General features: G+C 36.8%; 33 protein-coding genes across 33 annotated transcripts; 17 read left to right on the top strand and 16 right to left on the bottom strand.

The window, feature by feature from the left end:
• Window positions 1-3,560: 3,560 nt before the first annotated feature.
• Window positions 3,561-4,089, top strand: GCK72_020645 (uncharacterized protein; the record flags this gene model as incomplete). The annotated part of the gene is made up of 3 exons (XM_053733709.1): window positions 3,561-3,626; window positions 3,670-3,836; window positions 3,885-4,089. The coding sequence occupies 3 exons, from the start codon at window positions 3,561-3,563 to the stop codon at window positions 4,087-4,089; spliced, it is 438 nt and encodes a 145-aa protein (XP_053582622.1).
• A 5,596-nt stretch (window positions 4,090-9,685) lies between these two features.
• Window positions 9,686-11,815, top strand: GCK72_020644 (uncharacterized protein; the record flags this gene model as incomplete). The annotated part of the gene is made up of 4 exons (XM_053733708.1): window positions 9,686-10,152; window positions 10,446-10,757; window positions 10,803-10,903; window positions 11,613-11,815. 4 exons carry the CDS (start codon window positions 9,686-9,688, stop codon window positions 11,813-11,815), a joined length of 1,083 nt encoding a protein of 360 aa, XP_053582621.1.
• On the bottom strand, window positions 11,088-11,853 carry GCK72_020643 (uncharacterized protein; the record flags this gene model as incomplete). The annotated part of the gene is made up of 5 exons (XM_053733707.1): window positions 11,088-11,139; window positions 11,182-11,294; window positions 11,341-11,431; window positions 11,475-11,547; window positions 11,607-11,853. 5 exons carry the CDS (start codon window positions 11,851-11,853, stop codon window positions 11,088-11,090), a joined length of 576 nt encoding a protein of 191 aa, XP_053582620.1.
• A 941-nt stretch (window positions 11,854-12,794) lies between these two features.
• On the top strand, window positions 12,795-13,839 carry GCK72_020642 (uncharacterized protein; the record flags this gene model as incomplete). Its single annotated transcript, XM_053733706.1, has 3 exons — window positions 12,795-13,321; window positions 13,461-13,655; window positions 13,707-13,839. The coding sequence occupies 3 exons, from the start codon at window positions 12,795-12,797 to the stop codon at window positions 13,837-13,839; spliced, it is 855 nt and encodes a 284-aa protein (XP_053582619.1).
• A 4,268-nt stretch (window positions 13,840-18,107) lies between these two features.
• GCK72_020641 (uncharacterized protein) lies at window positions 18,108-20,026 on the top strand (the record flags this gene model as incomplete). Its single annotated transcript, XM_053733705.1, has 5 exons — window positions 18,108-18,229; window positions 18,275-18,553; window positions 19,559-19,693; window positions 19,741-19,897; window positions 19,943-20,026. The coding sequence occupies 5 exons, from the start codon at window positions 18,108-18,110 to the stop codon at window positions 20,024-20,026; spliced, it is 777 nt and encodes a 258-aa protein (XP_053582618.1).
• A 6,201-nt stretch (window positions 20,027-26,227) lies between these two features.
• On the top strand, window positions 26,228-29,241 carry GCK72_020640 (uncharacterized protein; the record flags this gene model as incomplete). The annotated part of the gene is made up of 7 exons (XM_053733704.1): window positions 26,228-26,883; window positions 26,929-27,090; window positions 28,126-28,210; window positions 28,253-28,419; window positions 28,643-28,787; window positions 28,936-29,080; window positions 29,126-29,241. 7 exons carry the CDS (start codon window positions 26,228-26,230, stop codon window positions 29,239-29,241), a joined length of 1,476 nt encoding a protein of 491 aa, XP_053582617.1.
• An 848-nt stretch (window positions 29,242-30,089) lies between these two features.
• On the top strand, window positions 30,090-32,527 carry GCK72_020639 (uncharacterized protein; the record flags this gene model as incomplete). The annotated part of the gene is made up of 4 exons (XM_053733703.1): window positions 30,090-30,217; window positions 30,266-30,466; window positions 32,240-32,393; window positions 32,447-32,527. 4 exons carry the CDS (start codon window positions 30,090-30,092, stop codon window positions 32,525-32,527), a joined length of 564 nt encoding a protein of 187 aa, XP_053582616.1.
• A 2,038-nt stretch (window positions 32,528-34,565) lies between these two features.
• GCK72_020638 (uncharacterized protein) lies at window positions 34,566-34,912 on the bottom strand (the record flags this gene model as incomplete). Its single annotated transcript, XM_053733702.1, has 3 exons — window positions 34,566-34,619; window positions 34,670-34,811; window positions 34,869-34,912. 3 exons carry the CDS (start codon window positions 34,910-34,912, stop codon window positions 34,566-34,568), a joined length of 240 nt encoding a protein of 79 aa, XP_053582615.1.
• A 4,962-nt stretch (window positions 34,913-39,874) lies between these two features.
• GCK72_020637 (uncharacterized protein) lies at window positions 39,875-40,270 on the bottom strand (the record flags this gene model as incomplete). The annotated part of the gene is made up of 3 exons (XM_053733701.1): window positions 39,875-39,914; window positions 39,963-40,038; window positions 40,087-40,270. The coding sequence occupies 3 exons, from the start codon at window positions 40,268-40,270 to the stop codon at window positions 39,875-39,877; spliced, it is 300 nt and encodes a 99-aa protein (XP_053582614.1).
• A 1,506-nt stretch (window positions 40,271-41,776) lies between these two features.
• On the bottom strand, window positions 41,777-42,899 carry GCK72_020636 (uncharacterized protein; the record flags this gene model as incomplete). The annotated part of the gene is made up of 5 exons (XM_053733700.1): window positions 41,777-41,883; window positions 41,929-42,365; window positions 42,487-42,621; window positions 42,670-42,836; window positions 42,879-42,899. 5 exons carry the CDS (start codon window positions 42,897-42,899, stop codon window positions 41,777-41,779), a joined length of 867 nt encoding a protein of 288 aa, XP_053582613.1.
• A 2,718-nt stretch (window positions 42,900-45,617) lies between these two features.
• GCK72_020635 (uncharacterized protein) lies at window positions 45,618-48,581 on the top strand (the record flags this gene model as incomplete). The annotated part of the gene is made up of 7 exons (XM_053733699.1): window positions 45,618-46,264; window positions 46,310-46,471; window positions 46,518-46,646; window positions 46,699-46,840; window positions 47,594-47,760; window positions 47,984-48,420; window positions 48,466-48,581. The coding sequence occupies 7 exons, from the start codon at window positions 45,618-45,620 to the stop codon at window positions 48,579-48,581; spliced, it is 1,800 nt and encodes a 599-aa protein (XP_053582612.1).
• A 473-nt stretch (window positions 48,582-49,054) lies between these two features.
• Window positions 49,055-50,777, bottom strand: GCK72_020634 (uncharacterized protein; the record flags this gene model as incomplete). Its single annotated transcript, XM_053733698.1, has 7 exons — window positions 49,055-49,222; window positions 49,267-49,334; window positions 49,389-49,761; window positions 49,889-50,076; window positions 50,122-50,322; window positions 50,368-50,619; window positions 50,675-50,777. The coding sequence occupies 7 exons, from the start codon at window positions 50,775-50,777 to the stop codon at window positions 49,055-49,057; spliced, it is 1,353 nt and encodes a 450-aa protein (XP_053582611.1).
• A 7,378-nt stretch (window positions 50,778-58,155) lies between these two features.
• GCK72_020633 (uncharacterized protein) lies at window positions 58,156-61,543 on the top strand (the record flags this gene model as incomplete). Its single annotated transcript, XM_053733697.1, has 7 exons — window positions 58,156-58,245; window positions 58,294-58,512; window positions 59,875-60,356; window positions 60,650-60,844; window positions 60,891-61,007; window positions 61,053-61,153; window positions 61,446-61,543. The coding sequence occupies 7 exons, from the start codon at window positions 58,156-58,158 to the stop codon at window positions 61,541-61,543; spliced, it is 1,302 nt and encodes a 433-aa protein (XP_053582610.1).
• Window positions 61,333-62,089, bottom strand: GCK72_020632 (uncharacterized protein; the record flags this gene model as incomplete). The annotated part of the gene is made up of 5 exons (XM_053733696.1): window positions 61,333-61,384; window positions 61,427-61,539; window positions 61,586-61,676; window positions 61,720-61,792; window positions 61,852-62,089. The coding sequence occupies 5 exons, from the start codon at window positions 62,087-62,089 to the stop codon at window positions 61,333-61,335; spliced, it is 567 nt and encodes a 188-aa protein (XP_053582609.1).
• A 953-nt stretch (window positions 62,090-63,042) lies between these two features.
• On the top strand, window positions 63,043-64,075 carry GCK72_020631 (uncharacterized protein; the record flags this gene model as incomplete). The annotated part of the gene is made up of 3 exons (XM_053733695.1): window positions 63,043-63,662; window positions 63,709-63,903; window positions 63,955-64,075. 3 exons carry the CDS (start codon window positions 63,043-63,045, stop codon window positions 64,073-64,075), a joined length of 936 nt encoding a protein of 311 aa, XP_053582608.1.
• A 4,805-nt stretch (window positions 64,076-68,880) lies between these two features.
• On the top strand, window positions 68,881-70,816 carry GCK72_020630 (uncharacterized protein; the record flags this gene model as incomplete). Its single annotated transcript, XM_053733694.1, has 5 exons — window positions 68,881-69,002; window positions 69,048-69,326; window positions 70,349-70,483; window positions 70,531-70,687; window positions 70,733-70,816. 5 exons carry the CDS (start codon window positions 68,881-68,883, stop codon window positions 70,814-70,816), a joined length of 777 nt encoding a protein of 258 aa, XP_053582607.1.
• A 5,822-nt stretch (window positions 70,817-76,638) lies between these two features.
• Window positions 76,639-77,850, bottom strand: GCK72_020629 (uncharacterized protein; the record flags this gene model as incomplete). The annotated part of the gene is made up of 5 exons (XM_053733693.1): window positions 76,639-76,707; window positions 76,751-76,898; window positions 76,949-77,059; window positions 77,114-77,599; window positions 77,750-77,850. The coding sequence occupies 5 exons, from the start codon at window positions 77,848-77,850 to the stop codon at window positions 76,639-76,641; spliced, it is 915 nt and encodes a 304-aa protein (XP_053582606.1).
• A 7,638-nt stretch (window positions 77,851-85,488) lies between these two features.
• GCK72_020628 (uncharacterized protein) lies at window positions 85,489-86,729 on the top strand (the record flags this gene model as incomplete). The annotated part of the gene is made up of 4 exons (XM_053733692.1): window positions 85,489-85,559; window positions 86,315-86,425; window positions 86,476-86,617; window positions 86,661-86,729. 4 exons carry the CDS (start codon window positions 85,489-85,491, stop codon window positions 86,727-86,729), a joined length of 393 nt encoding a protein of 130 aa, XP_053582605.1.
• Window positions 86,730-87,603: 874 nt separating this feature from the next.
• GCK72_020627 (uncharacterized protein) lies at window positions 87,604-88,996 on the top strand (the record flags this gene model as incomplete). Its single annotated transcript, XM_053733691.1, has 4 exons — window positions 87,604-87,774; window positions 87,821-87,958; window positions 88,006-88,217; window positions 88,897-88,996. The coding sequence occupies 4 exons, from the start codon at window positions 87,604-87,606 to the stop codon at window positions 88,994-88,996; spliced, it is 621 nt and encodes a 206-aa protein (XP_053582604.1).
• Window positions 88,997-90,745: 1,749 nt separating this feature from the next.
• GCK72_020626 (uncharacterized protein) lies at window positions 90,746-91,242 on the bottom strand (the record flags this gene model as incomplete). Its single annotated transcript, XM_053733690.1, has 2 exons — window positions 90,746-90,922; window positions 90,985-91,242. The coding sequence occupies 2 exons, from the start codon at window positions 91,240-91,242 to the stop codon at window positions 90,746-90,748; spliced, it is 435 nt and encodes a 144-aa protein (XP_053582603.1).
• A 962-nt stretch (window positions 91,243-92,204) lies between these two features.
• On the top strand, window positions 92,205-92,737 carry GCK72_020625 (uncharacterized protein; the record flags this gene model as incomplete). Its single annotated transcript, XM_053733689.1, has 2 exons — window positions 92,205-92,498; window positions 92,561-92,737. The coding sequence occupies 2 exons, from the start codon at window positions 92,205-92,207 to the stop codon at window positions 92,735-92,737; spliced, it is 471 nt and encodes a 156-aa protein (XP_053582602.1).
• Window positions 92,738-93,955: 1,218 nt separating this feature from the next.
• Window positions 93,956-97,155, top strand: GCK72_020624 (uncharacterized protein; the record flags this gene model as incomplete). Its single annotated transcript, XM_053733688.1, has 9 exons — window positions 93,956-94,052; window positions 94,096-94,347; window positions 94,400-94,600; window positions 94,651-95,292; window positions 95,346-95,576; window positions 96,348-96,559; window positions 96,607-96,744; window positions 96,792-97,009; window positions 97,056-97,155. The coding sequence occupies 9 exons, from the start codon at window positions 93,956-93,958 to the stop codon at window positions 97,153-97,155; spliced, it is 2,091 nt and encodes a 696-aa protein (XP_053582601.1).
• Window positions 97,156-97,336: 181 nt separating this feature from the next.
• GCK72_020623 (uncharacterized protein) lies at window positions 97,337-97,644 on the bottom strand (the record flags this gene model as incomplete). Its single annotated transcript, XM_053733687.1, has 2 exons — window positions 97,337-97,503; window positions 97,560-97,644. The coding sequence occupies 2 exons, from the start codon at window positions 97,642-97,644 to the stop codon at window positions 97,337-97,339; spliced, it is 252 nt and encodes an 83-aa protein (XP_053582600.1).
• Window positions 97,645-98,152: 508 nt separating this feature from the next.
• Window positions 98,153-98,921, bottom strand: GCK72_020622 (uncharacterized protein; the record flags this gene model as incomplete). The annotated part of the gene is made up of 4 exons (XM_003093129.2): window positions 98,153-98,252; window positions 98,298-98,515; window positions 98,563-98,700; window positions 98,748-98,921. 4 exons carry the CDS (start codon window positions 98,919-98,921, stop codon window positions 98,153-98,155), a joined length of 630 nt encoding a protein of 209 aa, XP_003093177.2.
• A 396-nt stretch (window positions 98,922-99,317) lies between these two features.
• On the top strand, window positions 99,318-100,086 carry GCK72_020621 (uncharacterized protein; the record flags this gene model as incomplete). The annotated part of the gene is made up of 4 exons (XM_003093113.2): window positions 99,318-99,491; window positions 99,539-99,676; window positions 99,724-99,941; window positions 99,987-100,086. 4 exons carry the CDS (start codon window positions 99,318-99,320, stop codon window positions 100,084-100,086), a joined length of 630 nt encoding a protein of 209 aa, XP_003093161.2.
• Window positions 100,087-100,633: 547 nt separating this feature from the next.
• On the bottom strand, window positions 100,634-101,361 carry GCK72_020620 (uncharacterized protein; the record flags this gene model as incomplete). The annotated part of the gene is made up of 2 exons (XM_003093121.2): window positions 100,634-100,903; window positions 101,296-101,361. 2 exons carry the CDS (start codon window positions 101,359-101,361, stop codon window positions 100,634-100,636), a joined length of 336 nt encoding a protein of 111 aa, XP_003093169.2.
• A 230-nt stretch (window positions 101,362-101,591) lies between these two features.
• Window positions 101,592-102,287, top strand: GCK72_020619 (uncharacterized protein; the record flags this gene model as incomplete). The annotated part of the gene is made up of 3 exons (XM_003093138.2): window positions 101,592-101,687; window positions 101,739-102,010; window positions 102,059-102,287. 3 exons carry the CDS (start codon window positions 101,592-101,594, stop codon window positions 102,285-102,287), a joined length of 597 nt encoding a protein of 198 aa, XP_003093186.2.
• An 85-nt stretch (window positions 102,288-102,372) lies between these two features.
• GCK72_020618 (uncharacterized protein) lies at window positions 102,373-104,882 on the bottom strand (the record flags this gene model as incomplete). Its single annotated transcript, XM_003093111.2, has 6 exons — window positions 102,373-102,553; window positions 102,614-102,848; window positions 103,602-103,715; window positions 103,866-103,975; window positions 104,501-104,601; window positions 104,805-104,882. 6 exons carry the CDS (start codon window positions 104,880-104,882, stop codon window positions 102,373-102,375), a joined length of 819 nt encoding a protein of 272 aa, XP_003093159.2.
• A 6,441-nt stretch (window positions 104,883-111,323) lies between these two features.
• On the bottom strand, window positions 111,324-111,580 carry GCK72_020617 (uncharacterized protein; the record flags this gene model as incomplete). The annotated part of the gene is made up of 2 exons (XM_053733686.1): window positions 111,324-111,335; window positions 111,380-111,580. The coding sequence occupies 2 exons, from the start codon at window positions 111,578-111,580 to the stop codon at window positions 111,324-111,326; spliced, it is 213 nt and encodes a 70-aa protein (XP_053582599.1).
• Window positions 111,581-120,888: 9,308 nt separating this feature from the next.
• Window positions 120,889-124,256, bottom strand: GCK72_020616 (uncharacterized protein; the record flags this gene model as incomplete). The annotated part of the gene is made up of 5 exons (XM_003093116.2): window positions 120,889-121,142; window positions 121,199-121,577; window positions 121,630-121,934; window positions 123,970-124,069; window positions 124,134-124,256. 5 exons carry the CDS (start codon window positions 124,254-124,256, stop codon window positions 120,889-120,891), a joined length of 1,161 nt encoding a protein of 386 aa, XP_003093164.2.
• Window positions 124,257-126,532: 2,276 nt separating this feature from the next.
• Window positions 126,533-129,516, bottom strand: GCK72_020615 (uncharacterized protein; the record flags this gene model as incomplete). The annotated part of the gene is made up of 6 exons (XM_003093110.2): window positions 126,533-126,780; window positions 126,932-127,056; window positions 127,106-127,233; window positions 127,676-128,046; window positions 128,136-128,247; window positions 129,367-129,516. The coding sequence occupies 6 exons, from the start codon at window positions 129,514-129,516 to the stop codon at window positions 126,533-126,535; spliced, it is 1,134 nt and encodes a 377-aa protein (XP_003093158.2).
• Window positions 129,517-135,171: 5,655 nt separating this feature from the next.
• On the top strand, window positions 135,172-137,560 carry GCK72_020614 (uncharacterized protein; the record flags this gene model as incomplete). Its single annotated transcript, XM_053733685.1, has 7 exons — window positions 135,172-135,197; window positions 135,342-135,543; window positions 135,612-135,746; window positions 136,392-136,486; window positions 136,971-137,086; window positions 137,152-137,303; window positions 137,462-137,560. 7 exons carry the CDS (start codon window positions 135,172-135,174, stop codon window positions 137,558-137,560), a joined length of 825 nt encoding a protein of 274 aa, XP_053582598.1.
• A 1,398-nt stretch (window positions 137,561-138,958) lies between these two features.
• Window positions 138,959-140,126, bottom strand: GCK72_020613 (uncharacterized protein; the record flags this gene model as incomplete). The annotated part of the gene is made up of 4 exons (XM_053733684.1): window positions 138,959-139,167; window positions 139,213-139,291; window positions 139,563-139,902; window positions 139,954-140,126. The coding sequence occupies 4 exons, from the start codon at window positions 140,124-140,126 to the stop codon at window positions 138,959-138,961; spliced, it is 801 nt and encodes a 266-aa protein (XP_053582597.1).
• Window positions 140,127-140,386: the final 260 nt, after the last annotated feature.

Genomic DNA, 140,386 nt, shown 5'->3' with positions numbered 1-140,386 from the left:
TCAAACGGGTAACGATTCAACATACGAAGAATATTACACGTGTTGAACTTTCGGACCGTCTCAGCTATTTTCTCGGTCTAAACAAGGAAAACACACAATTTCCGGCAAAAGGGCAATATACCATGTTTTCGGGTGCAGATCTTATGTACATCTACTCTGAAGGCTTGGTAGAACCCCAGACGGTTAGTCATATTCAAACACCTCTTTTGAAGGTTATCAGCATAAGTACGGGAAATGAGGGAAATGTTGAACAAACATTCTCAAACCCTCTATATGTACCACTGAGAGTGAAGGAAGTCTCTCGGATTGGCATTCAAATTAAGAACGATAGAGATCATTTCATTCCATTCAACTCTGGAAAGATTGTCATCGTACTTCATTTCCGTCCGATCAAATATCCATTTGATGGTTGATTACGTATTCAACTACTCAAGAAATCCGCGTCTCACACTATGCATATTTACTTTGATCCTGATGCTTCTATTGATTGGGTCCATTTTTTCGAAAATGACCCAAGTCAGACCGGTTCTGGTGGATTTCGTGCCGGAAGTCTCTATCAACGGGGAAACGGCCCTTTCTCGCAATTACTCGGAAAACTCTTCATTTCCGCTGTCCCCTTGCTAAAACGCATGGGTGTTTCAGTTGGTCGTGAAGTCATGGATTCGTCACTTCGTATTGCAAACGACGTAGCGGCTGGTGATTCTTTTAAGCAGTCCTTGTCAAAAAACGCTACCAATTCTTATAATTTTCTCATCAATCGTGCTGTCAGCAAACTCGATCAGTCTGGTGGAAGAAGAAAGAGGAGGAAAACGGTTCGTCCAAAGCGGAAACCTGTCAGAAAAACAAGAAAGCTGAGAAAGGTTCCATCTAAAAAGCGGAAGACGTCCAAGAAGAAAAGGTCTTTGCCGAAATCAACATCCCAGAAACGCGACATCTTTGGAAAATGGCAAAGCTAATCGAATCAAAAAGTGCTCCAAGCGCCCCATCCAATATTTGTCTTTTTGACACTCCACCAAGCCAAGTTGCATTTACAAAAGGAACATGGATGACTTATACCACAACAAACGCTATAAATTCAAAAGGACCGTATGTTTTCAATGTTTATGATAGTGCACACTTCTTTCAACTCAACAAAACTTATATAAGTTTTAAACTGAAACTCAAAAATGCTGAAGAAGGAGCTGACGTTCCCCCTATTCAATATACAAACTTTATTGGTGCCACCTTCTTTGACCAAGTTAAAGTAACCTTTAACAATGTTCCGGTCTATGACTCGGACTATTATGCATACAAAAGCTATATTCAAACTCTACTTGGCGAAAATACTGAAACCAAAAAAGGATTTCTTTCTACTGCGGGATGGCGGGACCCGGATAGTAAAGACTCACGTGTCTTGACTACAAAATCAGAATTGGATCTGTATGCTCCACTACTTTTGGAATGTTTCCAAACGGATAGACTTTTGATCCCACATGTTGATATTCAACTTACACTCTACCGAAATAGTGACGCTTTCTGTCTGCAAAGTTCTAAAGACACAAAGGCTGAATTGGAAATTTCCGATTTGAAACTACATATGAGGGCGATTGATGTTGTACCATCAGCTACTTTAGCTTTGGAAAATCGATTGCGAACTGCACCAGCTCAATATCCATTCACTCTTTCGAAAGTAAAAATTATTGGAGTCCCTGAAGGACGCTTTGAACTACCGTTCAGCACTATATATCATGACATTGTCCCAAGGCGTATAATTGTTGGACTTCTCAATCCCAATACTGATGTCACCAAAGATTCTCTCGAGTTTCCACATTTTGACGTTTCCACCACCTTCTTTCCCAATGGGTAGTAGGTATGGCGGGGGGAAAAAAAGTGGGCGGGGCTTAAAAATGTGTCGAAAAAAGTTTTTTTGCTTTGCCTCGTGCAACTTTGTTCAAACTTTATATTTTTTAATAATTTTTTAATAGCTTTTTAGCTAATAACTTTTTCTTGCTTTTTCCCAAATTCCATATTTCTGGAGTAAAAAAGAGCAGAGTTATGCTCAAAATTCGGCGAAAAAAACGAAAAAAAATGTCTCAATTTTGTCCCCTCTTTTGAAGCATTCATAACTTTTCCGATTCTCGATGAAAATTTGATTTTATTTTTTTAATCGATAGGGAATTTTAGGCCAATTTTTTTATTAAGAACCCCCTTTTTGAGATTCCATACTTCTAAACGAGTTATAATCGATTGAATGAAGGCTACTTTTTATTTTGAGAAAATTTTCTGTTTTTTCATTTTTCGGTTTTTTTGCTTCACCTCGATTATCTCGAGTTCTACCCGATAGTTTTTGATATAACTTGGTAACTAGACGTAAAATTAGACGAGAAATCACTTTTTTACGTCAAATTTTTAATTTGAAGCACCCCCCGTCCGGTACGGCCGGTGGACTGCAGAAAAACAGAAAAAAACGCCTTGCTGTTGTCGGCCTCCACCGGACTATTTTTGCTGTCCTGAAAAATTTTTGTACTAAAGTTGTTCTGATTTTTTGATATGTTGGTCAAATCGGAATTATCTAATGGAATATCAAGTTTCAGCCAAAACGGTCCAGTGGGAACTGAGCTGTGGAGAAAACGGGTTTTTCGCTTATATCGCTTAGCTCTGGAGTGTCATCTGTCCAGCTAATATGGATTTTTGATATGTGTTAGCCAAGAAAATTATCTAGGGGGAGAAAAAAACAGATTTAAAAAATATTGATTTTGACTCGAGTTATAGGGTCTCAAACGTTCGAGAACATTTCTGAAAGGAGACGACTGGTCGAGTCGATGCAAGCGTGCGTCTTCCCACCACTTAAACGCCATCTGGGTGGCTACACACCAGCGAGTGTGTGGCTCAGTGGCAGTGGTGTGGTGCGGCGATGGGGAGGTTTTTGGTTCGAGTTTCTGGCTGGTCTAATTTTTTGTTTTTTTTTCTAACTCGGCTCAAAATTGTCGTAGAACCTTCATCTTACTACCATTCGAAAGGTAATGAAATTCTGCTTGCCTGGGTCATATAAAATAGAAAAATGCTCATAACTTGCTTCAAAATGGTCGTAGCGATCTGATTCAAAGCTTGCTGAGCACTGCGCAAGGGGCGAAGCCCCTTCTAGCGGAGCCCGCCGGGAGGCGGGGGACGCTAGTCCGAAATTCAACTAAACGCTGGAGGAACCGCGTACCCACCACAGCCAATTCAATGTGACTTTGAGAATAAGAGTTATGCTCAAGCACTCGCTCGACTATATGATGAACTCGGATGTGTATCGAACAAGACGTGTCCCTGTATTACATACAAAATGTTCCGAAGTGGGCACACTTTCTTTGTTTTCAACATAGCCCCCATTGATACTTCAAATTCATGGGAATTGGTACAAGCCGGGTGCACTCAGCTTTTATTGCGATTTAAGAAGAAAGTCCCCGCTGGAGGGCTGAATGTTTTGGTTTTGTCACAATACGATGCAATGTATGAGGTCGATCGCTACCGCAATGTCACAATAAACGCGAAACCTTAATTCATTTTGTACTTTTTCCGTCGTACAAGTCGGTCGTATGATGTTGCCGGGAACCACGCGCCCTATTGTTCCTCCGGATTTTGCCAATCCTCTTCCAGCCGGAGTAAGTGTTTTATAATTATTTTTTTCTTATTTTTCTTTTTCAGTGTATGGATATTAGTTTATCATCGTACTTCCTCATGGTCAACAAAATTGAAAATCTTTCCATTCACCACATTCGAGATATGAATCGTCACTTGAAGACATCTAACGTTCTCTTTTTCTGGAATTCCTGTAATGGGATGGAGGTTTCCCAAGAAGCTGAGTTTAGCCTGTGAGTTTGAATTTTAACTAAAACCTTCATTTTCAATGATTTTTTCAGTGACGCAAAACCACGGAATCATTTCTTCCCAAGCCGTTTGGTACCTCGAATTCCAGGAAAGAAACACCGGCTCATCTCGGTCCAGAAATATTTCGAAACTAAATATAATATTGCACTCTCTTACCCTCATTCCCCACTATTCCGCGAGCCATCTGGCAGTCTTTATCCTATTGAGTGTGTTTATGTTCGTATTCGCTTGTTTTAATAAATTATGTCCTTATCAACTATACAATTGGAGAAATTTCTAAGTTCATGTCATATAACCAGAAAATGTTTTCGGGGAGTATTTCCTAGTGATCATGAACCAATAATCACCAGAAGGCCATGCTCATTTATTTGGAATACAGCTCCAAGTACCGAAGGTGGAGAACATTGGGTGGCGCTTTGGGTAGATGACCGAAATTATGGATATTTTATGGATAGTAGCGGTTGTGAGCCCCAAACCGAGTTTTTGGACTTTTTTACAAGAAATTGCGTCAAATGGAAGAAAGTATTTCAAAAGCCAATACAAGGCCTTTTGTCTGATGTTTGCGGGTATTATTGTATTTACTTTTTGCTTCGAAAAGCTATGAAACACTCAAATAAACGCATAAGACACCCCTTCTCAACCAATCTGCCTAAAAACGATGATTTTGTGGTGAAATGGGTCAAGAATCACTTGAAGACCTGTGAGAGTCAAGTATATAAGCCTCTGAAGTACGAAAAGCTTTCATTCATTCATAATGTCTGACCAAGAAGCTGTGTCTCTCCCATCCTCTCCGATTCCAAGAGATGGAGTCACTCAACCATCGTATCCTCAAACCTTCCCGGAACCCCAAAAGACAACACCTCAGATGCTTCCACTTTTCGTAGAATCGTTCAAGAACTTTACTCTTGTGGGAACAATTAAAATTTATAAAGATGAATTCGGCAATCTACACATGACGTCAGCATGAGTCATCGGTCATACATGCTCATCAAATCAAAACATTTTTCAATTAGCGTCGTAATTGAAACATCAAAATCAATTAAGAGCCCGACGATCCAGCATTCCATAACCCGCACAATTTTCCACAATCATACTTTGTCACTATACCGACTACTATACAGATTCGCAAGAATGGAGGCCCCCAAAAAGCTGCTTACTGAGGTAAATTTTAAATTCTAAATTTGATACTGGGAGTTTATTTAGGAGGAGATTAAGAAGGAACCCGTCTGGGACATTGATGAATCCACTCAGTGGCCACCAATGAAGGGAGACTACGTTAAAGGATCCCGGTACAACCCCAAGGTAAGAATAACTTTTCTTTTTTCGCATATAAGACATTATTTATATACTTTTAGGAGAATGTCCAGCCCCTTCACGTCGACTTCTCCCATATGAAAATTTAAATTCTTGTTATATATATATTTTTTTGAAATTTGTGATTATTTATTTATTAATAAAAAATTATTTGATGGACCAAATTGCTTTTCTGAACACGATCCAATCCCTCAGAGTGAACTCCGGCTTCACCATCTTTCACTTTCTCCGGTTTCTCTGGCAATTCTACACGTCCATCAAAAAAAAACTGAAAAAGAAAACATTTTCCTAGTTCAAAAATAATGAAACGTACTTAATGGTCCACTTCTTTGTTGATGATGGATGAGAGGGGAATTATTTGTTAAAAAACTGAAAAATAAATTATATTCCTAGTTAAAAATTGATTAAACATACCTAATTCAATAAAAATCAAATATGTACAGGGACTGTCATTCAGTAGACAGTCGAATAATTAAAAAGAAATACTAGAATTTAATAAAAATCAAATATATTCAATATTTTACGTTGTCCATTCCGTTAGGAAATGACGAAAAAGTCAAGTAAGGTCTTTTAGTAGAGGGAGTGCGAGACACAGAATTTTCCATTAGTCATTTCTCAGTAAACACAGGGACATGTCTGTGAAATTTTAGAAATAAGAAGAAATTTTGAAAAAGGGCATAAGTTAAAAAAAAAAGATAGAACCGTTGGAAAAAAGAAAGTATCAATTACGCGGACGCCGCGCGCGACGCATTTTTTCAGAGATAACGTATTCTCTGAAATTTGGGTCTCGAAACGATTTGTCAGGTATAGTGTAGTTTCGAAAATATTTTTTTTTCAAAAAGCATAAGTAATTAACGAAACAAGTAATTAACGAAAAAAGTAATTAAATAATTTCAGAGAAATCATTGCTCAGTCTTAAATTCATCCTCCCCCTTCCTTTTTCCCTACACACAATCTGCCGTGTTGGGTCTCTCTCCCTCCCGGTTCCCCTCTCGCGCCCGAGACCCCTCACTATGTCTACCACATCTACCCCTCCGGTTTAGTTTACACACTTAGCACAGGGGTTGTGCTCTGAGTCAACACACACCGGGTCGGGGGTTCGGGGGCACATGGAAAACACAGGTGAACCGCTGGGGAACACATATGGAACCGCGCGGTGGCGTATGTGCGGCTAAAAAGAATGAGGGTTGGACCCTATATGTGTCTACGTGGATCACCGCGCGGTCGGCCGAAAACGTGGGGAGCATATGGAACGCATATGGATAGCATAATCAGCATTAATTCTACCAATCACATTTGGTTGATTATTCTGTATGAAACACTAGAAAGGCCTAATTCATTGTTGTGATTGTTATATAATGCTATCATGTTGTTTCACTTTTCTTTTTTCCAACTTGTTCACTTCCCATTTCTCGGACTTGGATATTTTTTCCATTTTTCTCTAAGTTCTTTCCTTTTTTAAACAGATAATGGCAATACTTTAAAAAAATTGAAAATCACACACGATTTCCTATAAAAATCATATGTTAGCTTGGTGATTATAACACAATCATTGATTCTCAAGCTTTTCTTTGAACTCTGAAAGAAAATGATACCCGTCGAAGAAATTCGAAGTCCGGCATTTTGACTTTACTTCGGTATGACAAATACTTACCTTCTTACCTTTAAATCCATCTGAAAAAATATAATTTCTTATCATACCGAAGTGAAGCGGAACATCAGACCCGAACTTCTCAACAAAAACTTAAAATTCTAGTTTCTTGAGAAAATAACAATTTTTGTATTGAAAAAATAAGTTTCCGCAAGTTTGAATAGATTTCTTTTTATTTTTGAAGTTTGCCATTATCTGTTTTGTGCAAAAAGAATGAAGAAAATAGGTGAAAAACTTCGAGAAACGGAGAAAATGGGCCCGGACTTATAGAAAAAAATGTCACGTCGATTTACGGTAAACAACACGCCCACGTGTAATTCCGGAGTGTCGTTGCGGCGGCCGGCCGCCACCCTCAAATATGGACCATACATGGAACGTATATGGGAGCTACATGGGTGCACGCGCTGCCAGTACACAGAAAAGACGACCGCACATATGCGGCACACGCGCGATCCACTTTTCATTTATGGACACACATAGGGCGCTATTCTGGCACCTTCACATATAGGATTCCCAGCGGTTCACCTGTGAAATCAAAAAATTCAATTAAGCCCCGAGGAGACAGTACCGATGAGTCATCCTTACGAGGGAGCCATGGAGCTTGAGAGGGAGCCATGCGAGAGAGTATGGAAGAGGAGGAGACGCAGACAAACGAGAGAGAGAGAGCGCGCAGAGAAACCGTCTCACACGACGAGAGAGTGAGAGAGCGCAGCATGCGAAATTAAAATGGTCCCAAATACCCCCCCCCCACACTTCTCTTTGCTGGCTGGTAGAGCTCTCGCAAACAGTGAAGAAGGTCCTCGTAGACAGTCGAACGCAGTGAGTGTAGAATTGTTGAAGAGGCTTATAAGGTTGGTGAGCCCAAACCTACTCAAAAAATGTTGTTGAGGGTCATTCTATTCATTTCTCATACCGAATATTCTGAATCTGCTTTGAGACTTCTGGTTCTGGAGTTATGACACAAGAGTACGAATTCATAAGTTTTTACTTCCGCAATTATCAGAAATAGCTTTTTTAATGATATTGCACCTGTCTTTGTCTCACAACGTACTAAATTTCGAGCTATGATTATCAGCCGCCCAGTCACTTCTACTCCCCAACATGCAATATAACATAGACTTTTCCGAACCTTATTGGATTGTTTCATGTTATCATGTTACTGGAATCATCTCAATTTTTCTGAACTCACTTGGCATTTACTTGCTTATTTTTCAATGTGAGAAACTGGGAACCTTTCGATTTTATTTGCTGCTGTATCTGAGTATGTGTTTTCTAACAGACATTGAATTCACATTTCTAATGCAATGTGTTCCACTATTCCCATTTTTAGCAGGATACGTTGTTGGTATCCTACCTGAGTGGTTTGGGGTCCCATTACACTATAATGTAGTAAGTTTCCGTCGAACTGATATAATTCCATTTATTTCTGATTTACAGATAATCCTAGACAGCATGATGGCACTACAGTTCGAACTCTTGATTATGAGCTTCATTCAAAAACATCAAACCATTGCAAACATATTAAAAACAAATACTCTACCAAGTTTTCTGTTTCCCTTATATTATCTTTGTTTTCTGTTTACTCCTTTACTCGTTATTTGTTGTTTCAATGCTTTTCACGTACAGAAAGATCCCTGACGTTGAGCTTTATTCAGAAACATCAAGCCATTGCTATCATATTAAAAATACATATTGTACCAAAATTTCTGTTATTTTATTTTTACTTTTGTTGTTTGATTACTCCTTTACTCGTTACTATCTGTGTCAATGTTGTTTACGAGCAGAAAGAAGAACAGTTAAAATATATTGCGGAGGTTTGATAAGTTATAGAAGATTGATTACCTATAAGTTTTCAGTTCTACCCTGAATATCTGCCCAATTTTCAACAGTTACCACATTTTGATTTATATATTAAAAACACTACATACTTTGTTATTGTAGCAATTGTTATTACGTTTTTATCTCTTGTTTGCTCCTTGCTAGCTCTCATTATTATGGACCTTTTTCGTCTAATGCGTGCACTGAAACGTCTAATGCGTGCACTGCATATCTCTCCTGGAACAGTCAAAAAGCACCAAGATGCGATAAGAAGTTTACTTGTACAAGCCACAACTACTGTTCTTTGCGTATCTCCAGTGTCTCTAGTCGTGGCATTTATCGTTTTGGAATTTCGATATGCGCAATTTGTTGGTTCGATTTGTGTAGTACTGTTTACTGCTCATTCATCAATCAATATTATCTCACTCTTTATATTTTTTCCTCCATTCAGAGAGTATGCTTCAAAAAAGATGGCATTGTGAGTGAAAACCGTACAATTGAACTAATTTTTTTATTGTAAATTTTTCAGTTTGCGAAAGCGAAGAATAACTACTGATGTGAGAGTTTCACCAGCTATTTCCTGAAAGTATGCACTGATTGAATAACGAGACAGTTTGGTCAAGGAACTTGGCACGTTCAGAATAGTTATCGTATTACAGTGGAAAGCCATTTCTTGCAGTCCCATCTTATTCATTTCTATGAAGATTATAGTGAATCTGCTGTGAGACTGGTGGTTCTAGAGTTATGACTCAAGTTGCGAGTTAATATCAATTCGTAACTCAATGCATTGAAAGAGAAGTGAATATTAAAAGAATATTAAAAATGACCAAAAATCATGAAAAAAGTGAAAGCAGGCAAGTAAGTGTCATTCAGAATAATCTTTGATGCTGCTTTGAAAAGACTAAAAATTTTCTATTTAGATAAACATCATGTTAATTGTACCTTACTCCTTTTTAAAATCTACAATTATTGTAAAACTTGTGATAACTTTTTTTAGTTTTTTGATCAGTTTTCTATTTCATTCACTCTCAGCTCCCGTTTTTCGCCATAATGTTGAAACTAGGACGTAAAAAGCTTCCGAATCCAATTGACTACCCCGACCCAAATACCAAAAAGCCTAGAACTACTACTCCCCCAATGCCCCAAGACTATTATATTTATCAAGATCATTATGAGTCTGGAAGCGTGGAGACCACAACTGAACCATTCTGGAAAGACTATTATTTCTACCCGGGTTACGATTATATTACTGATGAGTTTCAAAAAGACAACACAGTTTTCGATGGATATGTTGAGACCATCAAATTTATCTATGACATTTCATCTTTTATTGCTGTTTTCGTTAATATCTTTCATTTGATAGTTCTGACTCGCAAGGAACTAAGGACCCAATTAGTTTACATCATTATGATTGGAATTAGTCTATGTGATATATTTCAATCATTAGGAAATGTTACTCAAGTTGTAATGATGTGGAATATAATCTATAAAATAGAAGGATGCTGGGGTGGTGTGATGTATTCGCATCTTATTATCAACTTGTTATCCAAATCCATACAAATAATGAGCCGAAGATGCTCTGCGTTTTTTGCATTATTTATAGCAGTAATTAGAGCGATTTCCGTTTTGTTTCCATTGAATAATTTGATTGCAAAGATGTTAAAACCAAAATTTGGGACAATGGTTATGCTGCTAATAAGTGTTTGTTGTGCTACCTGGAGCTCTTACTACTTTTATAATAAAAAATTTGAGAAAGTAAAATAGTAGGTTTCATACAGCAAAATGTTCAATATTCGATAAGATATTCCAGTTGCGAGTATGGTTCTAAGACACCTCCTTACGTTCCATATCGGATGGTTGCAGTGGAAAAATGGGAGAGGAAATATCTAGCAATTGATGGCTTTATGGCAATGTTTATCAGCTGTACCTATTTTTTCATGGCTATTATATTATTGGGAGCAGTTAGTAAAGCAAAGGAAAGGAGGAAGAAGTTGAGAAGTGATGCGTCATCTAACACATTCTGGCTGGTTTTGGTAATGACTATCAGTGTGTTCCTCTCGGAAATCACTTACGGAATTTATTATGTTACTGACTATTTATATGTTCAATATTATGAAGAACAGTGAGCTGCAGTAATCTATAAAACTTAGAACACTCTTTTTTCCAGAGAAGTTTATCAAGAATTCGATGCATTCTCGTACACCCTTCTCATTGCCAATTCGGTTACCCATTGCTTAATATGTTTCCTCATGTCATCACAATATAGAGGTGTGGCAAAACGCCTGGTGCGGAGAAAAAGAAAACGAATAAATGAAGGCCTGGTTTTTGTTGTGAGGTCGACTATACATTGAATTTAGTATCATTGATAACTTTTGTGTTGGTAAATGTTTAATAATGTGTTTATTGAATTCAGGTCATATAAACTCTATCTTGAATAAAGTATTGACTATTTTTAAGGTTGCACACATCCCTGGAATGTACAGACAATTTTTGAAATCATCGTTCTGAAAACTACACAGATTTCTGAAACCTTGTGATCGACTTACACATCTCCATCTCTTGCAGACCAGGAACCATCTGCTTCACAGGTCAATGTCGATGACACTGAGTTCAATGTGACCCCCGTGGCTATTCCTCTGTTTCCTGTGGGATTGGTTCCCTGGAATTCCATATTTTAAATTAATCTTCTGACAGGTATCTCTCACAAAAATATTAATATTTTCACAAATCATCGTATCTGATCTCATGCAATGTACTTGGAAAACCATTTGACATCCCGTCGCTGGTTTGTCGACACTGGAGAAAAAAATAACTTTGCAAACAAAAAATTGAGACCCACTCAAATGTAAAGTAAGTGTTTACAGGATCCTCCAAGTCCGGTGCGATTTTGTTGACGTCGCATTTGTCGCATACTGTAATTCAATTTTGAGACTAATCGTCTGCTTGCAACTGATACAACAAATTAAGTAACCTTCAGCTGATGTGGTAGTCATCATTGTTGTAGCCGGAGTGGTAACAGAAGCTGCAGTGGAAGGCGTTGCAGTTGTCGGGGTGACTGAGTTTCCGGCAGATGGTATTGAAGTGGTTGCAATTCCAGGTGCTTGTCCAGGGGAGGAAAATTTTGTTGAAGTGGTTGTTGGAGTGGAAGTGGTTATTGGAGTAGAAACAGGTAGTATATGAGCGGTGGTACTGATATAAACATCTTCCGGGGGAATCATACGTATGCAGGTGTTGACTGAACTGATAAATAAAAATGGATAAAGAAATAGCGAACAAGATATCATGCTGGGTATACTAAATCTGCTGATCTCATTTCCAAAAAGATAAGTGTTCTTATCATTTATAGAGTTATCATTCTGTCGAGGTCACCGCTATCATACCTACTTTCCCTTCTTTTTCGATCGCTGTGCCGAATTCGAACTGGTTTGAAATACCAAGAGTAGAAAACAATTCGTTGACTGAGAACATATTTTATGCTGTTTGAATAGCAAGAACTGAAAATAAAAGAACATTCACTCTTTCGGAATGCCTCGATTGAGAACTTTCTCGAAGAGATCTTGGTTTAACTATCTGTGTTTTAGATTTTTTCGTATCTACAAATTTGAACGAAATTAATCATTAATCAACACAATACAGCAATGTCAGAGAGGGCAGATCTGCTTTTCGCAATTGTATTTTTGGGTGATGTTTACTAAAAACTCACGCGTTCAATTTGCAGAATTCTGATTTCACACCTCCTCTCGTTTCCCATTCCGAAGAGAGAGATGAAAAAACTTTATGCTCTTGTTTTAACTACACATACGTTGAATAAAAAAAAAACAATTTTGGTCTCAACATTTAATTTTCAAATAAAATTTGAATGATTTTCTGGGATCGGTCTATTTAATTAATCATGGAACTACAGTCATGTCAAAAGGGGGTGATGCCTGATTTTTTCGTAATATTTGAAAGTTTAAGCATTCAGTTCGCAGAGTTCTGATATCACGCTCCAGTCTTTTGATTCTAATAACTCGAACCCTGTTATTTGAAATAATTGTTCTTGTTGATATCTAACACCCACTTGATTATATGTCTACATATCAAAGACAAAGTATCAAATACCAAATTTCTCGTCGTCTTCTACTCAGTCTTCATATTTTTCAATAACTTTACCTACAATATGAAAACTAAAAAACCGAAAACTACAACAGTCGACCCATTCTACTATGATGAGACTTCATTTTTCACGTTCGATGAGAGTGGTATGTATGACTTGGATTTTGCCACTGATGATTTCTTCGAAAACATGCTATTCTACCAGAAAGTACTTCATACTATTCACGTAACTTATGACATTGTTTCATGCATCAGTTTCTTCATCAATCTATTCCATCTGTTCGTATTGACTCGCAAGGAGCTGAGATCCAACTTGGTATACATGGTAATGATCGGAGTTTGTTTGTGTGACCTCGTACAATCCCTTGGTACTATCGTCTTGTGCGCCATGACATGGGGTATAGTATACAGTATTGAGCCGTGCTACGATGGAACCAAATACTATCATGCGGTTGTTGATGTTTTAGCCAAAACTAGTCAGATTTTTGGTCGCCGATGCTCGAGCTTCCTCGCATTGTATATTGCTGCAATTCGGGCACTATCTGTCATGTTCCCTATGAGCAATACGATTGCAGGGCTGATGACCCCGAAGTATGGATTTTTAATTCAGACTATACTAGGTATTGCGTGTGCTGGGTGGAGTTCAGTCTTCTTTTTCAAAACTAAAATTGAAAAAATTATTTAGTAAGTTTTAATTTTAAGAACGATCTCTTACAAACTAAAGGTTTAGCTGCGACGTATTACAAAAAACGCCGAGCTACGTTCCATACCATTATATATCCGGCGAAAAATGGGAAATGGAATATATTATGTTCGATGGGTACTTGGCGATTTCAGTTAGCGTTTTGTATATCTTGGTGGCCGGTGCTCTAGTTGGAGCGATTTTGAAAGCGGAGAGAATACGGAGAAATGTCAGCGGGGATAAGTAAGAAATTGCATAAGTGAAATGCAATTTAAACTCTATTTGTGTTTTCAGATCTACGAACACTTACAAGCTGGTAATTGTTATGGCCATCTCAGTTTTTATCTCTGAAGCCACTTATGGGGATTGTATTACTTCAATTATCACATTTTCCAAGGATACGACGAGCAGTAAGGGTTCCTTGTAATTAAAGTATTATAGTTTATTGTTACATTTATAGAGAATATTTCAAAAACTTGGACGCAATTGTGTTGATATTCCTTTGTATCAACTCTGCGACACATTGCCTCATGTGTTTTTGTATGTCCGCCCAGTATAGAAGCGTTGTTAAACGATTGATTTGGAAGGAGAAGAAGGATAAAGATATCGTTTCGATTGTGAGGTCGAGTGTTCAGGATAATACCTCAAAAACCTCGAATTAAAAAAACTACTTACTGATCTATTGTGTACATTCTAATGTGATAACGTAACTACCGTATCCCTATTCTTTAAAACTCAAAGTCATATGAGTGTGAGCAATAATTATGGACAAGCGTTGATATACCTAACTTCAAAAATATTTTTCCCGATATTGTCAATCTTTATCCTTTAAAAAATGCAATATTTCTTGAATAACATTTTCGCAGCTATCATCTTCATTTGCTCAGTTCTTTGCTCGTATCTATCGCAGCATACTCGTGAAGTAGTCTCATTTCCTACCAGGAGGAAAGACAAAATGTGTCTCAATCTGAATGTTAGTGCGGTGTAGGTTGAAGTTCGAACTTTATTGAACTCTAAACAACCGTATTAGAGAATCTCCTTCCGTTGAGAAGGTTTATACGATTTTCGGAATATTCCTCGACTTTATGATTTCGGCTTGTTCCTTGTCCTCCAATTTTTCAGGTCACACTTCCAGCAGCAGATGATGTAGGCAGAATCACAAAACTCGTATTATTCAAAAGCCAGAATAGTATTTTCACCTGTTTTTTGTTTAATCAATTTTTTCTCGTCACTTTTTCTTTAGAATTAAATTCTTATTTACACAAAAGCGACACAATGCCAATCATAGACTTTACTGAACCAACATGGCTACTAAACTGTTATCATGTGATAGGATCTATCTCTATTTTTTTAAACTCGTTTGGCATTTATCTATTATTGTTTCAATGCAAAAAATTGGAGTCTTTTCGATACTATCTTTTGATATATCAGATCGCTTGTTTTGTGACAGATGTTCATTCAACACTTTTGATGCAGATAGTTGCATTTTTTCCATTGTTTGCGGGATATTCATACGGAATTTTGTGGAATTGGCTTGGTATTTCCACTCATTTCTCGGTGGTGAGCTAAAAATGCATAAATCTGAAATTTTCATTCGATTCAAGCAAGCATACTATTGTTTCGTGTCGTTTCAATTTGAAATGCTGACAGTGTGTTTTGTGAAAAAACATCAAGCAATGTCTATGATTGTGAAAACTCATGTGTTCCCTAATTATGTTGGATATCTCGCTTGGGTCTTCTGTATCCTGAAATTTCCGATTCCTGGTATACTGTTGGAAACTATTCATTTTTCGAAAGAAGAACAGTTTAAGTTTATAGAAAAAGTAAGTTAAGCAAACGGAATACTGAAACATGACGTTTCTCAGATTGTCAGAAAAAAACATTTGGAAATGCATTATTTCAGAATTTTCCTCAGTATTTAGCCAATTTCCAATCATTGTCAAATTTTGAAATTTATGCAAAAGAAGGAAATATGTATTTAATAGCGTTGTTGCTTTGTATAACTGCGCTGTCTATTAACATAACCTTTCTGAATTTTATAATATTTGATATTTTTCAAATCATGCAAAACCTGAAATTGAAAATATCTGCTCAACACTACCAACGACATAAAGAAGCGTTTAGAAATCTAATGATACAAAACGCAACATCTGCACTTTGTTTTCTTCCAGTTATTCTGAATATCATTGGATTTGCGTTAGATTTTGAATATGTACAACTCTTAACTAACGTGTGTCTTGTATGGTTTGCGAGTCATTCATCACTCAATATGGTTTCTTTGATAATCTTTTTCGCACCTTTCCGAGAATACGTCACGAGGCATTTACCGGAGTGAGTAACTAACAGTTCCTTTTTTTTTTTTTAAGAAATCGGTGTAATTTCTAATTTTGCTATTGTAATTTCTTAAATACATTTCAGAACACGCCAGCAACGTAGTGTCTTGGGACCGAGATCAACTTCTAATTTCCTAGTAAACATTGATTGATATATTTATTGAAATCTTAGTGGGAGACTGACTTCTGTAATTGGAAGCCAGTATTTACGCTTCTTTTATTTAATCACATCGAAACTCTGTTGAGTTTCTGTGAATAAACATGTTTTAAAACGGAAATTTCTGGAAAAAAAAACATTCGAAAACCTGTTTTAGAAGTACTTTCGGAAAAATTTTGAACGCTTCTACAAAATTATCCGAATTTCTCCAATTCTCCGAATAACAAACTCATGCGGAACATGTTTAAATCCTGGTTGGAGGCTGGGGTCTGTGATAGCATAAGATGTTTTTAATTGAAGAAAGTCGTCGAGTTGCAACCAAGTTGCAAGAACAAGAATGATATTCTTCAGGTGCTTGGTCCCATGAGCCATCTCTGTTCTTGATTGTTACGAATTTAATTAACTAAAAGTGACAAGAAAAACACTTTCAAATTTTGTAAGCATCATTTTATAGAATGATAAATAACAGTGCTAACATCAGAGAGTTTTTTTTTCCAATGTTTAAAAAAATTTATTTTCGAAATTTCTCACATCATCGTTTAGATATGTTCCTCTTGAATTGGAAGAGATTGGAATGCCATCTTGTTTATTCTTATTGAGCTTTTTTGAAAATCTCCGTTAATCCGCGTTAATGAGCCATCCGAAAATCTCATTTCTGATCGACTACAATGTAGTTTTAATTGCCGTTTTTATTAGTAATTATCTCATCAAAAAGACAAAGAACATCATCAAAATAGAAGAAAGACGATGTGACCCACAAGGGCGTTAGATTTTACTCCTATACGTTTTTTTGCTCCATTAGCATGTCCTAGATTTTTCCCCATTTTTTGTCTGAACTCCTTTTCTCTCAGTAAATGGGTCGCTGAAATCTTTCGTCTTTGCAGCGCTTATTCGAGTATTCTGCGGAATCGGGAAACCTGGGGGCATACAGGAGGACTTCCTGGGTTCTGACTTTGTCCTGGTCATCGACTAAGTCCTTAGGATATTGTCAACATATAGAGCCACTGACAAAAAATTAGAAAAGCGGGAAAATCACAAGCTAAAAACATCAAATTCGGAATCTGTGTCTAAAATTGAGCTGGTTAGAGATATTTCTCCAACATTTTCAGTTCTAAAATTTTGTGAAACATGAGAATTTTTGGAAATTTTCAAACTTCCCCGTTTTCCGTTTTTCCTAAAATAGACAGAAATATTTAAAAATGGAGCAGGCGCGATCTACTTGTGTAATACTGGTTTGGAAATTTTGCGAAACATGTGAACGAACAGTTAACATCAACCCTGTGAGCAATTTGCGAACATTCAGTCCGTCTTCCAACATCTCTCAAATGGAATTCATCCAAGAATGCAATATCATAAAGTGACATATGAAATTGCAGTATCTGTAATCAATACATATTTTTTTCAAATAAACCGGCATCTGTTTTGTTACGAAAATTTAATTGCCAGATTCTGCCTTCAGAATGAACTTTCTCTACGCGAAGTCAATATTCAACAATTAAATTTCCATAAACTAACCACCCAATATTCAAATTGAGCAAATCAAGAATGTTTTCTATTAAATTAATGTGCGAATCTGTCAGCTTTCAACACAAAATTGCTCATAGACTTTTCGTAATCCTTCTTTCCGTAAGTACATTGAAACGAAAATGAATTGGAACCGTCCATGTGTCAACTTTTTCATTTCTCATCAACAACTCGAGATACATTAAAAAATAACATTTTATTTTTGTAATTTCTGAAATACTTGTCATGGCCCAACCCCACCACAAAAACCCAAAACCCCGAGTTGAGAATTTCCCAAAAAAACATTTTGACAGCTATCATTTCATTTGTCTGATTTCATCTATATCAATACAGATCAGTGCCTGCTTAAGATAACGGGGCACATTTGAAAATCCGAAACAGTCAAAAATAAAACGCATGAGCTTTGGTCTCTAGTATAATTAATTGTAACAACGTGACACATTCTTCCCACTTTTTCTAATCAAATTTTGCACCTGTTCTCCCCATAACACACACACATGCGAACATGCCACACCACTTCATTTGTGAGATTTTATGGATGACTATGACTATTCTGCTCTCGATTACGAGTTCACTGTTCCAGAACAAATATTGAACTTCCTCATTGCTCATCGACATATTTTTGCGTTTTTCAGTTTGCTAGTTAACTTGTTTCATTTGATTATACTAACCAGAAAACCAATGCGTTCAAGTTCTATAAATATTTTGATGATTGGAATAGCGGCGTGTGACGTTTCTGGTATGCATGATATTATCTGGATGAAAGTGACAACGTGGATTCCTGAAGCCGATAATCCTAAGTGGTAAGTTTTGAAGCCTCACAGTTCTTATTTGCGGTCTATTTTTAGCAGAATTCCGGATAGCTACTTGTTTCAGCTGTGCAGTATTCTGTTCAACTGTACAAGAAATTTTGTACGGCCATTATCCGTTTGGATAGCTGCTGCAATGGCTTTATTTCGATTTCTTATTGTTAAAAACGCAATGAACTCCAAATTTGACTTCTTATCGGCTCCTCATGGTGCTCTCGTAACTTTAGCAATCCTTTTCATCCCTAACTTCCTCATCGAGTTTATTTATTGGATCCGATTCAGTTTGGAAGTTACAGAAGTGATTGTTTTTCCTAAGAAGTGAGTACGGGCGCACAGGTCATGTTACCAACCGGCCAGACTGATCCAATTCGTTTGCTCTTTTACATGATGAATACCACGGGGAGACTGAGTAAAAAATAGTGTCTGAAAATAGGCTCCACCCCTTTTGATATTGAGTTTTCGAGTCAGTCTCAAACTTTGCTCAAAAATCGAAGTTATTCACCGCGAGCCAGCCAAGGCACATGTTATTTTAAAAAGCCAGTGTATCAAGAATGTTTATTTTGCTATTATCTCGTCACCCCGCTGTACTCCGACATCCTCAAAAATTGGAGAAACCAAGGAAAATCGGTATTTTTTTAACAAAAAAGTAGTTTTTCACTATGGTGCATAGGAGCTACAAATTTGAGGTCACCTACAAATATGCTTCAAAACCCTTAAAAACTTATTTCTAAAGAAAAATAGCATTATCTCAAAAACTAAAGAAATTTAAAAAAAAATTTAATCGATAATTTTAGTAGATGAAAAGAGGCGGAGCCTATTTCCAGATACTATACACTGTGTGAAATAGCAAACGGATTGAATCAGTTTGGCCGATGTGTAACATGGTCTTCTTGCCCTTGTCTCTTGAATGCTACTTTACTATTGTTGAAGATGTGGATACCCATCGAACTTCAGTGTACCTAGTTATCAGTTATCTCTCAGCGATGATAATAAGAATCCTGAAACTCCTGCTTTTATTTATAACGTTGCTGGAGCACTAACTCAATTATTACCAGCAATATTACTTCCTATTCTCACGTTTTTATTGGTTATAGAAATCAGAAATGCTCAAAAATCTAGAAAAAGGCTAATGAGTAATGGAAGGCAAAAGGAAAAGTAAGTTTAATTTTCAAAACATATTGAGGGTGCGCTTCTATCAGAAAGTGTGCCACTATAATTCAAACCGCTTCTCAGTGTGCGCCTCTATGTATTAGAAGGGCACCTCTAATAAAGGAACGTTTCTATTACAGGTGTTACGGTAATCTGTGTAGTTTTCTTTTTCAGTGCCAAATCAGACAACACCACTACTGTTATCATGTTAATGACAGTGTCATCCATGTTATCTGAAGGGTCCTATGGAATTTTGAACTTTGTTTCGTTTTGCTTCATGCAAAATTATGATGAATATGCAGAAATATTGTTTGTTCTATATTTCACAACGAAAACTCTATTTTCAACATTTTCAGATCTTTTTTTTACTTTCTCCAAGGACTCCTGGATATATTTGTAACACTGAACACCGTGAGCCATTGCTTCATCAGTCTGGCCGTATCAACTCAATATCAAAATGCCGTGACTTCGACGTTTCCCTTTTTGAGCAACTCAAAGAAGCACACCAATACAGTAAGTTGATCTAAAATAGATTACAACAATAAGTTTTTGTTTTAGATCCGAGTGACAGCAAGTGGTTCGACTCAACCAAGTAATAGCAGAGTTACTCAGAGAACACAAGTTTCAGTTGCACCTGCGTAATAGCTAATCAAATTTTCTTCTGATGTCTGGACTGGTGATTTTTATTATTTTTTGTAAATATTTTTTAGATAAATGTTCTTGATTTTTGATGGAGAGTTGAGGTTCAAACAGTTTTGGCTAGACAAAATCCAGCAGTAGTTAGCCCTTCAGAGAGGGAAAAATTCAGGAATATTTGTTTGTATAACTGCGTTGTCGATTAACATATCTTTTTTAAATTTCATAATATTTGATATTTTCCAAATCATGCAAAACCTGAAATTGAAAATATCTGCTCAACACTACCAACGACATAAAGAAGCACTCAGAAATCTAATGATACAAAACGCAACATCTGCACTTTGTTTTCTTCCAGGTATTCTGAATATCATTGGATTTGCGTTAGATTTTGAATATATACAACTCTCACCTCACGTGTGTCTTGTATGGTTTTCAAGTCATTCATCACTTAATATTGTTTCTTTGATGATCTTTTTCGCACCTTTCCGAGAATACATCACGAAGTATTTACCGGAGTAAGTAATTAACAGTGTCTCTTATTTTTGAATGAATCAGGGCATTAATTTTTGTAATGTAATAAAAAAAATACTTCAGAACACGTCAACAACATAGTGTCTTGGGACCGAGATCAACTTCCAATTTTCTAGTAAACATTGATTGATATATTTTTTGAAATCTTACGGGGAAATTTATTTCTGTAATTCAAAGCCAGTATTTACGTTTCTTTTATATAATCACATAACTGCTTTGCTGAGTATTTGATGTCTAGATTTTCATAAGGAAATGAACGAGTTCATTGCGATAAATTATATAAATTATGTGTTTTTTCTCATTTTGCCAGGCGTTGTCATTGCTGTTTGTAGATTTCTTAAACCATTCTATAATATAGAAAATTTTGATTCGCCGTGTAATTATATCACAAAATTACTTCAGAATATATGAAATGGTTCATTTCATTTAATTCAATAAGAACTATTTTTTCAAAATTTGATTCCTATCCCAATAATGATCTTGGAATTTCAATAATACATTTCAAAAACAATTTTATTGCATTAAAAAAACAGATACCAATTAAATACGTGTGTTTTCATAAAGCTCAATTGGTTGGATTGTGTTGTTTGTTGAGCAGAGAGAAAACAATTTCCCTATTATATAGTTCACGTTGATATATGACAAAACAACTTTTACATTCCGTTTATTGCAAAAAATATAAGTTGTTTGAATGATGACAGGCGTTGTGAGAAATGTGAAAAAGTTGATCCAAATAAAGAACTGAATAGAAACGTTGGGTGTGGAAAAGTTATAAACAATGCCTACAATGTCTGCTTTTAAATCGGAGAAATAACTTAAAACAAAACTTGTCCAGTTGTAACAAAATAACGCCAGAAGCCAGGTGATATGGAATGAAAAAGTATGAAAGGATTTCTCAATGAAATTATGAACATGCTTATTTCTATTCACAATTACCTTAGTTTACACAACTTAATAAAAAAACTTACCAATTTGATAGTTGAAATGAAGACTGCTTGATATGAGATGTATTTTTCTGGCTGAGATTGGATTATAGAAGGAAGATGAGCCAGATTTCGAATACTTCTATACATTGGAAAATACAAAAATACTGATAAACCTGCTAGAACATCCAGAGTGAAATTCAAGTACATTAGTGTGTTATCAAGAGTATTTGAAATTGATAAATCGGGAAAGTATGTATCATTTGTAGTATTCTTCGCTTGTAACAGGTTTTCAGGATTCAAAGTAAACTCAAGCGAATAAATAATAATAATTTTAGGCAATCGATTAACCCAATTCGCAGTGACTAGGAAAAAATAAACAAAGGCAAACAGTATAGTCCAACGTTTCGAACCAAGTTTCAAATATCTCTCCGAGTCATCCACAAAATAAAGGAGAAATCTTTGAACTGCTAATAAAATCAACAGAAAATTGAATATGGGCGATGCGAAAGTCGTTGTCAAGTAACCGATTATACAAACCTGCCTTCCTATGAATGAAGAAACCTCGTAGTCTCTGAAAATTTTGCTGAGATATTCACATGAACAAAAATTGTCTAGCGAACAAACATTCATATTATTTTACGAGTACGATACGTATGTTTACTAATCATATACAGACTAAGCTCCCAAACAACTAAACCTACATTTGTATAAAAACAGCAAGCCAACAAAGAATCATAATAATTAAACTGTAACAAGAAAGAAAAAAAAAACTGGCGAATAATTGGGTAGAACGGGAGCTGAAAACAATTTTAATGTCGTGTCCCCCAGCTAGCTCCAGACATATAAGACGCTTGATATTTCAAAAGTTTCGATTTTACTACTTGAAAGTGTGAAATTAAGAAATATCTGTTTTTTTAAGCAGTGATACTTTTAAATTTTCAAAATTGGTTTAAATTATGGTTCTGGAATTGAAAAATTCAGAAAATCTACTTGATTCGTAAAAAATCATTAATTACTGCTGCAATTTCCAAATTAGAGCAGATTTATGCCAACCTTTTAAGAATCATGATAATAAATGTTGTCAGACTGAAAAAAGATGGGGCAGATTTATTGAAATATAAAAAATGGACAGAAAACATAAATATGGACGGGGCAGATTTTCCAAGTTACAAATTCTGGACCAACATTGAGGGGCAGATTTTCCAAGTTTAAAATTCTGGACCAATATTGAAAATCTGAAAAAAAAAGAAAAATTTTCACGTGAAGTTTATTTTGGAGCAGATTTTTCAATTTGAAAAATCTGGACAGAAAAAATAAATTTTGTTATTTTTGCCGTGAGTTCCAACTCATCCGTTGTTCGTGGTTTTAGGGCAGAAATTGAAAAGTGAAAATTCTGGATCGGGCGGTATATTAAGAAGGTGAAAAAATAAGAATTCTGAAATTTGAAATATCTCATTCAACACCGAGTTGCAAATATTATTAAATTTTCGATAAAGGAGGAAAAATAAAATTCTGAATACGCTGAAACCAACCTAAACACTACCAACAAAATTTTCCGAAAAATACCAATTAGAGCGCTTCAATTTCTAATTTCGAACTTGTATAGCCGGTGCAAAGTGAGCAAATTCTGGTTGTTTTAATGTTCAATTAAAAAAAATCTACGTCGACAATCAAAAGTTCGCGTGTCAAAAACAACATTTTCGCACACGTGGAACTTCGAAATTTCGTTAGTTTTTCTTTTTGGTTCCAAATTTGCTCACTAACAAAAGTAGAAAATTTCTGTTATATTTATTCGGTTTCAATTGTTTAGGTTGGTTTTAGCGTATTCAGAATTTTATTTTTCCTCCTTTATCGGAAAATTAATAATATTTGCAACTCGGTGTTGAATGAGATATTTCAAATTTCAGAATTCTTATTTTTTCACCTTCTTAATATACCGCCCGATCCAGAATTTTCACTTTTCAATTTCTGCCCTAAAACCACGAACAACGGATGAGTTGGAACTCACGGCAAAAATAACAAAATTTATTTTTTTCTGTCCAGATTTGTCAAATTGAAAAATCTGCTCCAAAATAAACTTCACGTGAAAATTTTTCTTTTTTTTTCAGATTTTCAATATTGGTCCAGAATTTTAAACTTGGAAAATCTGCCCCTCAATGTTGGTCCAGAATTTGTAACTTGGAAAATCTGCCCCGTCCATATTTATGTTTTCTGTCCATTTTTTATATTTCAATAAATCTGCCCCATCTTTTTCACTTAAATATGTGGTTTGTTGAGATAAAAAGGAAGTTGTTGGATTTTGAATAAATCTGTTTTATATTCTGTTTTCTAGCGGCATAAACACGGGAAAGAAAAGAAAACAGTATTAATGGAGTGGTCCAAAAATGCTTGAATTTTTGAAATTTTTCTTCAATTATCTGAACTTTTGAAATTTCAACCGTCTTATATGTTCAAGTGCAACAAGCACGTTTCCAGCGATGGCAAACATTCCTAGACGTTCGAGTTTTCTATTGAAAACGCAAAAACACAGATACAGGTCAAAAAAGTTTTTGAAAACAAAAGATTCTTTTACGATAATCATTTCTTTTAAAACTTCTACTATCAGTTTAAACTTCCCATTAGTTTTAGTTCCCGTGTTTATATTATTCTTTTTTTATAGACTAAAAAAACATTAATTTTGCATCGTTTGAAAAGAAAGGAGTCATTGACCCTCTATCCTATCCCGATCATATCATTTTTTGACCTTACGAAGAGAAAGAGAACACATTAAAAAACTGATTCCCTCCGTTTTGTCTGATTGGAAAGATCAGGCTACATACAGATAAACCCGCCGCAAATTGTAGTTGATTTATCGCTTGTCACGCCGCTTCACTGCGGGAGACAGACATGGTTCGAATTAAGAGGAAAGGATTGAATTGTATTCATAAGTTGACACTGATTTTTTCAAACCAATAGTTGAAAATTGCGTGTTCTCTGATGTTTGAACCGGCTCAAACCTCACATTGAGTCTCAAATAATAGCGATTTGGGTCGAATTTTGTTTAAAATTCTTTTTTTTTCAAGTAAATACGGTATTCTAACAGTTTGTAATACATATCGTATAAAGATAAAACCAACTCTTTTTTCCCAAGTTTTCTAAATTTCCAGTGAGATCAACATTCTTCGATTGTAGTGGGATCCTATGTAGTGTGATTCTAATTTCACTTTCTTTTAATGATCCCGTATAACGAAATGGTTTTTTAACCTTCTGCGCAGAAAGATATCATTTCGGGATGTTCAAGAAGACTTTTCGGTCTGAATATGGGAGAAGCTATTTATATGTAGCTTGAACTTATGAACTTAAAAATGAAAAAAACTGTTTTAGAATACTTTAAAATGTCGTCTCGAGCTGGAAAGGGAAATATGACAGTGAAGTTGTGTAAGATATCAAAGGAATATGATTTAAGGAAATGATTCCTACAGAAACATTATAACTTCTTGGTTTATCGTATGAAATAAATTATATGGAAAAGATGAAGTCACAACGAGCTCTTGTTCTGATTACAGAATAACCAAAAAATTGAATTTCAGATAGCATTATATCTTGGTGTCGAATCTTTTGGAAACAATTGCTTTTTTATTTTAATAAAGTATATGTAACAAACCAATATATATGAATGTTTATTATTTAATTAACTAATTAAATAATTAGCTAATAAGAAAACAGCTCCATAATAGAATATCGTTTCGCCTCACTATCAGATCAATCATTCTAACGGTGCCATTTCATTCCTTTCCCATACTGTCACTCATTTTCCGAGTTCATTTCTCTAATTAAAAAATTAATTTGGTCTCGATTGTTCGACAAACCTCAACGCAGTACATTATGTTTTTATCTTGATCGTTCTCTTTCGTTCACTTTATGATCTCCGCCCTCTTCTAATTTAGTATAAAAGAATGAGTCCAAAAAACTTAATGTTATACTTAAAACGGCATGATTTGTCTGAATTTGTTTCTATCTTCCCTGATAATTTTTTACTGTCTGACTATTGTTAATCCATGCTTGAGAACTGAATCTGTAACCATGCCCATAGTCACAGAAGAATCCGAACTTCGTGAGTTTTGAAAGTATTAAAGCAAAATTTTTATTTTTCTACAGGAAATTGTTCACAAACTGATATAGCTCTTGGAAACCCAAACGCTGCACAAGAGATTAATGTTATTTATGACATGTGAGGAAAGAAAATATAGTTTTAAATGTACCAATTGGTCTACAGGTATAACATCACACAAATCCCTGGAACCCTGGATACGATCGCTACAATGAATCTCCAATGCACGGCTGATGAGGGCAACTTTGCCAGTATGACTTTTAACACAGCCGGTGAACCTGTGGAAAATAGTCCTCCCAATCAAACAGTAACTATAATGGTGCAATGCAGCAGTGTAGACATGATGTGGAAGTACTCTGCGACGTCAATGGGTGTTACGTGTACAACAACTATTACGAGCGCTTTCTGTCAGCAAGCTTAGCTTCTTTAAATATCTTGGTTAATTAATAATACTTTTTTCTTGTTTTTAATTTGTTCCATAATAAAAACATTTTCATGTAGTACATATGTAGTCATGAAACACCATTCCCAATTTTTATCCCTTTCACAATGAGTCATGTGTTTTCTCTCGACTCAACCACCTATCATTACTCGACATTACATATATTGCCATTCTGTAAACAAATCGCCCACTTTCATTTCGAATTCTCCAGTCTGATGCGAAAAATTCACGAGAAAAACCCGACGACTACACCACGTCCTCTAAGGACCACCACCGAATACGAATACGAGCCACTTGTATTCTATCCATGGACTGGAGGTGACTGTACTAATTGCATCGAAACAGATAGCATTTTTACGTTTGATGTGGAAATTGAGGTGGGATTTTTAAAATATTCAAAACTATTGAATGAAGTTGCCACCTATCTTGGATTATTTTTAAATTTGCTGCATTTGTTTGTTCTAACAAGAAAGGAGCTCAGGAACAACGCGGTGTTTTTCATCATGATTGGAATTTGTGTCTCTGATATTCTGGTTTTTGCATCGAGTATTTCTGAAGCATTTGTGTATGACTATGCGTATATCGCAGAACAAATCGGTACCTGCGCTAGTTTCAAGCAATGGCTTTATATGGGAGTTGAATGGTATTCTGGAGGAGTTCAAAAATTTGGGAGAATGTGTTCCATAGTACTTGCCTTGTCGATGACTTTTATCCGCACTGTCTCTGTTATGTTCTCTATGAGCGCGGTGGCAAATCGATTGACGAAACTTTCCACAGCAATTTTTGTAGTGTTTATTTTTAATCTTATTTTGGGAATTTGGTACGCAGAGTTTTATCTTCGGGCAAAACCCCATAAAGATGTTGTGTCATTGTGAGTTTCACTCCGGCCCACCAAAGCAAAATATTTGATTTTCAGTTGCTATTTTATTGGACTCGAAGATGAAAAAGTGGCACAACACGAACTCACAGAAGGTTTCAGTATATTAGTGCTCACCGTTATCTACACTTTTCTTACTGTAATTCTTCTGGTAGCGCTCAAGATTGCAAAGAAACGGTGGAAGAGATTGGGATCTGAAAAGTAATCAATCAGTTTTATTTTTATTTTCTTGTTTTAAGAAAAATATTAGACAAGAAAACACTTCAAATTTGATAATCGGAATGACTGTCTCCTTTTTGATAGCTACGCTTGGATACAGTATACTTTTCATTTTTAGCAAATGGCCCTATCCAAACGACAACATTCCATTTTTTCGAGTGTAAGAGTCAATGTACTTTTATCAACATATCAAATTCCACTCAAACTTTCAGACAACTAACTATGATGCTGGCGCATATCCCCAAAACATTGCTAACCTTGAATTCAGTGACTCACTGTTTTGTCTGTTTGTTTATGTCTTCACATTATCGGGAAGTTGCTATGAAATTTTTCTGGAGAAGGGCTAAGACGAAGGTAAGAATTAAGACGACAGCAGTAGAATGACACGGATTTCAGGTCAACGAGCCTACAAGGACCGAGTCAATAGTTGTGGCAACTTGAAATACATCAAAGAATTCGACGAAAAGTTATTGAGAAATGTTTTTCTTTTTTTGTTTAAATTTATCAAGAGTGTTTGAGGTTTTATTGAGAAAATATCCAAATGGTTTTTCTCGTCTTCGAAAAATAGAAGTTCACCTTTTAATAAAGTACGCCTGTATCTCCGAATGTGTTGGAAAAATAGAAGTCCATGTAGTTCTATTACAGGTTTTACGGTAATTATCTTAATACGGGTTCACACAACGTTTTTTCATTAAAAGCATTCTGATAACAATGTTATACAATCTAATTTCCTATCATAAAGACGTAGTCAATAAGATCTAATCAAAAACAGTCTGAAAACAATAGTCTGTAATACAATTTCCTGTCTGCTATACATTGTAAAAAACCAAAACATTTATACCAGCTTCTAGTTAAACAAGAGAACGATATCATCATACGGATAATGTCTGGCGTTTTTGAATCGAAATCCTTCACGATCTACGTGAAAATTGCCCAGCTTATTGCTCAGTTCGGGTTCATCTCTACCACTTTTTTCTGCTACATTTTAATATTTCTCACTGTTTTTGGAATATCCAGAAGTTTTGGAAGTTATAAATATCTACTAATTCTTTTCCCAACAGTTGGTATATTCTTTGCAACGATAGAGCTGATTCTTTATCCGGTAATCGTGAAATAGGAAACATTACAATTGTTCAAATTTTAGAATGTGTATTCTCACAATGCTGGTTATGTCTTCTACAGTACCAGTCGCCCATTTGGTATGAGTCAAGACGCTGTAACTTTCTGTTTGTGCTTTTACACTGGAGTCTACGCATCCACCATCTCCATGCTATCGGTTCAATTTTTATATCGATACTGGGCGATTTTTGAGTAAGTTCTCTCGGAAATGAATCGTGATTAACTTTAGGTCTTCAGTGAAACAAAACTCCGCTTTTTCAAAGGATGGAAGTTTATGATCTCTGTCGTCTATTCGGTGTTCTTCGGAGTTTCTTGGGCTATGGGGATTTTGTATTTTGATAAAATAGACGAATACTCAAAAGGATACTTGAAGCAAGTCGAGTGTAATGAAATTACTTTCAGCTTATTACTTCAGCTCTCATATGCTTCAAAAATTCAATCTCGACATTTCTGAGGTTTCGGGTGTAGCCGTTGTTGCCTACGACGCTACCGGTTCTATCCGATGGTTTAATATCTCGTCGACAACTAACATGACATGTATCATGGCTATCCAGTATACTGTAATCATCTATTGTGCTATTTTTATGTATATCGGAATGGAGGAAAAGCTTCAAATGCTCTCAATTTCATTGAGAAACCTTTACAAGCAGTTTTTCAAGACTCTCATTCTCCAGATTGTGACCCCCACTATAACTCTGTTTTCTCCAGTTTTTTTTTACAATTTACCTTCCACTTCTGGATATAGAGTGTGATCTACGAACTGGAATTACGCTCTGCGCCGTCGCACTGTATCCAGCTATGGATGCTATCATTGTTATGTATATCGTCTCAGACTATAAAAAAGCTGCAAAAAGTAAATTGGCTTATGAATATCGTATGCTCAACGTACATCTTTCAGAACTCACCATTCAGTTTTTGGATAAATGTCAAAAGTTATTGGGTATGCTGAAAACAGAACCAAGTACAAATCAGAGAGCATCGACGAATTTGAATTACCCAAATATTGTGAACTAAGCGGTTTTGTAAGTGACTTAGTAGTGTTCTTAAACTTTAGAACAATTCTTTCTCAACGTAAGCACGGAAGGCAACATTTGCTGGTGCTCTCGTGGAGTCTTCAACTTACGCAATTACACGTAAGACGCTGGGCTGTTCAATGAAAACATTTTAATGTTTATATTCATTTTCGACTGTCATGTAAACAAAATCTTCTTGAAGTATCAAACTTTTGATGTTTCAAAACCAAAGATTTCTAACATGGAATTAACTTCCCACATCATATGAATTTCTATTCCTCTCTCTCCTCGAGAATAATATATAAAGCTTGATCAAGCTCGTTTCCGAACAACAGACTAAAAATGAAGACGAAAAAACCGCGTCTCCCCACTACGACTGAATATTCATGGATAAACGATCACAGTTTTGCTGGTTACGATGACTACTACCTATCCGTAGACCCCAAATCAAGAAAATATTTCTTCTCTAATTTCCACGACTTCGTTCCTATATTATTAGAGATCAGTATCAAAGTTGAGCTAATCTATCACATTGTGACTATCATTGGATTCTTTCTAAATTTGATTCATTTATTGATTTTGACTCGGAAAGAACTTAGATACAATCTCGTTTATATTGTGATGATTGGAGTTTGTATTTCTGATATGTTGCAATGTCTGGGAACAGTTCCCGAAATGACTCAAATCTGGGAAAATACAAACATCTGGAATAGTTGTGCAGGCTCATTTCCATACTTTCGAGTCGTGATTATGATACTCAGTAAAACAATAAAAATAATGGGTCGAAGATGTTCGAGCCTTCTTTCACTGTACATTGCAGCTGTACGGGCATTCTCGGTCATTTTTCCGATGAGTGCATTGGTGAGCAAACTGACAAAACCTGGAGTGGAAATTATTGTTATGGTAATCATAGCTCTTATTAGCACATCGTGGAGTTTGATATACTTTTTCAAAACTAAAATTGTGGAAGACAAACAGTGAGTTTTCGGAACAAAAGGGTTTCACAAAACTGATTGAGTTTTCAGATGTTTTCCTGTGTTTGTTGAGCCAAAACCTCCTGAATACATTTCCTATCAAACCGTGAAAAGTCAAAGTTGGGAGCTGAAATTTTTCTCAATCGATGGGTACATCGCAATAGCCATCAGTGTCTTATATACAATTCTAGTCGCTGCACTAGTTTTTGGGGGGAGAACCCAGCAACGAAGGAAGAATTTGAAAAATGATAAGTGAGTTTTTCTTAAAGAGTTTCTTTGAAATATTTATGTACTTAGACCAAATAACACGTCATCATTGGTCATTGCAATGGCGGTGTCCACTTTCGTAACCGAATTGTTGTATGGTATGAAACATATGATAAATCTTTACTAATAATATTCAACAGATCCGTGTGTCTGTTTATTTGTTGCATGTCATAACTCCCTCCGTAGTGGACCGATTTTTATGAAACCTACATAGATAGATTGGAAATTTCCCTTAGATGATGCCCGAACTTTTCTTTTTTCAAAAATATCAAATTTGACGTCTTCTGGAGACGATGTCGATTTCAACAGTAGAAAGCGTTCAGAAAAGGTGTGTCCCGACAGGGTGGTTGAAAGCTCAAAACTACTGACTCGGTTGTTTCTTGACTGCATTCTCGAGAGCGCCGCGGCCGCGCGTATTTGGTGTACCGGTCTACGCAGATGACTCTCACCCATGGGGTAGTGAGTTCGTTCCCGCCAGGTCCGAAAAGTTTTTTGGTTTTTTTGTTTTGATAAGAGCATAGACAGTCAGTACATGAAAGTTGTAATTATGGTCGAGATTTTAGAACAAAAAAGAGGAGTAGCTATCTTTCTGTTGACTCTGTACACACCGCTACAATTCTGTCAGAAGGGATGATTGAGGTCCAACTTTGACGGTGTTTCAAAATTCACAATCCTACAAACACCGAGTCAGAAACTGATAGTAGTTAACAATAAACATTTCGTCCGAATTTTCATGGGGAAGTCATGCGGCATTGTCGCCGATCGTTTAAAAACTCAAAAGTTTTGTTTTTTTAGTTAGTTAGTTTTTGTTCGAGATGATGGACCAAAAGCCACAAACGCAATCACAATAGAGAAAATAAAAGAAAACGACCAGGAACTTAGTAGGTAGACATGTTAAGAGTGAGATATTTAGGGGAATCAAGAGTTTTGTTTTCTTTAAGAACTTTGATAGTTTTTGTGAAGCACTCAGGTACGAATGAAAAGGATTGAAATCAAAATAGACTGAATAAGGAGCTTCTTTAACTTTTGAACTTAGAAATATGTGAAATAGTTTTAGTTTCGAATATTCTTTGGGGGAGGGAGGCGGCATCGCCGCTGATAAGTCAAAATCTTCAAAAGAATGCTTTAAACGCATCTTTTGAAGATGAGAAAAGGAAATTTTCTTTTGGTAAAAGGTTTCTCAGTCAGGCAAAGAACACATTCCCTGTATTTAGTACAGTTAATTCTGAGACCCGTGATTTCTGAATGAGGAACTTTGTCGTATCTCGGCCTTCAAAAAAGAAGCAAATTCTAGAATAAGAATTTGTTTAAATATGGCCTCAGTTTGCCATATTTGCCATATCCAGAGGAGGGTGCCGCCGATCAATCAAAAGTTGAAACTTTATATTTAGAGGATCGCCTGCCTATTGATGAGAGGGAAAATAGAGTTACCAAGTTCCTGTTCTTCTGAAGTAATTTGTCGAAATCTTATCAGAGTAGGAGTGTTTAAATTGTTCTCTCTGGAACGGGTTGCTCAGCTGATAAAAACTACCAACAATCGACGAAAAGTTATAAGACCAGAGAAAAAGAGAATTCTGATAATCCGATTGTTTGAACCATGTGAGAAGCGGCACTGTAACACCTAGAAGGGTGGTGTTGAGAAGGAGGTTCAGTCGCCGTTAGGCGACGTGAACCGACTGGTGTATTCCTATTTGATGGATGTGAAGAGCGGTGAGCGTTGAACTCCTCTGTATCTTTCATACTGTCAGAGATTTTCAGATTATACTTCAATGACTTGGACAATTTGGTGCTAGCTTTCATCATAGCCAGTTCTGCTCTCCACTTGTTCATTTGTATCATAATGTCTTCTCAGTATCGGGATACAGCAAAACGATTATTTTGGAGAGAGAAAAAGAAAGAGGAAAATGTGAAGGTAATTTAGTTAAAAATAGTTTAAAACTTTTAAGAGATATTTTTAATGTGCAGGCCATTTTGGTGGAGTCATCTGTTCATCCGACAACTATTGGAACTAACAAATCATCGGGAACTTCAAACAAAACATATTGATAATTTGAGAGCATTTTCTTGTAAATATAATGTTTTTCATTCTATGTACAATTATCTCAACGAAAGTCAATAAAGCGAATGTTTTTTTAAAGGCCGAGAATAAAACGTAGCCCCAGTGCTTGTCGAGATAAGAGAATCACGTATTTCCCATCACCGAAAAACGTAAACACCTCGAAAGTTATGAGAGATCAAAACGTAACTGTTGATTGATTCAAAGTGACACCTTATTGATAAGGGTTTGACCAGAAATAACAAGAAAAACTAGTGAACTGACGACAATGCCATTATCGGCAGCAACATCAGAACCGTTAACATCTGGACAGGGGAATGTAAAGCGGTGAGTTAATATTGATTATATTTGGATAATTTTTTGTAATTTTCCAGTATTAAACCACGAAACAGAAATTCAACCTCACGAACAAAACATTTATTGAAAAAGTTAAAATATGGCGTTCTAATTTTCCTGTTTTGCGGGTTGATTGCCCATCTGCTTACCACAATTGTTATGCCTCTTATTGAAGATTATTTTTTCAAAGCTGGTATGCCTTTTTTTGTTTGAAAATTCTTGCCTCACGTTCTAAAGTTACAGAAACATTCAAAAATTCTACAGCAGTTTCTTTGTTCAAATCTTGTACCACTCGAATTGTTGGTTTCTATGATGGATCCGGAGACCGGCATATCTCTGAAAGCCAATTACAAAAGTTGACTCATGTCGTTTTTGGCTACCTTCAATTGACCTCAACAGGAAATCTCTTTTTCACCTCAAATGGAGCAATGAAAAAGTTTGTGGAGCTTGTAAAGAAGGCAAGACAATTAAATCCCGAATTGAAAGTCATGTTCTCAATTGGTGGATACATTGACTACGTGAACTTCCCATCTGTCTCTGCAAGCCCTGAGTATAGGAAGTGAGTTTTGTTCACGCTCACGTGTGCAATTCTCAAATATCATTTCAGAAATCTAGCAAAATCAATCAAGGTATTCATTCAACATCATATGGTTGATGGCGTGGATCTTTGTTGGAAATGGCCCACGAAATGGGAGAATCGGGACGCTTATGTTTTGATGCTATGGGAGATTCGAGCCTCGCTGGAAAGTATTAGAAAACCTCTTCTGTTGACAATTGTCTCACCTAGCTATGATTGGCCTTGGTATAGAGACACATTCGATTTGCATGGAGTATTAAAAATTGTTGATTTTGTTCATGTGAGCTCTGTAAGATATTACGGATACTTTGAAGAAGGGAAGGGGAGCCCTCTTACCGGTCCTTCCTCTCCGTTGTACTCTGGAATTGGCACAAAGGAAAATGCGAATGTCGACTGGTCAATGAAACATTACACATGCTTAACAAAACAACCCAGAAGAGTCAATATGGGTGTCCCATTTTTTGGAGCATATTGGAAAAATGTGGAGGGACCGATTGATGCTAAAGGAGAGATGTGGTTCACCGCTAAACCAAAAACTAAGGGATCTGATCAGTACGAAGGTGGGTATATCCCATGGAGAAATATGAAGTCAGAGGAATGGAATGTATCTTCTGCTACGTGGCATCAAGATTCAAGGACACCATTTATTTGGCTACCCGAAAAACAAAAATTCTTAGGATTCGAGAATGCTAAGAGTTTGAGAGAAAAAGTTGAATATACAAAAGCCCATAGTTTGGGAGGGATAACGATCTGGTCGATTGAGATGGACGATGATAATGATAGTCTGTTGAATTCGGTCTATTCTGCTGATTTGTGTTATAGTAACAGAAATGATACGCTTAATTATAATTGTGACTAAATAAGAATTACTGAATTTAAAATAAAAAATTGAGTCTTCTCTGTGATGACCAATTTTCAATTGTTTCTGAATTAAAAAAAAACTTTGTTGCAATAATTGTAGAACACTACGGAAAAAAACAAATATGTTTTTATATGATTCATTTGAAACAGGTTTCATGAAAAACAGTGCTATTATTTTGTTAATACAAAAGTATACTGATAAACTAGTTGCTCAGAATTAGTGTTCGATTTTCCGAGAGATTGCAAGCTGCATTTCACACATTGTTCGCTGTCAATTGCATTTGAGTCACCTTCTCTTCTCTCTTTTCCTACAAATTTAAACAAAAAGATTTGGTAATCGTAGTTAATAATTACTTACAATAACTGGATAGCCACATCTGATGATTGCCAAAGCATTATCCCGATATTGAGCTGACATAAAAACACAAACAATCATATGAAAGGCAGTCGTACCAGAGAGAACATATGTGAACAAATTCTCGATACCTTCCAATAAAAAGCTGAATAATGATGATATTTGTGACTGATAAAGACATAAAAATGCTATGAACACTAACCCGAATCCGAACTGGAGTTGAAAAAAGTCAATTGGAGATATCATAAAAACTATTCCAAGGGGAAGTTCGGCTATAAAAAATGGCACTGTTAAAAACAGTACTAATCTCGATGTGTTCTTAGAATTTGCTGCAGCGGAAGAAGATCCCAATTTCTGTTGGCGTTCTCCTGTTTTCCTAATTTCTCGAATCAAGACAAATGTAATGATTGGGAAAAGTATGCATGGAGCTATCTAAAATTGGAGAAATGACGACGCCAGAAGAAAAACACGTAAATGAAACGTTTTGGAGTTTTGAGTCAGGAAAAAACTCACTTGAAACGATTGCGTCAAGAGTCTTATGAATTCGCAAAGCTATTCTCTCTTCGGTTTGGAAAAAACTAGAAAGTTTGGTAGTATAAAACTAGACACGGTATGGTGGATATTGTTCGCACTTATAGTTATCATTGAATAAAATAATTTGATATTTATAAATATCAAAGATATTGATAGGCGCAGAGAACAACAAGATTCCAAAAATCACAAAGTATGCAGACTTTTGTTTTGAGAGAACATCAATTCTTGGATTCAATGGATATTTGATAACGAGGGTTCTTATAAGAGCGATGCTGAAAATGAGCCATGTGGAACAATTTCTACAATAAAATCGAATTGATTCCATTGCATTTTTGATAAACAATATTTTGTAATCTGTTTCTTTGGAGTAGCACACATTAATAACTATGTATAAATAAAATATTTCAGTACGAACATCATATGATAGAGAGATTATATCCATTACTGCAAGTGCCAGTAGAATTACAAAAACGGGGGAGGTTCTCAATGGCTTTCTGGATAGAACAATGATATCGACGTATAGAAATATGATTGAAGTTTACTGTGAAAACGCAGAAGAATTGACGAATCAAATTGTTCTCGACTTCGAACCAATTTTCTTCGAAGCAGCGTGTAGAATTGGTAAAATGGTATTCAGAAATGTTCACTTGTCTTATATTTTCAAGTGACATAGTACTTGTGTAACCTGAAAAGAAAATATTTTGGGACAACACAAATGGAAATTCATGACGAAGCGCGTAGCGATTTGTTGTTTTCCTGAATTGTTGGTGTGACGCTCCTCCCTCATATAGTGTATGTAGTCCAGTCTGATCTCATGATCAACTACATCTACTCTGTAGTGTTTATTACTCTCACTCAGTGTGCTGCCCGAGACTGAAACAGGACATTTCCAACCGGATATTTCGCAACTGAGCATTTCGAAATCGAATAGCACATTTAGTGTTTCGATGTATCGGTTTCAAAATATTCGATTTCATAACCACCGGTTGCAAACCGTCTGATTTCAAAATGTTCGGTTTCGGAACGTCTGGTTACGAAATGGCAGGTTTTGGAGATCGGGATTCTATCACTAACCAGAATCAGGCAGTTTTTCTTGACAAATATCACTACATCCAATTTTTGTTTTCTCAAAATGTTTTTCTTTTCAAGTAACACATGCATCATGTCACTTGTCATTTTTCAAAGTTTTCTCAGATTACAAAAAGAGACCAATGCACATTATTCTAAATATGAAACCAAACCGTTGATATCACTTTAATGATAGCTTTCGAAGTTTTTCGACATTTGCTTTTAAAAATTCATAAAAATTTGTCATTTTTCTGCGTGATCACCGGTGCTCAATATAAGAGATCACCTGAAGTTCCAGAAGCCCAAAAGCTGAACTTTTTCAGAATTCATGTCTCGATTCAACACGAAAACCAGTACCACCACTACCACCACAGAAGCATACAAAGTTTATGAGCCCGAATTCTTCGAAATTGAACCTTACATTGCGGAGTATAATGTGAGGGTAGCGACTCTTGGAGATATGGTATTCTCGATTTTCGGTATCTTTCTGAATCTATTTCATTTCACGATTCTTACCCGAAAGCCATTAAGAACTCAGTTTGTGTTTCAAATTCTTATTATCATTTGTCTCTCTGACATTATTTTTTTTTCTGGTAGCATTCTTTGGGGTTTTTTAGACGATCTTCTTGGAAATACGTGCCATAGTTCTCGCCCAAACTCACATAACATCTGGAGACCCATCATCATGTCATTGCAACACACAGTTAAAAGTTTATCTTCTCTTTTGGTTTTACTGTTATCGGCGCTTGAAATTGTTTCACTATCCTTGAAGTTTCCAATCAAATGTTTCCTTATTTTTGGATTCGCAGGACTGTGCACTGCTTGGCAAGTTTGGTATCAAACTCGTTTTTTCGATTGTCGACTGGATGTCGACTATGATTTATTTTATTCTCAAAAATTTATAAATGACTGCATGAAGTGCCTGTGTGTTTCTATTTACATCATCTCAATTGTCATTCAATTCGTGAAACTCCAAAAAGTAATTAGGAAGAAGAGTTGGAAAGATGAGTGAGTATATCTTGTCTTTGTTTCTGTTTTTACAAATGTTTCAGTCAAATAATTCTTGTACTCATAATCACTTTGAGTTTCTTCATATCAGAATCTATTGACGCTTGTGTTTTATTTTTCGATCGTGTTTACCTCAAGCCTTATGAGTTGATACAGTGAGTCATAAATGTCAATGTATAACCTATTGTTTTTTTACACAGAATTTACTTTGTCAACTTCCGAACCAATGCTAAAACACTAATCACTATGAATTGTGTAACACACTGTTTTATTTGTATGCTAATTTCATCAGATTATATGGATACAGTAAGAAAATGCTTGCGGAGAAAAAAAAAGAGAAGGGAAGCAAAGAGGCAGGGCGAATTTTTAAGATGTGTTTTCAGAAATCAGTCACAATTAGCTCAATTGGCGGGGGAGTTACTGCTTAACATGGCTGGAGAAAATTTATACGTTTTGATTTTATCTCTCCTGCGTTACCTGTAATTCTTGAATTTCATAATAAATTCAGTTTTTCTTTTTTATTACCACATTGTAAAATAAACCGCATTTTAAGATGCAAGTTTTTGAAACAAGAAATCTAAAATCTGATTTTAGGCTCCAGAATTCCAATTTTCGGATGTTGAAGATAGAAAAGAGATGTGTCGTCTGCTACGTGGCATCAGAATTCAAAGACACCATTTATTTGGCTCCCCGAGAAACAATAATTTTTAGGATTTGAAAATGCGATAAGTTTGAGAGAAAAAGTTGAATATAAGAAATCCCATAGTTTGGAATAGATAACAATCTGGTCAGTTGAGATGGACGATGAAAAAGATACTTTGCTAATCTGTGTTATAGTAACAAAAATGATACGCTTAATTATAACTGCTAAACGTCATTATAGCGAAATGATTTTTAGAAAAACCTTTTCATATAAACACCTCAAACTACAATTATAGGGTATACGAGCTCTCTTGTTGTCCGAATTCACCAAAGTTTTAATCTCATTTCTCCCCAATTTTCTTATTCTCAAGCCATGAAAACCAATAAACTTTCCCGTACTTCTACTATGGACCCCTATGATTATTTTACCGATGACTTTATCTATAGTGATCCGTTTGGCAGAGGATACATCAATAACAATGACTATCTTACTGAAAATTTTCAACAAATGGCAGGATATTACGCCAGCATTTTAGGAGTGCTCCATCAGATTTATGACATCGCGGTGATCGTCAACTTTATAGTGAACATTCCTCACTTATTTATTTTATGCCAAAAAGAATTGAGGTCCAACTTGGTTTACATCATCATGATTGGAATTTGTCTCTGTGATTTCATACATTCCATTGGTAAAATGGCGAAAATTTTCATGACATGGCATATAATATACCAGATAGAAAAGTGTCCTGGTGTCTACCCGTATTATCATATTTTTATCGATGTCTTCTCAAATTCCACTCAAATTATGAGTCGACGATGCTCAGCGTTTCTCGCGTTGTTCATCGCTGCGTTCCGCTCATTTTCAGTCATTTTCCCGATGAGTTCCGCTGTCAATTTTCTGATGAAAGCTAGATCTGGATGGCTCATTGTGCTGATGGTCGGCCTGATTTGTGGTGGATGGAGTGCAGTTTACTCTCAATGCACAACGATTGAAAAACTTTTGATGTGAGTTGACGTGGTCTTTTTTCCAGAACCTCCTATTCTTTAGGTGTCCTGGTGGCTACACACCTAGCTACGTAATGTATATACATGTGACCACTGGAAAAGCTGAAAACTTATTTCATTTGATTGATGGGTGTATTGTTATCACTGTAAGCTTACTGTATATCCTGATGGCTGTAGCCTTAATGATTGCTCTAGTTGCGGCAAAGAAACGGAGGAAAAATTTGAAGAGTGATAAGTGAGTCTGTCCCCCCGGTTCGTTATAATAAGAGTTTATAAATATTGATTGTGTTTTTGATCTACCAACACATCGGCACTGGTTGGGACGATGGCTGCGACTGTGTTCATTTCGGAATTTGCCTACGGAGCGTTATTTATTTTCAGCTATATTTATGTCCAAGATTTTAAAGAACAGTAGGTGCAAGGCATTTTTCAAAAAAATAAATAAATTTCAGAGCATTTTTCGGGGAGCTAGAAGTTGTTGCTCTCACATTCTCCATCGGAAGTTCTATTGCCCATTGTTTCATTTGTTTCTGTATGTCTTCTCAGTATAGGGATGTTGTAAAGAGATTTTTGTGGAAGGAGAAGAAAGAAGTCAAAGTTGCCGCTCCGGAATCTTCTATACATCCAACAACTGTAGATACTACGAAAACTTCAAACTCTTCTAAAAGAACAACTTAATTTTTTTAAATGAAATCATTTTTTGGAAATTTATTTAGCTTAAATTTTTATGAAAATGTCAAAAACCAATAAAACATTCCGTTAAAAACAGCATCAAAATCATAAAAAATCTGCATCCTTCCACCGAATATGAATCCAAAACAACTGGAGCCCCACAATCCCCTCCGGTATAATTCAGACTTCTTCGATACATAATCATTTCATTTACTATCACTCCAAAAAGGTTGCAAGTTCCATTTGTATAATTAAATATGTTCGGGTGGTTGTCCTGAATTATTGCAACACGATTATAGAAGCTTCTGGTGAATATGTTCTGAAATTTTGGTTAGAACTGAAAATCTGTATTATACAAAAATGTTACATTACCCTGACACTGGAGCCGATTTTCGGATTCGTTAAGTTTTTATTGGATAGAATTTGAACAACCGGCAGCGTATCTGAAATTTGAAATCTCAGTTATTTTTAGTCATATAACGCTAACAAACCATTCAAAGAAATAATGAGAGTCAGTTTGGGCAGAAAACTGAAATCCACCAGTTGAGTATTCCTAATGATCAAAGTACCAAATAGAGTGTACACTCTGATCAGCTTGTTAATATGCTCCTCATCGCCAGACTCAATCACCAGGTTACCAATTATAGTGAGACAGTTGTTTGGCAATTTGTCCATAGATTCAAAATAACATAGGCCTTGTTCATCAAACTCGCAAGCTTTGGCATGAAGGTTAATGAAATGAAAGCTGTCAAAAAAGTTAAACTCATTCTCAGTTAGACAGAAGTCGGGGTGCAAGTTTTCAATATTGCCGGCTTGAAAGGGATATGTTTCATAGTTAAAATTTTCGAATTCTTCTAATGCTGAAAGCCCAAGCCTTGTCATCTCCGGATTGTCTTTCAAATTGAAAATGATTTCCGACTCTGCATACACTTTGAAATACTTCAGATTTGTCAAAAATGACAAATTTTGAATATTGGAGTTTCGAATTTCTAACTTTCCCAATACGGTTTGCACATTCGATAGAGGTGATAAATCGGTGGTTTTCGTGATATTATGTAAGACTAATCCGTTGTAAAACCGTGTGCAGCTTTGGTAATTAGATAGAGAAGAGGCATTTATTTGGTCTCCTTGGCACCCTGAAATAATTTTGGATCTGGTGGATATTGTTATTCAGAGATCTACCACAATTCTTCAAGTTCCCTTCTGTTGTTAAGTTAACCAAATCTATCAGTTGGTAGCTCCAGCATAAACTCTCGAGGTCCAACTTTGGATTGTTAACTATTCGAAACTTGCACATATTCAAGCTCTCGAACATCAAAGGCCTCATATTTTGGAGACCTCCTATATCGGAGAGTTGAGAGTTGTTCTCAATGATGAACCCATCTGTTTCAAAAAATTTATTTCAAAAATTAAAAAAAAACTCACTCGGCTGACACCCAAGTCTAAACTCATTATTTTTGTCAGGTGTTAAAAACGAGAGACTCGACAAATTGGAGTTTTCCATTCGTAAACCGCCGACCAGAGTTGACATATTTTGGAAAGCTTTTTTCAACTGATTCACTGATAAATCTGTCTTTGAGTTTATCACAATATGAGCATACACCGTACTGCATTTGGGAAATTTTTTAATAGTTTTTGAAGTAATTTCGGTTTGATTGAAAATGCATTTTGTGTCTGAACATTTGGAATAAACGGAATTTATGAATTTCTTTTTTCAGATACCTGGTAGAGAAGAATCAGATGAAAAGCTTGGAACAAAGAAAGTAGAAAAAATAAAAAAGAATAAGGAGAGCATTATGAATGATTAAATGAAAAAAGTTTCTTAACATTTGAGATTGAAAAATATGAAAGGTGGCAATTACATGTGTTTATTAGTTTCGTATGACAATTGTTCTGTTGAGGTCTAGAGTGAAAATTTCAAAGCACAAAACTCAATACAATGGGGGAAACTGGAAAAAAACAACTTTGGTAAATAAGAGAATGATTTTTTTAAAGTTCGGGGGAAAACAAATAATTGTTTAAAAAAGGTTAAAATGGTTTGAATGGACATAGAAACATTTTCTTTTTGTTTTTTTGTTTTTATTTTCCAGCAATTGTTGCCCTCCGTGCTTACGTTGAGAAAATGTTGTCCTAAAGTTGAAGTTGAAATTCACTACCAAGTCACTGACAAAACCACTTACATTAGTTCATAACATTTGGAAGATTCACATTATTAAGTCTGGTACTTGGCTCTGTTTCCACGGTACCCAACAACTTTCTACATTTATCCAAAAACTGAATAGTGAGTTCTGGAAAGTGAACACTGGGCATACGATATTCATACACCAACTCACTTTTTGCAGCCTTTTTATAGGCTGAGACGATGCACAAAACAATGATAGCATCCATAGCTGGGTACAGTGTAATGGCGCAGAGCAAAATACCAGTTGGTAGATCACACTCAATATCTAGTAGTGAAAGGTACAATATAAATGTCACTGGAGAAAACAGAGTTATAGTGGGGGTTACAATCTGGAGAATGAGTGTCTTGAAAAATTGCTTGTGAAGGTTTCTCATGGATAGTGAGAGTATTTGAAGCTTTTCCTCCATACCAATATACATAAAAACAGCACAATAGATGATTACAGTATACTGGATAGCCATGATACATGTCATGTTAAGTGTCGACGAGATGTTGAACCATCGAATAGAACCGGTAGCGTCATAGGCAACAACGGCTACACCCGAAACCTCAGAAATGTCGAGATTGAATTTTTGAAGCATATCAGAGCTGAAGTAAGAAGATTTTTACAGACCTGAGGTTACTGGGTCCTTAAGTGGTCTTTTATCTTTTAATTGACGTGGTAGTAATGCAATCTGTACATCAGTCAGTTTCATTTCACTAGACTTACTTAAAATATCCTTTTGAGTAATTGTCAATTTCATCAAAATACAATGTCCCCAGAGCCCAAACAACGCCGAAGAACGCCGAATAGACAACAGAGATCATAAACTTCCATCCTTTGAAAAAGCGGAGTTTTGTTTCACTGAAGACCAAAACTTCATGACAATTCATTTTCCCCCAGAGAACTTACTCAAAAATCGCCCAGTATCGATATAAAAACTGGACCGATAGCATGGAGATGGTGGATGCGTAGACTCCAGTGTGAAAGCACAAACAGAAGGTTACAGTGTCTTGACTCATTCCAAATGGGCGACTGGTACTATAGAAGACATAACCAGCATTGTGAGAATACACATTCTAAAATTAGAACAAATGTAATGTTTCCTATTACACGATTACCGGATAAAGAAGTAGCTCCATCGTTGCAAAAAGGATACCAACTGTTGGAAAGAAAATCAGTAGATATTTATAACTTCCGAATTTTCTGTTTATTCCAAAAACAGTAAGAAATATCAAAATGTAACAAAAGAAAGTGGTAGTAAAAAAGCCCAACTGAGCAACAAACTGGGCGATTTTCACGTAGATCGTGAAGGATTTTGAATCAAACGGACCAGCCATTATCCGTATGATGATAATGTTATGTTGGCTAACAAGACGGTGGTATGAATGTTTTCGATGAAAATATAAAGCAGACAGAAATCGTATTATACACTAATGTTTTCAGACTGTTTTTAATTGGACCTTGTGGATTACGTCTGTATGTAGTGAAGCTACTTCTTGTAATTCATAACAACCTCAGCCTCACGAGGGAATGGCCCTGAGTGATACTCGAAATTCTCAATAATGTTTTTCTCGTAAGATGGGACTTACCGAGACTAGAACAGTATATGTTCAAGTGCAACAAGCACGTTTCCAGCGATGGCAAACATTCCTAGACGTTCAAGTTTTCTATTGAAAACGCAAAAACACAGATCATGGATGAATATTATTAAAGCATGCCAAAACAAAGTTCTTGAAAACAAAATATTTTTTACGATAATCATTTATTTTGAAAATTTCTACTATCAGTTTTAACTTCTCATCAGTTTTAGTTCCCTTGTTTAAATTATTCTTTTTTTATAGATTAAAAAAACATTAATTTTGCATCGTTTGAAAAGAAAGGAGTCATTGACCCTCTATCCTATCCCGATCATATCATTTTTTGACCTTACGAAGAGAAAGAGAACACATTAAAAAACTGATTCCCTCCGTTTTGTCTGATTAGAAAGATCAGGCTACATACAGATAAACCCGCCGCGAATTGTAGTTGATTTATCGCTTGTCACGCCGCATCACTGCGGGAGACAGACATGGTTCGAATTAAGAGGAAAGGATTGAATTGTATTCATAAGTTGACACTGACTTTTTCAAACCATTAGTTAAAAATTGCGTGTTCTCTGATGTTTGAACCGGCTCAAACCTCACATTGAGTCTCAAATAATAGCGATTTGGGTCGAATTTTGTTAAAAACTCTTTTTTTCAAGTAATAACATTTTTTCTAACAGTTTGTAATAATATGGCATACCGTATAAAGATAAATCCAACTCTTTTTTCCCAAGTTTTCTAAATTTCCAGTGAGATCAACATTCTTCGATTGCAGTGTGATCCTATGTAGTGTGATCCTAATTTCACTTTCTTTTTATGATCCCGTATAATGAAATGGTTTTTTAACCTCCTGCGCGGAAAGATATCATTTCGGGATGTTCAAGAAGACTTTTCGGTCGGAATATGGGAGAAGCTATTCATATGTAGCTTGAACTTATGAACATAAAAATGAAGAATTGTTTTAGAATACTGTAAAATGCCGTCTCGAGCTGGTGAAGGAAATATGACAGTGAAGTTGTCTCAGACATCAAAAAATATGATTTCAAAAGTCACAGTGAGCTCTTGTTCTGATTAAGAGACTTACAGAAAAATTAAACTTTAGATATCATTATAACTTATATCGAATCTCTTAGCAACAACTTCTTACTTAAAAAAAAGTTTGATTACCCAAAATATATGTTTTCAATTGTTAAAAATTAATTAACCAATTAAATAATTAGCTGATGAGAGCACATCTCCCTAATAGAATATCGTTCCGCCTCACTATCAGATCAGTCATTTTAACGATGCCATTTCTTCCTTTCCCATACTGTCACTCATTTTCCGAGTTCATTTCTCTAATTAGAAAATTAATTTGGTCTCGATTGATCGACAAACCTCAACGCCAGTACATTATGTTTTTATCTTGAACGTTCTCTTCCGTTCACCTTATGATCTCCGCCCTTTTCTAATTTAGTATAAAAGAATGAGTCCAAAGAACTTAATGTTATACTTAAAACGGCATGTTTTGTCTGAATTTTTTTCTATCTTCCCTGGTCATTTTTTACTGTCTGACTATTGTAAATCCATGCTTGAGAACTGAATCTGTAACCATGCCCATAGTCACAGAAGAACCCGAACTTCGTGAGTTTTGAACGTATTAAAGCAAAATTTTTATTTTTCTACAGGAAATTGTTCACAAACTGATATAGCTCTTGGAAACCCAAACGCTGCACAAGAGATCGATGTTGTTTATGACATGTGAGGATTGAAAATATAATTACAAATCTATAAGTGTGTCTACAGGTATAACACCACACAAATCCCTGGAACCCTGGATACGATCGCTACAATGAATCTCCAATGCACGGCTGATGAGGGCAACTTTGCCAGTATGACTTTTAACACAGCTGGTGAACCTGTGGAAAATAGTCCTCCCAATCAAACAGTAACTATAATGGTACAATGCAGCAGTGTAGACATGATGTGGAAGTACTCTGCGACGTCTATGGGTGTTACGTGTACAACAACTATTACGAGCGTTTTCTGCCAGCAAGCTTAGCTTCTGGAAACATTTTGGTTCAATAATAATAATTTTTTCTTGTTTCTAAGTTGTTCCAGAATAATAATAATAACTTTTTTCATGTAGTTTTGATAAAACATTTTTAAACATTTATCCCTCTCACAATGAGTCATGTGTTTTCTCTCGACTCAACCACCTATTATAACTCGAGATTACATATATTGCCATTCTGAAAACAAATCGCCTACTTTCATTTCGAATTCTCCAATCTAATGCGAAAAATTCACGAGAAAAACCCGACAACTACACTATGTCCTCCATCGACCACCACCGAATACGAGCCGCTTGTATTCTATCCATGGACTGGTGACTGTACTGATTGCATCGACAAAGATAGCATATTCACGTTTGATGTGGAAATCGAGGTGAGATTTTTAAAATATTCCAAACTATTGAATGAAGTTGCCACCTATATTGGATTATTTTTAAATTTGCTGCATTTTTTTGTTCTAACAAAAAAAGAGCTCAGGAACAACGCTGTGTTTTTCATCATGATTGGAATTTGTGTCTCTGATATTCTGGTTTTTGCATCGAGTATTTCTGAAGCATTTGTGTATGACTATGCGTATATAGCAGAAAAAATCGGTACCTGTGCTAGTTTCAAACAATGGCTTTATATGGGAATTGAATGGTATTCTGGAGGAGTTCAAAAATTTGGGAGAATGAGTTCCATAGTACTTGCCTTGTCGATGACTTTCATCCGCACTGTCTCTGTTATGTTCTCTATGAGCGCGGTGGCAAATCGATTGACGAAACTTTCCACAGCAATTTTCATAGTGTTCATTTTTTATCTTATTTTGGGAATTTGGTACGCAGAGTTTTATCTTCGGGCGAAACCCCATAAAGATGTTTTGTCATTGTGAGTTTCACTCCGACCCACCAAAGCAAGATATTTGATTTTCAGTTGCTATTTTAATGGACTCGAAGATGAAAAAGTGGCACAACACGAACTCACAGAAGGTTTCAGTATATTAGTGCTCACCGTGATCTACACTTTTCTTACTGTAATTCTTCTGGTAGCGCTCAAGATTGCGAAGAAACGACGGAAGAGATTGGGAACTGAAAAGTAATCAATCGGTTTATTAATTTTCTTGTTTTATGACAAATTTTAGACAAGAAAACACTTCAAATTTGATAATTGGAATGACAGTTTCCTTCTTGATAGCTACGCTTGGATACAGTATTCTTTTTATTTTTAGCAAATGGCCTTATCCAAACGACAACATTCCATTTTTTCGAGTGTAAGAGTCAATGTACTTTTATCAACATATCAAATTCCACTCTAACTTTCAGACAACTAACTATGATGCTGACGCATGTGCCCAAAACATTGCTCACCTTGAATTCAGTGACTCACTGTTTTGTCTGTTTGTTTATGTCTTCACATTATCGGGAAGTTGCTCTGAAACATTTCTGGAGAAGGGCTAAGACGAAAGTAAGAATTAAAATGACGACAGCAGTAGAATGACACGGATTTCAGGTCAACGAGCCTACAAGGACCGAGACAATAGTTGTGGCAACTGGAAATATATCAAAGGATTCGACGAAAAGTTATTGAGAATTGTTTTTCTTTTTTTGTTTAAATTTATCAAGAGTGTTTAAGGTTTCATTGAGAAAATATCCGAATGGTTCTTCTCATCTTTAAAAAATAGAAGTTCACATTTTAATAAAGTACGCCTGAATGTGTTGGAAAAATAGAAGTCCATGTAGTTCTATTACAGGTTTTACGGTAATTATCTTAATACGGGTACACACAACGTTTTTACATTAAAAGCATTCTGATAACAATATTATACGATTCAATTTCCTGTCATACAGACGTAGTCTATAAGATCTGATCAAAAACAGTCTGAAAACAATAGTCTGTAATACAATTTCCTGTCTGCCATATATCTTTATTCAAAAACATTAATACCAGCGTATAGTTAGCCAACAGAACGTTATCATCATTCTGAAAATGCCCGACGCTTCTGAATCGAAATCCTTCACTATCTATGTGAAAATCGCCCAGCTTATTGCTCAGTTTGGGTTTATCTCTACCACTTTTTTCTGCTACATTTTGATATTTCTTACAGTTTTTTTTTTTTTGATTTTCTTTCCAACAGTTGGTATCCTTTTTGCAACGATGGAGCTACTTCTTTATCCGGTAATCGTGTAATAGGAAACATTACATTTGTTCTAATTTTAGAATGTGTATTCTCACAATGCTGGCTATGTCTTCTATAGTACCAGTCGCCCATTTGGAATGAGTCAAGACGTTGTAACCTTCTGTTTGTGCTTATACACTGGAGTGTACGCATCTACCATCTCCATGCTATCGGTTCAATTTTTATATCGATACTGGGCGATTTTTGAGTAAGTTCTCTCGGAAACGAATTGTGATGAAGTGTTGCTTTTCAGTGAAACGAAACTCCGCTTTTTCAAAGGATGGAAGTTTATGATCTCTGTTGTCTATTCGGTGTTCTTCGGTGTTGCTTGGGCTCTGGGGATTTTGTATTTTGATAAAATAGACGAATACTCAAAAGGATACTTGAAGCAAGTCGAGTGTAATGAAATTACTTTTAGCTTATTACTTCAGCTCTGATATGCTTCAAAAACTCAATCTCGACATATCTGAGGTTTCGGGTGTAGCCGTCGTTGCCTATGACGCTACCGGTTCTATCCGATGGTTTAATATTTCGTCGACAACTACCATGACATGTATCATGGCTATCCAGTATACTGTAATCATCTATTGTGCTATTTTTATGTATATTGGCATGGAGGAAAAGCTTCAAATGCTCTCAATTTCATTGAGAAACCTACACAAGCAATTTTTCAAGACTCTTATTCTCCAGATTGTGACGCCCACTATAACTCTGTTTTCTCCTGTGATGCTTATAATCTACCTTCCTCTACTAGATCTAGAGTGTGATCTACCAACTGGAATATTCCTCTGCGCCTTCACATTGTACCCAGCAATGGATGCTATCATTGTTATGTATATCGTTGCAGACTACAAAAAAGCTGCAAAAAGTGAGTTGACGTATGAATATCGTTTGTTCAGTGTACATCTTCCAGAACTCATCATTCAGTTTTTGGATAAATGTAAACAGTTATTGAGTACCGTGGAAACAGAGCCAAGTACAAATCAGACAGGATCGAAGAATGTGAATTCTCCAATTGTTATGAACTAAGCGGTTTTTTCAGCGACTTGGTAGTGATTATCAATGTTTGTCTTTAGATATACCCTCAAATCCCATATTTTAATCTGCGCCCTGCCTACATATTAAATTTAATCCAACTTTATTTCAAATGTAACGTGTCAGTGACTTGTTCATTCGTTTCAATAAATAAAATAAATAGAAGTAATAATGTTTCCATTCTGTAAGAATCAAATTCTTATAGTTAGATCATATTCCTTTGATATCTGGCACACCTGCATTGCCATTTTCGCATCACTAGTTAGAGCCTTTCAACGGTATTTTACTGCCGATAGTGGGGCCTTCCTTTTTAAATGATGCAGAATTAAAGTGTTATTAAGTTAATTCAAAAAATGAATAATATAAGCACGGTCACTAAAATTGATGAGAGGTTAGTACTGATAGTAGAAATCTGTTTGATATCCACGCGAGCACCTAAAAGATTTTCATGTATTTGGTAAAATGTTTTAAAAAGTATATAGACCACAATCCCCTCCAGTATACACCAATCTTGTCATGAACTCAGAGTATTCAGTATAAGATTGAAAAAGCTGACAGGACTGATTGCCTAGTTCTGCTTTGAAAAGATCGTTGTCCTGAATTATAGCTTCTCTTTTGCCTCGGGTCGTTATACTCTGAAATATTTTTTGAAAGTTTTTAGAATACATTTCTGACAAACATAAATGTATCGAAGTTCCAAATTTTTGAGTTTCTTGTTTGAAATGAATTGAATCACTGGATATGAATCTGAAATTAGGAACTCAATATGTTTTGAGCTTTGAAATACATATAAACAATTACCATTTAAAGAGACAATATGTTTGCAAGCTGCCAAATTGTCCAAATCTGTTAATTCAGTGTTTTGGACAATCAATGCTCCAAATAAATACTTCATATTATTCAGTTTGGTGCAGTCATCTTCATCTCCTTTCTCTATCTTCAAGTCTCCCAGAACTATATCGCAGTTATTCGGCAAATCGTACATCGAAGAGAACCGACATAAAATCAGCTCCACAATATCTCCAGGGTCCTCACAGAATTTTGCTTGAAGATTCACAAAAGGTAAATTCAGTTCGAGCAGGATCATCATCTCCGACAGAGACAGACAGAAATCAGGGTGCAAATTCTCAAAGTTGGCAAGAGTAATTCCATCTGGAGCATTATTTTCAATATTCTTAAACATTTTTAAATTAGAACGTTTTGAAAAAAAGTTATGCAGATACCCAAATTTTCGGTAATAAAAATCTGGTCATCTCTGGATTATTCTGAAGATTGAGAATAATTGATTTGTCGCTTCTAACCGTCCAGTATTGAAAACTTTTCAGAAAAGATAAGTTCTGAATGTTTGTATCTTGGATATTGATTATTCCTTTGACAAGCTTGATATTTGAAAAATGAGATGTATTGACTGAAACGTTGAGTAACTGAATCCCGTTATAAGTGGCAGAGCAATTCTGAGCAGATGACGAGATTTCACTAATTTGACAACCTGAATACTTCTAATTAGAAACATTAAAGTAGAAAAAAAACTAACCACAATTTTTCAAGTTTCCAGTTGTTGTTAGATCTGTAGACTCTGCCAGCCACCCATTATCACACAATTTTTCCATATCTAGCAACTTATTATCCTTCACTTGGATCACACAATCACCCTGACTGTTTCCAGGGTACAAACGGATATTCGATAACATACTGGCATCCGTGAGATATGAATTGTTCTTAAGAAATAACCCATCTGAAGAAAACCTCATTTTCTCATTCACGAAGTCTATAAACTCACATGTCTCACAATAAAAGCCAACATAACCTCTGGTCTTTTCAGGTGTCAGAATTGAGAAACTGGTAATGTTAGAGTTCTCGATTATTATCCCGCCAACCAGCGTGTTCATGTTTTTTAATCTATTTTTGATTTGAGCCCCCGATAAATCAGTATCAGAGTTGATAACAATTATAGCATACACCATCTCACATTGTGGAAAAAATTTAATAGTGGTGGAGTTGAATTGGGTGTAATTGAAGACACAATCGGGGTCTGAAAGTTAAGAACTGATAGAGAATAAAAAAAACTTTCTTTATATGAAACTAACTTTCTTTATAGGCATCCAGAACGTGTTTTAAATCCTTGTCATTGTTTCCAAGGGAGAAAGGAATTAGAAAAATGTAAACAATGAAGCATATGGATATGCACATAGTATCAAGAATGGTGTGAACGTTTTATGATTTCGAAAATCAATGCCAAAAGCCACTTGTAGAATTTTATGAAAGACAGGTCTCTCTTATTATTTTTCGCTCAAGTATGCAATTTTCCACAATAATACCTTTCAAAAAATGTGACCAACTATAATTGCTTTTCGAGATGTTAATTCAATGTGTTGTTTATGATTAGGCGAGAAAACTTTTTAAAAAGGGAAAAATATCTTTCTCCGAACCATGTTGTCAAACATCATCATCAGTAGACAGTCAAACGCAGAGAGTGTAGAATGATTGAAAGACCACGACATTCTGGCGATTTCCTCTTCCACGGAAAATGTTAGGTAGATAGTTACCGCAAGATCATCAGGTTGCGTTTAGAGCACATCCAGAATAGTGATGATATCAGAGTAGAAGGTCACCGGACACGTGTCTTGCAGTTGTTGAGACTCATTCTATTTATTTCTTATGCAGATTAAAGTGGATCTACTGTGAGATGGGTGGCACAGGAGCTATGACTTGAGGTACGAGTTCATAAGTTTTTACTTCCGCAGTTAACAGAAATAGCACTTTTCAATGATATTCCACCTGTCTTTGTCTCACAACCAACTAATTTTCTGGCTATGATTATCAGTCGACCAGTCACTTTTTCTTCCCAACATGCAATATAACATAGACTTCTCTGAACCTTATTGGATTATTTCATGTTATCATATTATTGGAATTATCTCATTTTTTCTGAACTGCCTTGGCATTTACTTACTTCTTTTTCAATGTAAAAAACTGGGAAATTTTCGATTTTATTTGCTGGCCTATCTAAGTATGTGCTTTCTAACTGACATACATGTGACATTTCTAATGCAAGCTGTTCCACTTTTCCCATTTTTAGCAGGATACGTTGTTGGTATCCTACCTGAGTGGTTTGGGGTCCCATTACACTATAATGTTGTAAGTTTCCGTCGAACTGATAAAATTGCATTTATTTCTGATTTACAGATAATCCTAGACAGCATGATGTCACTACAGTTCGAACTCTTGATTATGAGCTTCGTTCAGAAACATCAAACCATTGCTACCATATTAAAAACAAATACTCTACCAAGTTTTCTGTTTCCCTTATATTATCTTTGTTTTCTGTTTACTCCTTTACTCGTTATTTGCTGTTTCAATGCTTTTCACGTACAGAAAGAAGAGCAATTGAGATACATTGCGGAGGTTTGACAAGTGATAGTAGATTTATTACCAATACGTTTTCAGTTCTACCCTGAATATTTGCCCAGTTTTCAACAGTTACCACACTTCGAATTGTATTTTAAAAACAATACATATGTTTTTATTGCAGCAATTATATGTATGTTTTTATCCGTTGCATGCTCTATGCTAGCTCTCTTTATTTTGGACATTTTCCGACTAATGCGTGTACTGAAACTGCAAATATCTCCTGGAACATTTAAAAAACATGAAGATGCGATAAGAAGTTTAATTGTACAAATCACAACTACTATTTTTTGCGTATCTCCAGTATCTCTAGTCGTGGTCTTTATCGTTTTGGAATTTCGATATGCACAATTTGTTGGTTCGATTTGTATAGTACTGTTTACTGCTCATTCATCAATCAATATTATCTCACTCTTTATATTTTTTCCTCCATTCAGAGAGTATGCTTCAAAAAAGATGACATTGTGAGTGAAAACACTACTATTGAAATTATGTTTTGTTTGTAAATTTTCAGTCTGCGAAAGCGAAAGATAACAACTGTTGTGAGAAGTTCATGAACTGGTTTTTGAAAGTATTTCCTCCTAGAATAACGAGAAAATCTGTTAAAAATCTAGTGATATTTATCTCTGTTCTTTTCTCTGGATGTTAAAATTTTCATGTAATAAACTTTTTTTTAAATGTTCTAGTTAAAATTTTTATAAGACAAAGTTACTATTGAAAATACTGCACCCCGTTTCTCCACAAAATACCACTGAAAATAAAAGTAAACGTGATGTCATCAAAGTAACAAATGCGTCGAAATGTCCCGGAGCCCTTTTTGAGTCTAATTTTAAATCTGTTTCAATGCCTGGTGAGGAAAATCACCTGTTCAGTTTATAAGACCAACTAAACTTTAGACTATGAGTGAAAATATGTGTCATTAATTCAAGTAATATGAAATGTGTAAACTTATCTAACAGTTTGGATCACGTTAGAGTGACGGTGAGCCTGTGTCACACTTAGAGTGGTGCCTGTAGCCAAGGTTCCCCCTTTGGTTACCCCCTTACTTGGCTACCAAAGGCAATCCGACGGTCCCCTCTGGTTTTGCCCACAAAACTAGGACCATCGGAGCCTTTAATTACCTTTTATTCAATCTGTTTATTAACAATGTTACAATTATCATCGTTATTTCCAGTTATCTGGTTTATATTTAATTATTCTAAATTATTATAAATAATTATAATTCAAATTCCCTCTCTAAAACTCCAAATTCAGCTAATGCGCTCCAATAAACCCAACACTCTCTCTTCCGTAACGCTCTCTCGCAGTAGACGCGTATGTCGTCACTCGCGAGCGGTCGCGTCGCGTGTTATTGCTCATGTTAGCCGTTTTAAGCCAGAGTAATTCAGTTCGTTCGTGTTTCCCGCCGACGACGGTCGTTTTACCGACCGTCTTCGCACTGAGAGAGTTGTTGAGGAGATCTGATGTTAGCACTATATTTTTCCGTGCCATCAGCATCTAGCGCGAGTTTGAGAGTCTAGGCTAATTCTTCTACTTCCGGTTTTTGGGACTTTTTGTCTCTTTTTCCCGCCTTTCAGTCCCGCCGCGTTTGTCTTCCTGCCTTTCGTCGACTCAACATCTCCTCTGGACACGTCGCTCTCTTTTATTCTCTTTTTTATCACCCTTTCTCTATTTTGGTTATTCTTCGAGGATATTTCCGAGAAGAAGGTTTAATAAACGGGTCACTGATACTTTTTGTGTTCTTTCTAACATCGTTTATCTTATAAACATGCCGCACACACTTTATTTTGGGACGATTTTATATTTCTTCTGAGAGGCAGTCAGTCTCCGACCGCTACCTTCATTGCCCTCTCAACAGTGCCAGAAGAGCAAAAAGGAAGAGAACAACAACAACTTTATTAACATGACTAATCGAGAGATCCATAGGCACCAGTAGTTGAGTCTCCCTTCCAATGAAGCCGCTGGTCATGGGTGGTTGCTCTCAGCTTCCCCAAGCAGTGAAAAACATAAGAATGATTAAGAGACGACGACATTCTGACGATTTCCTCTTTATTAAATGCACGGAAAATGTAGGGTAGATAGTTACCGTAAGATCATCAGGTTGGGTTTGGAGCACGTCCAGAATAGTGATGATATCAGAATGGAAGGTCACGGGACACGTGTCTTGCAGTTGTTAAGACTCATACTATGTATTTCTTATTCAGATTATAGTGAATATGCCCAAAATGCAATATAACATAGACTTCTCTGAACCTTATTGGATTGTTTCATGTTATCATGTTATTGGAATCATCTCATTTTTTCTGAACTCCCTTGGCATTTACTTACTTATTTTTCAATGTAAAAAACTGGGAACTTTTCGATTCTATCTACTGGCATATCTAAGTATGTGTTTTCTAACTGACATACATCACACATTTCTAATGCAACTTGTTCCACTATTTCCATTTGTAGCAGGATACGTTGTTGGTATCTTATATGAGTGGTTTGGAGTCTCAGTACACTATAGGAATTTCGATATGCGCAATTTGTTGGTTCCATTTTTAAAGTAGTGTTTACTGCTCATTCATCTATCAACATCACCTCACTCTTTATATTTTTTCCTCCATTCAGAGAGTATGCTTCAAAAAAGATAACAATGTGAGTGAAAACACTGCTATTGAATTAATGATTTGTTTGTATAATTTTCAGTATGCAAAAGCGAAAGATAACAACTGTTGTGAGAAGTTCATGAACTGGTTTTTGAAAGTATTTCCTCCTAGAATAACGAGAAAATCTGTTAAAAATCTAGTGATATTTATCTCTGTTCTTTTCTCTGGATGTTAAAATTTTCATGTAATAAACTTTTTTTTAAATGTTCTAGTTAAAATTTTTATAAGACAAAGTTACTATTGAAAATACTGCACCCCGTTTCTCCACAAAATACCACTGAAAATAAAAGTAAACGTGATGTCATCAAAGTAACAAATGCGTCGAAATGTCCCGGAGCCCTTTTTGAGTCTAATTTTAAATCTGTTTCAATGCCTGGTGAGGAAAATCACCTGTTCAGTTTATAAGACCAACTAAACTTTAGACTATGAGTGAAAATATGTGTCATTAATTCAAGTAATATGAAATGTGTAAACTTATCTAACAGTTTGGATCACGTTAGAGTGACGGTGAGCCTGTGTCACACTTAGAGTGGTGCCTGTAGCCAAGGTTCCCCCTTTGGTTACCCCCTTACTTGGCTACCAAAGGCAATCCGACGGTCCCCTCTGGTTTTGCCCACAAAACTAGGACCATCGGAGCCTTTAATTACCTTTTATTCAATCTGTTTATTAACAATGTTACAATTATCATCGTTATTTCCAGTTATCTGGTTTATATTTAATTATTCTAAATTATTATAAATAATTATAATTCAAATTCCCTCTCTAAAACTCCAAATTCAGCTAATGCGCTCCAATAAACCCAACACTCTCTCTTCCGTAACGCTCTCTCGCAGTAGACGCGTATGTCGTCACTCGCGAGCGGTCGCGTCGCGTGTTATTGCTCATGTTAGCCGTTTTAAGCCAGAGTAATTCAGTTCGTTCGTGTTTCCCGCCGACGACGGTCGTTTTACCGACCGTCTTCGCACTGAGAGAGTTGTTGAGGAGATCTGATGTTAGCACTATATTTTTCCGTGCCATCAGCATCTAGCGCGAGTTTGAGAGTCTAGGCTAATTCTTCTACTTCCGGTTTTTGGGACTTTTTGTCTCTTTTTCCCGCCTTTCAGTCCCGCCGCGTTTGTCTTCCTGCCTTTCGTCGACTCAACATCTCCTCTGGACACGTCGCTCTCTTTTATTCTCTTTTTTATCACCCTTTCTCTATTTTGGTTATTCTTCGAGGATATTTCCGAGAAGAAGGTTTAATAAACGGGTCACTGATACTTTTTGTGTTCTTTCTAACATCGTTTATCTTATAAACATGCCGCACACACTTTATTTTGGGACGATTTTATATTTCTTCTGAGAGGCAGTCAGTCTCCGACCGCTACCTTCATTGCCCTCTCAACAGTGCCAGAAGAGCAAAAAGGAAGAGAACAACAACAACTTTATTAACATGACTAATCGAGAGATCCATAGGCACCAGTAGTTGAGTCTCCCTTCCAATGAAGCCGCTGGTCATGGGTGGTTGCTCTCAGCTTCCCCAAGCAGTGAAAAACATAAGAATGATTAAGAGACGACGACATTCTGACGATTTCCTCTTTATTAAATGCACGGAAAATGTAGGGTAGATAGTTACCGTAAGATCATCAGGTTGGGTTTGGAGCACGTCCAGAATAGTGATGATATCAGAATGGAAGGTCACGGGACACGTGTCTTGCAGTTGTTAAGACTCATACTATGTATTTCTTATTCAGATTATAGTGAATATGCCCAAAATGCAATATAACATAGACTTCTCTGAACCTTATTGGATTGTTTCATGTTATCATGTTATTGGAATCATCTCATTTTTTCTGAACTCCCTTGGCATTTACTTACTTATTTTTCAATGTAAAAAACTGGGAACTTTTCGATTCTATCTACTGGCATATCTAAGTATGTGTTTTCTAACTGACATACATCACACATTTCTAATGCAACTTGTTCCACTATTTCCATTTGTAGCAGGATACGTTGTTGGTATCTTATATGAGTGGTTTGGAGTCTCAGTACACTATAGGAATTTCGATATGCGCAATTTGTTGGTTCCATTTTTAAAGTAGTGTTTACTGCTCATTCATCTATCAACATCACCTCACTCTTTATATTTTTTCCTCCATTCAGAGAGTATGCTTCAAAAAAGATAACAATGTGAGTGAAAACACTGCTATTGAATTAATGATTTGTTTGTATAATTTTCAGTATGCAAAAGCGAAAAATAACAACTGAAGAGCGAAAATAACAACTGAAGAGAGGTTCAGCTGCTCTTTTTTGAAAGTATGCACTGATTGAATAACGAGACAGTTTGATCAAGAAACTTATGATATTTATCTCTGTTATCTGCTCTGTATGTCTCTAATCATGCAATGAAAATGTTATCTCATTTTTTTCACAATTTCCGATATTTTCTGGCTATAAAACCAACATACTTTTAAAATTTGCATGCAAAATGCTTTATCGCAGATAATAAAACACATGTTTGTGTTTTTTGTTCGTTTTATAGTCAGAAAATATCGGAAATTGTGAAAAAAAATGGGATATACAAAATTTTTGACTGAAAAAAATTGAAAAATTTTTTTTTCTAAAAATGTAATTTTTTGATAGTGCTTTGTAGAAAAACTCAAAACACGTCTTTTGGTACATCTTTCACGGTCAGGAAAAATCGATTATCGATAAAATTAAAAGTGTTGATTTTCTCAAAAAACTTATTTTCGTATTTCTGAATGTTTTAGTTATCTGCCAAAAAAAAGTTTTTGCAAAATGGACATGATTCAGCAGAGATACACAAGAAAGTATGAATCTGCCCTCACTTATGCTCGCTACTGTATAAGCGTGAGACGTTAGAGGGACGGGGAGTCCAAGTGACGTGAAATTTTAAAACAACTTTATTAACAAGATTAATCGAGAGGTCCATTGGCGCCAGTCCTCAGCGGTTGCTGTCAGCTCCCGCAAGTAGTGAACAAGATCCTCCGACCGACGGTGTTAAGTATCATGATCGGTAGACAGTTGAACGCAGAGAGTGTAGAATTGTTGAGGAGGTTTATAGGGTTGGTAAACCCAAACCATTTCAAAAAGTGTTGTTGAGGGCCATTCTATTCATTTCTCATGCCGAATATTCTGAATCTGCTTTGAGACTTCTGGTTCTGGAGTTATGACTTAAGGTAATAGTTCATACGTTTTCACTTCCGCAATTATCAGAAATAGCTCTTTTAATGATATTGCACCTGTCTTTGTCTCACAACGTACTAAATTTCGAGCTATGATTATCAGCCGTCCAGTCACTTTTACTCCCCAACATGCAATATAACATAGACTTTTCCGAACCTTATTGGATTGTTTCATGTTATCATGTTACTGGAATCATCTCAATTTTTCTGAACTCCCTTGGCATTTACTTGCTTATTTTTCAATGTGAAAAACTGGGAACTTTTCGATTTTATTTACTGGCATATCTATGTATGTGTTTTCTAACTGACATTGATTTCACATTTCTAATGCAATGTGTTCCACTTTTCCCATTTTTAGCAGGACACGCTGTTGGTATCCTTACTGAGTGGTTTGGGGTCTCATTACACTATAATGTTGTAAGTTTCCGTCAAACTGATATATTTAAATTAATTTCTGATTCACAGATAATCGCATCCAGCATTGTGTCACTACAGTTCGAATCCCTGACGTTGAGCTTCATTAAGAAACATCAAGCCATTGCTATCATATTAAAAACACATATTGTACCAAATTTTCTGTTATTTTATTTTTACTTTTGTTGTTTGATTACTCCTCTACTCGTTACTGTCTGTGTCAATGTTGTTTACGAGCAGAAAGATGAGCAATTTAGTTATATTGCGGAGGTTTGATAAGTTATAGTAGGTTAATTACCTTTAAATTTTCAGTTCTACCCTGAATATCTGCCCAATTTTCAAAAGTTACCACACTTTGATTTGTATATAAAAAATAGTACATATTTTTTTATTGTAGCAATTGTTATTACGTTTTTATCTCTTGTTTGCTCCTTGCTAGCTCTCATTATTATGGACATTTTCCGACTAATGCGTGTACTGAAACTGCAAATATCTTCTGGAACATTCAAAAAGCACCAAGATGCGATAAGAAGTTTAATTGTACAAGCCACAACTACTATTCTTTGCGTATCTCCAGTTTCTCTAGTCGTGGCATTTATCGTTTTGGAATTTCGATATGCACAATTTGTTGGTTCGATATGTCTAGTACTGTTTACTGCTCATTCATCAATCAATATTATCTCACTCTTTTTATTTTTTCCTCCATTCAGAGAGTATGCTTCAAAAAAGATGACATTGTGAGTGAAAGCCGTACAATTGAACTGATTTTTTATTGTAAAATTTTCAGTTTGCAAAAACGAAGAATAACTCCTGATGTGAGAGTTTCACCAGAAATTTCCTGAAAGTATGCACTGAATGAATAACGAGACAGTTTGGTTAAGGAACTGATGATATTTATCTCTGTTATCTGCTCTGTATGTCTCTAATCATGCAATGAAAATGTTAACAGTGGAAAAATCTATATGTTCATCCTCAGTCACAGCTAATGTATAAGTGTCGTGACACGTTGGAAGGACGGTGAGCTCATGTTACATTTAAAGTGCGAGAGCAACAACAACTCTATTAACATGACTAATCGAGAGGTCCATTGACGCCAGTCCTGAGCGGTTGCTGTCAGCTCCCGCAAATAGACAAGATCATCCGACCCACGGTGTCAAGCATCACCATCGGTAGACAGTCGAACGCAGAGAGTGTAGAATTGTTGAGGATTTTTGTAGGGTTGGTGAGCCCAAACCACCTCAAAAAGTGAGAGAGAACTTGGGAAACAAGTGAAAGGTCACGGAACACGCGTTTTGCTGGCCCATCTTATTTGTTTCTTATGCAGATTATAGTGAATCTGCTGTGAGACCGGTGGCTCAGGAGTTATGACTCAAGTTGCGAGTTAATATTAATCCCGCAACACAAAGAGTAGTGTGTAATATTTAAAAATGGCCAGAAATCAAAAAAAAAGTGAAAGCAGACTAGTAAATGCCCATTCAGAATAATCTTTGATGCTGCTTTGAAAAATTTCTATTTCGATAAACATCATGTTAAGTGTACCTTACTTCTTCTTAAAATCTATAATTATTGTAAAACTTGTGACAACTTTTTTAGTTTTTTGAGTTTTTTTCTTTCTATTTCATTCATTTCCAGCCTCCGTTTTTCAACATGTTGAAACTAGGCCGTAAAAAGCTTCCGAATCCAATTGACTACCCCGACCCAAATACCAAAAAACCTAAAACTACTACTCCCGTAGTGCCCAAAGACTACTATATTTATCAAGATCATTATGAGTTTGGAAGCGTGGAGACCACTACTGAACCATTCTGGAAAGACTATTATTTCGACCCGGGTTACGATTATATAACTGATGAGTTTCAAAAAGACAACACAGTTTTCGATGGATATGTTGAGACTTTTAAATTTATCTATGACATTTCATCTTTTATTGCTTTTTTCGTAAATATCTTTCATATGATAGTTCTTACTCGCAAGGAACTAAGGACCCAATTAGTTTACATCATTATGATTGGAATTAGTCTATGTGATATATTTCAATCATTAGGAAATGTTACTCAAGTTGTAATGATGTGGAATATAATCTATAAAATAGAAGGATGCTGGGGTGGTGTGATGTATTCGCATCTTATTATCAACTTGCTATCCAAATCAATACAAATAATGAGTCGAAGATGCTCTGCGTTTTTTGCATTATTTATAGCAGTAATTAGAGCAATTTCCGTTTTGTTTCCGTTGAATAATTTGATTGCAAAGATGTTAAAACCAAAATTTGGGACAATGGTCATGCTGCTAATAAGTGTTTGTTGGGCTACCTGGAGCTCTTACTACTTTTATAATAAAAAATTTGAGAAAGTAAAATAGTAGGTTTCATACAGCAAAATGTTCAATATTCGATAAGGTATTCCAGCTGTGAGTACGATTCTAAGATACCTCCTTACGTTCCATATCGAATGGTTGCAGTGGAAAAATGGGAGAGAAAATATCTAGCAATTGATGGTTTTATGGCAATGCTTATCAGCTGTACCTACTTTGCCGTGGCTATTATATTATTGGTAGCAGTTAGTAAAGCGAAGGAAAGGAGGAAGAAGTTGAGAAGTGACGCGTAAGATTTTTGTTATTATTTCAATTTAAATATCTCCTTGTTGCAGATCATCTAACACATTCTGGCTGGTTCTAGTAATGACTATCAGTGTGTTCCTCTCGGAAATCACTTACGGAGCTTATTATATTACTGACTATTTCTATGTTCAATATTATAAAGAACAGTAAGCTACAGTAATCTATAAAACTCGGAACACTCTTTTTTCTAGAGAAGTTTATCAAGAACTGGATGCATTTTCGTATACCCTTCTCATTGTCAATTCGGTTACCCATTGCTTGATTTGTTTCCTAATGTCCTCACAGTATAGAGGTGTGGCCAAACGACTGGTGCGGAGAAAAAGAAAACGAATAAATGAAGGCCTGATTTTTATTGTGAGGTCGACAATACATTGAATTTAAAATCATAGATAACTTTTGCGTTGTAAAATGTTTAATAATGTGTTTATTGAGGTCATATAAACTCTATCTTGAATAAAGTATTGACTATTTTTAAGGTTGCACACATCCCTGGAATGTACAGACAATTTTTGAAATCATCGTTCTGAAAACTACACAGATTTCTGAAACCTTGTGATCGACTTACACATCTCCATCTCTTGCAGACCAGGAACCATCTGCTTCACAGGTCAATGTCGATGACACTGAGTTCAATGTGACCCCCGTGGCTATTCCTCTGTTTCCTGTGGGATTCGTTCCCTGAAATTCCATATTTTAAATTAATCTTCTGACAGGTATCTCTCACAAAAATATTAATATTTTCACAAATCATCGTATCTGATCTCATGCAATGTACTTGGAAAACCATTTGACATCCCGTCGCTGGTTTGTCGACACTGGAGAAAAAAATAACTTTGCAAACAAAAAATTGAGACCCACTCAAATGTAAAGTAAGTGTTTACAGGATCCTCCAAGTCCGGTGCGATTTTGTTGACGTCGCATTTGTCGCATACTGTAATTCAATTTTGAGACTAATCGTCTGCATGCAACTGATACAACAAATTACGTAACCTTCAGCGGATGTGGTAGTCATCATTGTTGTAGCCGGGGTGGTAACAGAAGCTGCAGTGGAAGGCGTTGCAGGCGTCGGCGTGACTGAGTTCCCGACAGATGGTATTGAAGTGGTTGCAATTTCAGGTGCTTGTCCTGGGGAGGAAGACGTTGTCGAAGTGCGTGTTGTTGTTATTGGAGTAGAAACAGGTAGTATATGAGCGGTAGTACTGATATAAACATCTTCCGGGGGAATCATACGTATGCATGTGCTGACTGAACTAATAAATAGAAGTGGGGAAAGAAATAGTGGACAAGATATCATCCTGGGAATACTAAGTCTGCGAATCTCATTTCCGAAAAAAGAGAAGTGTTCTTATCATTTATAAAGTTATAATTCTGTCGAGGTCACCGCTATCATACCTACTTTCCCTTCTTTTCCGATCGCTGTGCCGAATTCGAACTGGTTTGAAATACCAAAAGTAGAAAACAATTCGTTGACTGAGAATACATTTTATGCTGTTTGAATAGCGAAAACAAAAAATAAAAGAACATTCACTCTTTCGGAATTCTTCGATTGAGAACTTTCTCGAAGCGATGTTGGTTTAACTATCTGTGTTTCAGATTTTCTCGTATCTACAAATTTGAACGAAATCAATCATAAATCAACACAATACAGTAATGTCAGAGAGGGCAGATCTGCTTTTCGGAATTGTATTTTTGGGTGATGTTTACTAAAAACTCACGCGTTCAACTTGCAGAATTCTGATATCACACCTCATATCGTTTTCCAGTCAGAACAGATTTTGGAAAAACTTGATGCTCTTGTTTTAAATGAGCTTTAACTTTAAAAAAACAACTGTGCTATCAATATTTAAAATTCCAATTAAATTTGAATGATTTTCTGGGATCGACCTATTTAATAATTCATAAAACTACAGTAATGCCAGAATAGGGTGATGTCTGCTTTTCTTCGTAATGTTTGAGAGTTCGAGCATTCAATTTGCAGAATTCTTATATCACACTCCAGTCTTATGACTCCAACAACTCATAACCGAACCCTGTTATCTGAAATAATTGCTCTAGTTGATATCTAACACCCACTTGATTACATGTCTAGAGTTCAAAGACAAAACACCAAATACCAGAAATTATTTTGCCTTTGCCAAACTTCTAACTTTCGCTTCAAGTTATTTTATTTTATCCAACAATATGAAAACCACAAAAACCAAAACCACAACCGTCGATCCATTCTACTATGATGAGACTTCATTTTTCCACTTCGATGAGAGTAATATGTATGACCTGGATTTTGCCACTAATGATTTCTTCGAAAACATGTTGTTCTACGAGAAAGTACTCCATACTATTCACGTAACTTATGACATTGTTTCATGCATCAGTTTCTTCATAAATTTATTCCATCTGTTCGTATTGACTCGTAAGGAGCTGAGATCCAACTTGGTATACATGGTAATGATCGGAGTCTGTTTGTGTGATTTCGTACAATCCCTTGGTACTATCGTCTTGTGCACCATGACTTGGGGTATAGTATACAGCATTGAGCCGTGCTACGATGGAACCAAATACTATCATGCGATTGTTGATGTTTTAGCCGAAACTAGTCAGATTTTTGGTCGCCGATGCTCGAGCTTCCTCGCATTGTATATTGCTGCAATTCGGGCACTATCTGTCATGTTCCCTATGAGCAATACGATTGCAGGGCTGATGACCCCGAAGTATGGATTTTTGATTCAGGCAATACTTGGTATTGTTTGTGCTGCGTGGAGTTCAGTCTTCTTTTTCAAAACTAAAATTGAAAAAATTATTTAGTAAGTTTTAATTTTAAGAACGATCTCTTACAAACTAAAGGTTCAGCTGCGACGTATTACAAAAAACGCCGAGCTACGTTCCATACCATTATATATCCGGTGAAAAATGGGAAATGCAGTATATCATGTTTGATGGGTACATGGCGATTTCAGTTAGTGTTTTGTATATCCTGGTGGCCGCTGCTCTGGTTGGAGCAATTTTGAAAGCGGAGAGAATACGGAGAAATGTTAGCGGGGATCAGTGAGAAACTGTATAAGTGAAATAAAATTCGATATATTTTTGTGTTTTCAGATTTACAAACACTTACAAGCTGGTAATTGTTATGGCCGTCTCAGTTTTTATCTCCGAAGCCACTTATGGGGGATTGTATTACTTCAATTATCACATTTTCCAAGGATACGACGAGCAGTAAGGGTTCCTTGTAATTAAAGTGTAATTAAAAGTGCATTTTTAAATTTACAGATCATTTTTCAAAGACTTGGACGCAATTGTATTGATAATCCTTTGTATCAACTCTGTAACTCATTGTCTCATGTGTTTTTGTATGTCCGCACAGTATAGAAGCGTTGTCAAACGATTGATTTGGAAGGGGAAGAAGGATAAAGATATCGTTTCGATTGTGAGGTTGAGTGTTCAGGATGATACTTCGAAAACCTCGAAAACATTTCAATGTGATAACGTAATACCGTAATCCTTTTGATACATTTCGCTAACCTCAACTCTTAAAGGCTCGAAGTCATATGTCTGTGAAAGATTGTAAATAAGTGCTGATATACCAAACTTTATGATTTTTTTCTTGATGTTGTCAATCTTCATCCTTATCCGTTTGTATAAAAAAAATTCAATGGATATTTCTCGAATAACATTTCCCAGCTACATTCGCTCTGATTTCATCGTATCTATTGCAGCATTCTCGAGAAGTAGTCTAATTTCCTCCTTCAAACAAAGAAACTTGCCATTTGATGCTTTGTCTTTGAATTCCAGACATATTTCCGATAACAGGGTTCGGTTATGGGTTATTGAAATCAAAAGATATGAGGTGTGATATCAGAAATCTGCAAATTGAAAGCGTGAACTCTCAAAAAACATTACGAATAAAATCAGACATCATTTCCTCCAGACATTATTCTAGTTCTATGTTAACGTACTGTTAAAATAAGGGCATCACGCATTTCAAAATTTGTTCTGAATGGAAAACGATCAGCTAGAAAACTAGCGCACGGGAGTATGATTCCTCCGGGAAAAAGTTTATATCACTACCAGCCCAAACGTATCCTCATTTACGCCAATCAACAACGTTCACCACTGCAACGTGTTCCTAACTAAGATCAACAGTACGACAGTACCAACTTCAAGAAATCACATGACTTTCCCAAAGACTGGTCCTGCTATCTCTCCACCTGTAATAGAAATGACAAACACGTGGCTGAAATGTAAAAATAAAAAGTGCATATATGGTTTAATTCATTGATCACAACGAGTTCGTTCATTTTCTATACCAATGTAGGCATCAGAAACTCAAAAGAGCAGCTATGTGATTGAATAAAAGAAACGTAAATACTGACTTCAAATTAGAGAAATTAGTTTCCCAGTAAGATTTGAATAAATAATATCAATCAATGTTTACTAGGAAATTAAAAGTTGATCTCGGTCCCAAGACACTACGTTGATGACGTGTTCTGAAATGTATTTAAAAAATTACATTAGCAAAATTAGAAATGACACCGAGTTCTTTAAAAATAAAGGGTACTGTTAATTACTTACTCCGGTAAATGCCTCGTGATGTATTCTCGGAAAGGTGCGAAAAAGATCATCAAAGAAACCATATTGAGTGATGAATGACCCGTATACCATACAAGGCCCACGTTAGTTAAGAGTTGTGCATATTCAAAATCTAACGCGAAACCAATGATATTCAGAATAACTGGAAGAAAACAAAGTGCAGATGTTGTGTTTTGTATCATTAGATTCCGAAATGCTTCTTTGTGCCGTTGGTAGCGTTGAGCAGATATTTTCAATTTCAGGTTTTGCATGATTTGGAAAATATCAAATATTATAAAATTTAGAAAAGATATGTTAATTGACAACGAAATTATACAAAGCGATAACGCTATTAAATACATGTTTCCTTCTTTTGCATAAATTTCAAAACTTGATAAGGACTGGAAATTGGCTAAATACTGAGGGAAATTCTGAAATAATGTTTTTAAATGTTTTTTTTTCTTACAATCTGAGAAACGTGATTAGTTTCAGTTATCCGTTTTGCTTAACTTACTTCTTCTATGAATTTGAGCTGTTTTTCTTTTGAAACATGAATACTTTTCAACAGAAAACCAGGGATCGGGAATTTCAGGATGCAGAATGCCCAACCGAGATATCCAACATAATTAGGGAACACATAAGTTTTCACAATCATAGCCACCGCTTGATGTTTTTTCACGAAACACACTGTCAGCATTTCAAATTGAAACGATATGAAACAAAAATATGCTTGCTTGAAGCCAAAGAAAAGTTGAATATTTACGAGTTTCTAGCTCACTACTGAAAAATGAGTGGAAATCCCGAACCAATTCCACGAAATTTAATGAATACCCTGCAAACAATGGGAAAAGGGTAACTATCTGCATCAAAAGTGTTGAATGAATATCTGTCATAAAACCAGCGATCTGGTATATCAAAAGATAGTATCGAAAAGACTCCAATTTTTTGCATTGAAATAATACAGTGCGCGTCATAAATATGTGCCACCCCCCAAAAATGGATGTTCCGTGGAAACGAAAGATTTTCGGAAAAAATGATTGCTATAATCAAATTCAGCGTGCAAAAAAACCTCTGTTCAGAAGTTTTTACAAAAATCTGCTGAAAAATTAGGCCAAGCCACAAAAAAATCGAAAAAACGACCGCGTCATAAATATGTGCCACCTTCCAAAAATTGAAAATTTGTTCAACTTTTCGGATATTTTTCGAAGTTTTCTAAACTTTTTTGATATTTAATTGATTGTTTACTTCAAAACAATTAACATTACCACATTTTTCATTTGATATTCATTTATTCACAACAAAATTTTAAGCGATAATTGCAAAATTGTCGTATTCTTAGGGTTATTGAGATAAGAAAGTGCAAAACCCCAAAATATTGAATAAATCAGGATCTGAAAATATTGACATAGAATGCTTCCAACTCTAGGACAAAAAAATTCAAGATTACAGACTCCCAACCAGTTCGTTCAGGCACTTTTAATCTCTCATGAGATACCTTCTGCATGCCCAAATGTGATAAGGTTGTAAAATTGTCGTCCTGGATGAGCTAGTATCAGATTTCCGGAGTGTTCACACTCTTGCATGTCATTTCTAGATATTTTACAAACAATTGAATGACATTCGTCTGATTCTTGACTCTGTCGAGGATCCTGAGTAGCTCCTGAATCCCAGGAACTGTGAGAAACCACGTATTTTGACATCTGTTATCGGCAGGACTTAATTTTGTACATATTTGTCGACAAAAATATATATTTGGAAGTTTTTAAACAATAGTTCTACGCTCGGTTACCAGAATTCTGAGGCGAAAGTCATTTTGTGTCCTAAACTTCAAAATCTCAATGCATCTAACCTTGTACACTATTTACTGGGATTCAGTAGCTACTCAGGATCCTCGACAGACTCAAGAATCAGTCGAATGTCATTCAGTTGTCTGTAAAATATCTACAAGTGACATGCAAGAGTGTGAACACTTTAAAAATCTGGCACTAGCTCATCCAGGATGACAATTTGACTGCCCAATCTCACTTGGGCATGCAGAAGGTATCTCATAAGAGATTCAACATGCCTAAACGAACGGGTTAGGAGTCTGTAGTCATAATTGTTTTTGTCATAGAGTTAGTGACATTCTATATAAATATTTTTAGACCCTCATATATTCAATATTTTGGGGTTTTGCACTTTCTTATCTCAATAACCCTAAGAATACGACAATTTTGCAATTATCGCTTAAAATTTTGTTGTGAATAAATGAATATCAAATGAAAAATGTGGTAATGTTAATTGTTTTGAAGTAAACAATCAATTAAATATCATAAATGTTTAGAAAACTTCGAAAAATATCCGAAAAGTTGAACAAATTTTCAATTTTTGGAAGGTGGCACATATTTATGACGCGGTCGTTTTTTCGATTTTTTTGTGGCTTGGCCGAATTTTTCAGCAGATTTTTGTAAAAACTTCTGAACAGAGGTTTTTTTGCACGCTGAATTTGATTATAACAATCATTTTTTCCGAAAATCTTCCGTTTCCACGGAACACCCATTTTTGGGGGGGGGGGGGGGGGGGGGGGTGGCACATATTTATGACGCGCACTGTAGTAAATAAATGCCGAACGAGTTTAATAAAATAGAGATAAATCCTATCACATGATAACAGTTAAGTAGCCATGTTGGTTCAGTAAAATCTATGACTGGCATTGTGTCGCTTTTTTTTAATAATGATTTGACCCTAAAGAAAAAAGTGAGGAGAAAAATTGATTAAAAAAAAAGGTGAAAATGCTATTGATCTGAAAAAATTGGTGGACAAGGAACGAGCCAAAATCATAAAGTCGAGGAATATTCCGAAAATCGTGACACGAGGCTACAATCCAGTCTGCATATTAAAACCATGATGTGAAATTGTCAAGTAAATCACAATCATTTGCTCATCTACTCTCTTGTTTTACCTATACATTAACTTCAACAAAAAAGCAATTATACTATCAATATCTAAACTACAAATAAAATTGTATAGATTTCCTGGGATCAAGTCATTTATATTTCTTTTTCTACTTCTTTTTTCTATTGTGTTCTACTGAAAACGGTTTATTCTAGCGAATTCTATTTATTTCCCCCGCGCGCTTTTGTCATCTTCGATCGTCAGATACGTTAGCGTTGAGCTGCCTTTTTAGGAAACCAAAAACTGTTTCTTTTGCCTGGAAACCAAATCAGCTTTTTCTAATCGAAAAAAAAGCGTTTTCTAATCAAATTCTGCACCTGTTCTCCCATAACACACACATGTGAACATGCCACACCACTTCATTTGTGAGCTTTTATGGATGACTTAGACTATTCTGCTCTTGATTACGAGTTCACTGTTCCAGAACAAATATTGAACTTCCTCATTGCTCATCGACATATTTTTGCGTTTTTCAGTTTGCTAGTTAACTTGTTTCATTTGATTATACTAACCAGAAAACCAATGCGTTCAAGTTCTATAAATATTTTGATGATTGGAATAGCGGCGTGTGACGTTTCTGTTATGCATGATATTATCTGGATAAAAGTGACAACGTGGATTCCTGAAGCCGATAATCCTAAGTGGTAAGTTTTGAAACCTCACAGTTCTTATTTGCGGTCTATTTTCAGCAGAATTCCGGATAGCTACTTGTTTCAGCTGTGCAGTATTCTGTTCAACTGTACAAGAAATTTTGTACGACCATCATCCGTTTGGATAGCTAGTGCAATGGCTTTATTCCGATTTCTAATTGTTAAAAACGCAATGAACTCCAAATTTGACTTCTTATCGGCTCCTCATGGTGCTCTCGTAACTTTAGCAATCCTTTTCATCCCTAACTTCCTCATCGAGTTTATTTATTGGATCCGATTCAGTTTGGAAGTTACAGAAATAATTGTTTTTCCTAAGAAGTGAGTGCGGATTATGAGTGGTTTGACCATTGGCGCACAGGTCATGTTACCAATCGGCCAAACTGATCCAATTCGTTTGCTCTTCTACATGATGAATACCACGGGGAGACTGAGTAAAAAATAGTGTCTGAAAATAGGCTCCACCCCTTTTGATATTGAGTTTTCGACTCAGTCTCAAACTTTGCTCAAAAATCGAAGTTATTCACCGCGAGCCAGCCAAGGCACATGTTATTTTATAAAGCCAGTGTATCAAGAATGTTTATTTTGCTATTATCTCGTCACCCCGCTGTACTCCGACATCCTCAAAAATTGGAGAAACCAAGGAAAATCGGTATTTTTTTAACAAAAAAGTAGTTTTTCACTATGGTGCATAGGAGCTACAAATTTGAGGTCACCTACAAATATGCTTCAAAACCCTTAAAAACTTATTTCTAAAGAAAAATAGCATTATCTCAAAAACTAAAGAAATTTAAAAAAAAATTTAATCGATAATTTTAGTAGATGAAAAGAGGCGGAGCCTATTTCCAGATACACTGTGTGAAATAGCAAACGGATTGAATCAGTTTGGCCGATGTGTAACATGGTCTTCTTGCCCTTGTCTCTTGAATGCTACTTTACTATTGTTGAAGATGTGGATACCCATCGAACTTCAGTGTACCTAGTTATCAGTTATCTCTCAGCGATGATAATAAGAATCCTGAAACTCCTGCTTTTATTTATAACGTTGCTGGAGCACTAACTCAATTATTACCAGCAATATTACTTCCTATTCTCACGTTTTTATTGGTTATAGAAATCAGAAATGCTCAAAAATCTAGAAAAAGGCTAATGAGTAATGGAAGGCAAAAGGAAAAGTAAGTTTAATTTTCAAAACATATTGAGGGTGCGCTTCTATCAGAAAGTGTGCCACTATAATTCAAACCGCTTCTCAGTGTGCGCCTCTATGTATTAGAAGGGCACCTCTAATAAAGGAACGTTTCTATTACAGGTGTTACGGTAATCTGTGTAGTTTTCTTTTTCAGTGCCAAATCAGACAACACCACTACTGTTATCATGTTAATGACAGTGTCATCCATGTTATCTGAAGGGTCCTATGGAATTTTGAACTTTGTTTCGTTTTGCTTCATGCAAAATTATGATGAATATGCAGAAATATTGTTTGTTCTATATTTCACAACGAAAACTCTATTTTCAACATTTTCAGATCTTTTTTTTACTTTCTCCAAGGACTCCTGGATATATTTGTAACACTGAACACCGTGAGCCATTGTTTCATTAGTCTGGCCGTATCAACTCAATATCAAAATGCCGTGACTTCGACGTTTCCCTTTTTGAGCAACTCAAAGAAGCACACCAATACAGTAAGTTGATCTAAAATAGATTACAACAATAAGTTTTTGTTTTAGATCCGAGTGACAGCAAGTGGTTCGACTCAACCAAGTAATAGCAGAGTTACTCAGAGAACACAAGTTTCAGTTGCACCTGCGTAATAGCTAATCAAATTTTCTTCTGATGTCTGGACTGGTGGTTTTTATTATTTTTTTGTAAATATTTTTTAGATAAATGTTCTTGATTTTTGATGGAGAGTTGAGGTTCAAACAGTTTTGGCTAGACAAAATCCAGCAGTAGTTAGCCCTTCAGAGAGGGAAAAATTCAGGAATATTTGTTTGTATAACTGCGTTGTCGATTAACATATCTTTTTTAAATTTCATAATCTTTACTAATAATATTCAACAGATCCGTTTGTGTATTTGTTTGTCGCCAGCCATAACTCCCTTCGTAGTGGGCCGATTTTTATGAAACCTGGATAGATGTATTGGAAATGTGTCTTAGTTGATGCCCGAATTTTTCTTTTTTCAAAAATGTCTGTTTTGACGTCTTCTGGAGACGATGACGATTTCAACGGTAAAAAGCGTTGAGAAAAGGTGTGTCCCGACAGGGTGGTAGAAAGCTCAAAATATCAGCCTAACACTACTGACTCGGTGTTTCTTGACTGCACTCTCGAGAGCGTCCGGCCGCGCGTATTTGGTGTTGCGGTCTACGCAGATGACTCTTACGCACGGGGTGGTGAGTTCGTTCCCGCTAGGTCGGAAATGTTTTTTGGTTTTTTGTTTTGATAGGAACATAGTCATCCAGTATATGAAAGTTGTAAATAACGTCGTTACAGTCAGGATTTCATAGATAAAAAGGGTTACGTGGGTATCTGCACCAGTTTTTTTTCCACTGTTGACACCGCTACAATTCTGCCATAATGAGTGATTGAGTTCCAACTTTCAAAGTGTTCAAAAATTACGATCCTGCAAACGCCGAGTCAGAAACTGACTTATCCATAATACTTCCGTCCGCATCTTCTTGGGGAAGGGAGGCGGCATCGCCGCCGATCAGTCAAAAACTCAAAAAGATTACATTTTTTGTCAAAAGGAAAATATGTTTTGAAGTTTTTGAAAAAAGTTGTAACGTTTTTTGCGTATATCACTATTTATACCACACCCTGTACATAAAGTGCATTTCATTGAAGATCTTTAAGAATTTGCCAACTTTTGTGGAGCGCTTTCAGGTATAAATGAGCAGACTTGCAACGGGCCGGGCCGGGCCGGGCCGGGCCGGGCCGGAATGAAAACTTCCAGGGCCCGGCCCGGCCCGGCCCGGCCCGTGGCCCGGCCCGGCCCGGTCGGCCCGGAAGTTCAGTACTGAAAAAAATTCAATTTTTTTTTTCGAAAATTTCCCGATTTTTTTTGAAAAATATTTTTTAAAAACAATTTTTGTAGGCTTCGAAGGTTTTTGAAAAATATACTTGAGGAAAAATATGAAAAATTTTCAGAAAATAAATTTTTGGACAAAAAATTGTAGTGAAAAAAGTTCAAAAATTCAAATCCGGGCCGACCGGGCCGGGCCGGGCCGGGCCGGCGGGCCGGCCCGGAATCTTGCAAGTCTGTAAATGAGGGTTGGAATCAAAATAGATTGAATAAAAGGGTACTTCAACTTTTTAACTTATGTAGAAGTATGCAAAATAGTTTTGAAGTAATCCAGAGAAGAGAGGCGGCATCGCCGCCGAATAGTTAAAATTCAGAAAGCAGAACATTTTGGATCAAACCAGACTATGAAGAAGATTTCTGTGTATATGGAAAACATCTTGAAAGGTTTTGGGGAGGGAGGCGATATCGCCGCCGATCAGTCAAAAACTCAAAAAGATATTTTAAGCGCATTTTTTGAATATATGAATAGGAAAGTCTCCACATTCCTAAGCTTCAGAAAAATATGTTCAAACAGAGAAAAAAAATAGTAGAACAAATTCAAGCAAAATGGTCAAGAAGTGATGGTGATTTGTGAATAAGGAACTTTGTCGTAGCTCGGTTACCTTCAAAAAAGAAACAAATTCTAGAAGTGAAGAAACCGCTCATACTGAATTTCATTTTCCACAGGAAAAATGTCATTGAGAAAATTTGTCCAAATATTATCAGAAAAACAGATGTTTTATTTGTTCTCTACCGGAACGGGCTGCTTAGCTAACAAAAACTACCAACAAGTGAATAAGTTATACGATCCAGAATTAGAGAAGAATTCTGAAACCTCTAAAGTCTCAACCGTTTGGGAAGCGCCGCAGGCGCTGTAACAACCGGAAAGGTGGTGTAGAAAAGGAGGTTTAGTCGCCGTTAGGCGACGTGAACCGACTGGTATTTGATATTTTCCAAATCATGCAAAACCTGAAATTGAAAATATCTGCTCAACACTACCAACGACATAAAGAAGCACTCAGAAATCTAATGATACAAAACGCAACATCTGCACTTTGTTTTCTTCCAGTTATTCTGAATATCATTGGATTTGCGTTAGATTTTGAATATATACAACTCTCACCTCACGTGTGTCTTGTATGGTTTTCAAGTCATTCATCACTTAATATTGTTTCTTTGATGATCTTTTTCGCACCTTTCCGAGAATACATCACGAAGTATTTACCGGAGTAAGTAATTAACAGTGTCTCTTATTTTTGAATGAATCAGGGCATTAATTTTTGTAATGTAATAAAAAAAATACTTCAGAACACGTCAACAACATAGTGTCTTGGGACCGAGATCAACTTCCAATTTTCTAGTAAGCCAGGTGATATGAAATGAAAAAGTATGAAAGGATTTCTCAATGAAATTATGAACATGCTTATTTCTATTCACAATTATTTTAGTTTACACAACTTAATAAAAAAAACTTACCAATTTGATAGTTGAAATGAAGACTGCTTGATATGAGATGTATTTTTCTGGCTGAGATTGGATTATAGAAGGAAGATGAGCCAGATTTCGAATACTTCTATACATTGGAAAATACAAAAATACTGATAAACCTGCTAGAACATCCAGAGTGAAATTCAAGTACATTAGTGTGTTATCAAGAGTATTTGAAATTGATAAATCGGGAAAGTATGTATCATTTGTAGTATTCTTCGCTTGTAACAGGTTTTCAGGATTCAAAGTAAACTCAAGCGAATAAATAATAATAATTTTAGGCAATCGATTAACCCAATTCGCAGTGACTAGGAAAAAATAAACAAAGGCAAACAATATAGTCCAACGTTTCGAACCAAGTTTCAAATATCTCTCCGAGTCATCCACAAAATAAAGGAGAAATCTTTGAACTGCTAATAAAATCAACAGAAAATTGAATATGGGCGATGCGAAAGTCGTTGTCAAGTAACCGATTATACAAACCTGCCTTCCTATGAATGAAGAAACCTCGTAGTCTCTGAAAATTTTGCTGAGATATTCACATGAACAAAAATTGTCTAGCGAACAAACATTTATATTATTTTACGAGTACGATACGTATGTTTACTAATCATATACAGACTAAGCTCCCAAACAACTAAACCTACATTTGTATAAACAGCAAGCCAACAAAGAATCATAATAATTAAGACACATTCTCTGTGAAACTCGAGCACCGAGCTGTTGCCCACTGTACAGAAAAAAGTCAAACCGGTTTTCATGGGTCGGTATTGTGCATAGTGAGTACCCAGACAACTAATAACACATTGGTCCATATTTCATTTGGCTCCGCCCCCTACCGTCTAAAATAGCCCCTAAGGGAAGCAAAAATTCTAAAAAAAAATCTGAAAGTTTTTTCGATTAAATTTTAACGGGAACGAATAAAAACCGTTATTTTAAGCACTTTTTGTGTTCATACCATATTTTTAGAACCTCATTTTCACCGAGAAAAAATGTCATTTTTGTAAAATTTTCTGGTTTTTTTCAAACTTTTGTTTATATCTCAAAAATCTTACGTTACGGGAGATGAGATCTTTTCAGATTCGAAATCTACATAAAATTTGGAGTATTATAAGCAGTGTCCGGTCAAAAATCTCGGGACACCTATTTTTGCTACAGAGCAAAATATGCGATTTTTTGAAGAATTTCAACGTATCCCTACTCATGAAGCAAAAATTCAATGTCGCCAAATCGTTTGAGATTTTGTCAGAATACTACACCATACGTGATCTATTCATTCCCAAAGTTTCAGCTCATCTGGTTCAATCCGCAGCTTTTTTGAAAATCACTATGTCAGTTTTCAGTGTTCCAACCGAAAAAAATTCCAACAACTTCGAGAGGCGGGGATCAAGCCGAATGAGCTGAAATTTTGGGAATGAATAGATCACGTATGGTGTAGTATTCTGACAAAATCTCAAACGATTTGGCGACATTGAATTTTTGCTTCATGAGTAGGGATACGTTGAAATTCTTCAAAAAATCGCATATTTTGCTCTGTAGCAAAAATAGGTGTCCCGAGATTTTTGACCGGACACTGCTTATAATACTCCAAATTTTATGTAGATTTCGAATCTGAAAAGATCTCATCTCCCGTAACGTAAGATTTTTGAGATATAAACAAAAGTTTGAAAAAAACCAGAAAATTTTACAAAAATGACATTTTTTCTCGGTGAAAATGAGGTTCTAAAAATATGGTATGAACACAAAAAGTGCTTAAAATAACGGTTTTTATTCGTTCCCGTTAAAATTTAATCGAAAAAACTTTCAGATTTTTTTTTAGAATTTTTACTTCCCTTAGGGGCTATTTTAGACGGTAGGGGGCGGAGCCAAATGAAATATGGACCAATGTCTTATTAGTTGTCTGGGTACTCACTATGCACAATACCGACCCATGAAAACCGGTTTGACTTTTTTCTGTACACTGCCATGCTCGAGTTTCACAGAGAGTGTGTCTTAAACTGTAACAAGAAAGAAAATAAAACTGGCGAATAATTGGGTAGAACGGGAGCTGAAAACAATTTTAATGTCGTGTCCCCCAGCTAGCTCCAGACATATGTATTTACTTACCGTTTTCTCATTCTCACGATTCTTGTTGAAAACAATGACATAAAATGGAAAGGATACAATTATCATTACGGTGAAAAAAATGAGCAATGGATAGGCCAACATATATGTAATAAGATACATCAAAATGGGAATAAGAGGAGGTAGACCCATATCTTTCAATTTAATAAAACTAGTTAAGAATGTGTTGTAAAGCGCCTAAAAATTGTCTTTGACTAGTATGAGTAAAAATCTAAATCACCTGTTTTTATATGACATTTCAGTTCCTTAGACTATAAACAAAACAGATGTTTTTGTTATGTCACAGTTGATGTTAAATAAATCAGAAAATATATTTCATTTCTGGGATTCGGCCACGTAGCAACAAGCTGATATTGAGCAAGATTATTTTTCTCAAGTTGTAATTTTAAATTAAATATGTTTTATGTTACTTGCATACTTGCAAACCGGGCCGACACGGGCCGGCGCGTAACTCGCTTTAAACTCAATATTATGATCTGAAAAATATACCAAAATGTAGATCTCGGCGAGTTCTATCTCCGTGACCCACTGCGAGCCGGACGGCTATTTGTTATTGTGTTGCGGGCCGGCCTAGAATGGCTTTTTTGGACATTTTTGCGCTTTTTGGCAATTTTTCCCTTTGCAAGTATGGTTACTTGTTCCAAATATATACTAAATTAAATAATGAATGGTGCCAAGTGCTTACTGTGAAGTACTTTATACATTTTTAGAAACAACTGAAAAATAAAAACTCATGTTTTCATTGGGCACAATCGGTTGAATTTTGTTTTTTTTTTCAACTTTTCCACAACAGATTTCCAATCGATATATACCGAAAGATTGTTCCTTTTTCAGTTTTTTTGTTGTTTGTCAAATATTTATGTATCCTCAATAAATGTGTAAAAAGAATCTGGGAGCGTAGTGTAAATCACTCTATTACACCCAAAACACAAATGACAAGAAATGAAATAAAGATCAGAAACCTCTCAAGACGCTTCAATATTTGTTGAAATTCTAGTGAGAGACGCTGTCGGAACATCCACTTGAATTGTCTTCTGCAACAAAAAAAAACAATAATTCTATAATATCTATTCTTACCGAATCCTCCTTCCTTCTCCATCTCCTCGCAAACTTTCTGACAGCTGCCAAGTAATCCGATGACGTCACAAAACATATAAAGCAATGAGTGGTATAGACCATGGTCAGGATAGTTTTAGCTATGATTCGATAGCGAATAAAGTATTGTCTGGAATAGAGAAATGTATGAAAACACAAAATTTTGGGTGATGGGGTTACTGAATCAAATAATAAGGTTCCAGGAGAACATGATCGAATAGAACAATAGATTCATCAATATATTCAGATGTTAGAAAACTCAATGAGAAAAGATACACCAAGATTGTTTTTCTGAAAATAACAAAAACCTTTGAAATTCTTATAATACAAGAGAAAACTACTCACTCCTCATTCAAATTTTTCTTTCGAATCCCAAAATTCCAATACTGAATTATAACTGAAATAGTGTGCAACACCACAGGTACACTCTTTAGATAGTCATGCGTAATTTTCTGAGCGAACAACCACTCGCAGTCAGTTCTCAACTCATAACTCTGAAATTCAAATGCCGCAGGGCAGCTTCCCGCTTCCACAATATCCCAATGAGAATAGAACCATATCTGCCAGGCCGCATTGAACCCAGCTAATCCAGAAACCACCCAGAAATTCACTGTAGATGGAATAAAGTTTGGAAACAAGTGCATAGAGGAGAGCAACAAAACTAAACAACCAGATATATTTTTAGCAGTTGGTTGCAGCGTCATGATAATCAGTCTCATCGCTTGATACGTATAGGGACGTGGGCCGTTACACGGACTTTGTACTTGATATTCCATATAATTCCAGATAAGTGTACCGCAGAATAACACTATATCACAAGCACAAATGATTCTGATTATTTGAAAAATAAATTTTGTTTTTAAATCTTTTCGAGTAAGAATATAGTAGTGAAAAACGTTCTGAATCAAACCGAATAACGCCAGAAAAAGATATACAACACTAGACTTCCTTGTAAAGTAATCCGCATCTTCTATGTCATACTTGAAATATTGCAGCTCGTATTCTTGGAACGCTTCAGTTGTAGTAGCATCAGTTGTAGTCGCTTCAGTTGTAGTAGTAGTTTTTATGTTGAATCGAGACATGACAAACTTCAAATGAAAAAAAACGAACGAATAAAAATGAAAGTGGCCAGTGTGCAAAGACAAAACTAAAAAGTCTTCTTGATATTTTTTGCATCAACATTAGTGTATAATTAAAGATGTGTAGGCTAGAAAGATATAAACAATATATTTACATTGATCATACGAACTCAGAAACTATTAAAGATTACATGATGCTGATATTCGAAGATTCTAGATATCAGATGACGTGAGAGGAGGCATACAAAAAATTGCTTTGGAATTGGTCATTATCTTATCTGACAAATCTGGCGTACGGGGGGAGGGGGATGGTCGAACTTCGGATAATACCTGCAACAGAATTTAATTTTCAGATTCTCAGTCATATGGTAGTTGTTTTATCGCTCCTACTTATCGTGAAAATAAATCTGTTGAAATTAACTTCCACATTTTAAGCAAGAATATTCCAGGAGGTTCAATTGCTTTGTATAATAATTATTTTCAAAAGTTTTAAAAATTTGCCAGGATATTACGGTCACCACAGAAATTCTTTCCTCTGTAGTAATCTTCTGATGATCTTCCAATCTCTGTCGTAGTGAGATCCGGTTGTTGGGCTACTCTGTATTCGATCTAATCGATCTATGTTATTACAGTACTTTGTTACTCACCACAGTCTCCCCCGCTTTCGGTAAAGCAAGGTGCGGTGTAGCGCTTTCAGCGTGTTTTTGTTTGCGCACTTGCCGATTTTTGTTGACGCAAGTAGAATGTAAGGAAAATTTTAGACCCACCCTCCCAAGAAGAATTTCACACCCAAAGGGTGACGTCACCAGGTAAATCTGTAATTTTCTGAAAAAAAGCCTATTTGTGCAGCTGTATACCGTATACCTGTTTACCTATAATTGATTTGTGTTAACAGTAATGAGACAATAGGAAAGTGTCTATCTATTTTATGTAGTCTTGGGAAAGGGCGTGCATCAGGGGGAAGAAGGTCGCTGAGGTCAAACAAAAACGTGACAAATCAAACAAAAGAGAAGTCGTCTGGGAAAGAACAGGTGCGTCCTCTAATCCGACCGTTCAAGGTTCCAAGTTTTCCCAAATTTGAGAAGGTCCCAAGTTTTGAGGAGTATTGTATCTGGTTTTTTCGAGATATCTAATTTCCGTTATTACTGATATTATACATACAGGTTTGAGCTTCAAGTTTATACTCAGAGACTAGAGAAATTTGTTCAAGAGATAGCAAAGTTTGAAAAAAAAGAATCAGGTGGTGAATACCGGAAGACCTGTAATAGAAGGGCCCTTTTAATTGAGACGCTCCCTGACCAGTGCTTTGAATGATTGTGGCGCACCAACTGCTCGGAATTGAGGACTCCAGTGTTATTTGCTCAGAGAAAATGTTATGGTACAAAACTGAAGACTTGAGAGGTGAAAGATGAAGTTTTACCGGTATACATGGTGATTTTACACTCTTTCAAACACGTTTCCTCTTTTTCCCAATCTTTTTTCTTCTGACCCCTAAAAATCAATAAAACAAATAAACAACAGATGTCGGTCTATTGTCTTCACAAACACCACCTGCCATGTTATCTTCTTGAGAAATCTGACCGTATACAGTGCATATGCCCCGCCCCCTGAAGATATGAGGTTGGACGGATGGAATACAATCAGTTGTCCCTTTCACTCCGTCACTGAGCAGTCATTTCTTTTTGAGCTCTCTTTGTTTCTAATTGACATTATCAGCCATTTTGGCTTTTTCTATGCCCTTTCTCAACTCTTAATTTCAAGGTAAAAACTGATAGATACATCCAGCAGAAGGCACATTGCAACCGATCAACGACATGCTCGATACCGAAGGATGCATCACGTATCGATACAAATAAGTGCGAAATGTGAATAACCAAAAATTATGAACACATAAGTTGTCATCAATGTGAATAACCGAAAATTATGAACACGTAAGTTCTCATCAATTTTTTCAAATAAGCAGTAAGAGATTCGTGGAAAGATTCTATCATTAGAAAGCCCGTAGTATATGTTAATGACCATATAATTATTATTGAGATTTTGTCCGTAGGGAGTTTCCTTTCAAAATGATTTTTACCTTTTATTAGATTTTTTCTAAATGGCGAAATTTTTTAATATCAGTAGAAAACCCGTTTTCTTCTCTTTGATCTGAAATTCTAGCCACAATCCCACTTTCAACACATTTCAAGCAAATATTAAATTACCCCAACAATTAATATTCTCAGCTCATTATTTAGCCATAGTGTTTCGTAAAGTTACTTTTACAATGCCCCCAATATTGATTCTTACTTGACAGTCTGAGTAAATAGCAGATGTTATCTCTCGGTATATTACCATTGGCATTTTCTTCACATATTACCATCTGCCTTCTTATCTCCTTGGGAAATCTTTCCGAACGCAGGAATTAGACTCCGCCTCTTGCGCGCACCTGCTAGTAGACCAGTACTCAGTCATTCTCCCCTCATTCCGGCCCACAACGAAGTCTTTCTTGTTTTTCCCTTTTTGTTCTATTGCTTATAGTTTCCCACAACATATTATTAATGTATATCTTTCTAATCTTATACCATTTACGTTGAACTCAACTATTTATTTCAGCACCACGTGCCAAGCTGAGATGAACATGGCCTGCACATCGACAAATGGAAGAACAAATGGAAAACATGGGAATGGAAATGGCGACCGAGACGAATCGATGGTTGACCTGACGAGGAGAGTTGCATATCACGCAAAAGGACTCGGAAATTGGTAAGTTATTGACTTCCCCCACCATTCTTATCTGTGTCGGTTCCGGTTAGACTGATCGAGCATGGCGCTGTAATAGTCTATACTTATCCGGGCTGAGGTTTACTTCAGTAGACGCGGGTTTGAATCCTCCCGGGTTAGAAATCATCAAAATTATAATTGAAACTCCCAAAAAACGGGATAATTTCTTTTGATCTAGAAATCGTCAAAATTATAATCTAAACTCCCAAAAAACGGGATAATTTCTTTTGATCTAGAAATCATCAAAAATATAATCGGAATTTAAAAAAACTGGAAAATTTAATTTCTATTGACTTCCCCCACCATTCTTATCTGTGTCGGTTCCGGTTAGACTGATCGAGCATGGCGCTGTAATAGTCTATACTTATCCGGGCTGAGGTTTACTTCAGTAGACGCGGGTTTGAATCCGCCCGGGTTAGAAATCGTCAAAATTATAATCTAAACTCCCAAAAACGGGATAATTTCTTTTGATCTAGAAATCGTCAAAAATATAATCGATATTTCCAAAAACTGGGTAATTTATTTTCTATTGACTTCCCCCACCATTCTTATCTGTGTCGGTTCCGGTTAGACTGATCGAGCATGGCGCTGTAATAGTCTATACTTATCTGGGCTGAGGTTTACTTCAGTAGACGCGGGTTTGAATCCTCCCGGGTTAGAAATCATCAAAATTATAATCGAAACTCCCAAAAAACGGGATAATTTCATTCGTTCTAGAAATCATCAAAATTATAATCGATATTTCAAAAAACAGGGTAATTTATTTTCTATTGACTTCCCCCACCATTCTTATCTGTGTCGGTTCCGGTTAGACTGATCGAGCATGGCGCTGTAATAGTCTATACTTATCCGGGCTGAGGTTTACTTCAGTAGACGCGGGTTTGAATCCTCCCGGGTTAGAAATCATCAAAATTATAATCGAAACTCCCAAAAAACGGGATAATTTCATTCGTTCTAGAAATCATCAAAATTATAATCGATATTTCAAAAAACAGGGTAATTTATTTTCTATTGACTTCCCCCACCATTCTTATCTGTGTCGGTTCCGGTTAGACTGATCGAGCATGGCGCTGTAATAGTCTATACTTATCCGGGCTGAGGTTTACTTCAGTAGACGCGGGTTTGAATCCTCCCGGGTTAGAAATCATCAAAATTATAATCGAAACTCCCAAAAAACGGGATAATTTCTTTTGATCTAGAAATCGTCAAAAATATAATCGATATTTCCAAAAACTGGGTAATTTATTTTCTATTGACTTCCCCCACCATTCTTATCTGTGTCGGTTCCGGTTAGACTGATCGAGCATGGCGCTGTAATAGTCTATACTTATCTGGGCTGAGGTTTACTTCAGTAGACTCGGGTTTGAATCCTCCCGGGTACTCACGTACCTGGGAATTATAAACAGGAGTATGATGAATTACAGGAAGGCCTTGCATGCCTTTTTTCAGAAAGTTACAGGTTTTCCTGGTAACGTCACCCTTAGGGTGTAAAATTCTTCTTGGGTGGGTGGGTGTTAAATTTTCCTTACATTCTACTGACGCATTTCGTTTTTTCGGCACGAATTCAAATTTAAGACGCCATTTTTTGGCTTAAATTGCAGTTTTTGGAGGAGTTCTATACTATTAAAGTTTCCCTGTGAAAACTGCCGAATCTTTTTATTTCCTCCGCCAAAATTGAAATTTTTACACTTTTTGAACGTCTTTCAGTTTATGGAATGTCTTTCTAACAATAACATTGTGTAAAATGTAACAGAGCCAAAGATCGACAAGGACAAAAATTTTCGAAAAGTCGTCCGAATTTGCGCCAGCAAGTTTTTTTCGACTTTACTGACGCGTCTTTTTCCGGCATTGCTTTGGTCTAACTAAGACTGTCTAGTGAGGCTTGACTTTAGGAAATACATATAAGGTCTTAGCATTTTTCAACGGAATGATATTTATCGCTTGTAATCAAAATGTGCGAAGACTTATTCACAAAGGATCAAAGAAATCATCGACGATAGTCTTGGAAAGAGTAGAAATATAAAACAATTTACATTAAACATTTCCCAAAACCATCAAAGTCACAAAAATCACAATAGTTCCTCTTGTCCCAGAATCAACGTACTCAATCCATTCATCTGAAAATAATACTTTCATGCTTACAACTCCCTATATTTCAATCAATACCACATTCATAATCGTTAATCCAGACAGTATTTTCATACCACCGTTCGTCGAGTCCAAATTTTCCGACTAGTTTACAGGTGCCATCTTGCTCAAATTTTCGAGAATCAGGGTGATTGTTTTCGATCTTTGCATTGAAGTCTCTCGCAGTCACGCTCTGTAAAAATGGGTATAATTGTGTGAAACAAGATTCTTGTAAATTAGGTCTTACTCTCAAAGATGGAATAGTGACATGCTTTAATTCTTTATTCCCTATAATCTGAACCACCGGGGTTGAATCTGAAAAGTTTTTTGAAATTAATAAATTGATTCAATCTTTCGACCAAACTCACCAAACTCATCCGACAAATCCGAAATCCGACCAAACTCACCGAATAATGCAGCAATATACTGAAGATTGTTCAGCTCGTTCAAGTCTTTTAATTGAGTATTATTAATAACCAAAGAACCAAACAAGTACTGCAGATCTCTGAGTTTTGGAAAATGCTCCTCATCTCCTGACTCGATTTTCAAATTCCCCAGGATCCCATCACAATTATCCGGTAGATCTTTCATCGACGTGAACAGACAGACAACTAGTTTTTCGACATCTCCCATTTCTTCACAGAATTTAGCGTGAATATTCTCAAATACTATATCTAACTCAAACAGATGTATCATCTCCTCAACAGTCACACAAAAATTGGGATGTACGAATTCAATGTTAGCAAGTAGGGTCCCATTTTCAATCATGTTCTCGATTTTCTGAAATCTTTTTTTTTGTAGTGCAATGAGAGTGACTCTACAATTTTCGAAACTGGCATCATGAACCGTGTCATTTGTAGACAATCCTGAATATTTAGGACTCTAGTTTTGTTTGCTCGAACTTTCCAGCGATCCCAGTTTTGCAAAAACGATAGGTTGTAAATATTCGAGTTTTGAATGTCGACATTGCCTCGAATGAATTGAATATTCTGGAAGTTAGGTGGATCGACATTTCGGCCAATAAGCTTTAAGCCGTTAAAGGTGCTAGTACAGTTTTGGTATGATTGGAGGGATGACTTGCTAGGTTTGTTTCCTTCGCAGCCTGAAAAAGTTTGGACTTTGTCAGAAGATGGGTACGGAATATTGAACAAAGTTGAGCGGTATGCACAAGGAAAAAAGTGGTGGAAAGGGGAATTCGGAAAAAAAACATTCTTACAAACCGGGCCGCCACAGCCGCGTAACTCGCTTAAAACTCAATATTATGAGCTGAAAAATATATGAAAATGTAGATCTCGGCAAGATCTATCTTTCCGATATAATGCAGTGGGCTGAGCTAGAATGGCTTTTTGGCCTTTTTCGCGTTTTTAGCACTTTTTCCCTGCCCGCGGCACATTAACAAACAGCTATCCGGCTCGTATTATATTCAAAAAGATAGATCTCGTCGAGATTTACATTTTGGTATATTTTTCAGCTCATAATATTGAGTTTGAAGCGAGTTACGGGCCCAGAACCAAAGAATATTCTTAAAATATTTGTAACTTGGCGCGTTTGAATTTAACCAAAATAAAAAAAAAACAGATTTCGAACCGTCTTAACTTCTTCTCAACTCACCACAATCCTTTTTATTGCCAACTGTCTGTGTATCCGTCCACGGCGCCAACTCCTCCTGATCACACAAATTCTCCATATTCAACTTTGGATTATTCCGTACTGTCACATTGCAACTGTCAACGTCTTCATTTAAACCAGGATACGGAAACATGCGGGTGTTGGCAATCAAGTTTCCATCTCTCAGATACTTATTGTTCTCGACGTAAAAGCCGTCTGAAAATTTAAAAGTCTTCGTCTTTAATTTGTTAAGTGTTGCACAAAACTCACATGCGCCACAATACAACTCGAAAAACCCTTTTTTTGGTGACGGTGTGAAAATCGATAGGCTAGTCAGGTTAGTGTTATTAAAATGAATCCCGCCAACGATTCTTGTGAAATTTTGAAACGCCTCTTTCAACTGGGCAAATGATAAGTCAGTTTTCTCATTGAACTTGAGTACACCATAGATTTTGTAACAGGTCTTCGGTAGGTGTTTGATGGTTTTGGAATTGATTTGGGTAAAGTTGAACACGCATTCGGGTACTGTAGAAAAGTTATCTTAACAAAATTGTGTGGACGAACTCACATTCTTTGTAGGTGTCTAAAACTTTTTGTATATCCGGATCTAGTTTTCCGGAGCATGTTGTAATAAGATGAGCAGATACAAACCAGAAGCACAGCCAAAGTACCATGGCAATATTTTGTATTCAAAATTCCAAAAATTCAAGCAAAACTTGAATAAGAGAAACCTAAACACTAAAAACCAAAACTCGAGTGATAAATAATATAAATATGATGTTTTCTAAATATCCATGCATGTAATTATATTCAAATTAGCTATACTTTTTGAAGGTTATTCAACCACTTTTCTTCTCAAGTTTCAAAAATCGGGAGAGCACAACTTCGGGAGCTTTCCACTGAATTTATTATTTTGATAGCTGGAGCAGTGCCACCCGGATTCAGGCCATAACATATTTTCAGCCCAATACATCACCTCGAGCCTAAAAAAATGTCATTGATTTCACTTTAATTATATGTTTCCTGTATGAAATTTATCATATTTTACTTGAAATTTGAAGTTTGATAATTATTTGTCACTTTTCCGTGTGATCACCAGTTTTCTATATAAGTGATCACTTCTTAGCTCTTTCTCTGAAAACCATGTCTCGATTCAAGACGAAAATCTTCACGACCACACAAGCTTACGAGGATTATGAGTTGGAAGTTTTTGAGTACGATAGAGAAGACGCGGAGTATTTTGTAAGGCAGGCGAGTGTTGTGGATATTGGGTTCTCAGTTTTTGGATTTTTTCTGAATATTTTTCATTTCCTCATTCTCACCCGAAAATCCTTAAGAACACAATTTATATTCCAAGTGTTCATTATCATTTGCCTCTCTGACTTAATTTTATTCTCTGGTACACTTATTTGGAATTATTTGGACTACATAGTCGGAAGTGTATGCAACAAACCGCGACCGTACTCTCATCAGATCTGGAGATTGGTTATCATGTCATCGCAATCCATCATGAAAAATTTGTCGTTATTATTGGTTTTATTACTTTCGGCACTTCAAGTGTTTTCACTTGAAATTAAATTTCCAATTAAAGATCTCATCGTTTTTGGGATAGCCGGATTGTGCACCGCCTGGCAAGTTTGGTATTTTAATTACTATACAATTGTAACAGCAAGAGAGTGAGTTTTAATAGAAACACGGAAAATGTCCTTGTTTTTGTTTTTTCAGCTGCGGAGTAGAGCCCAAGCTGAAATTTAAAAGCTATGAGCTGAGCATAGATTTTGATTTCTTGGCAGATCAAAGGTTGATTAGTGACTGTATGAAAAGCGTACCCTTTCTTCTGTACAATATTTCCTTTGTCATTCAATTTGTCCAACTAAGAAAAGTGATCCGGAAGAAGAGTGGCGAGAATGAGTGAGTAGATTTTTCAGAACTTTTCAGATTTCTCCAAAAAATTATTCTGAAATTTCAGCCAAATAATATTCGTGCTCATGGTCACCTTCAGTTTTCTCCTGTCAGAATATATAGATGCTACTGTAATATTATTTGATAATGCTCTTCTGAAGCCTTATTACTTAATACAGTAAGTATATTTTATGTGCCAATAATAATTTATTTAAAAACCTTTTTCAGAGAGTATTTCATTCGACTCCGAATTGTCGCTAACACTTTGACCACAATGAATTGTGTGACTCATTGCTTTATTTGCATGCTGATGTCATCGGATTACATGGATACAGTAAGAAAATGTTTGAGACGAGAGAAGAAAGAGAAGGTGAGCGGAGAGAGACATGATTGGATCAAAAAAAAATTTTCAGATAAACGCAAAGAAAAACGTGCCATCAGTTACCCTCACTATCGAATCAAGTCACGGGGAAGTTGCTTGAAGTTGTGAGGAAATGTGCAATACTTTATTTTTTAATGTGCGTAATCAACTATTGTAAACTGATTAAAATTATATTTATAATAAACTATATTCTTTGACAACATTTTCTTCGCACTGTCATGTTAATGATCGTGTTTTTGGATGGCACCCTAAAAGCCTAGTTTATATGAAAAACCAAGAAAAACCTTAAAGATTATATAATACCATACCATGTACCATGTATATAATACCATGAGATTTGGTTGTGTTTTCAGAGAGTAGGAAAAATTTGAAAAGAAAGGCACCAAATATAAAAAAATAAAACAATTATGCGAAAAGGTAATAATCTATTATTTTTGCGGAAGTTTGACCCTGTTTTTTCTAGAATACTACTAAAATACATCCGTTCCCCAATTCCATTGTTTATTTTCTTGAATAAATTATTATTAAAATAGAGCATCCTTTGACAACCCCATCATACATAAGGACACCAGTTTAGTCTAATTTATAGTGGCCGAGAACCTCACTCTGCACAGTGAGACGGCCAGTTCAAGGATATCACAAGTACAGGCAAAACAACCGGGTATTATAGTCAAAAATTTCATATTTTGTTAATTGTATTTATCTCCCTTTTCTTTCTGAAGTCCGGGAGTGTACTCGATTGTACAGTGATTGTACTCTCTCCCTTTTGCGCCCTTTCCAACTTGTTGCATTTTTATGATTCACCGTCTGAATCATTCTCAATATTACTTTTTGTATTGTTAGAAGGTCCGCCCCCCCCCCCCCCGTTAGTATAAAAGCCACGAAGAGAACGTCTATTCTATCTTCTTTTAATTCGAGCTCTTCCAAAAAGAGCAGCAAGAGCAGTCATCTCAACCAGTCTTCAAACTCGAATCATGAAGTTTTTCTTCTTCTGTCTCACCATCATCGGAGTCAATTCTCGATTCAGTGCCACTGGAAAATCTGCAATTCTCAAGGTGCACAATCACTTGAGATCAGCGATTGCCAAAGGAATGTATGACGCGAAGGGAACAATTGAGCCACCAGCATCAAACATGCGCAAGATGGTGAAGTTTTTGCTATTTGAAACCAGAATATAATTATAAATTTTAGAAATGGGACACCGTCATCGCTGCCTCTGCTCAAAAGTATGCCAATCTTTGCCCAGATGATCACTCTAATGTTTCAAATCGTGGAGAGAATCTATTTTGGTCATTGACTTCATTTGCTCCAACCAATCTTGATGAATTCGTAAGCATAACACATTTTTGAACACTTACCCACTGTAATGAATTCAGGGAGTCGCCGCTTCCCAATCCTGGGAGAAAGAATTCCAAGAGTATGGATGGTATTCCACTACTTTGGATAAGGACACTTTCAACTCTGGAATCGGACATGCAACTCAGATGGCTTGGGCTGAAACTAATCTGATCGGTTGTGGAGTCAAGAACTGTGGAAGAGAGAAAGATGACATGTACAAGGTTGCAGTGGTCTGCCAATACAAATCAGCGTGAGTATATAAAAATAGAAAGAAAATAAGATGTACAGAAGCGAGCACAAGTGAGGGCAGATTCATACTTTTATGTATAACTCAGCTGAATCGTGTCCTTTTGCATTGCGCCAAAGCTCCAGAAATCAGAAGTAGTGACATCGGGAAAATCATCATAACTCATCAGAAATAGCTTTTTAAAAATGTACCAAAAAATTTGTCTTGAGTTTTCTATAAACCGACACTGAAAAATTTATATTTTAGAAAAAATGATTTTTCAAACTTTTTCTTTCAAAAATGATTTTATTCCTATTCTTTCTCAATTTTCGATATTTTCTGGGTATAAAACGAACATACTTTCCGAAAACTGGAGATCTAGCACGATGCAGACAGTAGAATGCCTATCGAACATATTTTTTGTTTGTTTAAATGTTCTGCAACACTTTGATATCAAAAACTCAATACCTCCAAAAGAAAAAAAATATAATTTTTTTGCGAATTTTCAAAACACGGTCAATAAAAATCGATTATCGATAAAATTAAAAATGTTTTTCTTTCTTTCAAAAAACCTATTTTCTTATTGCTGAATACTTTTTTCAAAAAAAAACTCATTACGCAAAACGGACGCGATTCAGCTGAGTTAGACATAAAAGTATGAATCTGCCCTCATTTATGCTCGCTTCTGTATTTGAAATTTCAGTGGAAACGTGATTAACAAGAAAATCTACCAACCAGGAGACACTTGTTCCCTCTGCTCATCTGGATTCAAATGTGAAACCGCTTCCGGTTTGTGTGCCTAATTGTCTTGTTTCCTGTCTGTGTAAACATTTTGTGCTTTCTATTTGATTCACGATTTTCAACTCAAGTTATCCCAGTCAATGGAAATACTGACTAAATTCATCTTCTTTCCAGTTTCTTTTCTCTCTTTAGTAGCAATAATTCTTTACTGTACTTATCACTATGATAAAATGAGAATGAAACAATATAACAAAAACCTGAATTCTACAATTCACTTCGACAATTCCAGATGACCGTGTTAGTGGTCCTCTCACAGTGAGTCAAAATATATCAAGTATAAAAATTTCTAAAACAAAATTTGGTCTTTTCAGGAAATTCCATTCGTGCTCATAGGCCAAAAAATGAATTTTTTGAAAATTGATCGGGGGGAAGCTGTAATTTTCAGCATAAATTGAATTTAAATAGAGTGTGGTTTTCCCAAATTTTGAGATTTTTTGAAACTATTTACCGAGATATGATTAAAAAAACACACTTTTTTGGTAGATTTTTGGCACTGTTCTAGAACGCCGGAACGAAAATAAAAAATACCGGAACGAAAATAAAAAATCCCGGGACCAAAAAAAATCCCGGAACAAGAAAAAAATCCAGGAACCAAAATTTTCATTCTATTATATTAGTTTTAAAGAAATACCGGTTCTGAGAAAGTGGTGCAAATCTTACCAGCAAGATATCAGCTGGTTGTCATTAACTCAGAATCTTAAGTCCCTTTCTAGCAAAAAAAAAATGTTGATTCAAGTTTTGATCCAGTATGCAAAGAACTTGAAAACTCTGGCTAAAAAGTCAATACAAGTCTTTAAACTTCTAGTCAATTCTTTAATAATTCTTCAACAAGTATACTTAAAGTATCATGTCTTCATCAATCATCTCAAACATCAGAAGAAAGCCCAACGACAATCCACCATTGCCTCAAGGATTCAAGGATTCGTCGAACAACTGAAGAAAGTATATATCTAATTCTGGTAGCTCATCGATTTCCAGAGTTCTTAGTGGTTGATCTATTGAGCCGAATATTTTGAGCTCCAGAAGAGAATCAGAAAACAGCAAAATCTTCATAATTTGATTCGTGACTAGCGTTTCAACTTTCATCCGATGATTCCTGGATTCCAGCATACTTGAATGCAATTTCTTTGAAACGTCTAGAACTTGTTGCATACCCGGTTTTTGAAACGTCTAGAACTTGTTGCATACCCTCTAGAACTTGTTGCATACCCCTTCAACAAGTATACTTAAAGTATCATGTCTTCATCAATCATCTCAAACATCAGAAGAAAGTGAAGAAAGTATATATCTAATTCTGGTAGCTCATTGATTTCCAGAGTTCTTAGTGGTTGATCTATTGAGCCGAATATTTTGAGCTCCAGAAGAGAATCAGAAAACAGCAAAATCTTCATAATTTGATTCGTGACTAGCGTTTCAACTTTCATCCGATGATTCCTGGATTCCAGCATACTTGAATGCAATTTCTTTGAAACGTCTAGAACTTGTTGCATACCCGGATTCATCGTTCCGCAACATGTTGTAATGAGAAGAGTAGATCCAAACCTAATATTCAACTCTTCATCATCACAAAGAATTCAGTTCAAATCTTCAATTAAGCGGCGGGTGATTTCCAGGTGTCGCGTGATAGTGACTTACAAAACATGAATGTTTTTGTAATTTTATGATTAGGTTTTGTTTGATAATTAACTACTCGTAAAAGACAGTATTCCCAACAATTTTTATTCCCATGAAACATTACTCGAATCATAATATCAATTATAATCATCCAGGTTCACATCATTGTTCATGTGTTTACCCCATTCAACCACCGATTCAATCGCACACCACAACAATCCAACATGGCACATCGAAAACGGCTTTTTCCCTTCCGATCCTGGTTCCAGACCTCCGAGTTGAGTAATTATCCATCCAGTTGGGCTGGCAGGATTCTGGAAATTGTTTAGTATTTTAAAACTATTCCCCATCGGTTACATGCCTTGCTCAAAACCACTCTCGCTGGAATCTTGCCAGCAATCCGAGCTGTGGATTCTATTTCTCCGTTTTTGTTGAACTTCGCAGATGAGAAAGAAACATGTAGCCCTTGGAACTTTTCTATGAATTGGTCCACATTCTTTTGGTCGTCAGCAGTGGTATTGAATAGTTGAAGGATAACATCTTTCTTCTTCGAGCTCACTGCATTCACGAATGTCATTACATGATGAGCAACGATTTGAATCGCAGATTTCTCCGTTTCCCCCGAAGCCACCATTCCGAGGAAAAGAAAGAGAAGAATAGGAAGATGCATCACAAAAAATGTGAGGTGAGAGTGGAGAGGGACTCAGATATTTATAGTCTAGATTTTATTGGCCATTAAAATTTACATGTGGTGCTGCTGGAAACGCACACCGTGGAAGGGAAAAGAGGGGTACTGTAGGAAAAAAGACTGCAAGACGTATCAACGCATTTGAATAAGCGAATTTAGCGGTTTATGATTTTGGGACGTTTCAAAACTGTTCGTTTCGAAACCGAGAATAAAGAAAATTCAAGAAGTTTGTTTGTAACCGTTCATTCAAGTTTTGAAATACCGCAAATTCGAAACGTCGAGCTTTGAGATGTTCCGGTTTTAAACTGTCCAATACTTGAATTTTTTTGCTCTTTCCTATTTTTTCTGAAAATTTGCTGACTATAGTGCTGTCTCGCAAAAATGTAAAAAATGTTTTTTAACGCCAAAAATGTTTTTTTAAAAATGTTTTTTTAACCCCAAAAATGTTTTTTTAACGGGTTTTTTGTTGAGATTTTCAGAATACACCTTTTAAAACATGTTCATTTGTCTTTAAAAGCTTTTACCAGTAAAAATACATCAAACATAGAGTTTGAAGTGTCGGCGATTCTCCAATTCTCCAAAATTCTCAGACTTTTTTTCAGAGAATCGGAGAAGTTGAATAAATTCTTCGACGGAGAAATTCTCCAAAAAAGTCGAGGAATCGGAGAAGTCGGATATCCGATTCTCCGACTCCGACCAAATCTGATCCCAAAATTATAACTGCCAAATTCTCTTATACATATATTCAAATGCGTTGATACGTCTTGCAGTCTTTTTTCCTACAGTACCCCTCTTTTCCCTTCCACGGTGTGCGTTTCCAGCAGCACCACATGTAAATTTTAATGGCCAATAAAATCTAGACTATAAATATCTGAGTCCCTCTCCACTCTCACCTCACATTTTTCGTGATGCATCTTCCTATTCTTCTCTTTCTTTTCCTCGGAATGGTGGCTTCGGGGGAAACGGAGAAATCTGCGATTCAAATCGTTGCTCATCATGTAATGACATTCGTGAATGCAGTGAGCTCGAAGAAGAAAGATGTTATCCTTCAACTATTCAATACCACTGCTGACGACCAAAAGAATGTGGACCAATTCATAGAAAAGTTCCAAGGGCTACATATTTCTTTCTCATCTGCGAAGTTCAACAAAAACGGAGAAATAGAATCCACAGCTCGGATTGCTGGCAAGATTCCAGCGAGAGTGGTTTTGAGCAAGGCATGTAACCGATGGGGAATAGTTTTAAAATACTAAACAATTTCCAGAATCCTGCCAGCCCAACTGGATGGATAATTACTCAACTCGGAGGTCTGGAACCAGGATCGGAAGGGAAAAAGCCGTTTTCGATGTGCCATGTTGGATTGTTGTGGTGTGCGATTGAATCGGTGGTTGAATGGGGTAAACACATTAACAATGATGTAAACCTGGATGATTATAATTGATATTATGATTCGAGTAATGTTTCATGGGAATAAAAATTGTTGGGAATACTGTCTTTTGCCGAAAAAAAAACATCAAGATCTGCGGTTCCCAACGGAAGACATTCTCTTGTAAGATAATACTATGTATTAAAAAATTTAGAAACCCGCACGGAAAAATGTGTCATCAGTTACCCTCACTATCGAATCAAGTCACGGGATGTTGCTTAACGTTGTGAGAAAAGGAGTTATGCTTTATTTTGACTTTATGTGCATAATCGATTATTGTTTTTTCTTTCCGTTTTTTTCGCTTTCCAATTTCTGATTTTAGTAGCTGGCTTCCGATTTTTAAACCTTGTGCTGAGAAAACTCTGATTCCAAATATATTTATTCAGTTTTTTTCTTGAGGCCTAGTATTGGCCTAGGACTTCTAGTACCCCAAAAGGTAGTTTATATGAAAAACCAAGTCAAGTCCTTCAAAATCATAAAAATACTATAAGATTTGGTTGAATTTTCAGAAAGTTTCAAGGATTTGAAAAAAAAAACGCAGAAATGTTTTCTGCTCAAAACATTTCGTTGAAAAAAATTAGACTTTTGAGCCTTAGGCTGCACCAAAAACACAAATTTTCTGACTATCTGTCTATTGGTGTGTCCGAATGTCCGAATGTCCAAAGTTGCGAAAATTTGTTTATGTTTCGAAAAGTTACAAAGATTTGAAAATTTCAAAAATTGCACTTTTTGCGCGCCACAAGGTAATGATCAAATATTTTTGCTGAACTTTAACCTTGTTTTTTTTTTAATATCTGAGTTCGAGGAGAAAAAGTGAATGTATATTTGGAATCAGCGTTTTTCCAGCTTTTCACTGATATAGGTCGCGAATCATATTTTCACACTGACTCCATGACCTTCCCTAGTGAGACGCCCGATTCTCTTGATTTTTGTGGATCCAGGACGTTCCGTAATATCTGGTGTCGAAATGTTTCAGGTTCGAAAATTCTGGTTTTCGAACGTTTCTGAATTTCTGTTAATCCCCTCTCAATTTTTCTCCTTTTCCGTACTACTTGAGTGCATTTCTCACCTCCCTTTGCCAATATCATTTGTTTCCAGTCTAGTCAGAAGCAAACTCACTAAAAGACCAATAAACTTGTCTCTACTACACCCACAATCATTTCTAATCGCCACCTTCCCCCTTCTTTTTAATCTGATTCTACGGACGAAAATTTTCTTGCCATTCTATTCAAAATGCAATTCTCCTGGATTTTGATTACCTTTCTATGTTTATTTTTGGGTACTTTTGGAGATGTTGATTTGAAACTTTTAGTGGATTCTTTACAGCCAGGTTAGTGACTTGCAAAAAATGTAAATCAAAAACATTATTCTAGACCCCAAATGTGTCTTCAATCATACCGAAGTCACCTCCCAAACTATAAAAAGTTTCCCAAAATGTGCTACAGTATACGGTATCATTGTGATAAATTCCAACACAGATTTATCGATGGCTCAGTTAAAAAAGTCTTTCAAAAATATGACATCACTAGTTGGCGGAATTAGTGTGGAGGGCTCCAACCAGACAAGCCTCTCGTTTTTGACACCAGACGCTGAATACGACATGTTCAGTTTTATGTGTAAATACTGTGAGAATATTTTAAAGAAAAATAATCATTTTACTTGATTTTCGGTTTTCAGACGGCTTCAAAATAGAAAACAACCCTTATTTCACTGATATCAGCGTGCTCAATAGTTTCGTAGAATTTCCGGATGAGAGCTTCAATAACTGCAATTTTAAATTTTCAAATAATTCTGAATTAGATTTAGAAAAGTTTTGCGACGGATATCTCTTCAATAATTTGATGAATTTAGAGACAAAAGGAAACTTAAAGGATTGTGGTAAGTTTTCAAGATTTCTCGTTCATCCGTGAATCTGTTTGTCCTTTCAGGCTGCCAAGGAGACGTATTATCCCTGAAACAATATCAAAACTGCACTAGTATCTATAAAGGACTACAATTATATAATATCAGTGACCTATCTGATATATTCTCTCTTTCTAACATCCAAACCATTCGGGGATACATCGACATTCAAAACTCAAATATTCAAAATCTATCATTTATGCCAAATCTCCAATTTTTCAAAGTGTACGCCGAGAAGGAAGTGGTTTTCAATCTACAAGACAACCCGCAGATGACTAGACTCGACATTCCTGTCTTGGAAGAAATAGAGAATTTGAACATCCAGACATTGGCATTGACCACCGCTAATTTTGAAAATCTCCATCCAGATTTTTGTTTGAGTCACGAGGAATTCAAGTTCCTATCACTCTATGTAAACTTTATCAATCTCCATGCTAAATTGTGTCCAATGCCAAAAGATGATGCTCCGTGTGCTTTTGAGTCGATGGAAAAGTTGCATGACTATTGTGAAATAGTCTCTGGAAATATGATAATTGAATCGGGGGATGAGGAGTACACCTCAAAGTTGACTAGTCTGAAATATCTGTATGGAACATTAACTATCAAAAATACCGTGCTGGAGAATTTCAGTTTTCTGTCCAAGCTTTCATTCATAGCTTATTTAGATGGTGAGTTAACTCTGAAAACTTTTGAAAACCTAAAATCAAGCTTCCAATTTCAGATACTCAACCCGTAATCCGAATTCTTTCTAACAAAAACTTGACTAACCCAAAAATTGGTTCCCGACTTATTAACATTTTTACAAAGAGTATTGAAAATCGTCAAGCTATAATTCAAGACAACCATTCGGACATTTTTCTCGCAACTAATCAAACTTGCAACTTGTTTGGTAACACTACAGATAACGCAATAATATATCGAAGGAGCCTCAATTACACTGGAGGGGATTGTGGTGAGCCCAAAATTCCTGTAGACAATTTTTCATTTTGACGTTTTTCAGGACAAGAAATAAATCTAGACTTATCGCCGGGTGGGGGTGGCGGATTTTTTAGAATTTGGACAGCGATGATCATCTTGAGCTCATCCCGGTTTATACTTGAATTATTTTTTAATGGCATCAATTTTTAATAGCATCAATAAAATCATAACATATCGATATGCATAATTTGAGTTCAGCGCAACCCAAAAATTGAAACAGCCCACGACAGACTTACTAGGGAAGGCCCTCGACTAGGTCTGGAGTTATGGGACGTGACGTATATCATTGGAAAGCTGAGAAAATGGTGATTCCAAATATATATTTTGTTTTTGCCCTCGAGGCCTAGTATTCAAGAAAAACGAGGCCAAAGTTTGGACCCCTGGCAAGTTATTACGTTCCTGGCGTGTTAAAAATAGGTTTTTTTGAGTTTTCATAACGATTTTCAAGTATAATTACAAGACTCTCTAATTACAAGACTCTCTCTACTTAAAAACTCGTTCGAGTCTCCGTTAGTCTTTGATATTAATATGACAAGAAAGATCTGAGACTAAATTACGTTTTTTGTTTTTCCATTGAATGTCAGTGTCAATTGTCACGAGCACGTAAGACATCAAAACATAGTTGCCGACGGGCTAGACAATCTTATCAGCAAGACCAAAGTTTGAGACTTTTGTGCTCAAAACCTGCTTAATTACGTTGTTTTTCAACTGATAAGACTCACACGCAAACCATATAAAAGAACAGCAAGAGCAGTCATCTCAACCACTCTTCAAACTCAAATCATGAAGTTTGCTCTCTGCTGTCTCGCCATCATCGGATGTGCCAATGCTCAATTCAGTGCCACTGCCCAAGCTGCAATCGTCAAAGCTCACAATGACTTGAGATCTGCTATTGCGAAAGGAACTTATGATGCCGCTGGAACAATTGAGCCACCAGCAGCTAACATGCGCAAAATGGTAAGAATCTCTTTCCTGAAGAACATATTTATCATGAGAATCTAAAGAAATGGGACACCACCGTCGCTGCCTCTGCTCAAAAGTATGCCAATCTCTGCCCAGATGACCACTCTGGATACCCAGATCTTGGAGAGAATCTCTATTGGTCATGGTCCTCATCAGCTCCAACTAGTCTTGATAAATTCGTAAGTCCCTTAAAATATTGACCGGTATTCCATTCTGTTGTATTCAGGGAGTCGCTGCTTCCCAATCCTGGGAGCAAGAATTCCAAGACTATGGATGGTATTCCACTACTTTGGACGAGGACACCTTCAACTCTGGAATCGGACATGCTACACAGATGGCTTGGGCTGAAACTAATCTGATCGGTTGTGGAGTTAAAAACTGTGGAAGAGATGCATCGAGCTCTAACATGTACAAGGTTGCAGTGGTCTGTCAATACAAATCTGCGTGAGTTATTCTCTACAAATTCAAATGTAATTTTGAAACTGTTCAGTGGAAACATGATTGACGGTGACATCTATCAACCAGGAGACACTTGCTCCTTCTGCTCATCTGGATTCACGTGTGAGACCGCTTCCGGATTGTGTGCCTAAGCAATTGTCCTGTTTTCTGTCTGTATAAAAACTCGAATATTCATGAAAAATTGTTCATTTCATACACATGCTTACAAGAGGTAGACCAATAGAAAACGCAAAAATTCCGTAGATTTTAGCACCAAAATCAACTATTTATAAAACAAAAAATATGGATTTTTAACCAGATATCATGAGAGCTTCATCTTCGTTGAGGTAGAGCCAGGTGTAAATTTGATTGACTTTTATTCAGTCGGCTGCTTTGTAGATTGCACTGAATCACATGACCTATCGGGGAGCCACGTTCCAAGTTCTCGAATTCTGGAGTAGTGAATCCCGGAGAAATCACGATTTTTGGAATGGAATTTCCTGAAAAAAATGAATTTAGTTTCAGAAACTTATATACTCAATATATTTTGACTTACTGTGAGAGGACCACCAACTTGGACGTCTGGTATAGTCGTAGTGAATTGTAGAATTCAGATTTTTGTTGTATTGTTCCAATTTCATTTTGTCAAGATGGTAAGTACAGTAAAGAATTATTGCTACGAAAGAGAGAAATGAAATCGGAAAGAAGATGAATTTAGTCAGTAGTTCCATTGACTGGGATAACTCCATCAAGAAATGATTTGAGATTGGAGGAAAAGAGAGATTATATACTTTTCTCTCGCGAAGTAATGTTTGCTGTTAGAAACCCCTTCAATCCATGCTCAGTTCACTGCGGTGACGACATTGATGGCTCTCTGGCAATCAACAAAAAGCGATAAGTAGAGGGTAATCCTGTCGCCTGCGTAGCTACTGACCCTTTTTTTCAAAGGTGAATTATATAATATCGTCATATATCTCTATTTTTGGATTTCGTTCTCATTATTATAATGATTACTTGGGTATTGATGCTTTAAAAAGAATAGAGAAACTGGAACTTCTCATCGTTTGATTTTTATGGTTTTTGAGTTGGAAATTGCAAATAAAATAAAAAACTAAAACTTTTTATACAGACAGAAAACAAGAAAATTGCTTAGGCACACAATCCGGAAGCGGTCTCACACTTGAATCCAGATGAGCAGAAAGAGCAAGTGTCTCCTGGTTGATAGATGTCACCGTCAATCATGTTTCCACTGGAAATTTCAGAACTACATTTGAATTTGCTGAGAATAACTCACGCAGATTTGTATTGACAGACCACTGCAACCTTGTACATGTTAGAGCTCGATGCATCTCTTCCACAGTTCTTAACTCCACAACCAATCAGATTAGTTTCAGCCCAAGCCATCTGTGTAGCATGTCCGATTCCAGAGTTGAAGGTGTCCTCGTCCAAAGTAGTGGAATACCATCCATAGTCTTGAAATTCTTGCTCCCAAGATTGGGAAGCGGCGACTCCCTGAACACAACAGAATGAAATACCTGTTAATTTTTTAAGAGACTTACGAATTTATCAAGACTAGTTGGAGCAGATGAGGACCATGACCAATAGAGATTCTCTCCAAGATCTGGGTATCCAGAGTGGTCATCTGGGCAGAGATTGGCATACTTTTGAGCAGAGGCAGCGACGGTGGTGTCCCATTTCTAAAGTTACTCATGATAAATATGTTCTTTAGAAGAGAGATTCTTACCATTTTGCGCATGTTAGCTGCTGGTGGCTCAATTGTTCCAGCGGCGTCATAAGTTCCTTTCGCAATAGCAGATCTCAAGTCATTGTGAGCTTTGACGATTGCAGTTTGTGCGGTGGCACTGAACTGGGCATTGACACATCCGATGATGGCGAGACAGCAGAGAGCAAACTTCATGATTCGAGTTTGGAGGGTGGTTAAGATGACTGCTCTTGCTGCTCTTTTTATACGGTTTGAGTGTGAGTCTTATCAGTTGAAAAACTAGACAATGTCTATGTAAAAACACGTTTGAGTCTCCTAGTCTTTAGTATTAAAATGATAACAGAAAAAGACCTGAGACTAAATTTCGGTTTTTGTTTTTCCATGTATTGTCAATGACAATTGTAACGAGCACGTAAGACATCAAAACATAGTTGCCGACTAGCCAGACAGTCTTATCAGCAAGACCAAAGTTTGTGAGTTCCGTACCGAAACCTGCTTAATTACCTTGTTTTCAACTGATAAGACTCACACGCAAACCATATAAAAAGAGCGGCAAGAGCAGTCATCTCAACCACCCTTCAAACTCGAATCATGAAGTTTGCTCTCTGCTGTCTCGCCATCATCGGATGTGCCAATGCTCAATTCAGTGCCACTGCCCAAGCTGCAATCGTCAAAGCTCACAATGACTTGAGATCTGCCATTGCGAAAGGAACTTATGACGCCGCTGGAACCATTGAGCCACCAGCAGCTAACATGCGCAAGATGGTAAGAATCTCTTTTCTAAAGAACATATGGACAACTAGAACCTTCAGAAATGGGACACCACCGTTGCTGCCTCTGCTCAAAAGTATGCCAATCTTTGCCCAGATGACCACTCCGGATACCCAGATCTTGGAGAGAATCTCTATTGGTCATGGTCATCCTCTGCTCCAACTAGTCTTGATAAATTTGTTAGTCTCTTATAATTTTTAGTGGCATTCTAATTTGTTGAGTTCAGGGAGTCGCCGCTTCCCAATCCTGGGAGCAAGAATTCCAAGACTATGGATGGTATTCCACTACTTTGGACGAGGACACCTTCAACTCTGGAATCGGACATGCTACACAGATGGCTTGGGCTGAAACTAATCTGATCGGTTGTGGAGTTAAAAACTGTGGAAGAGATGCATCGAGCTCTAACATGTATAAAGTTGCAGTGGTCTGTCAATACAAATCTGCGTGAGTTATTCTCAGCAAATTCAAATGTAATTTTGAAATTTTCAGTGGAAACATGATTGACGGCGACATCTATCAACCAGGAGACACTTGCTCCTTCTGCTCATCTGGATTTAAGTGTGAGACCGCTTCCGGATTGTGTGCCTAATCAATTGTCTTGTTTTCTGTCTGTAAAATTTTGAATAAAAAGTTGATATCATTCAAGTTTTGTTTTTTTTTCTGAGTGAGTACGTCAGATGTACCACTCTCACGGTCCCAGTAGAATTATCTTGAGTTATATAATTCGTAACGTTGTGATGTGATGTATTTTGTCTCTGTCTGAAGGAGAGTATCCATGACAACTTTGTCTCAAGAGAGCTCTTCTTCCTCAAAACAGCAATTATAAAGGCGGTTTGGCTTGTCGGGTCTTATTCATTCTTTCACATTTTTTGTCTTCTTCTTTCTTTTTGTTCATTTCTACCATTCATTTTTTTATCCAAAAATAAATACACAGTGAGGGGGGCAAAATGATGTTCATACAGTGTGTGGGTGGAGTATCGGGGAGGTGACTAAAAGAGAATTGGTGACTAGAATCACCCGGAACCAACGGGAAAAGAAAAATATTAAACGTTTTTCGGGAGGGGGCCAAAATATGAAACACAAGTTGTGACGAAGAAATGTAAAAAACAAATATTATAGAATAAGTGGAGCCAAAATTAGTACTGCTCCTGTGGGTCGAATTGATGAGGTTGATAGGCGTGATAGTACTCGTCGGGGTACTGGAATGAGCGTTCTCGTGTCCGCAACATTCGATTGCGGCGCATGGTGGAGCTCTCCGGTACCGGTTGTGGCTCGACGTCTTGTGAGAATCCGCGGAGCATTTGGGAACGTTTTGCGGCTGCTGACTGGGCGAACGCGCTGGATTGACGGGATGGAGAGTTGTGGGCGGACGAGCGAGGGCCCGGGGAGGTGTAGGCTGAGTGGACCTAAGAGATGGGGATGATTATTTGATTTATTTTTGATAAACGAGACACAATTTGAAGCATCTGATTTTATAGTCTTTTTTACGGTACCTGACACCATAGTAGTCGTGTTCTTGTGCCCAGACTTGTACTTTTAATCTCACTACCAATTCCAACAAAACTTTATTCTTCCTCCACAAGTGTATTTTGTTTTTCCATGTTTTTTTTGTTGAAAAATTTCTCCTGTTGCTAATAGGAACTCGAGAGCCACCCCGCGAGAATCGAAATCTGCACGATTTTTTATATGCTCGGAGCCAGCAAACTAATGAAAGGGGGGGGGGGGGCAATGTGCATATGCATGCTCATTCTATGCCCCTTTTTCAAGAAATACTGGAATGGATTCTTGAAGAACTCACATTGTCATGTGAGGCTCTTAGACTAGCTGACATTTCTCTTATGTATATTCCCCCGACCTTTTCCATGTCGTTGACTAATGAGATCCCCCTTTTTAAATAAACTAAGCTCATTTCCCCTGCCGTCTTTTTTCGTTAACGTCTGTTCGCCCCATTTCTCAATGTTCCTGCGTCTCTGACCCGCCTCGTGCTCTTTTCCGTCTGGCTCTCCTGCCTCTTGCTCTGCGTATCTCACCCTGCCTTTTCTAGATTTCATATTTAATTTTTTTTCTTCTTTTAGAAACTCGCCGTAAAGTCACATGAGCTCCAGCTCCGAAAAAGAGTATCCGGATATCATGGAGAAAATCAAGAAGTACAAGAGGATAATTGGGAACCGATCTCTTCAGATCGACCTCGTAAGTTCCTATATTCTATTGTTCTCTTTTTTTAATTTAAAACTATTTCAGTACGAAGGCTGGAACATTTTTGATCTACCAACCAACAAAGAGCTCACCGACTTCCTGGGCACCCTTTCCACATCTCAAATCTGGGATTTCGAACGAGACGTGTTCACTCATGGCCAGGACCCGAAAACTTATATGAAAATCCACTACATGGTTGAGTCCACAGCTGCGATAGATCTTGGAGAGGAGATCGAGAGCAAGGAGACGGTATTTCACGATAAGGTCAATGTGATGTACATGGAGGGGCATGATAACCCAGTCACCGCTTCAACGACGTAAGTCTAGGTGGATCAGATAAAAGTTCAACGCTTCCTTTATTTCAGAAGTGGCTTCCGTGACGGCTACCACCCATCAAGAGATAATCCAGATTGGGCGATGATGGGAAAGCAGGTGTTAGGGATTCCTGATGATGCTGAGGTGGAGGAGGAGGAGGTGGAGCAACCCCAGGCGGTGGATGAAGAGCCAGAAGAGCCAGAAGAGCCACAGAGTCAACCGAAAGAATCGAAAAACTCCCACAAGAAGAAGAAGGCAAAGCACCATAAGCGCAAGTGATCTCATTTATAACCCAATTCATAATTATCTTTGTGCCAATTTTCTCTAATTAATTTTCCCTAATTAAGTGTCCCTAATTAGTATCCTATTCCTTAGCTGGTTTCCCAAACTCTCTCACCTGGTACAACGCAATATGTCCACAATTCCGAACTCGCAATCTCTCGCAAATGTCCAACGCCTGAATCGTGTTCGATGGGTGGAGAATGCTACCGTACTCGCACATCAGAATGTAGGCGAACGGGCGTTGAGCGACACCGTTCTTGTGACTGTAAATGTTTATTGTGAATACTTTCTGTAGAAATAAAATTTAAAAAGTCTAAACTTACTGTGTCGGACACCTCATCAACGAGATTCGTCTCAAGTTCCATGAGCGGGGAGAGTGCTTGTAGATCTCGCGCGCGCCACTCCATTGAAGCCACGTCTTCTCTAGAGTTCCCTGCTTGCCGGCGTCCTCGAGCAGCTTGAATCCGATGACAATGTAGCCAGAGTGACGGTGCGCTGGCAGGCGGTTCTCACCGACGCTAGCGGTTTTTTGGATGGAGTAGACCTCGTCATAGCAGCCTAGAAGATTTTCTATGTGAGGGGTTTTCAACTTTTACCGAATCAACAAATTATAATTTTGAGCTTTGAACCCTTCAAAACACTTTTGTCGGGGGGCAAATCCTCTTGAGACACCTCAAAAATCAAATTCTCATCACAAAACAACATTGCCCTCCTGCTTACATCTCCTTAAATTTTCGATGGCCCCCCTTGCGCTCCCTCTATCCAAATCTACACCCTCACTTGAGCAAATACCGCTTATTTTTGAGGCTGGCTTCTATTTTCAGAATGTTTACCCGAGGCTCTCGACGACTACATACTTCACCTCGATTCTGACGTCTTCATGATTTACGAGCTACATTTTTTTGTTCAAAATATCTAGCGTCATTTTTTTCAAAGATTTACGTTGAAATATGAGAAAAAAGTCAAGATTTCTTTTCGTGTTGCTAGAACAAAGAGGCAATGGACCGGAAGTGGTTTTTGGAGGTAGAAAGAAAAAGTAGTTGGTGGAGGTGACGTGTTTAAGAGAAGCGGTCAAAAATGGGGCTGGTCTATATGGCTATAGTGGGCATACTAAAAAATGGTTCTGGTAGCCTAAATTGGATATGGTAGCCTTAAAGGTAAAGGTAGAGGTAAAGGCAAGTTGGTAACTTCAAAATCTTCAAAAAAAACACCTAAAAATTACTCATGAACCCACTTAACTATACCCAGAAAAAGTGCCAAGGTCAAATTGTTGTCTACACATGTATACGCATCCCCCAGTGCCCAACGAACCATAAAGACTTCCATGAGTGGGCGAGCATTCTCTGGCCAAATCGGAAATCTGCTTAACTCGGTGCGTGTAGTCCACGTTTCGGAATTGGGCGAAGTGCATGTACGGGAAGAGAGCTGCAAAAAAAGTGGTATTCAGACTAATCTTTGCCCCAGGCAAGCGGTGGAAAAAAAAACGATTTCTCGAAAAGAGTGCATTAGACTGGAAGTTCATTCATTTCGAAACTTTTTTTCTTTCCCTTTCGCGCCGAAGGTACCCCAACTTACGCTTATTATCGATGCATTTCAGAAGCACCGCTTCCGCAAAGTCTTTTTTCTCCTGAATGACGTGGCACTCGCTGACCGCTTTTTCGTACGCCGGATCCTCTTGCGCGAATCTGAAAAAAGATTGGAGTTTTTTTAGTTTTTCACGGGACCACTATTTGTGGTAACTTGATAGCTCTAGTAGTCTGAGGTCACAAAATCATACTTTGAGATTTTATCGAGTTTTTTACGCTCAAAAAGGCTACTGGGTCCTGGCTCAGACATGTCAAGTGATATCACTTAGGGGTCAAAAGCATGGAGGTCAAAAATGTGGGTGGGAGGAGACCCGCTAAGTGACATGCTGCCAACAAATTTTTCTTCAAGAAATTTGATAGGGAGCGAGCTGAAAGGGTCTGTTTTTAGATTCCATGTGATTTGAAACAGAAGGATTTTTGGCTAGTGTTACAGAAAATATTTTTCTGTGTCCGTTGAGGTTTGAGCTCGCTAAAGTTCTAGAGAACGAGCAGCAATTAGGAATTAGGATGCGCTTCCTTATTCATTTGCAAGCTAAATTCCTCATTCTGCAGATTCTCACGTCTTCTAATAGGATTCTGGTTTGAATGCTATGGCTATGGTAAACAGGATATGCGACTACTCACCCATAACTGCATCCCGGCTCGCGTGGCCCACCGACAAAGCCGATCAGTGAGGAGAATTCGCTCATCTCGCCTTCAGACACATCGATCACCTCTTCTGACTTCTGAAATTCGCGACGTGGCATTAGTTGTTTGAAAATGAATACTATGGGGTTCTTGTATGTTTATGTATGCCGTGTGGAGGCGTGGCCAGAAGATCAAATTCGAAAATTTACACAAAGTTGCCTATGGTTACCCGAATCTCGAATTTCTGGTTCCGGGGGAAGGGGGTCTCAAGTTTTAATATTTTTTGCAGCAAGACACAAACCAAAGAATATGAATTCATCATTGTCGGTGACGTGAGAGAGGTACGATGGTAGGCGACGTGGTTCCGAACCATGTTCATCACAGGGGGAGAAATATTTCAACCAATGTGGGAAGGAGTGTTAAGAAAGACTGCCCTCATGGTCCACATCTCCCAAGAAAGTGGGCGGGGTTTAGAGGGGAGGGGCTAGAGAGGAGAGGCGCAGAGAAGTTCTGAGAAGTAGGAGGGAAGGGGATTGGAATTGAGATAGAGAGATGGGATTAGGAAGTTTTTTGTTGTTTTTTTTCTACTCAATTTATTTTGGAGGAAACGATGTTAAGATTTCCAATTGAGCAAAACACAGGGTTCCGAAATCCCGGCATTTTTGTGGGCAACAAGGTGTCTACAAAAAATACTTTTTGGCCCTGAAGTTGTGTATGTTGAAATAACTAATTGGGACAGACAAATTTTGAAATATTATTTTTGTGACGAAATGTTGCCTAAGGGTCCTTGACACTGGAGTAGAGTGGATCAAATGTCCCTAATCGGATGAAGTCGGAAGAACCTTCTCGAAATACTATACCGGGAATTCGGATTCTGCAGAATTCATCTAATCTTCTAATCTTGTGGCTTACGGGCGGTTCGTTCCGCAGAATGTTACATTCGAGTCGCTACTCAGCGAATTAGCAGGGCCAAAGTTCAAAGTGTCATCTGGACTTAACACCACAGTCTTTTTCAATTAGATTTATACTTTGCACCTCGATAAATCTCAATCAAGCTTTTTGCTCAGAACCATATGGCAAAAAACTTTTTGATCTACATGGGGACCTCCAACATCTAAGTGACCGACCAATCGCTATACTTTATTTTTCATTATTTTCCCTTCATTCACGTCCATCCATTTCCGGTCTACTTTTTTATTTTGTATACTTTTTGCTGCTCGATTTATTTGCTCTCCCCCCAGCTCACAACCTATTTTTGGTGATATTACTTTTATTTTTAGGGGTCCTTTAGTATAGCTTGTGCTCTCCACTCTCCAGCTATAAATCTCAATGCTATACGAAAAAAAAACAGCTGCTACACGGGAACACCTTGAACATCACGAAAAAACAGGGAGCTTATCTATTTTCTGACGCCGGTTAACATGTAAGACATGAGTCAACTGGTGAAAAATAAGATGATGACAGGAGAGGATTCATTCCAGAAATATATTCCAATAGGGGTGAGGTGAAAAATAAAAAATAAGAGAAAGATGAATGAAATTCGAGAACTTTTTCTTGAGAGGTAGAGACCACTAGGACCACGAGTTGAGAGGAGACACGGGGGAGTGGAGAGGGGGGAGAATTTATTTGTGGAAATGTTTCAATGATTGAATAGTTCCTTGGAGGTTCAATTGCAACAATTTTGGTTCAAAGAATCAAATGAATCATGAACTGAGTGGGGGTCAGGGCTGTGAGAAAAAATTTTAGGACAAAAAATTTTCGGATAGTTTTCAGGTAAACCTTTTTAAAAATTTTGAAAGATTCGGCTGAAATTTTATTTTCGATTTTTTCCTGAAATTTTTCCGAATTTTGTACACAAAAACAGGTTTTCTAGGGATCTGTTCTTGAAATAACGGTTTTCTTACAATTTCAAAATTGCTTATTAGCACGACACGCTTTTTACAACCGCGCTTTACCGAAACCGAATAAAATTGTGTGCAAAATTGAGAGACTCAGAGAAAAAGAGACACTTTTCAAGGGCATTTCTGTGTAGCGCAGTTAGGAAAACTGTGCCGAGCTAATGCCTCCTAAAAATTTTTTTTTTTTAATTTTTCCGTTTTTCTCCGTAGAAAATTTTCGAAAAAAAGTTTTTTGCAAATTTTCGGAAAAGTTTTTTTCGCGCAGCCCCACTTGAGGAAAGGGTGTCTGGGTGAATAGATTATTTTTACATAATGTCAGATACAGTAAGCCAAAGTCTAGGCACAGTAGGAAAAGGTTTAGATTTAGGTCATTTTGAAATACTAAAGGTTAAGGTTAAGCTAGTATACTGTAGACCTAGTTCAACTATCGTAATCTCAGGGTACCGTACACCTGAGTTTCAGAGCTTTAGTCCAACTTCGGGTTACTGTAGCTCTCACTTGGGGTCAGGCTGCCATACTGACCTAAAATCCACCTCAAACTCAAAAAAAAAACCCGAAACACTCAAAAATTCATTCCGACCCGTGCCGATTTATACCAATTTTTCTCCCACCAACTCCAACTCTTGTCACTCCATTCTGACAGACAACACAATTCGAAACGTCACCTTTCTCGATGAAATTAGAATTTTAGCGCCATAATTCTGAATTCGTCATTCCTCTCAAAATCTTCCAGAACACCATTCTGTGACGTGAGGAGTAGGGTAGGTTAAATGCGAAATGAGACATTTCTTGTCATTTGTCAAAAAAAGAGAATAAACATGGCAATGGGTTTAGGGTGGGTTTAGTAGTGGAATCGCGTGGGAGGTCAGACATTGGAATGAGCGCTGCTTAGCCTATGCAGAGCGTTGCTCAGCTTAAACCCCAAGAAAAATAAAACAAATTTTTCCTTACCTGTCGGTGTGAGTACACCTTCCAATAACTGGAAGTACTCATTCTCATAAGCCAAGAATACTCAAGAGGGCAGAAATTCTTCGAATAAATTTTTTGTCTTTGTGTTTTTGTAGCTCTACGGACAGATACGAAAAGGAGAAGTGTCCTCTTCTCAGTTTTTGAGTCTCTAATTCATTCAAACATGCGAAGAAGAATATAAGAACAAAGTGGGAGGGGTGTTGGGGGAACAGAAGAATGGAGCAGGAAGATGAGTGGAGCAGCGGTGCGGTTAGTTCGTTTTCACAGGAAAACGAGAGGGGAGGAAGGAATGGGTTTTTGAAAAATTGGAATATGGAAACTGACGACAGCTTGGTTTGCGGGTTTGCGCTTTTTGGGTGAGAATTAGTCAATTAGTCATTGCACTATATACAAGACGGATTGGAAAAGTAGGGCGAGATGGAGGACACGAAATTTGAAAAAGTGGTTTTGGACAGACTTGTCAAAAATCGGGCCGGGCCGAAATTTCTCTTGGCCCGGCCCGGCCAGGTCGGCCCGGATTCAAAAATGGGTACCTATTTTTACCAAATTTTTTTTTTTGAAATTTTTCGAAAAAAAGAGTAAAAATGCTTAAATTATCATACATATTCACATTTTGATTTAATTTTAAATGTTTACTCAAAAACTATACTTTTTTCAAAAAAGTTCAAAAAATTTCCAAAAATTTCCAAAAAAAACATCAAAATTTCAAAAATGTTTCAAAAACTGTTTCAAAACGGGCCGAGCGGGCCGGGCCGGGCTACGGGCCGTGCCGGGCCGAGATTTTTCCTGATTTTGGCCCGGCCCGTGACAAGTCTGGTTTTGGAAAGGTGCCACGATGTGACTGCTGGTCTCCCAAACTAATTTTCTAGAAGCGCTGCAATAGATCTGAAAATGACGTATGACTGGAATAAGATATTTACAATAAGACGTCACCGTAGCCCAGCCCGGTTTGGTATATTTTTCAGCTCATCAAATTGGGTTTTAAGAAAGTTACGCGCCGCGCTGGAAAACATACAGTGACCAAGTTACAATGACAAAGTTACACTGACAAACCGCCTTTAGCACTGCAAACTTTGAAATTGGTACCTTCCTGGAATGTCATGAAAGAATGGAAAAATCTAGTCGGTCTAAACTATGTTGCCAGCTAGCTAATCTTTGAAAAATGACTACAAATAACCCAGCCGCCCCGAGAAAAACAGTTCCCTTATTATAGATTGCTCGAGCCGGCAGCAGAGCCGTCAACTTTGATCTCATTCTCACAGACATTCCCACTTCCCCAATCCAACACCAGAACATGTATTTCCTGTTTCCCCAGCTCTCAAAAAACTTCCTGGTATCCGCCGCATCTTATCTCAAAGTCAGAGTAGCCGAAAGCACAAAGAGCATCGTTTTGCCTCCGAAAAAAGAGAAAGCGGAGCAAAAAGTGAAACGACACGAGAGAAAAGTCGTCAGGGAGACACAAAAAAGCGAAACGAGGTGGTGTGTTGACAGACAATCCGAACATGAATGCATGCATTCTGAAACAGATTCTCGAAAAGCCGAAAAACTAGGGAGAGAGGACTAAAAAACTAGAAAAAAAATTCCGCCTAGTTTAGTAGTTTTGAAGAGAAGAATGGATACCCTTCTACCTTTACGACTGGAATTTACGAGCGGATACTGTAGCCACAAACCTCAGAGAGTTATTAAATCTCTGTTTTACGAGAACTTTTATGTTTTCTATTTTTCGGAGTCACTACTCTAGAAACAATTAGAAACCCATTTTATTTTTAGACTTTTTAGTCGCCTCTCTCCCTAAAAAAGAGGACAGATTGAGGGTGGCATTGAATTTCTAAACGGAGGAAGTCACATGCGGGTTGGGGACTGGTCACAAATCGAGGATGGATCAGAAGAGTTGGAAAGTTATATGGGATGAGATTGACTCGGGATCACATTTAGTTGTTGGGCTCAAAATTCATTCCAACAGGTAATACTTACTAGGGAAGGTTATAGAGTCAGTTTGAAGTTATGGGACTTGACTTATATCATTGGAATGCTGAAAAAACGCTGGTTCCAAATATATATTTAGTTTTTGCCCTCGAGAATTATTACCTTTTTAAACGCGAAAAATGGTAAGAATTGCAAAAAGATTTCGAGTCTCAGAAAGGTAATAATTTGACTTTTTTATATACCTGTAGCAAGCTCAAATAAAATCAGACAGGTACCAACAGACCGACCGGTATCAGGTACCCTTGTGATCCGCTTAGCCGGTGAAAATTGTCAGGAAAATTCGAAATCGGTTGCAGATATCCGGTAGCAACACACCTGATAGCTAATTGGTCAGTTACAGATAGGAACTATAAAAAAAGGATAAATTTTACCGGTAACAGATACCATGATATATCGTTCGATAGTAGAAACCAGACACAAATGACCGCTACTAGGTTATAACTAAATTGGTAGTATTTCCAGCGAGAACCACAAAAAATCTAGAAAAAAAAACTGAAGCAAACAAAGTATACGTATCCAGGTGAAAACCGAATCACATGGAAATGGAATCATGGGAAATATGTACATGATGTGGTGAGAAAATAACAGAAAAATAAATAAAACTAATTTCTGAGACTAAACTTCAAAACCTATTCTCTTTGCAGTCAATACACCTTGATGCAAATTTTTTCTTTTTTTTTCTTCCTCTGCAAAAATTCCATTCGGAAAGAACACCAAAACAAAGCACACGGCGAATTTTTTTTTTCTTTTTTCTGCTTTTTTATCTAGCCGTGTGGTGCCGACTCGACAAACCAACAGCATAAATATGTCAGTGTCCGAAGGGAGAAAAAGGGTATGGGGTGATGCAAAATTAATTGAAAATGAGCTGAAAAGAGAGCAGCTCATCAATTTAATTGGAGTTAAACTTGGGGGAAGTGGGGGAGGATATTAAATTATGAAAAAAGAGAAAAAATATGTAGGAAAGAGCAATTCGTGAATATTTAAATTTCAAAAAAAGGATTCTAGGAATGAAATTTGTTTCGATGGTTTTTGAATTGTGGAATTTCTAGAGAATTGCAACAAAGGGAGTCAGAATACATACTGTGAAAATATATTGGATTTTCAGACAATTTCAGATCATTTTTCAGGATTTTAGGTCATGATTTTGAATTCCTAGGCCACCATCTTGGATTATCAGATTTTTCTTAAAGAGCAAGCACAGGTTGTTCGCGAGTAGACGCGTTACGGATGCGAATCTTGTGCGGAGTCTTTACGGATCCGTAACGACGCTTCTCGCGATAGGTCGTTCGCGCGCGACTCGTATTTCTCATTCGCACACGGTCCGTTTATGGATGTCCAATTTTTCTATCGACTGCTCGGATACGAGATCGCGTGAGGATGGTTTACGACGTCCTGCTCAGGGACTCTGATTGCTTTCGCGCACGGATCGTATATGGATGATTGGACTAACTTTTTCTCTCGCGGCCAGCTCAATTTTTATTTTTATTTCGAATATTTTTTTCCTATTTTTTCTCAAATTTCTTTGATTTATTTACTTCTTCATGGTTTTTCAGGTTGATAAAATTATTGGAGACCAATTCGAACAAAATGGAAAACAATTTTGTTGAGGTTTGTCTATCGGCGACCTATAAATACAGTATAGGACTTCTATTTTTCAGAGTCTTGTCGGATATTCAAATCAAAAAATAAGGAGCCGGAAGTTCAATATTTTTCGATAAATTAGGCAGAAACAACCTACTTCTAAGCAGTTTTTCGGTGAGTGAGCGATTTATTTCCAGATAAAAATGAGAAAAATAAATTTTCAGAGCATCAAGTGTTGCCTTGGCGGAAGAGGACGGAGGAAACTACAACAGGATTTTGGCTTCAAAAATGGACAGAATTATGGATATTGGCACAAAATTGACACAAATCGACAAAAAATTAAGAATGTTTCAATAAATTCTATATAAGTTTTTTTGTTGACTTTTCTATCTTTCGTTCTTGAATTTTTAATTGTGTATAAAGTTTTCCTAAAAAAACCAACCTTCACAACTTGCGGCCTCTTGACCGCTGACTGTGTGGACGGAGCGATTCGTATACTGTCATAATGTGAAAAGTTCCTGGGAAGCGGTGTCCCTGGACCCACTCCCGTCGACAATTCAATATTGGAACTACTTTTGAGAAGCTCAAACGAGTACTGATCTCGTTTCATTTTTCTCGGCATCATCCGGCGAAGAACGTCCATTTTTTATACGAGAATGTTCTGGAGGAATTGGAATAGAAAGAGTGGAATAACGTAGCGAGCAAAAAAAAACGAAAGAAGAAAAGGAAATGAAGAGGAAGACAATGAATTTCGGTTTCCAGTTTTCTTTTCTTCCAAGAGGTTTTGGTTTTCTTGAAGAGGGCGCAAAGATTGGAAATTGGTTGGAGATGCGAAATGAGTTATTGGGTTGGGGGGAGGGGGTGGGAGAGCAAGAACTACGGAATAAAAAGAAAAACGAGCAGCTGGCATTGCATTTTTTGCAGAGTAGGGGGAGGGGGTGATTTGCGGTTTTTAATGGGGACGTTTTAAAACCGGATATTTAGTTTCGAAACGTCAAGGGTAGGTGTCCGGGTTTTGAAATGGTTTCATGTATACTGAGAATAATTGACTAGAATGTCGGGCCGTTTCGAAACCGAGACACTTCGAAACTAAGAAAATCTGAAACCGTGAAGTTGGGAAGCTTGAGTTTAACCATACTTTTCAAGGCCCGGTAATTAGCGTCAAAATTAAAAATTCAATGTTTTTTCTAGTTTTTAGAAAACTTTTTTTCGAAAAAGTCTAATTTTCGACAATGATTCAGAATTGGAAGAAATTCTGAAGAATCATTAAAAAATTTTACATTTTCGATGAAAAATTGAAAAAAAAATCCGAAAAAAGTTTAAAAACTTTAAAGACCGGTCCGGCCCGAAAGCACGGCTTCAAAAAATAAACCAATTTTTTTATTTCAAATTTTCATCGAAAATTTGAAGATTTTTGATGATTTTCCAGAATTTCTTTTGATTCTGAATGATAGTCGAGAATTCGACTTTTTCTCGAAAGAAATTCTAAAAATTTCAAAAAGTTCAAAAAATTTTAATTTTGAATTTTGGCGCCAATTACTCGGGTCTAACAATTATGAATTTCAAAACATCTAGATTTTAAAACTTGTGATTTTGGAATGTTCGGAAAACGTTAAGAATTTCAATTTCTACAACTAATGAAAAAATCTTTGACACCTAAATTTCAGACTGAAAACTAGACTCTCATGACAAAAGCTCTCCAACAAATAAAGCGTGACAAATCCAACAAAAGAGTTCAAATTTCAGTAATCAGTGACTTCTGTTATCAGTGAATCAAAAATCGAAAAGAACAAAACTTTTCTGCTAACAATTGTCTCAAATTTCCAGAGAAGAGCGGCTATCTTGAAAAGAAGTGAGAGATTTCGGATTTGAGAGACGCAGAGATAGAGAAAAAGGGGATGAGGAAAAAGTGGAGAGAAAATAATGCGGAGCTATTGTCTATTTCTTGACTCCCAGGGGATTCCGAAAAACTACAACTAGTTTTTTTTGTCTGGTTTTAAGAGAGAGCTGAAACTTGGAAAATGTGGGTTTTTTTGAAAATAGAACATTTAATTGACAATATTTGTATTCCAATCGTTAAATTACAGTTCAAACCAACACAATGCAAAAAAAAAATTGCATGATCGCAAAAATACAAAATTTTCAAAGAAATTTTGTCGTTGTGCCTCAAGACATTTCTGAGTTCCCAGAAACCGGGTGATTGGGTGTGGTTTGGAAGTTGAAATGACGGAAGGCAGACAAAAAAGAAACGACGAAGATGAGCCACCCCACGACCATCACTAAACTTTTTGTTGCTTCTTTTCTTGTTCTTTTTGGTTCGTTATGGAAAAGAATAAGATAAAAACGAAAAAGAGAGGAATGAGTTAGGGGAGGGGGGTGAGACCGAGAAAAACGAAGCAATTTTGTACTTTCAGGGGGAAGTTTGGGCTCAAAGGTAGGTGTAATAAGTACACGAAATTAAGTTTTTTTAAATATAAATGTGAAAAGTAAATTGTTATGAAGTGGTGAATTTGGACATTTCAGAACCGGGTATTTTGGAATTTGGCCGTTTCGAAACTCATAAAATTTTAGAACGAGACAACCTCGAACCACGAATTCGATCACCGAGAAGATTCTGAACTGAGAAAAAATGAAACGGACGATCCAGGCCTTGCCAGCAAAATTAAGACCCTGGTACTTGGCGCCAAAATTCAAAATTAAATATTTTTCGAATTTTTTGAAGTTTTTTGAATTTTTGACTTTCATTCAGAATTAGAAGAAATTCTGAAAAATCACAAAAGATGTTCACATTTTAGATAAAAAGTAGAAGAAAATTTCAAAAAAAATGTTGAAAAATTGTTCATTTTTTGAAGCCGGGCCTTGAAAAGTATTTAAAAAAAACTGATACATGAACCACGTTAAACCCGACTTTTTTCATAACCTGCAATTTCAAACCTGTTTTGAAATAAGTGTACATTTCAGAACGCCTGGTTTCATAACGATTTTTTTCGACAAAAAATTCTCGAAATTTGTCTAAAAATTTGAAACCTTTCCTCCAATTTTCATGACGTAATTTGACCTCCTAGGTCACGAAACAAGTCCCACGTAAACAAAACAATTGACACTAAATAAGCAGTTTGCTCTCCTCCTATTCTTATTTCTAAAAGAATCCGTCACGCGAAAACTCGAAAACTGAGATTCTTGGGAACAAATTTTTTTGGGGGAGAAATGGAAATAGTCATCGAGTGTTTATTTTTGAGTCTTATAAACACTGGATGGCCTAACTCTCCACGTGTGGATTTCTAGGCCCTGAGAAAAAAAAACAACGACTCGAAACACATGTTGTTCTTCGTTCCTCATGATATGGGACCAATAACATTTTTAGTGATTTATGCATTTCGGGTTAGGAGAAGAGAAGGGGGGAAGAATAAAACTTGTCAATCACACACAAACTGGGGGGAAATCGAATGAAATGCATTTCTTTTCGAGTTTGGTGGCCTAGAATTTCCTATTCGGGTATAAAAGCTCAATCCAATTAAACTGCACTACCAAAAAAACCCACGAAGAACACTCACTCAATTACGATTTTGTTGCCAAAATGAATTTAGATTTAATCCGCTTCCCTTTTTTGTCTCCAAGATTTTCGAAACTTCCTGTTCAAAACACACTTCTTTTTCACAAGGGGATACTTGGGTCGAGGAGTGACCAATGTCATTGGAAGGGGGCCAAGTTGGATATTTTTTGGGAACTGAGGAAAGATCATTCATATAAAATGTCATTCATATAAAATGTGGAAAATGGAATAAAGCTTGGGGTAATGATAAGTGAAGTAAGATATTGGTCTTTTTCAGTTGAAGATGACCAACTTTAAGAGGGTGTTATCGTATCAATGACTGTCCCACAAAGTAAATTATGTATAAGCCATACAGACCGAAGGTAGTGCTTCATTTTTGTAGTTGACAACTTTTTTTTACGGACACTCCCTAGAGAGTTATGGTCATTTTAAGGGGATAGCTAAAAAATCACTCTATTTTGCACTGAAATGGGACGATTTGAGGTAGAAATTACTTTATTGTAGATTGAGTAGAGCGAACAGTTTGATAAGAGAGTCTGACGCTCCGTTGACTCAAAAAAATAAAAATATACATTTTCTAGGTCATTCCTTTTTCATTTCCCGCCATTTTTTCAACTTGTTGTAACGACAAACCTGTTGTGGCAAATGTGTGAGTCGCAATCGGCTCGTTGGAAACAGATCCATGGCGCTTTTTGTTGTGAAGTGTCTGAAACAATTTCAGAATGGAAAAAATGAGAAATAACATAAATGAAAGAAAAAATATTATGAGATTGGAGGGGGAGGAAGTTGGGAATACGTATGAGGGAGGGAGAAAATTAACAAGAAAAAACGAGATGAAATATACGTGGAATGAGGGAGAGAGGAAGAGGGAAGAACAAAACAATTTTTATTTATGGGTGGAAAAAAACGAGAGAAAAAAGGAGAACAAAATCGCATTCAATTACGAGAGCAACGATGACAGGAGTGAGGGAGAGGGGTGCTCTTGTTCCATTTTTTATTCGAGTTCGAATTTTCATGTTTTTTGAAAAAAAAAGAGGTTACTTTTTGAGAAAAAGTATTCGGACTTGAAAGAGGAAAAAAATCTAAAAATTCGCTCTAAACACTACAATTCCCGTTCTCCTGACTCTAGGTGGAAGAGTTTTTCAGCGTGTAGACCTCTCGGACAAAATTTTTCTTAATTCCTCAAAAATTTGTTGGGAAAAGTGAGAAAACGAGGAATTGAGCAAAAATCTTGTCCTAGAGGACTTCACGGCCGCGCGGAAAAACTCTACAATCTAGTCACCTTTTGAGTCAGGAGAATGGGGATCGTAGAGTTTAGAGCTATTTTTAGGTTAAAAATTGTTTTAATGAAAATATTTTTTTAACTTGAAAAATTCAATGTGAGAAAATTTTTTCACTCCAACTATTATTGCTACTAAATTAAAGAAAACATATCTTTCCAATGGCGTTCTCGAATTTTTTCTGTTCATTGAACCGTGTAAAAATGGAATATTTTTGAGATACATATGTGCTCTAATATTCTGACCAAGGCAGCCAGCTCCTAACTTTTCATACGTACATCTTGTCAGAAAAAGAAAAAAAGAAACGTTTCTTATGATAGTAATTACACATAGGTCTTCTTACCCCCGAGACGTCTCCAGGTCTTCACGTCTTCTAGACAGAATAATATAACGGCGGAGTAGAAAAATGAAGGGGTCACGAAGGAAGATGAGTCAAGAGGAGAGAAAGAAGACGGAAAGAAAGAAAATTAGAAAGGAAACTGAGAAAGAAAAAAGAGCTTGGCATAAAATGGAAGAGATGAGAAAAAAGGAACGAATTGGTTTAGAGGTGAGTGATCTATTGAATAGGATAAGGAACACTAGACTTTGCAACAAAAAAGTTTTCAGGGAATAGAAATTTTTTGAACTTTGATGTGTTTTCCTCTATTTTTTGTTGCTTTTTCTCTCTAAATCTCATGTTTATGGTCACTTGAAGCGTTCAATCGTTTGTTGTTCAATATGTTAGCCATCATGATTTCAAGGAAAAGCTAACTGGAGTCAGTTTGGACTTATGAAAAGTGACTTATATAATTGGAAAGCTGAGAAAACGCTGATTCCAAATATATATTTAGTTCTTACCCTCGAAGCATGGTATACGAGAAAAACAAGGTCACAGTTCTGAAAAATGTCAATCATTTATCTTTCTGACACACCACGGTCTCCCACACAGCGAAAAATCACTGCGAGCGGTGTGAAACCGATTTTTTCACGTTTTAATTCCACTCTTTTATTTTTTGCACTGAAAATGAAGTATTTTTAGGTTTTCAGACGTCACAATAGATGAAAAAAGGTATTCCATCAGAATAGTGGAAAATCAAATTCTCTATCTTATGAGCCAGAAAAACGTCAATTTTGGTCAAAAATTAACTTTTTTGATACAATCTCATTTTTCTGAAAATCTGTTTTTCTGTATCAAAAAAGTGAATTTTTGACCAAAATTGACGTTTTCTGGCTCATAAGATAGAGAATTTGATTTTCCACTATTCTGATGGATGGGATCTTTTTTCATACATTTCGACGTTTAAAAACCTTAAAATACTGCATATTCAGTGCAAAAAATAAAAGAATTGAATTAGAATGTAAAAAAAAATCGGCTTCACGTTTCTTGTATGCGAGACCGTGCACACGAAATTTTATTGCAATTTTTGCAATTTTCGCGTGTTAAAACGGTAACCATTCTCTATTTTATCGAACTTTGACCTTTTTTTTCTCAAATACCATTCCTCGAGGGCAAAAATTAAATATATATTTGGAATCAGCATTTTCTCAGCTTTCCAATGATACAGGTTACGTCCCAAACGGACTCCATGACCTTCAGGAGAAAACTGAACACTTTTTATTGTCTTGGGATCTGCATGACCACAAAAAATCTAGTACCGCCCCCACAAATAGGTTTCCGTCAGGGAACAGGATGTACTCAGGGGGTGAGTAAGAAGTGTACATTTCCTGGTTGCCACCTTAAGGCTAATGGGCGCTGGAAAGGAGAGTAAAGTACGATGCAGTGGTTAGAAATCGAAGAGTTTGGGAACTCGGAAAATTTGGCAAAATTTTCTGGTAAAAAAATCCAAAACTAGTAGCTCGGTTGAGCAACAAAACTATAAATTTCATTCCGGGTTGCCATACCAAAATTCTTGAAAACAAAACCAAACAAAAACATCGCCTGACAATATACACTATAGCCGCTTAAAAAGAAAAACGAGAGTTCTTGAATAATTCAAACTTCCTGACTGTTGTTAAAGACAAAAGCATCTGAAATCAGACACCCCCGGTCTAACTTTAGACTTCCGAGAGATGGCTCTTGGAGGGATGGCTCTTGGATAAAAAAGAAGAGGGTGGACTGCTGATCTAATCTGAAAAAGAAACCCCGTCTGACGCGTTTTTTGTTTTCAAGAGGTTCGGGGAGGAAAAGGGGAGAAAGGAAAGGGCACGTGTGTGACGATGGGAAAATGGGAAGGGAGGATGATGATGAAACAAAAATCTGAACGATTAGGTTTCAGAGAGCATTAAAACATTCTTAATTAGATTGACCAGGATTAGAGGTCTCGTTCCGTCTTGAGTCTCACTATTACTTGTTCCAGCTTACTGTGAAAAAAAAAGTTTCGTCAAGAATTTTCAGAAAAACACTTCGCGGGCTGAAACGCAAACAGAGTGTCATTTTTAGTCCATTTGAATTCAAATTATTTTCCTGCGAAGGCGGAAGTTTAGTGAAGCGCTTTTGCATACTACTGGGCAGGTTCCCAATTGAGTCGCCGCTCAGCCAAATCGGGAGCTTATAACGTGCACGAACAATAGGGAGGTAAATTTTTCTTTTCGAATGAAGCGCACATTGTTTTCCATTTTTCTCCATTTTTAAAAAATATATTATAGCACAAAAAATATCGAATTCATAAGTTTAGGAAAATTGTAAATTTTCAACACAAAAAAATTCTCACCAATTGAATTTCGTGCTAATTTTACGCAAATTTTTTTGGTGCGCAGATGAGAAAGTGAATTTTTTTTTTGAATTTCCTTGTCGAAACTTCTTTTTTTCACAGTATTTCAACACAAAATCTCTCTGAAAACCAACCAAATTGTCAGACCCGATCACCTTCACAGATCCGAGCACTAATCCGAATTAAAAAATATCCTTAATTTTTGATTTTCAGTCAACTAAGCCTATCGTCTCGAATCAGGAAGTCACGAGAAGAGGTCAATTCTTGGAACAGAAAAAAAAAGAAAAAATGAGGAAAAAGTAGAACAAAAGAAACTAGTAAAAGTATAATGTCGTTAGGTTGTGTGTGCGCCTCTCGGTTATTAGTTTGCGGAAGCTCCGCCCACTTTTTACTTTTTTGAGTCTTTTTATGAAATGATTAATTAGGTAGTCTTCACAATTTCAAATTTTAATAGAGCGCGGTTGCATCTTCCTTTCCGTTACCAAAAAAAAATAAAAACTAAAAAAGCAGGCAAAAAGTGGTCCTAAAAGGTCTAAAAACGGAGGAGGAAGTCGTTCGAAATGTGTCTGGTTTATATGGGTAGAAGAGACCAAAAGTCGCAAACTTTTTGACGAGTTTTGGAGAGGAAAGAAGTGCATTAAAATGTAGTTTTTATGTTCCGAAAGGGAGAAAGAGTAGATCAAAAATTGAAGTGGGATGTGTTATTCAAAAATCTGTGAATAAATGAGCGTCGGGGGTTGGGTTACTTTTCGAACCGAGTCAATAAGTAATTCAATTTATGGAAGAAATCAGAGATCATGAGAGTTGGAAGAAGGCGAGTCTGAAGCTGTGCAAAAAACTTTTCCGAAATCTTAAAATGAGTTTTTCCAAGGCCAACACCTTGAATTTGTACGAAAACTGAAATTATTTCAAGGACAGACTCCCAAAATTCTGTTTTTGAGTACAAAATTAGAAAAAAATAGAGAAAAAATCGAAAATCACTATTTTTGTTAATTAATTTTTCGAAAATTTTAATCCGAAAATTTTCTTGTTCAGCACTGGTCTGGAACCCACAGATCCAAGACCCCAGAATTTTCCAAACCAAAAAATATAGTGTTTTCTTTTCAATCTCTAATCACTGAGAAACCACGAGAACTCATGTTTACATATATCTCTAGTACCCTATCAATGAATAAATAATGAACTACTGAGAGCCAAAAAAAGATCTAAAATCAACTCATGTTGAGAAAGATGTCTCTTTTGACCTGCTGACTTACACATTGAATCATTTATTAACATAGATGAGAAATGACAGGAAATTCGGATGAAAAATGGGGGAAATAAGGAAATAGGGTGGTGTCTGGGGTGGTGAAAACTAACTATTAGAAAATATTTTTGTCAGCACGAATCAGGGATATTGATAGCGGTATTGGGAATAGTATGACTAAAGAAATTAGAGGAAACTGGAACTAGATTGAGAAACTGGAACCGATTAGGGAAGGTCATGAAGTTAATTTGGAGATATGGGACGTGACGTATATCATTGGAAGGCTGAGAAAACGCTGATTCCAAATATATTATCACTTTTTGCCCTCGAGGTCTGGTATTGGAGAAAAATGAAGTCAAATTTTGGACCACATAAGTCATTACTCGTTGACCTTCCCTAGTGAGTTTCGGTTTTTTTCGACCAAATTTTTTTGGCTGAATTTTTCTGGAATCTTTAAACCATTAGGCCATGCCTAGTCAAAATTACCAATATGAAACTCTCTATTATTCGAATTTCAAATTTCTAGTTTAGCCTTACCGAGAGCCGAGATATAGCTCTTTGACGTCTGCGCTCTGTGGAGCTGAGACGATCACCTTCCACCCACTATATCTCAAAATCCAGATGTCTCAGTGAAAAATGTTTTGCTACAAAAATAATCACCGTGAAATTCTCTATCTTGTACTTTAGAAATTTTCGATCTATCATCAATTCCAGCCGAATTACACTCGTTTTCCGTTTTGAGAGACGAAGAGAAACGAGACGCTCTTGTCGTCTGCGCTCTCTCCCGCAGAGATGAGACTTAAGACTGAAGGAGACTCGAGACTGGACGAAAGTTAAGACTAGGCCAGGCGCAAGACCCTCACAACCAAAAAAATATACTTCATACAAAAATCGAAAAGTGAAAAAGTAACATTTTCCACTTCTCGACTCTCGATTATTTATCTGCTCTATTTCCCTTTTTTTTTCACTTCTTGTCCCATTCGCTTCTCATCTCAATTCTCACATTCGTATGCATTTCCGACGAGGCTTCTGAGACGTGACTCCTTCGCATATATTTTGTGTTATTGCGAAAGGAGAATTTCAAACGGACATCTGGACATACACGCGTGCATATTTAATAGTTCTACTCTTTCATCTAATTTCTATGAACTCATCAGTCTTGGGTTCCAAGTAATTCATAATTTATTTATTCAAGCTCTCCACAAACAGCTTTTTCGAATTATACGAGGTTGGATAGAAGATTTTCAGCATCTCGACAAGGTAGTGAACGTCTTCAAAACTCTTCGCCATCACGCTCCCAATCGATATGATTTCCTGAAAGCGTTGCGGTGCGCGCTCCTTCCAAGTGAGTTTGAGATACTCCATGAGAGCATTACAGTACTTTCTTTGCTGCTCCGTCACTATCCCTTGAGCGTATGGAGACATACCGGATAGTCCTAAAAGAAAACTCAATTACTTAATTGACCCAGTAGTTATCCCAAAAAAGACTTACTTGGCGTGCAGAACAAAATGAGTGTCGTCAAAATGTACTCTTCCGAGGTGATATGCAATTCTCCTAATTTGGAAACCAATAACTTTTGAATTCGATTTACATAACCGTGAGAAAACTCTTTCATATTGCTGAGTCCCGATGGGTACAACTCGGTACCGTCTGGGTTCAGCAGACGGTCGCTGTGTTGGGTGGCTGATTGGAATGCTGACGAGAGGAGGTAGGAGTTCATGGCAAAGCTTTGGAGGATGATTTGTTTGTCGTCTGGGTTCAAAAGGGACATGAAATCAAGACTGTTGAGGAACTCGATGGAGGTCCAGACACCGAAGAAGCTCCATTGCGAGAGGATTTGTTGATTGGAACGTAGAGGGGACCGAGGCGCCTGGAATATAAATGTATATATCTTGGTTTCACCGGATGTTGAATCTCCTTACCTCATTCATTCTATCCATTGCAAACCCCCTAACACTTCTATTCAACACCTCTCCAATCGTCGGATCCTCATCGCTCTCCATCCGCTCAAAACTTCTATACCGCCGTGTGTCCAAATGGAGCAGTGACCGAATCATACTACACAGTGTGTCCACTGGAGTCACCAAAATATTCGGATGGTGTGATTGGTCAGTGCTCATGACCGTTGTTTCCTCGTTATCGTCATCGCCACACCGATATTTCATTCCAACATCTAAGCACCGTCTGAACCGACAAGCTCGACACTTCGGACGGTCCGTTGATCCATCTAAAATGATTAAATTTATGTGAGTAGTCTGATATCATTCCGGACACTCTTGTGTGTTACCGAGTTGAGAGGATTTACGAGTGATAACACATTTAGCATACTATGTGTAATTCCAAAATCTTATCCGTGAATGAGACTACAAGAACTAGAGTCTAAACTCTCAAATATCATATTGGATAATTCTCTGACGACACAAATTAATACGGTCTTAAGTTTTTTTTGCACATTTTTGCAGTTTCCTATTGGCACTCTTTTTAACAGATAATCGACGCATAAGACCAAGTTCTCCACCGTCGCTTAATCTCTTTGTGACGTTGAAATGGTGAGCATGCGTGAATCAAAGTCCGAGAACGTGTTGTGGACTTGGTGGGATACGGTAGGTCGACATTAGATCAAACGAGAGCATATGCAGCTTCAGGGAATCGGTTATTGTATTTCGGGTTTGGTGTCAATGTTCTACATTATCGGGCACAGCATGAATCGAAAATGGTTTTTTTGAAAACTGGGTCACACAATCTTTTACAGTAAACCAATCAGTGAGAGGACCTGTCACGGCGACCTCCTTGAATCTCAACAATTTTTTTTCACGAGTTTCTTTCTATAACAAAAGATACCACTAAGTACTAAAACAGGTTTTCACAATAAGTCATATATGATCAAAATTAGTCATTCTGAACTGACTAGGGATGGTCATGGAGTCAGTTTGGAGTTATATGACGTGACCTATATCATTGGAAAGCTGAAAATACGCTGATTCTAAATATAGACTCAGTTTTTTTCCTTGAGCCTGGGCTTGATTAAAAAAGGTCAAAGTTAGGTAAAATAGAGAATGATTACCTTTTTAACACGCGAAAATTGCAACCAAAATTGTTTTTTTAATTTCATGTGTGTCAGAAAGGTAATAATTTGACTTTTTCAAAACTTTGACCTTATGTTTCTCGTGTACTAGTCCTCGCGGGCAAAAACTAAATATATATTTGGAATCAGCGTTTCCTCAGCTTTCCAATGATATAAGTCACGCGCCATGTCTCCAAACTGACTCCATGACCTTTCTAGTGAAATCCGAAAATGTGAAGTATAAAAATAATCTTTACTGTGTCGAATTAGTCTACTACTATTTAAATCACCTCAATCGTCTTTTAAGGTTTCAGAAAGTTATTGGCAGCTTCGAAAGTGTTTGAGGAAGGTATACGGTATTTAGTGCTACTCTAGTTAGACTAATGTTTTGACTAAAACAAATGATACCGAGAAAACAATTGAATTCAATTTCAATAATTTTAGTCTCCGCAAGTTATCAAATCTTCTTGTTTCTAGCAAAACCAAGAACAGTGCTGACATTATCGGTCACAGTACTTCGGTTCAATTTTTTTCTTATTGAATAAACTCCAGCACTAGCCATTACATCAAGGCTTAAATATCAGAAATTTCTGCCATAAAAAATATTATTTAATCCAAAAAAATCAAGTCACAATCAAATGTTGATTATAATTGTGCTTCATTCTTATTTTCCAGACATATTGATAGAAAATATTGAATGATCAAAATGCATGAAATAGTATAACTTTCGGATCGCACTGTCGATTCAACATCCATTCACTATAAAAACAAATCTAGATATATCCGCTTCGTTCTTTTTCAGAATTTTTGAGATTTATAGTTGTGAGGATAATACAGTGAAGTGCACCGGAAGCAACACCTGACAGCACACCACTGGAACTAATCATTGATGCTAGTCATGAATAGTTTCAGATTGTCGGAGTACAGTAACCGATTTGATCTATCGAAGCTTTTTTTATTAATTGTCTAGCTAGTCGATTAAAAACACAGAAACTAGAGCTATAAAGGCCTGAAACTACAGCAAAGTTGCTCATGGACGACTATTAAAATTTTCACAATATTTTTAGCATGTGTTCCACTAGAACAACATAATAAGTAGACAACACCGTATGACCAATACATATAGTATCAATATGTGACTCCGAATTAGCCATAGACTCAGGCCAAAATGTCAAAAAGAACAACTAGCCCCACTCACTTATCCCAATGTAGCACGTGTCATTCCCACGGCATTTGTACTCGGGTTGCAGAATCACAACTCTCCGGAAGAACATTTTGCAAGCATTGCAAGATGGAACCTGAAATATTTTTCTTAAATGAAATTTCGAATACAAGATACAGTAACCCTCCCACCAGACTCACTCCATAATTCATTCCATACGCTTGCTGATTGCATACACTACAACGAATCGGCAGGTGACGGTGTTGTGACATCTGTGCGTAAGGCCTATACTCCATTGGAGAGCTCGGATGGTTTGGGAGCATACTCTCACTGGCTTCCCTCTAAATGAATGAGAAGAGGAGGAACCATCATCAGAAAACACGTCTGCTTCTTCATTTTGCGCCTCTTGATCACATTTCCAGAGCAATCCGCTTTTCTTCTCCGTGCGGCACACACAGCGCCCGATTCAAATATATGGCTCAGCTCACATCAGCTCAATGACAAAAAGCGTTTTTTCTGCAAAATAGTTTAGCGAGGGTGGCATCTTTTAAATAATATCTTATTTTTTTTGGTTGGAATTTTTTGGGAGTACTGTAGTTTTGACGTAGCTACGTAGTACGTATCAAGATGACCTGGTAAGCAGCGGCTTTCTTTGAGGATAATACTATTAGATGAGAAATCCGGGGTCAAGAACTATAAACTAAATATTTGTGTTTGTAAAACAAGATCATGGAATGTTCTAGAATCGTCTGGTAGGTAAACTGGATTCTGATTGCAACGTCACATTCCATCACATTGTAAGCCGGCTACTGTAGTCATGGTTGTTGATGATTGATCGACAGGGTGAAAAAAGAAAATATAAGAAAATAAGCCTTGTAAACATGAACGGATAGTAAAATTATGGCTTAATCGTTGTGATTTTTGTTACACATTATTTTTTCTCTTATTCGCAGGGACGTTTTGAAACCGAAAAATCTGAAACCTGGAACAGATCTTTAAAATTCGACACATTTTTCTACGTGACGCCTATTTTTAGAATCTCCAAAAAACAACTGTTGAGCTGATCTGGTTCTTTCGGATTTTTTCCGTTTCATTTTTTTTCGAATCGACTCATATCCGCCCTTTTTCAGCCGAGATTATCTGCATACAGCATCATCACTACGTAGAAAATATACATCTTAAAAACTTTGATCTTCTGTTTAAAAAAAAGTTTTCGTTCTTGTTGATGACGGAAAATTTTGAGGCAGCGTTGCAAGTTTGAAGGGACTGAGACTCGAGACTATACAAGACCGTGGTGAGCCCCGATCCTAATCTAACCATACTTTATGCTCCCAGACTGTGATGAATCGTCCGAGAAACTTAATGAGTCCTTGACATTTCTTGCTGTTCATTCTCGTATAATCTGTATATCTGTCTGAAAGTCTCCACCAATTCAATTCACAGAACGATGATGTGTAATCTGCGAAAGTGCGTCTGCATTTATAGAAAATGGTCAGGTTGTTGTCGAAATCAGAATCTTAAATTTAGTTTTTTAGTCTGACTTGGAAAGGACTCGGAATCCGTTGAAAAAATGCAGCTTGGCTCGACGATAATTATCAGATTATCAGATATTCTAAAGGAGACACCAATGAACAAATAACTATTCGGTTACGGTGGGAGTACACACCAACTTTTGGATAGGAAAGTGTTCTCAGAAACCCCCTAGAAAAATGATTTTGTTGGGAAATATTGTGGTTTGTGCTGAACTTCATATTTTTATTGATAATCCTAACAGGTTTGGAAATGTGAAGCGGAGAGTAGCAGTGTATTATAGATTTGAAGGATCTTTTAGAAGTTTAACTAGGGAATGTTCCAGACGTATCTGAGGCTTTCAAATTTGCTTATATCCTATTAAGTACTTCATTTCCTGTGCAAAAATTACATTCTACGAGAGTCCGAAAATCAATTTTAGACCCAAATTTTTCAATTTTTTCGTGTAACGCCAATTTAGGTTAAAAAACACATTAGCAACGCTCTCTGATAAAAAAGTTTTCAGAAAAAAGATTGTATCACTTTCGTTTTTGACAGTTATGTAGACAGTTGTTATCATACTTTTTCTGAACGCTAATGTGTTTTTTTAACCTAAATTGGCGTTACACGGAAAAAATAGGAAAAATCGGGTCTAATATTGATTTTGAGTCTCTCGAAAAATGCACTTTTTGCACTGAAAACGGGTTAAAATGCATATATCTTGGTTCAGTGAACCGGTCTACAAAATTGGATTACATATTCGGAATTAGCGTGTTAAGAAGTACTTTTGAAACCTCAGGGTTGCAGTATTACTGTCATCTTAATTTTAATAGTTGACTGCTTTGAATCGTGTCTTGAGCATCACAAACGATGTTCAGCTATTCTATGGACTCAACTATGATCTCCGTTCAAAATGATTCGTGTGTCAGATCTCTGGCTATATGGATTTGAGAAAAAGTTTACAACAGAAATCAACAAATAAAATTTCTGCAAAATTTTGATTCTGGATAATATGTACATGTTACGTGCAATAATGAGTCAAACTTGAACGCGGGGGTTCAGAAAAAAATTTATTTTTATTAATATTATATCAACTGTGACAAACTTCAACAAACAGTTTTCTATATTCTGTTCCCGGCATGTACAATTGGAATAGAGTTGTCAGATAGTTCACGTCTTCTGCTTGCTTATTGATTACGTGAATGATCGAAAGGAGATCGGTGAATCGAGATGGGCCGGAGTGTTGATATGTGAGGAGACAGTACTTGAGAAGGGCGGAACTGTAGACTCGCTGACGAGCGGAGACCATTTTCTTGGCGTTAGAAGATAAGGAATGTGCTGAAAATGGAAACTTTCAACTTTTGATCTTCTGACTCTCAACGATACTCTAGTTGGCAGACACAATGATCAAGCTCGTTTTCTTAGATACGTGCAATTTCTTAATCCCCCCTTCTAAACATAAAATTCAAGACACAAACCACAAACTCACCTGGATAGCAAAAGAAGAGCATATTCAACAAGACGTGCTCCTCATTGGTGACTTTCAGATTCATCAAACGGACCACCAACCGGCTACGGATACCATCGAGAAACGCGTGCGAGAACATTGACATTCTGAAATTGGGGGTTACTAGAATATCGAGAAAAGTGGGTTGCCACCTACTTGTACATGAAATCCGGATAAACATCCTTTCCATCAGGAGTCATAACTCGGTCGATGTTAGCGGCAAGGGATCTCATGGCACTGGAGAGGAGCATTGATTTCAGAGCAAAGTTGCGGAGCAGGATGATCTGGAAGTAATGTATGCATATAAATGCTGAAAACCATACTTTGTGCGTAACTCGCTTGAAACGCAATGGGTATAGACCAAAAATATAACAAAATGTAGATCTCGGCGAGTTTTATGTCTGTGAGATACTACGGGGATGTGTCTCGGGAAGGGCTGGAATGGTTTTTTTTTGGCATTTTTCCCGGTCCGTGGTATATTAACAATCCGCCATTCGGCCCGTAGTATCTCACAGACATAAAACTCGCCGAGATCTACATTTTGTTATATTTTTCAGCTCATAATATTGAGTTTCAAGTGTGTTACACCCCGACCCGTTTCGGCCCTGTTTGCAAGTATGTGTTACTGTAGGTCTGGCTTTACTACAGTAGGCTCAGGCTGACCTAAAATCCACCTCAAACTCAAGATAGTATGCTGAAAACTGTTCTCTATTCTTCTCGTCTTACCTTATCGTCACTACCTATATTCTCCATAAAATCCAGACTCATAAACATCTCCACCGAAGCATAAATCGCTAGAAAACTCCATTCATGAAGCTGTATCACTTGTCCCTCCTTCTTCAAAGCCATCCTCGATCCCTTACTCCTCGTCACCATTTCTTTCAGCGTTGTATCTTCCGACGTGTAATAGTTGAATATTTTGTGACGTCTTCTGGAGTCAAGGAATAGAAGATTCCCGATAACCGATGTGATCTCATCATCTATCCTCGACGAAATTATCAGCTCTAGTTCAGGCTTCCCCGGTTGGATATACTTCATCCCTACATCAAGGCAACGTTGATACCGACACGACCTGCAGCGTGGAGCATTCTTTCTCACTGGAATAAGGGGGTACTGTAGGTCAAAAGTCTTTGATTTTTCGCACCCAAATGTGTGAAAAAGGGAAGCGAAAAAGGTCAGTGTTTACCATCAACAAACTCGTGTCCGTCGTAACATTTGTTCCAATATTTACACGTGTATGTGATTCGATCCACTTCAACTCGTCGGAAAAACATTTTGCACGCATTGCAGGAGAGGACCTGCAATAGAAAACACAAACTACACGTTTTTAACTATTCTTGGGCATATTTATGCGGGAAGTAAGATGACACCCGGATTTTTATATAAGTCTCCTCTATTCTGCGTCACGGACCAACTAGACTATATTCCGGGAGGTCTGTAGTTGCTGGTCATCGGCTTACTGGGTACTTAGGATGGTTTTAAAGAGGAATAATATAGGGAAAACTTAATAGGAGTGAATTTTTATCCCAATAGGAAGGATTTTGGGAAGCAAATAACATCGCACATCAAGCACATCCCCGGGAGAATACATGTGAAGGGACCGAAACTCGATTGTTAAAATTTTTTGTTTGAAGATTATCCAAACTTTTTAAATTCAATAACTCAGAAATCCCTTATACCACAGCTCTTCCAAATTTTTGTGCTTGAAGTCAACCCACGTATTCTGACTCAAGTTAAACCTGCAATTACATTTGATCTACGTGCCCATTATTCTCGTTTTGAATGGATATGGCGAAAACGGATTTGAGGCATTTAGAGGGAAAGAGCAATTGAGTCATTTTAAAATGATGTCAGATGAACTTGGGATTACGGAATTCCGGATTTTGAAAGAAAGTCCAAAAAGTTTCCAGATCTTATTTCAAATTATTGAATTTGACGGCATGCGGTTATTCTAAGGTTCTTAATTCATGCGGATACCGTCATACTGTACGAAAAAAAAACACCTAGGTCCAAACTTGTCTCGGTCCGGCCCGGGCCGGGGTTTGAATTAAATTTTTTTAAATTTCGAATTTTTGACGATACTTCAGAATTCAACCAAAAGGTAGTTCATTAAAAAAAAAGGATTTTTAGAATGTAAAATCTTTTGAAAATCAAAAAAATTTGGTCAAAAAATAAGTACCTTTTCTTGAAGCCGGGCCTGGCCGATTTTGACAAGTTTGCCTACATTTTTGTAGTTGACTATTTTCCTGTGAGTGCATCCCCTATGTCCCTTTTAATAAACAATACCCAACTCCCTCCCTCCCTTTGTTAGGTCACACTTTTCTGGGACATACTTGTTAAGGGAGCGCTTGCATGAAAAATTCTAGAAACCGTACTCCTAGCTAGAAGACTTCCCCCTAACTGTAACCCCAACTCACCCCATAATTGTAACAGAACGCCGGTCTTCCACAAACCGCGCATCTTTCCATCAAACTGACCACACCACTGCTGTTCGGTTCCTCGGCCACCACCAAATCCACCGGTAAATAGTCAGAATTATAGGAATCCGGAGAAGAGTCTCCCGACATTTTTTCCAGATGAAGATCGAAATGAACTTCAGAAGACGTGGTGATGAATAAGTAGATAGAAAAAGCTAGACAAAAAAGGGGAGGGATAAGCAGAGAGATCAAACAAGCAAATGTGCTCAGAGGTGTGATATAAATATAGACGCCCGCTTCTGATTTATGAATTAGAAAATGTGAGAAGAAGAAGAAAAAGAGCAGTTGAACTCTCTCTCTCCAATGAAACAAGATTCAGTGTAGTTTAAAAAAGGGGGTAATATGAGAGGGAAGAAGAAAGAGTAAAAGATCGAAAATGGCGGCGCTGCGCAATGAATAGGGAGAGACTATTTACGTGCAGGTCTGAGCTCGTTTGTGCTCAAATGTTCAGAGATCATTTTGTTGGTGTTGGAAGGAAGGAAGAGAATAAATAATAATACTAAAATCTAGTTAAGCTGATTTTTTGAACTTGAGAGTCATAGGTTTCGTGTTTTGGAATTGGTAAAAAAGAAAGAAAATGTTAAAGTGATATGGGTAGATTTTGAAAACTGTAAAAACGTTTCACTATGGCCCGGGAAGGCTCGAAGCCCGGTTTCAAAATTTTGTCATTTTTTCCATTTTTCATCGAAAGTCTGAACATTTTTGATAATTTTTGATAATTTCTTCCAATTCTACACAGGTAAAGTGCGCTTCAACCGTATGCGGATGGACCAGGTTTCTGGTCCGTAACTGATCCGTTACGGCTATTTTCACGACTGGTCAGTCGCGTACGGTCCGTTTCCAAAAATCGCGAACGGATAGAATACGGCTCTGCACTTTAGCGTGGAAAAGCAATTGACTCGCGCGCGGTTGGAATACGGATTCGCGTACGGATCCGTTACCGATGGCTGAGGTCTGAGGGACTAAAGACTGCACCCTCTTCCATCTATTTTTTTCTTGCTGAATTATTTATTTTTCTTGTTTTTTTTCTAATTTTGAGCTTTTTTCATTCGCGATCGTTCAAAATCTTGCTTTAAAAAATTTTACTCGCATGAGGATTGCATCGGAAGCCGTCGATACATTTGACTTTCCATGGAATTATCCTAAATTTATTACTTTTCAGCAAATGATTAATAGCGACAGAAGGAAAAGATGGACGTTCGGGCCTCCGCCAGCTGCATAAAATGGATAAACGACTAACAATGGAAGTAAGTATCGCCAATACAAAATAATATTTTAATCAAATTTTTTCAGAATTTCGGCAGTTAACGAGGGAAATGGTGCAGAGTTCAAATGGAACAATACGGTAAAAGGAGCTACAAAATTGTACCGTACTCTCAATATTCCGATTTTAGGGGTACAAGAACGGTCAAATCAGAAGTCATCCGCCGTCTCCGTCCCAGATTCGAACTTAATTTTGTGAACCTAATTATCCCATTTTTTGTGATTTTTATGTATTTATTTATGTATTAATTATGTATTTATGTATCAAATGTTATCTTTTTCAGAATAAACAAAATGAAATATGCATTTTGTATGGTTTGACTGGAAAAACGGGGGTTTTGTAGTAAATGATAACAAAAATTGAAGGGAGGAAGCGCTCGCCGTTACATTCAAACCGTTCGCGAACCGATCCGTTACTGATCGCATACGGACCCACATATGATTCCTATGCGGACCGCGCGCGACTTGCGGTGCATCCGTAACGGGTCGTTCGCGACTCACCTGTGTATATGATAGTCCCGAATGTGACTTTTTCGCGCAGAAAAAATCACAAATTTTCAAAAAAATTAGATTTTTGAGTTTTGGCTCCAATTACCCAAAACTAGCAGAATTCAATTTTTATCTATTTTTTGAGTAAAAAAAAACAAAAATAGGTATTTAATTTAAAAAGTCAAATTCGAAAAAAGTACATTCCGAAAATACTGTTTCTACATCATTCTTTTTTATCTACATTTAGATCAAAATCTCGGGTTTACCAATTAGAGGTTTGATCTTCCTGTCGCAGGCAAATGTGTGAAATGTGCTATGTTCTAACAGGTGGGCAAACATTAAAGCCATCGGAAGCTTGAACTACGGTAGCTAGAAAACACTTTTTGGGGAAAAGCACAGACATCAACATCCAAAAGGCTGCGAATTTCAATTGATATTTATACCTAATGTCCAGTCTGCAAAAGTCACAGTGCTCCAGATCTCGCACGTAGATAGTCTAGCACTTTTCACAGAAATTGTGTTATTCACCCGGTAATTCCAAAAAAAGAAGCAAGAAATAGAAATAAAACATTGGTCATATTCGAGGAATTCAAGTTCCAAACGGGGAGAGCAGAGCACAGAGTGGTGTCTGCAACACATTAGTCATTGCGCATGGAAGTTCATTGGAGTCAAATTTCAACTATGAATAGAGTGAAGAGTCGGAAGCAAAAAATGTGCTGGAAGTTTCCTCATGTTAGTCATTGATGCGATTTTTTGAACAATGAGGATTTGGAGATCTGATAATTTCTGATATCCGCCTTTGATACGATGTTTGATGAATCAAGTTGGTTCTTTATCTAAAATAGGATATTTGCGTATTCAAGATCCCCTGGAGTAGTTGTGGACCAAGAAGAAGTTTGCTGAAATGTGCTCAAACGCTTTAGTAAGACAATTTTATGAAGTCGGGTAGCAATAAAATTTTTTTGATAGGACTCCGACACCTGCAATTCCTACTTTCATCTTCAGGTCCCTCAATATTCACCATTTCTTAATTCACCAAGCTTCCTCACATATTCTTGACCGGTCTCTAATTTTAAGACCCTGCTCGGATTAGTGTTGAAGAAGAACATACAGTACAGTGCAGTAAGATATACAATTCGGCCTTTTACAGTTGAAAAACGAGAAGCTTTGAGAGGGTGTTACGGTATCACGGATTGTCCCACAAAGTAAATTATGCATAAACCATACAGAACAAAGGTAGAGCTTCATTTTTGTAGTTGACAACTTTTTTGTACTGGCACTCCCTGAGTTATGGTCATTTTAAGAATACAGTTCAAAAATCACTCTATTTTCCACTGAAGTGAGACAAAATTTTGAAGTTAGGCATGATTATAATCATTCGACGCGTCTGGACATGCTGATTTTGAAAATCTGAGTTTTATGGGTCTTGACACAAAATTCAGTGGGTTACGGTAGTTTTAGTAAAAATGAGTTTTCGAAAATATTCAGATATTTCATAGCTTTGCCAATTTTCAACCGATTTTTGGGATTTTTCGCTCAAAAAACGTGGAATTTTTTTAAAAATAAATTCAAAATTTGAAAAGAATCAACTAACTTGCGGAGTCTTACAACAAAATCAATTAGGTACGGCAGATTTTCTGGAAAAAAAACTCCAAAAAAAAATTTCAAACAAACAATATGCAAAATACTGGAGGTGTCCCGGAAGAACTGAGAGATTTGAAGTCGTGGTGCAGTCTGGTGTGCTGGTGGATATTTGTGACGTGAATTTTGATTCAAAATTGATTGTGAACTACAAAACTTAATTTATAACTTTGATCAATTCCTCCAGACTAGAATCTAGCTATCAGACCAATACGTTCACAAAGATCTCCACCAAGTCTTCTCCATTCAACTTTCGAAAAAATTGTCTTCTGACTTCTGATCCCTGATGACAGAATCTCTGGCACAGGCCACCAGTTCATTCCATCCAAAGCAAACCTTACACATTCAGTAGTGGAAGTAATCTATCAAGCTCCGCCCACTGTGCTTACTAACCGCCGTGACAAATGACAGAAGAAGAATAGATTCGTCGAATTAAATGACAATTGACAAAACGGGTGAGTGACGAGAGAGTATGGGGAAGGGGGGAGACGCTGGTGGAGAGATGAAATCTGTCGATTAGTACAACCTGAATAAAATGGAGACTAGAAACATCACGTCCATTTCTGCAGAAAGATTTTCTCGATTCATTATAATTTATAAACTTTTAGATTTTTTAAAAATTGAATCTGTCAAAAATTGACTACTAATCTTTTTTCCCGTTTTCTGGTGTCTCATCTCGATTTAATTAGAATTTAAAAAACATTAATAATTTTTGAGCTGAATTTCATCGAAAACGAACAAAGTGCAATTATTTCTCGCTAAAAATTCAAAAAATTCCGTGAGTTCTTAATGAAAAACAATTAAAAACGTAAACAAATTTACAAATTTCCAGATTTTCATTCAAACCTTTTCGTTGTAAGACCTAAATCTTTGAAGATACCGTGTTTCAGTCAGTTTCAGTCAGGCAAGACGCATAAAACTGATATTTTTGGAATCAGTGAGGCGAGACGGTTCGAATGAGTATAAGCATGATCAGTGTTAGTCAGATTTGAGTTTTTGATCATTTTCGTGGTGAGACCCACACTGCCGTAACTACGTCAAATTTAATCCGAAACTTTTGAAAATTATCAATCTAGAATCAGAGAATCAAAAGCTTCCGTTAGAGCATAAGGTACGTGGTATGCCGGAACCATGTTGCGTATTTTCGAATGCGGACGTTCAACCTGATGAACACTTTCTTCATGTCCGCTTTGCCTAGTGGCTGGAATTTTGAAATTTATCTCTTTTACATCAAAAATTCTACAAATTCTGCAAATTTTAAACCAAAAATCATTACGAACAGCCAAAAACTCACCGGGCTCCAGAATTTCGAAAATTTTCGAAAATCTGGAATTCACTAAAACTACCGTAGCTCTGTGATTTTCGTGTCAAGCCCCTTGGAGCATATATTTTAGACCGTTTAATCCAATACGAGACTTATAGGAAAAGAGACGTAGAGATATCATTTTTCTATCACCATCATCAGGGAGATCGCCACTTCACGACCATCAGACATTCCTTGTCTGTGCGATAATGTCTTTTTCCGGTTATTGATAGATCTTTGAGATCTTTGTTGTCACGCACGGTAAACTTTTCAAACTAAGTGATCTAGACGATGATCACTATAGTTCATTTTTTCAGGAAAGATAGAAGTCTCCCCAAAAATTTCCACATTTTCCAGTAGGCAGCATATCCCTGAGTATGTTCTAGTCTTGCGTTTAGAAAAGTTTAAAATGAGAACGAAAACTTTTTTTGAAAAAAGGTCAGTAAGAGTGTCCTAAGGATATATTATTGGTGTCATGTTACCTAAGGAGAGGGAGATAGATGGAGAGACGGCAGCAATCTGTGTACTTTGTCTGTCTGCTTTATTTTCTTGTTCTATTAATTTTTCTCATTTTTAAAGAATAAAATAGAAACAAATTATACCATTAGGAAGCACAGATTTCTTACTGGGGATTGATTCAGGGAGTTTACCAGTGTGTCCATTCAGTGTTTTGTACTTTAATATATAATTACAAAGTACACTGTCTACCCCTCCTCTCCGTTCCCTTATCTGATCACTGACCTTTTCCGTGGACTTGCCCTTATTGTATAGATCATTGCTGTAGTTTGTAGTACAAAAGTTGGAAATTCTAGCTACGTTTTCAGCCGGGTTTTCCCCTTCTTTTGAATTTTACATTCCAAATTTAACAATTTCTTTTCAGATCTCACCACCATACTCATTTCTACCCAATGAACCCCGAAAGACAGTGTCAAATATGTGCCAAGCCGTCCAACGGAATGCATTTTGGCGCGATGACCTGTCGCGCCTGTGCCGCGTTTTTTAGAAGAGCTGTCGTGCTGAAACTAGAGTATAACTGTAAGTAGAGAAAGATGTGTCTGTTGGAGGGGAATGGGAGGTGAGTCATTCTCCGGAAATTTTTTTTCGAAAACTTTCGAAAACTTTCGAAATTCCATTATTTCCTTAATCTCCAACCAATTTCAGAAAATTTTAGCTCAAAAAACGCGAAATTTTTTCTTCTAATTGTAAAAAATATGTGCAGATCAATATGTCGATGGTGTCGTTTCGAAAAATGCAAAGAAATCGGTATGGATCCGGAAAAGGTGATACTTGACTATGACCCCACAACTTCTCAAAAAGTGCCGACGATGCCAAAAATGGATCCGAAACTTCTGGAAGAGCAGAGCTCTGAGCCGGAAAAGAGCAAAGAGAAGATGATGATAAAAATTGATTTTTCGGAATTGGTCGAAAAGATTGAGGAGATTTTTGAGGTGAAAATAAATTAATAAATTGGACTCGAATCGATTTCCAGACCAAAAAAGAGACATCAGAAGAGGAAGAAGATGGTCAGGGTTCTTTTGATTCTGTCTATCTGAATGATCTACAACATTTGACCAAAGGATTACAAGAGTTTCGTGCACCGATATGGTCGAAAGAGGAGATTCAGGTATCGTATTTATTTTTTTGTTTTGCAGAAATCTTTTTCGTGTTCTTCGCGGCCTGAAACTTTTTTTCCGAAATGACCAAACAATTTCCTAGCTTTTGAGCCTGAAATCAGATCGCTAGACCAAAAACTAATAAAGTTAGAGATTTTCGAAACATTTCGAAATCTGAACTTCATAAAAACTACTGTATCTCGGTCAGTTTCGCAGCAAGATCCTTGAGACTTAATTTTTCGGAATGAGCGAGACAAGGCGGTTCGAGTGAGTACAATCATTATCAGGTTTAGTCAGATTTTAGTTTTTGGTTATTTTCGTGGTGGGACCCACACTACCGTAACTCCGTCAAATTTGACCCGAGCTTCTTGAAATTGAAATTTCACTCGACCACCAATTCTGTAACTCGGTATGTTTTCGTCTTTTTGCCGCATTTCAAAAATACGCAAAATGGTTCTCACATGCCACGTATATAATGGAGAACCTTCCGATGAATCAAAAATTTCAATTATATCGAACTTCGTGGAATTCTATAAGAATGTTTGAGCGGATAGCGATGACTTGGAAACACTACGGACAAGAAATGTTCGAGAGGAATGTGAGTGGACATCCGGACATCCGGACGTCCCATAAGACACACAGACAGACTATTTCAGTTCATATTGGTTAGTGATGACACTGTGATGATGGTGGATACGAGTTTGGTTCATATCGAGGAGATCACCGAGCTGACTGATGATTATTTTCGGAAGTGAATATTTTTAAGTGAATATTTGGAAAAATTCACAAATTTTGGGCCTAAAACCAACAGAATCCGACGAAAACTGAGAAAGTGAAAGAGTTTCGAAACATTTCGAAAATCTGAAATTTACATATACTACCGTAAATCACTCAATTTCGATGTGGGACCTATGAAACTTTGAGTTTCAGAATCAGCGTGTCGGGTCTCACCACGAAAACCCAAACTTGTATTTTCAGCCAAATCTAGGCATGATTATACTCATTCGAACCGTCTTGACAGGCTGATTTCAAAAATGTAAATTTCATGAGTCTCACCACGAAAACCAGCGGATTACGGTAGTATCAATTTTTTCTTCAAAAACTAAAAATCCTCGTAACTTTTTGAATTTTTATGGATTTTTGCTGATTTTTAGCTTATAAACTTTGAATTTTTTGGACGTTCTACTAAATTTATTTTTGTTTTTAAAATAATTAAAAAATTATTTCATTTCCAGACTCTTCCATCCATTTCTCAACAAGTACATCGAAGAAGTCGCCCGCCCCCTATCCGAACTCGATTTGACCGAAGAGGAAGTCGTTTTTTGCATGATTAACATTCTAGGATTTGACGGTAAGTGAATTTTGGGTTACTGTATTCGCGGAAATTACTGTATCCTCAGAAAATTCTTGTTTTAGTGACCGATTTGACTCCGGAGACGCTGGAAATCCTGCACAAATTCAAGGAGAAAATTTCTGATCAAATGCATAATTATTACATGAATTCGACGAATTTCAAGATGTATTCACATCGGATAATCAAATTGATGAAGCTGGTTAATACTATGACGGTAGGTCTGATAAAAAACATTTTCAGATTTTTTTTTGAATATTTTGACCGTCTTAAAACTGAGCTCTATATTTTTAGACTTTTTAGTTTATCCAGCTTATCTGATTCATTTGAAAACACGCTGAAACTTTTCAAAAACCAAAACAATTATTTTTCCAGGCAATCGCTCGAGAAAAGGCAAAAATCAAGGAGATCATTTGGATATTCGACATTTACAAAGCGGAAATATCAGATCCCTACTTTTTTCAAATGTTTTAATATTAGGTTGGCAAGAAAGTTTTTGTGCATGATTCAAGTTATTTTTACTCAAACAGGAAGCATACCAAATACCAAACATAGTAACCATCTTAGTCCACAACTGTCTCCAATTTACTGGATATGTTCCCGATACCGTCCTGGCAGAGCTCCGGTTGTTTCGAGGCAAAATAGGCTTCCACCCATTTTTCGACTTGACTTCAAGTATCGAAGTCCTGTTCAGCGGCAGAGCGCTGAATTACCCCGAACTTATAGTAATTCGTTAGAAGAAGGTCCGAGCTCTAATTTGCTTGATTAAAAACTATTTTCCAATATTAGGTGAGAAAATATTTTGTCGGGTATGCAACTAGCGGATATGCGACATTATGGAGGTGGCAGACTTTTTGACCGTGTGGAGCTGAAGACTCACGTATAGTTTTGATTTTTTGCACACAAAAAGAACAGAAGTAGAAGATTATTGTTTCACATTTTCCAATCATATACGTTGTTTTGGGTCCTCCACATTAGGGTCATTATTTTCTTTGAGTATGATTCCCTTTTGATGATGTCTACCAGCGTTTGATCAACGCCAAGTCGGTGGGTTTCCCTGGGGTAGTTTGTGTGCAATACCCACTCTCTATCAGTGATACCCAATTGGTTAGGTCGATTGAAGTTTGAAAGAGGAGAGAGAATTCGAAGCCGCAGGTCTACCCTTCACTGAACGCGGATCTAGGCCAAAATATGACTTTTCAATGTTTCTTTTTTTATTCTTGCCGACACATTTCAAAAAGTTTCCGATTGTGTTATAAGTAGTAGTGATTATCATTGATAATTCACAGGAAGATTGAGATAAAAACTCTCCTTCTACAGCTCACAGCATGTACAAATCCTATTCATATGCACTTTTAGTACGTGGTACTTCGACCACAGAAAAATCGCATTTCTCAAAGTTGGAAACTTCATTACTCATAGTGTGCCAAAAGAAGAATTCATCCTTGTAAACTTTTCCTGTTGGTTGCACAAATTTAGAAATTTTGGTATTAGATGGAAAGCGGAAATAAAAATATTGCTGTAAGAGTTGTCGGTCAAGAATAAAGATAGGCATGACTCTTGCAGAAGAGAAGTGTCGGGGGTAATTTCTGACTGCTATCAGAATCACAGAGAGTTTATCTAACGAATGGTATGCGTAGTTGGTTTTGATTCTTGTAATTTATCTGACAGCATTCAAAACAAAACATGCACAAAAAGTTTCTTGCCAACCTAATAAATTGTTTTTTTTTAGTATTTTCATGCTTTTCATGTTTCTCATTTTTCGACACGGGGTCTGAAGGTGAGTACTGAAAGTAAAATTTATTAATTTCACGTTAAGAACGGAAAACAATTCCAGACAAATAATTGTTTCAACGACAATGAAAAACATTGTTAACTAATAAGTATTGATCTTCTATGTCCACTCAGAACAACAATTGTTCCGTCGGTATGCACTGAATTCTTATTCGATTCTTTTGGAGTGTGTCCACAGCAAATTATTTTAAGTATTGCTTCTCGGTACGGCGTGTGAACAGATAACATGACGATACCTGACATCAATCCGTGAATAGCGATAATATTCAGAAATATGTTATTGAGTGCTGGAAAAATATAATGAATATCTGGGGATTTTATATATTACTCACATTGATCAAAATGAGATGCTACAAAAGCAAATACAATATAACAGATCGGTCCTATAATTAAAGCCACTGGAGTAAAAATCTGAATTGATAGCGCTATAAAAAAATGGAGTTGGAGATTATAAGTCTTCTGTGATTTTGCTTTTTTACTTGACAGATATAGAATTATTCTAACAAAAAAATAGATACACTGGCCACAAATTGTGACTGCAGCAAAAGAAATAATGGATGAGAGTAAAGTGACATCCGTGGCATAAACGAAAAAGTCTGGATGGTCGAGTATATATTGTGGGACACATGGTAGAATCTGAAATTATCTATAGTCCAACAATTCATCATTCTGACAATATTACCTCTCTGACATAAGCCTTCCCGATACTTTGTTCCGGTGGTGTGAAAGTGATTGGTAGAATACATACAAATGCGAAAATATAATTGCCAACAATATACCATAGTCGTCTCTTTTCATGTATCAAGCTTGAGCGTTTCCCTCTAACAACGGCAGTGAAACGATTTTCAAAAAAGCTGAGAACTGAGGTTCCAGCAAGACAAAGTCCACTGATGTACAGATATGCCTGCCATTTCACAGGTATTCCGAAGTAAGTGTATAGTCCTTGTGAATGACCAGCAGCTGCGGGAAGAAGAAAGTATTGAGTTGATAGAGCGCTGATAAACAAATCCAGGTAAGCTCCGCTGAAATTGTAATTAGGTCAGTTAGGTCTTACCAATTCAAAATCAACTAACCAAAAATGCATCAACAGCATCATTCCTTTCACCGAGCTCATTCTTGAAGGCGTTTTGAACAGAACTATATAAGCAGCTAGAGTGTGGACGGGTAGCTCAATGATAGCTAATTTGTGAAGAATTGACGGTGCAAAGTCCTCTGATTCGTAAGAAGAATTTCTCCAAATACACATACGCAACTGAACTGGTAAGCAATATAGTTTTTGAACAGGATGAAGTGTTTCCTTTCAACTAGTTCCACCTGCGTATAGAAATAGTCGCAGTTACTACGTGAGACATTAAGTTGACATGAAAATAGCTAAAGTTCAAAGCAGTGCGTAAAATAGAGAGACATGTGTTTCTCAAAAATTAATTTTTTTTTAAGTGATCGACAAAAATACTTGAGTCGGTTTTAGAATTGGGTACATTATTTGTTTGCAGTATGCTTTTTGAT

Source organism: Caenorhabditis remanei, chromosome V (assembly GCF_010183535.1).
Source record: "Caenorhabditis remanei strain PX506 chromosome V, whole genome shotgun sequence".
NCBI lineage: Eukaryota > Metazoa > Nematoda > Chromadorea > Rhabditida > Rhabditidae > Caenorhabditis > Caenorhabditis remanei.
Note: the sequence above shows the minus strand (reverse complement) of the source record. Positions and strands in the feature narration are given on the sequence as shown.